The 103,292-nt window shown below is 43.0% G+C and overlaps 2 protein-coding genes across 4 annotated transcripts; both read right to left on the bottom strand.

The window, feature by feature from the left end:
- Window positions 1–2,172: 2,172 nt before the first annotated feature.
- ISM2 (isthmin 2) lies at window positions 2,173–25,796 on the bottom strand. Its single transcript, XM_050336540.1, has 6 exons — window positions 25,256–25,796; window positions 10,436–10,696; window positions 9,564–9,942; window positions 8,615–8,755; window positions 8,023–8,100; window positions 2,173–7,561 (listed from the first exon to the last, which is right to left on the bottom strand). Exons 1-6 carry the CDS (start codon window positions 25,391–25,393, stop codon window positions 7,044–7,046), a joined length of 1,515 nt encoding a protein of 504 aa, XP_050192497.1. The 5' UTR covers window positions 25,394–25,796; the 3' UTR covers window positions 2,173–7,043.
- Window positions 25,797–27,599: 1,803 nt separating this feature from the next.
- SPTLC2 (serine palmitoyltransferase long chain base subunit 2) lies at window positions 27,600–102,071 on the bottom strand. 3 transcript variants are annotated; one of them, XR_007631546.1, is made up of 13 exons: window positions 101,936–102,071; window positions 91,163–91,357; window positions 84,422–84,576; window positions 83,229–83,377; window positions 82,766–82,890; window positions 78,223–78,316; window positions 75,525–75,630; window positions 74,486–74,705; window positions 72,492–72,618; window positions 40,252–40,387; window positions 38,801–38,930; window positions 32,830–33,698; window positions 27,600–30,441 (listed from the first exon to the last, which is right to left on the bottom strand). XR_007631546.1 is itself a non-coding variant. In XM_050336535.1 (12 exons), exons 1-12 carry the CDS (start codon window positions 102,044–102,046, stop codon window positions 33,579–33,581), a joined length of 1,668 nt encoding a protein of 555 aa, XP_050192492.1. In that variant the 5' UTR covers window positions 102,047–102,071; the 3' UTR covers window positions 27,600–33,578. The 3 variants fall into 3 exon arrangements, 1 of the variants encoding a protein (XP_050192492.1); XR_007631547.1 differs by having other exon boundaries at window positions 27,600–30,438; XM_050336535.1 differs by having other exon boundaries at window positions 27,600–33,698.
- Between the last annotated feature and the right edge of the window lie 1,221 nt (window positions 102,072–103,292).

Raw genomic sequence — 103,292 nt, 5'->3', positions numbered from 1 at the left:
CTTCCCTCAGCACGACCTGGCTGGGAAAAGGGACACAGGTGTTTTGCCAGGAATTTTGTGCACAGATGAACTATTGTACACATCTGGTAGGCTGCGAGACTGTAGCATGATACAGGCACACTGATGTTACTGCACAGCATGCATTTTTGGTTTCCTGTTTGGGAAATCCTGGGCAGGAACATGGGAAATCTTAAAACAGCAGGGCTAGCAAGGGAGTTCACAGCCAAAAACTTTGGCAGGAGAAGAGCAAAATTATTTGAAAACTGGAAAAACGAGCTCATTCTAAGTTGAGGCAAACCCGACAGCTGAGTCGCGATGTCCTGGCTGTGCTTCGGCAGCTGTGCTGTGGGAGCAGCGCTCACCTGCTGCAGGCTCTGCTGGCACAGCTGGGCCAGGGCAGCAGAAGGCAAGCCCCGCTAATCACCTGCTGCTGGAAGGTTAGGAAGTGGGACAGGAAGGCAACTGAAGTGGAATTTTAATTGCCTTCCTTTCATCACAAGCAGGGTTTGCTTTGGGCATCCTGCTGCTACTCTAATAGGACACGCTTTGGCCTCAGCCAGCAACCCACATTCACGGGGCTCATGGACTCAGGGCTGCTTGGAGGCTGTTTGAGGGTTCTTCCAGCAAAGCTGACTGCCCTGAGTTATGCTGGTGCTGCCCCAGCTGGCTCCCTGCTCTGTGGGCTGGAAATCACCATTCTCACAGCAGCAGAACAGGCTGTGTAATGTGGCCATGCCTTGGCTGCTGTTCACATGTGCACCTCTTGGACTCGCCCGCTGGCAAAGGAAAGCCTGTGCTAAAAGGGCGGGCTGTGTGCTCGTGCACTGAGCGTGCCATGACGTGCCAGCCCTGTCGGGCACAGCAGCGGTAATTAGGGCCTTACACCGCTTCAGCCGTTTCCTTGGCAGAGGAGATCTGAGCCTCAAGTCACGCCAGTGAAGGTCCCTGCATGACATCTGCCTGCTGCCAGCAGAGACACGCTCCTTCAGCTACAGCTGACATCTGGTGCAGCTCTACGATGCTAATGAGAAACCCCAGACCTTTGCTTTACTTGGAAGTGTCAGGAGAGCCAGACAGAGTTTTCAGCCCTTCAGCTATATGGAGAAGGGAGGGGTGTGTAGAAGATGAGGGAGAAAAGCAAGGTCCAGTATACCCTGGCCCACAGGCTCTTTAAGACTGAACTAACACAGGATAAGAGGGAAGGTCTTATGAATTAAAGAAAATGAAAGTTAAAAAACAGAAAACAGAGATAAAGTATGAATTTTTCACAGTGATGAGAGGTCAGAGGTGGATGCTTACTGGCTATGCCTTTATGACGCACACAGAGGAGGTAAGTAAGGAGTTAACCATCAAACAACAAACTAAAGGGGTCTCTGGACACATTTAGTGAATTTTGGAATTTCTTGCAAATGGTGATTTGGTCCCACTAAAAGTTTTCATGGATTCAGAACCAGAGTGGAAGAAAATCTTACAAGAATAAAACAACCAAGGGCTATTAAAAAGCAAAACCTTCTCATTTAGCTCAGAAACCCTCTTGGCCACCAGCTGCTGGCAAACAAGGAAAGTACTTCAGGGAGATAGTGTGCTTGTCCTTCTCTTTTCCTTCATAGTCACTCACTGCTGTCAGAAACTGAATGTGGGTTTAGATGGAGCTGTGCTATGACTCGGCCCTTCCTCATGTATTTTGATCACTTATATGTGTGAAACTTCTATGGGAAAACTGGGCCACAAATCAGAAACTGAGAGCCTCCAGCCTAAGTAACAATTAAAACTGCTTTGAAACATCATCCCAACCCTACTTCAATGGCAAAATGGGAAGAACTTAAATAAGATGGTTTTTTAAAGCAAAAGTGAAAATAGTGGGATGTTTCCAGTATTACAGGGCCTGACAAAGTATCTTAAGAAACTCACTTGGGAAAGTTGAACAACCTTTCAGAATTCAATGAGGAGTGGGACTGGGAAGAGGGAGGGAGGGAGGAAAAAAGTAAAAGAGGTGAGGGCCAAGAGAACTAGATCAATCTGTAACATCAATTAATTAAAAAAATACAAGTGCAGTCAGTAACCTATAAAATACCTGACTAATCAGTGAAAAAGTAACAACCAACACACCTATATCATGGCTACATCAAGCACAACTCATATCAAGTCAACTTAATGATTTTCTTTGGCAGAGTATCTGGGTTTTATTAAGATTTTAGGTAACACTTTATATACTATTTTTATTAGTAAATAAGGGAAGGCCTAATAAAGATGTAATGAATGCAGTACATTTCAGTATAGATAATTGGTAACTTAAAAGTAAAAAAAAAAAATTACATCATCACTGGAAGACAAGTTTAGGGTCCAGAATTATCTTGACCAAGTGGAAAAGTGCAGCCAGCAAGGCTACAGCTGAAAAATTACAGCACGTGTGATTTTTTTTCCTTTTAATCTTCTGCTCAAGGTAAGTTGGCAGCTGTGTGCCACCAGCACACCCAGCCCAGAAGGCTACTGTAGCCACACAGTGGGGTGTGTCCCTTCGCAGACCAGAACAGGGGTGTCTGAAATGTTTGTCTCCAGAACTTCAGTTTTAATTCAAGGTCCACAGACCATCACAATTACACTTTGCTCTTGCCTAGGTTAAGGCCAGGCCTTGGAGTTCAGGTCTGCTCCACAGGCTTTGGCCAAACTCTCCTTGCATTATCATCCTCTGCTCTCTCATTCCAAAGCAGCTCCTTCTGAGCCCAGTTGGGGTTTTTTTGTGTGCTTTCCAAGAAGCAGATTACTGGAGCAGGAGCCCTGAGAAAGAGCAGACAGGTAACAGAATATTTGTTGCTGTAATGAAATCTCACAGTCATCCCTGAGAGATGGGCAGCATTCACCCCACCTGTGCCCCAGCAAAATCTGGGCGTGGCTCACTGTGTGTGCAGAGAAACTCATCTTCAAGTCAGATGCCAGTGAACTGGTGCAGCTGAGCCACACCGAGCTCCAGTCCAGGCTGGCAGACTAAGACAATGTTGATGGCCAGCAATGATGCTGGTTTCATGTTCAAGGCAGTGGGCAAAAGTGCAGCCTGAGACTCTGCCACAGACTCACTCTGTGATTTCAGGTGACATCTCCAGGTCTTCAGCACCTGCTTAGTGCAGAAATTCTTCCTGCTTCTATTCTATGGCGGTGGGAATTTCTATAGCCCAGGAGTTCTGCCACAGGGCTCAGCATCCAGCACCTTGTTGCATAGGATAAAGGCATGTTAAAAGGCATGTTAGGCATGTAACTGCTGACTGCCCCTCCAAAGAAAGAGTGATTTTGTCTGAGCAGCTTGGGCTCCATGCAACGATGTTTTGGATGTTGCAGAAGACCCACAGGAAGCTCAGAGCATCCTTCACTGAGAGGACTTCTCTGCTGCGCCCAGGCAGAGGCCAGCAATGGTGCCAGGCAGCTGTGGAGCAGAGTCCCGTGCTGGAGCAGCAGATAACCCTTGACAGATGTGCAGACAGCACAAAGCAAAAGGAGCAACAGAGAAGGAGGGAAAACAGCTGGAAACAGCAAGATCTTGGAAGCGGTCATGATTTATGCAGCAAATTAACAGCAACAAGAAGTTGTGATCCCTGGAAAGCTTTGCAAATCCCCCTGCTATAATTAGCTGTTGGCTCTGGAGGTGGTTTGCCAAACCAGTTTTCCAGCTGGGATGATGCTGGGTTTTATTTTCTCCCTGCTTCCATGCTCAATACCTGCCTAAAGCAGTGTGCTGGTGTAACATCAGCCAGTACCCAACTCTGGCCAAGCTCACCATGGAATAAAACCTGGGGCACGTTTGCTTTTCAGCACTGACCCTGATGGTCTCGTAGGAGGCTTCCTTCCCTGTAAGTAGAACTTCACATATCCCATGGCTGTAGTGGTGGGCTCCAGATAGTCTTTGTTACCTGTGATTTTTGCAGCCAGACATCACTAAATGTAAATCCTAAGGAAAGGAATCTAAGCCATAAGGGCCTCAACTGGGACTAGGAACCCCAGACGTAGTGTTCAACATAGTGTCATCCCTCTCAACCAAAATAAATAGCAACATATGCTCCAGTTCCAACTGGATGACACCAGCATGACATTTATATATATATATATATATATATGAATGTGTGTGTATATATATAAAGTGCTTTATCAGAATAAAGAATTCTTCTCTATGAAATTTTGTAGGAATAAAAGACATTTTATATATACTATATATAAAATACCCACAATAAACCCAAGGAGTAAAACCTTAGAAATTCATCACTTAAACAGCAGTGAGCTGGACAGAATCTTCGATGGGATATAAAAATAAACGCTTGCTTAATGTCTGCTTTCCTCACAGTGCTCTGCAAAGCCTCCCGGTGTGTAAGGTGCTTGTATGAGGAACAACACTGCTTCTTGTTTCTTATGCTCCAGTTCACACCTATATTGTCCAAACCATAGAGGCAGTGAAGCAGAACAGCTACTTGGCTCTCAACTACCTTTTGTGGGGGAGGCGGGGAGTGGGGGGGTGTCAATGCAAGGAATTTTTCTACTTGCCCTTGGACAGGAACTGCAGTTATTACAGAAATCATAGTTTCTTTTCTGGGGGTTACACTGGTTGACATAGCCAGTATAAAGGGGAGGAAGGTGCAAAGCCTGACTAACAGGCCTTACTGTAAGAGCACTTTCTTAGAGAGTTGCCAGTCTAACAAATAAATTGTCTGAGCTTTTGCAAGTCTCCTTCAAGAAAGGCTGTTTGCAGAAGTCCTGCTTCCATGCATGGGTCCAATACCAAACACTAGGCACATTCAACAGGAGGCTGTTTTAAAGAAGTCAGCACTGATGGTAAATAAACTCCGAGAGTCTGATGATGTTAATGATGACATATGGTAAGGGAGAGGAAATATGAAGATGCTGTGCTGAATGACAGAAGATAACAAGCTCACCCTTCCATGGCCTTGTCTGCTCAATTTGTTTGCTTCCCATACAAAAGCCTCCATGTCTCTTGACGAGGCTCTCTGAACACATCCCAGGCTCCCAGAACCAAGCCACCAGATCACTGCCACCCCCTCCTGACCACCTCTTTATGACCTACCTCTTTAGCAGAAACTAGCGAGTGAATGACCATTTTGACTAGGAACATGAAATGATCATGAAAATTTTCCAGGGTCTATGTCTCCATCCATGCTTATTTGGTTGTCTTCCTTCTTACCACTTACATAACACTTGTCATCTCAAACTGCATACCTATGGGGAAAATGACGATGCCTGCCTATGTTTTGACAGAACCCACAGCCAGAGTCTAGGGATACAAGTGTGGAATAACAGTTAAATAAGAATAATTCAGTGACAACTTCATTAATAGTTTTACCAGCTAGGAACCCCTTTTTCCCTAGGAACCAGCTAGGAAGTCTTAGATACTGATGACCAAAGACACAATATTCTATCAGTAACCAAGACAAAAGGATCAACATACATTCAACATATATAAAGATGCTCCCAGAAAGACTCCCCGGATTGCTTTCAGACCATGGATATTCACTGATGCTGGAGAAAACTGCAAGAAGGACAGACACAGCACAGGATGGTCAGCCAAGGACCTCTGCAAGCAGACATATTTTTTTGGTCCAACAGTGTCCCGTAGAAATACATGGAGTAGCAAACAGCCTCAGATGAAACTTCTAGTCTAGAAATTACTCCATTCTTCTTTATGTGTGCTTGACTTGCTCTTTTATTTCCTCTGATGCATAAAATTTTCAAAATGAAAGCTGCAAAGTTTCTGCCAGGTTCAACAACTGAATGTCCAGGGATAAAGGTGCTCAGCCCACTTTCTTTGCAGAAAAGCTCACAAAATATGCTGGGACACACTGCCACAGACCTGTGAAAAGCTGAATAAAACCCAGGCAAGACCAAAGTGCACCAGAGAGCATCATGATCCATGATCTGTGGAGACTAGGTATTATTAGCATGTGTGTGTTCCTTCTTTGGAGCCACACTTGCTCGCCTGGCCCGGCAGTGAGCCTGAGAGGCGCAGGGTGTGCTCACACCTCGCTTTCCCTAGGCTGTATCCTGTTGGGCACCTGGGAAGAGACAGCATGGAGCAGGGCCCGTGTCCAGCAGCAGACCAGAGAGGGCAATGCTGGATGCTCCCAGTGGCAGCTGACTTGTTCCTATCCCCATGGAGAGCTTGGCTTGGTGCTTTTTGCTCCTTGCCAGCAATGGCATGTGCAGTGGCCAAGGTGCCTCCTGCCTCTGGCAGGCCTGTGAGTGAGAAACACAGGACTTCCTTCTGGGCTGTGTTATGGGTGCTCCTGAGCACTGAGACCCTCTGGGGGCTGCCAGGGCACCAAGGCCTGGCAGTGGGCTAGTGCTGGGACTTGCACAGGTGCTACCACCCTGCTCCCCCAAGCACCAAGGCAGAGGGGCTGAAATGCACACAGGTGGTGTGTGTCCCCTGTGATGATCTCCTCTGAGGCCCACCCATGTCTAGCTTTGGCAACCAAAACCCCGGCGGCAAGGCAATCTTGCCAAGAGAGCCCAGGCAGCCAGTCTCCTCCTGCCCCACAACCCACCCTGGGCCTATGGACCCTGCTAAGCCTTTCCCTGCTCCTTCCCAACTGTGCATGCACAAACCAGAGGAGCATGCAAATCCTGCTCAGCTGTGCCTCAGCAGCTCCTCAGACAAGGCATGAAGCCAGTAGGAGCTGTGCCTGCTTCACCCTGCCCTCAGCTTTCAGGTTGCATTGAAAGGTCGTAGAGAATAAAAGCGGGCAGGAGCAGCCCCTTCTTCCCTTTACACTTCTGAGCCCTTGCTGCTCCCCATGTGCCAGCCCAGGAGCCCTGGATTACAGGACTGCCCTGGGTGGCACGGCAGGGATTGCACCACAATAACCTCCGGCACCCTCAGAAATCCAAGGGGGGCTGAGGCACCCCTCTGAGGGGAGGAGACAGATGGCGCATCCTCCCCGCTCTGCTTGGCACCACTGAGGAGCCCATGAGCAGGGCCAGGGCTCGCCAGGCTGCGCAGGGGTGCAAGCCAGTGGTGGTTGTGGCTCCTTTGAGAGCGGCTGTGGCTAGTACTCCTTGGCCTCCTGCAGCTGGGAGAGGTACTCCTCCTCGGTGGGGTTGTCCGCACACTGTTGACCATTGTTGGGGGGCCGGACAGCGTGATACCGGCTCCAGTCGCCCTTGCAAAGGATCCAGGGCAGCATGTCCACTTTGTAGTGCAGCTCCGGGGAGAACTCGGTGCTGATGAGGTTGGGGACGCCAGCCCCCTTGCCGCGCGTGATGAGGCGGGTGTGCTCGTCATAGCAGCAGTGCTGGGCAGCCAGGGTGGTGCTGTCCAGGGAGAGCATGGAGCGCAGGCAGAAGCGTGCTGTCGGCTTGTAAATGTCCAGGCGCTCCTTGGGGCCACTGGCATCCCGCCATCGGAAGCTCTTGCCCTGCTGCTCGTCCCGCAGGTTGACGGCACTGTAGACGGCTTCCAATGGGTAGGAGCAGGGGCAGCTGGGCAGGTCCGTCAGCACCTTGCTCAGGTACTTGGTGAGGAAGTCGCTCTTGCAGTTCAGCCACTTCTCACAGCTGTCCACCTCTGGGGGAAGGTACAGAAAGGTGAGGGCATGCACAGTCTGCACTCCACTTTACCCAGTTGCCATTTGCCTGCCACCTTGCCAATACCACCAGTGGAGCCTGCAACCACTAGGAAGGAGCAGTCAGCCTCTTGGGATGAACTGGAGCCAGGCTCCATCCCCAAGGCAGTGACAGAGGGAAGGGGTTTTGTGCGGGGGCCCGGCTGGCAGCACTGCCCCATGGGAGAGGGCACACGGCAGGCTGGCCTCGGCCACTGAACCGTAAAGCAGGACTGTGTTGTACCAGGGCTGTGGGAGCAACTGGGTTTACTAACATGACCACCGAAGCCTGCACATGGTAGTGGTTTGGGTGACTTAAGTCTGGACAGCAGATGTGGGAGCCCTTGGCAGAGCCCTCCCCACCAGCCAGCTATGACCCCCCAGTCACAGCTGAAGCCAGTGCAAAGCAGAAGCAGAGGCTGACCTGAGTTGAACAGCTCTGTGGTGTTGTCACTTTTGAAAGGTGTCTCTTCTGTGGGAAAGACCATTTCCCCTTCTGCACCTTGAGAAAGAAGGAAAAAAAAAACAAAACAAAGAGCCAGGCTGAACACCAAGACAAGTGGTGGGATTCTTCCCTCTGTATGTGCACCAGACACCATCCATTTTCCAGCCCCTCTCCTGCCACTTCTTTGGTGTCATGGCTCTGTCTTTGGAAGGAAGGGCCAGCAGCAAGACTGGATGGATAGACCTGTCTGAGGCTGTGAGATAACATAAATCCCAGTGGATAGAGCCGGCTCTCAGTATGCCTCAGGAGAGAATTTCAAGTGTGAGAGAGGTGCAAGAAGTTACATATCAAGCTGGACTCCAGCTCTACCACCCTTGGGTACCACACAACTGCTTGGGGAGCCATGAAGCCCAATCACAGCCTCTTTATGGAAACAAAGGCCCATGGTCATTAGCCCTGAACACATTAAATATAACTAGTTCTTGAAGCATGAGCACTGCCTGCAGCAGTGGGGGACCAGCCCACATCAGGGTCAGACAGCACCCAAGCACTGGTACGGCCAAGGGCTCACCAGGGCAGTGTGGCAGGTCGCAGGTCCTCGACTCCGTTGCTGTGCAGGCATAACCACAGGACCGGGTCCTCTTCTGGTTCCCACTGCCACAGGTAGTGCTGCAAGGGGACCACAGGCTCCACTCCTCCTCATCTTCATAGTCTGTGCAAGGCAGGGAAGAGGCAGAGAGTGGTGAACCTCAGCAAAGTCCTAGCAGGAGGGGAGCCAACAGCCACCTGGGACCTCCCTCAGCTCCGCACCATCCCCGTACAGGGATGGCGCTGCCTGGGGCACACAGAAGTACCCAGCCATGTGATGCCAAGGGCCAACCCTGCCCTCGTTGCCAACCCCAGGGAAGCAACCCCTGAGCAAAAGCTCTCATTCTCACAGCTTTGCTCCCAGTCATACCAACCCAAACAGGCATCACCGACATCCCCATCCTCACTGAACTTGGCCAATGCGCTGGCCATGACGCTGAAGCATGAGGTATTAGCAAAGGCTGACTGGTTTCAGGGTCATGGCCAAGAAGCTGCAAGAGGGAGCTGCTGTGGTGCCATGGCCTGTCTGCCCACCAGCACTTGCCATGGAGCCCTCTGCAGCTCCTCTCCTGGGGGAATGTCGACGTCTGAGGCAAAGGCTTCTGGCACTGGTGTCATTGCAGGGATCTGAGTAGATGGCAGCAGCACTTGTCATTTAACATTTACAATGTATTTCTCATCTGAGCATGCCTTTGCTAGAGTCCATGCTCCATCTGATTACATGCAAGGGCAGTTCCCACTGGGATTCTAGCACATCTGACTGCTGGCAGCCACAGCTGAGTACTGGCCTTGCTCCTTGGCATTCTTGCTTATTTTTAGGTAGGAGCTGAGCACCAGCGTGCTGTGATCCCTGGTGCAGGGCTGTGGGCCAGGCAGGGCAGGGGAGGGCAGTGCTGGTCTGCAGGGCAGTTGTGCATACCAAGAGAACTCACCGTAATTATATTTTTCCTTAAAGATCCAGTTCTTCTGCCCAGGCCATCGCTGGTCCCAGTTTCCTCCCACTCCACTGAGCATGGACTCCTCCTCCTCATACTCTGCTGTGTAATCTTCCTCCTCATCATCATCCTCTTCTTCTTCCTCCCTGTCCCCTACATCCAGGTTGTCGTCCTCTTCCTCCTCTTCCTCCTCCTCTTCTTCTTCCTCCTCCTCCTCTTCCCCCTCGGCAAGGTCAGTGTATTCCCAGAAGAGGGGCCAGAACAGGTCCTTGTGGGACAACCACTCAGAGGATGTCAGAGACCAGTCATTTCTTGTCTCCTTCAACAAGTCCATCTCCATCTCGGCCTGAGGATCATCCACCACTTCAATGGTCACCTTTAAGGCAGACACGAAGCAAGGCAGTGAGCCAGGGCACAGCCCTGGGACAGACCTACCAGACCACACACTGGTTCCCAACCTGAGAGGCCAGAGACGCTTTGGGCTGCAGGACGATGATGAGCACAAGTGGTCTCACCTCATCCAGAGAGACTGACCAGGGACAGCGTGGGAGACTCGGAGGGCTGGTCGTCACCCACAGGGGCCAACGCCACCCTGAGAAATTGAGAGGTCACCCACGTAGGAGTGTTTGCTCCTGCTCTGCCAAGAGGAGCTGGGGGGGGCCAGGGAAAAGGGTGTGAGCAAATTCTTCTGGCAAGGAGCTTCTCCATGCCAGCTATCTGCAGCTGGCAGCTACCAAGAGAGACAGATGGCAGCAGCCACACAGACCCCATTCACAAGATCTTTCCTCTTAGGGAACCAAATGAGGCTGGAGAGCACATGCAGCACTCACCCACGTTCCCCCCATGGTCCTCCTAGACCCACTTCCCACCTGAATGTTGGGGTTCTGGGCACTCAGGTCCACATTGGCCAGCCCTGGCAAGCTCTGCAGGTCCAGCATGAAGGGCAGGCTCTCCTCCTGGCCAGCACTGCTGGGCTGGGGCACTGCTGGGCTCCTGGCAGCTTGCTGAGCCACCCCCCGACGCCTGTGCCGCCGCGGGCCAGCCTGCCCACTCCGCCTGAGCCCCTGCGCCTTGCCCGATGGTGGCAGCTCCTCATCCCCTGCCGAACGAGGACTGGATGAGGCAGAGACCTGGAGAGGGAAGAGGCAGTGAGAATATCTCTGGAGGGTGGCAGTGCAGGGCAGGGAGCAAACTGCTAACCAGCAAAGGGGGTCTAGTCTGCTGCACCAAGTGGTTCTTCCACCCTATCTGCAGCATCAGGGTGGCAGTTAACATGTTAATCAATCAAGTTAATATCCATTGTCCTCTGCTGTGCTAGGATTCAGCCCCACTGCACCTGAACCTACAGGTCTATTCAGGCTAGTGCTTTCCATACCCACAACCACCCTCTCTGCACCCCTCTCTGCTGTCCCATTACCCATTTTGCCTGGCTTTCCACTTCTTGCTCTCCCTTTCTTGCTTGGTCCCTGGAGATGGGTAAGCAGCACAGGCTGCTTCTGGTCACAGAGTTACCAGAGGTCATGTTTAATAATTTTATATATTTATATAAAAAGTTTATAACAAGGGCTTTATGACAAGGGGGAAAACCTCATCAAAATAAATTGTTCTGTGGTGTTAGTATTAGGGCAGACAACTTGAAGCAACACAGGTTTAACTGAGATTTCACATGCTGCCCACAGGCTACCACAAGGAGGGAAAGAAACTGCTGGTAGATATAACCCAGCTACCTCTAGGTCCTTGAGAAAGGGAAGATGCCCAGCTGAACAAGTCAACAAAACTCACTTGCCAGTGCTGCCAATGGCTCTATCTGCTGCTGCCACTGCAGTGGCACATGGCATTTCACAGCCAGCCTTGTCCCAGGAGGAGCAGGGAGAGTGGGCAGGGAGTCTTGCCGGGCAGGCAGCACCAGTCAGAAGGGTGGGGCGGGGGGGAGGGAGGCAGGGAGGCGGCCAGCGCGTGCTGCCAAATAACTGGGCTCACACCGAGTTCCCACGTTCCTTGTCCCTGCACTCGGTGCACACTGGCATGAAAGAGTGTGAGTCAAAGGGCCAGCAGGCTCCAGTGTGCCTGAGTAACCGGAGATGGGAACAACTGGCAAACCCCTCTGTGGCACAGGTGTCCTTGGGAAGATCTGCTGGGCCCCATAGCTCAAGGCTGGGAGCTGAGGTGCCCAAACCCCCAGCATCTCTGCCAGAGGATGCCTATTGCTGGCTGCCCAGCTGAAACCCCCTTTTGTTTCCAAGCTCTTGCCCTTCACACCATTCCGGTCAAGAGCCACGGGATTAACGAAGAAGAGTGCGGAGTGCCCCCTCCCCATGGGGTGGAGGGGGGGGATGCAGAGAGGCATTTCTACCTGCAATTAGAGCCAGATGGTTTGGGGAAGGACTCCCCTTCCTTTCATCCTGATCACTGGAGCACTTCAAAGGCAGCTGGAGCCTGGCCAGACTCTCATGAGTGCACACAGCCTGTCCCCAGCCCTGTGCCCATACATCAAAGCCCATGATCCCTCCATTCCCGGGGGAGGGAAAAGAGCAGCAGGGATGCTGCTGGTCCCTTGGCTGCTGCCCAGAGCAAGCTGAAGGCAGAGAAGGGCCAGTGACAGACTTCGCCAGATGGGCCCTGAGGAGAGAGGGCTGCACAGAAGAGTCTGCCTGTGCTGGCTGGTGAGAGCATTTGGGGCTTGCTCCCTCTCCCTGGCCAGGAAGGCTCCTGTGGCACTGCTGGCAGCAAACATGAGCACAGACACATGCCTCTGCCTACACCTTCCCCTCCCAGCTCCCTCAAAACCACAACAGCTTTGGGAAGGGCGCATGGGAAGGATGTCTGGTTCTGTCTCAGCCCATCTCCCGGTGCCTTAGCCCCTTCCTAGGTCTCCTGTCACACACAGGGTCTCCTTGGTAGGGACCAAGGCAGAGCCCAGGTGGAACATAAACAGCAAGGGGGGTTGAGCAGGCAAAGCTGGCCGTGTCCTAGCACTGGCTGCACAATACTGCCTGACAGTGCTGGGTTTGCTGCCAGCTGCCCAACACAACCCTGCACAAGAGACTGACAACAGCCCTGCGAGCCTGGCGTTCCTGTCTAATTTGCAATGAGCTTATTGGGCTGGGTAAGCTCATTTCACAGACAACCAGGAAAGTGAGGTCTCCTCTAGCAACAAGATCCGAGCTCACCCAAGGACATCAGACCAAGCCAGCCAGGAACAGACTCCAAGTCTCCAAATTTACACTCAGTGCCTAATTCACATTTTACGCCCAAACAAGCTCAAGAAATTCAGAGTACTGTTCCCACAGGGAAAATGTAAAACTGCTCCAGGGAAACTGGCTGTGAGTGTGTTGCAGGGTGAACAGAGCTCCCTCAATGCCCAAACACTCCAGAGGCATAAGGACACTGAGAGTGCCTGCCCTGGATGGCCCAGAGTCCATCAGCAATGGTCATTGCACTGTACCACCCAACACTTCCCTCCTGTTGATATCTGCATTGTTCTGAAGCTTTGCTGGGTTAAAATTTGTCCCTACATCAGATGTCCCTCCTGAGCAAGGTTCTGCTCCGTGCCCTGCCCCAGCCAATCAAGCCGTGGATTTAACAAGCGCTTAGAAGCCCAGTGCTCTCTCCAGGTGAGAGCATCAGATGTGTCCTCTCCATGTCATCAAGGGGCTCCTGACAGCCAAACAAGCAGCTGCCCTCGAGGTTTGCACTCCTGCTGCATGACACCCATTCTCTCCTCTACTCTGTCCAAGGAGCAGCTGGATAAAGCAATGAAGCCTGGAGCTAGGCCACTACAGGGCATCAGCTAAGGGAAGAGAAGACTTTGCTTGTCCAGAGCGAACACTCTACTTCTCCGCTCTCCATGAAGCACAGGAGAAAGTCTGCAAACCATTGCCCAGCTGGTCATCACCAGCTCCCTTCTCCTTCCACCACCAGGGAAGAACACTTGCCACCACCCCCCAGAAGCTGAGCGCAGTGCTGGAAAGCCATCACTGTCTCACAGCTGAGCTCCAGCCTTCTCCTGCAACTAGCCTTCTCCTGCAACCAAGCAAAAGAAAAGTCAAGGAAGGAATTGCCACAGATACTCCTGCATACACTTGGCATATCCTGCTTTGCTGGGAATAAGGCTCCCCAGGGCAGGACCTGAGAGAAACTCTGGGGCAGCACTCAGGAAAGAGCATGGGCTTTCCATTTCTGAAGACCATGTTTTGACCGCAGGCTATAAGCAGGATCACACCCTTCTACCTACCAGCCCAGGAGCTCTTCCCATCTAGTCCAGGCTCTCCCACATGTAGGACTGACCACCTAAACACTTTGGGGTGTTTGGAAAATAAGCACCTTGGGTGCTTATTAAAAAATATGTTTGGAAGGGGAAGGAGCTCATTAGAAATTCACCCCAGTGTCATGCCTACTTTGTACATAACACAGGCAACAAGGTGTGTGGAAAAAGGCCACACATCATTGCTCTAGAGACTAAAGGCTGACATTTTTCCATTTCTAGTCCATACGTCTCTATTAAAATTGCTCGAAAATCTGGAGGTGGTGAAGAGAGCAGCCACAAAACCATTTCGAGGGATGGAAAGAGTTTTCCAGTGAAAGATCTGTATAATTTAATTTGTTTGTCATATTAAAAAAAGGAAGCAATGACTTGATTTTCCAGTTCTTTATGAGAATAATCCATCAGGCACCAGAGACTCTATAATCCAGAACAGAAACACATAATAGGAAGCAACGTGCCCAAGTCAAAGCCAGACAAATTTAACTGAGGAATAAGGATCATGCTCTAAGTGCCATAGGTGATTAACCACAGGAACAAGCTAAGAAAAGTGACAATTTCTCTTTTGGAGACTGTCAGACTCACATCACTAGGCTCAACATGAGTACCACATCTGTACTAGGGAAGAAATTCAAGGCTCTAATAATTTCATCTGCTCTTAAAATCTGCGATTTTGCTATAAACTTCTCTAAGGCTTTGAACTAAACATGGGTTAAAAAAGCAAATGACCGATGTTCATGTGCTGCAGCTGCTACATAAAAAATTACTAGAGATGTGACAGCTCAGATCCTACAACCTGAAAACATCAACAGACTAGTCCCTGTGCTGTACTGCACTTTGGCAACCAGGGGCCACACTACCTGTGATGTGTGCCACCACAACCACAAGTACGTGTCCCTCTAGCAAGTTCCTCAGCATCTCTGTAGGCGCTGCAAGTTGCCAGTGCACCCACTGTCAGTGCTCTTTGTAACTACACACACCGCTGAGCAAAGCTGCCCCTCCAAGTACGTTTGAGAGAACTCTCCTGGGAGTGAAGCACTGCTGGAGCTTGTGCATCAGCAGCCAGTGGAGCAAGCGAGTCACCAACATAGGACAAGCTCAGAGGATGCAGCTTCCACCCACACCTATCCCAAGCCAATTACGGAGTACATAAACTCACTCAACTTGAACCAAAGAAACCTGTGCACACGGCAGTCAGACCAGAGGCAACATTCAGGCTGTGGTTTGGGCTTGTTAACACTGCAGTGAAGAAAATGACGTATTTGCTAAAGGCCGGTATCACACTGGGCTATAATTATAAGGAATGGGGGCTTTTGTTGCTTAATCATTACTGCTTGTGTTAGGTTTCCTTTGAACAGTTTTACCATGGTATACTGAAACAAGAAACCACCAGAAGAACTATTGATCTTTTCCTGAATAGACCTTCCTACTCTTTCCCCAAGCTCTCTCCAACATTTTAAAATCTGTGCTGCAGTCTGTTGCAAACTTGCCCACTTATGAATTAGTCAAGTACAAATTTTTTATGATTTTTTTTACCATAGAACTTTTCTTTCTATATTCACCTAAATGAGCTGCAAAGATCTGGAGAAAGAAAAAAATATCTTTGGACTGAAACTGGGCAGAAACAACTCCAGAGGAGGATTTTAATGTAAAGTTATACTATAAAGCTATGGCAGTAGAGGGCAGATGGTTGGTTGCTTTAGAAGGAAGTCCAGCATGGGGTTAGCTCGGGCTGTAGTTTGCAGAAAAGCTCATGACGATTTTTGCTGATAGGTTTGGGAGGAAGGGGAGGTTTTTCTAGAGCTAACAAGTAACAACACTGTTGTCTCTTTAAAATAAAGGAAGGTTGAACAGCAAGGCAATCACCAGGAACAAATGCAGTGTGCCATGACGCCTCCCTCCCATAGTGCTCTCTCCTTGATGAGACACTGCTCAAAGAAAGGGCTTTTTTAGCCAAGCCAGCTGAAACCACCACAGCCTCCTGAGGTCCGTAGTTTGATCCTCCTGGCTCATAACCCATCCACCAGTACACAACCTGTCAATCGGCAGTCTTTCAGCCAGATGGAAAATCCATGGGACGCACATCAGGCAAGTGACCTCTGCCACCCATCAGCTCATCACCCACCTAACGGATTTCCCAGAGCCTTGCCAAAGCTTCTAGAGATGTCAAGAGCTGGATGGGTACCTACAAGATAACAGGGAAGGTGAAGATGCCACCCAGTTCTTGTTACTGTCTGTAAGACCACCTGAGCCACAATCCCAGTCATCGGACACGACACATTTAGACTTACAGGCAGGTGGCTTAGGAGGAACTATCACTCAGGGTTTTGACAGGTGAGCTCTGGAAGATCTGCCAGAGGTAATTTAAAGAAGTGAACACCTCCAGTTGCCTCCCTCTTCCTGTGCCCTGGGTTACACTCCTGCCTGCAAAGGGGTTGAGGCCCAAGTAAAGAGCAGAACCATGATTTCCCAACTGCTCTACTCTCTGGTCCACCTCAGAATCAACTCACACTTGGATGCTGTTTTTGGGGGGTATTTTTTATGGTTCCATTTTTTTGTTTGTTTTATTTGTTGGTTTGTTGCCTTTTTCTTTTTCTTTTTTTTTTTAAGTAAAGACTCCATTTAGGTTTTGCAGGAGTTCTACAAGTGCTCATGGAACAGACAAAGCACTTGGCTATCATGCTTGCGGGGGCAGATCGTGTTTATGACAGGCCAGCAGGAGCTGGCAGCAAACTGCAGGCCGTGCAGATAATTATTATAACCTCATGATTATAATTTTCACGCAGTTATCAAAATACTTTAGATCATATGGTATCACTTTCTTTTCTAACTAGCTTTATCCCAACTGTCTTGAGTAGGAAGCTGCAGGAGGCAGCATCAAAGGTTTACTCATGTCTCATTATTTATTTTCATGTCTCACAACTGCAACAACTGTAATCTCTAAACTCATTCCAAGGTCGGTGACTCAGCTGCCCTGAGGCAGAGCCAGCCCTGGAGCAGAAGACACCACAGCATGGAGAAGCAGCAGCATGCAGCACCATGAGGAGCAAGGACACAGCATAGGTGACTCTGTGCAAGACCAAAAGTGGGGAAGTTGTCCAGGCTACCGACAGTGCTCCTCACCATGCATCCCATTGGCACAGCCCAGCTTCTCTCACTGCAGTCAGCTCTCCTGCAGATGTGCTGACAAGTAACTTGCCCATGGCATCCTCACTCCCCAGACCACTTGAGACGCAAGTAGGAAAAGCAGGAGCCTGGTGGCTTTTCACCTTGCCTTGCCTAGCTGTTGCCCTTCTCAATGTCACATGCAGATGCTTCTCTACCATAAACATCTTCTCTCTCTTTAACACTGAGACAAATGCTGTAAAACTCCCATTTTGCAGAAAAAGAAAATGACCTGCCCAAGGTCTCTCAGGTAGCCTGCGGCAAGGCCAGGAATAGATGCGGGTCTCCCATGTCCTGCTTGGGGAAGGCTCTCGGAAAGGTTCACCATAGCTGAGTTTCTCCTCTCTACCTGCCCCTCAGGAGGGACTGCCCTGCCTTTCATATGGATGAATCACACAGGTCTTGAGGAGAAGCTGGAGCATATGGTTAGCACCACTGACATATCATAGCACAGCAGATGGAGTTTTCCTTCCACCAGGAGACTCTGTCCAAGCACAGATCCCAAGGGCTGATCCTTGAGAGGCAGTGCCTGCTGCAAGGACACCAGCCACTGGCAAGGCACCCTTACATGAAGACCCTTAACCTGAGACCTTATCCTGAGACTTCTGCTGCAGCCAGGCCAGCTGGGAGCTGCTCAGATGCAGCACAGGCATGGGTATGGGAGCCAGGCCCCCACAGAGACTGCATGGAGAGGTCCCCCAGGGAGGTGAACAGACACACATCCATAACCTCTGGTGCTCTCTGGCAAATGCTCCTTCTAGGGCAGATGTTTTCTGTTAACATAGTTGAGCTGTAATACACATAAGCTGCTAATGCATCAGACTGAGTTGCTGTTAACTTGTTCCAGCTCTAAACTCCATGTGCTTCAGTAACCATTAACTTGTTCCAGCTAATGATCTGCATTTGTTAGCCTGCACACCGTAACTCTCGAGCTCCAGCTGCTGCTCCCTTCCCTGTCGCAGCCCAAGCAAAACTGCAAAAGCAAAAACCCCTGAAATATAGCAAAGCAAGTGCAGAAACTGATGGGACCAATGCCAGCCTCCCCTTGCCTGCTAAAAGAGGTGATAGTGTGGGGGGACACAGGGCAAGAGGTAACTCAGGGGGCACCTACTCCCCTTGTCCCACACAGGCTGCAGAGGCTGCCCCTCCAAACAAGCAATGTGGTAGGGAATGCAGCCAACCAGCCAAACAGAAATCTATCAGGGATCCCCTCAACAACAGACAAAATGGACACCTGAGCTGGATTCGGAGCATCTCCATACTCTGCAGAGGAAGGGATCCAAGCAGGGATGCCATACCTTGTCTTCCTTAAGGGACAAAGCTGACTCACAGCCAGCAGCCCCTGCTCCAGGTGCTTGGCTGCAACTCCCCAGCCTGTGGATGAGCTCAGATCCCCTCCCCAGCCCAACGGCAGGATTTAATGACTCCTGCACATCAATGTGGGGTGGAGGAAGGGTCTTGGGGTACCTTTCTCTAGCTCCAGTCTGTGGTGTTCATAACTCACTTGTTCCTAAGATTTTCCAGGACAGCCCCTGTTACTTCTTAAGTGCTTCACCAAAAAAATTATTTTTTTCCCCCCTCCCACCAGACAGAAGCCTGAGGTTCCCGAGGCTACAGAGGCAAATCCAAAGTCACTAGGGCATATCCAGATGGGAAGCCCCACTGCTCCAGCTTCTTAGCACCCAGTTGACCCCTCCTCTTCCCTTTGGCCAGTCACTTCCTAGAGATAACCCCAGGACCAGTCCCCATGGTGGTCACAGACACACAACACTCAAGCTGTAATCCTGGATGCAGAAGCCAAGCAAACCCTGAGACACCCACACATCTCCTCCACTGGTGGCATGAGGAGGGCCACCCTACAGATGCTTCCTAGAAGACAACTAGATGCTCCCCTAAGGGACATCTTTGTAGTTTTATTACATGGTAAGGTTGCCTGCTCCTTAAAAATCAATGTCTCAAGAGGGGAAAATGCTGGGGGGAACAGCCTATGTGAAGACATTTGTACAACACCTTATCTTGTCCGAGGTGCTGCATTGCATGGCACAGCACGGCACAGCTGGCATCCCCTGGGATTTTGGCTGCTGCGGGAGCGGCTGCAGGGGAGGGCAGGGAGGGTAGCAGGAAAGTGTGCTGAAGTTGTGGGGAAGAGAGTACACCCCAGGGAGGCAAAGAGGTGTCAATTCTCCACTGGTGGAGCACCTCTTGCAGCACCTCTAGGCCACCCAGCAAATACCGCCCCTCAGGAACCTGGAGGCTCAGCTGCTGGGAAAGAGTTGGGACTGGCTTGCTAGCCCCTAGACTCAGGCTGCCAAGGCTGGGCTGGAAGACAGCTTATCTGAAGGGTACAGTACCCTTGCCATGTGCCAGCCTCCAACTGCACCCTACATGTGCCTCTCTTGGTTTGGGACATGTTCCCAGACCTGCCTTGCACCCCAAGTCCTGAGTGCTAGATAAGACCCTGACAGGCCAGGCCAACCATCAGCTCCTAATCCAAGATAAACCCAAACCTCACCACCTCTTCCCTGCATGCATGAGCATTTCCTGGTCATCTGCAGCCAGGTCTCTACCTTGTGCCCATCCAGTGGTGCCAGGAGACAGCAGAAGGCAGTGATTTACTGCATTTTGTTCTCTTTGAAGCTGTATCCTTGCCCTGGAGATGAAACCAACCTGAAGCCCAGGAGGCATCAGTGCCCTTCACGCCAAGGGCCACCTACGACTCAGAGGTAGGTAAGGCACCATCGTTTTGGTGCCTTCATCTCATGAGTAAGGAGATGAAAGTACATCTCAAACAGCTTCTCAGACAAGCCTCAGTAGTCCCTACACAGAGGAAACATGCAGAAATGGCACTGCTTGGAAGCAATACTTTTCAGGCTGACTTTTACAGCTGGCCATGTAAAAGCATCTGACTGCTCAATGAAGGTTACTTGCAAAACATTCTACAAAAAAACCACAACAAACAAACCCCAAACTCCTTGCACTGTTATTTTGCAAGCTTCTGTCTGAAACAAAAACGATTTAACATTGAAACACGCCACAGACTCTTCCTTGCTCCAGTATTTTGTACAAAACCTGAGCCTATGTCTGACAACATTTGCTTTGAAGGAGTTGGACAGCATGGGACACCTTGCTGGTCTGTCCATAGCTCAGACTGTCCTCAAGCTTCCCTGTGGGAACCATCACGGCTTCTTGTTTTGGGGATTATTCCGAGTGGAAGAATATTTATTGCTGCTACGGAAAACAGATGATCCCTGGTTTGCACTCCCTACCCATAGGACACTGACAAGATGAAAGCAGGAATTAACTCTAGCACACTCCCTCCATCATCCCACCAGGCTTGGAGGGATCATGGTTGGAAGCAGGATGAAGAGAAGGTCTGCATGTGCTGGAGGACACTTTTGTGAACCCGGAGAGAGTGCCGGGCAGTGCCCTGTGGAGGGATTTATGCCTCATCTCTTCCCCTTACATGTGCCTTTTACAGGAACCCCTTTGATTGTAACAATGGGAATGCAGCAGACCTATTTGTGCAGTGAAAAGGGAAGAAGCCCCCTTGTTGGGCAGCTTCCCTACACCCGGCTCCCCTTTGTTTCTGCTGCTGTCTCAGCCCCAGGGCGGGAGGGTTTTCAACTGTGTTGACTAAGATAATTTGGCACTTCTCAAAAGGAAATTTGCTACAAAGGGAGAAGTACCTCCCTGCACACAAAGAGCCCCTTTCAGAGCGGAAGGATGCTTCAATGAACGTTTTGTACCCACAAATCCGACCTCCGCCAAGGACAAAGCCAGGGACAAGAACGCTTAATTGCTGAAGAAATGAAAAGGTAAAAAGCACATCCGCAGGCAAAATGACTCTGCTACTGACACAGCCCGCAGTGGCGGCGGGGATCTGGCTGTGCAGGCAGCCAGCACCGACCCGGTCGCCCACTCGTACCCCAGCTGGGCCTTCCTGATGAGGCGGCAGCACGACAAGATGCTCCACACAGGGCAGACCTGGGTGACAACACAAGCTGGAGGTCCTCAGCAGGGAGAGATGGCTCTGGGAAAGTGACATCCTCTTCTTGGCCAGACAGCCCTAGAAGAGTCAAGAAGGAGCAAGAGCTGGGGGGAGGCACAGGGCAGGCTCCCCCAGACCTCTGTGCCCATGCAACCCATCACTGCAGTGGTGTCCCCAGACTAACGTGTCTAGGCTGTGTTACGGCTCCCAAATGACAGGGCTACTTCTGCTTACAGTCTCCTGGCAAGCTCCACTCAAGCCTAGATGATATTTCTTTCCCTTTAACACTGTTTTATCTAGTACAGCCATGCCATGTCACCTTGAAACTCCTTCACTCTCCGTTTGCTGGTATCTCCAGCCAGGCATCGTGTGACTTCTGTACATTTAATTCTTAAGCACTCCTCAGCACTCACATGCCCTTATGCACAAGACAGGTCAATTTAAATCAAGACTGCTACCAATTATTTTTAATCAGGTGTAGACCTTCATTTTTATATGTAGTTTGCCATCACTACTCTTACTGCTTGATTTAACCAGTAAATAATAGGTAACCATTGTCACTTGTTTCCTTATTTCTCAGGGGCCTGAAGCCATCATATCAGGTGCTGCACAAAACCACTGATTTGCAGCCAATTCAGCCTTTATGCTGTGCTTGGTATTTCTTTTGTTGCCTTCCGTTATGTCTTATCGCAGATGCCGTATTTGCTTTGCTCACAGCCTCAGACTACGGGAACTCCAACAGCAAGCTCCAGCCTGGATTTGCCTCCTGCCCCTGTCCCAGCCCAGCAGTAACACCCCAGGTGCCTTGGAGAGCTTGCTGATGTTGCTCTTGGACCCCTCTCTCAGAGCAGTTCCCTCCTACCAAAGAGCACACATCAAGCCCACCAGAGCTCGACTGAGAGCCTGGACCCTCCATGAAACATTGTTGGCTTGCCCTGCCACAGACCTCACTCCCAACACCCCTATCACCGTTCCCACCGGCACTTTTATTTCTATGCACAGCTGTGGTGTAGGTTCACACAGACCTAATCACTTCTAACATTTACATTTCTAGCATGTTAGGACTCTAGCTGTTTTCTATTTACCAGAACAGCACCAGAATCAACCGGTATCAGTTGGAAATAATTCAAACGTCTATTAACAATGTTCAAAGACAATATTTTGAAATCCAGTAAGTTTAACAAAACATATTCTGCATTTAAAACTCCTGACTTCATAAATAAATAAACAATCAAGTGACGTGATGAGCTGTACCTTGTCTCCAAAAGGGACACAAGTTTTTCGAACTATTCAGTTACCCAAATCTGAAGAGCCACTTGCTGGTCAGTGCTCTGTCCTGCCACATTTCTGCCCACATAAAAGTATGAGCACTTCTAAAAACCCTGCTGTACACCTGCTTGCTGCTTCAGAGCCCACTTGCCTTCCCAAATATCACCAAAAAGCCTCCAAATGAGCACATATCTTCTCTCATTAGATTTAAGTCACAGTTTGGAAAGAAAACTGCCTTTCAACTTCTTCATTCTGCCTTTTCAACTTTCAGTCAAACAGACTGAAGCAACAGCAAATATTCTCACTATAGCTGTTGTTTATGCTGAGAACAGTGTAACTCAAGCAAAGCTTTTTTGCCCAGTGTCACAGCTGAGAACATGTAAATTTTCCTGCTCCTTTGGTAATGGATCTTGACTGAGGCACAGGACTTTGGGACATACTAATAAGGTTATCACCCAAAAATAAAGCATGTGTTCCCGCCATCCTTCCTGCAATTAGAATACCTTCTAACTCAAAAATTTACTGAAAAACTTGGTTTGATTTTTCTAAATTATATTAGTATAGAAGTGCAACTCTGAGGCTCAGGACAGATTATAACAATTTCCATTCAATCCTAAACCAAGGAAAAAGGTTTGCTTTAAACGAAGTTGTTAAAATAAGTCCAAGTTATATAACCGTTTAATGGTTTTGATTGTCTATCTGCTCTTCTCTGTCATTTCTATTTTTCTCCTCACAGCCCCCTTCATTCTACCCACATCTGTAGGGCATTACCCATAGTGTAACCAATACTCCAGCTGTGGCTACCCTGCTGCCATAGAGACAGGACGTATCAGTGCTGCAACAGGAACCATCTGTGTGTATGACCCAAAATCACTCTGGATTTTTTTTTAACCACCATACTGCTGTGCCTGTGCTCTCTGCTTTAGTTCAAACAGCTGTGCATGACTACTCTAAATTCTCCCCGACATGCACTAGAAACAGAGGATTTCATCCCAAAACACAGCTAGAAGAGACATGTGTCTTCGGCTGCTTTCTCCCTGCCGTGAGAACTGTGCAGCCAGTACTCTGAGGGATGCAGGGCGTGCACGGGAGCACCAACAGGCTCCCAGAGGAATTAATTTTTCAACTTCCTCCTTGCTTCTAACCTCCACCCTCAAACCTTTGCCTATAAACTTCTTGTGTGTTTGTACTTCTGCAAGAAGCAAAGGTCCTGGGGACAGAGGCTGCGCTGTGTAAGTGCCGTGTGTGATCTTTGGCTGGCCGCACAACGCTCCCCATTCACAGCCATTCACAAACCGGGACTGACAGCAGCTCGCTCCCCTCTCCCATGTATTTTAGATGTCAGATAAAAAGGAGCCTGAAGGCTGCACTGCAGGGTCTCGTGGTAGGCACATGCATAACTTCCTAACATACAGATTGTCCCTATCCTTGCCCCCTGCCACAGGGCTGCAATACTTTCCTGGATTTCAAGTGTAAATCGCTACTCCTTCTGCAGCCAGAGCCCAAGGTCACTCTGCCTGGCATTTCTCCGGCAACTAAAGCACCATCTCCGTCTATGCTCAAAGTTTCACTAGCAAAGCACAGCACAGAACATCCCCAGCAGTCCTCTTTGGATCTGCTCAGTTCATGCTCCACTCAAAACCATTACCAGACTTGACTAGCGGTACCTGGCTTGACGCAGGCCGTGCTATCTCTTGTCTACTGGCCAGGCTTTCCACGCGGCAGATTCGCTCCTCGCACTTGTTCCTTGGATTTCATGCTGGAATGGAGTTTAGTGCATCTCACGGGAGCTGCCAGCGCAACTCCTCCACAGATCAACGTCCTGTTTCAGCACTAACTAGGAACAAGGTATATTCCCACCACTTCACACCTCCTCTGCCAGTCTGACTGACGTTGCAGATCAAATCTGCTGCTTCCCATACTGCTGCCTATCGCCAGTGAGGGCTGAGCTGCTCTTACCTGTCCTGCTCAACCTCCTCCTATCGTCACTTTTCTCAATTATTCCCTTCACCTACTTTTAGCAGTAGCATTCTTTGAAAGAGTACTTTTTAAACACACTTGTGCTGCCCGAACCATTTTTTCTCCTGAGAACAGTTTCAAGATGGAAACAGCTTGTTTCAACCATCCAATTATCTTTCTTATTCAAACCCTTCTCCCTGCTTTCCTTTTGTTTCTTTCCTATTTCCCTCCTGTAAATCCCATCAGATCCCATCAGCTGTCTCCCAGTCTGACCGGTCTCTCGCTGCCTGTTGAAGTTTTCCCTTGCACAGTCCGCGCTCGGCAGCCAGCGCTGGCCAGATCCGGCACTGCGAGGAGCGCAAGGCGCAGCCCCGGGACATCTCCCTCCCGGCCGGGAGGCTCCCCAGGCCGCCTGCCCCGGGGGACACTGCGGGGGCGCAGGCTGCCGGGATTAGAAGGGAGCATGGCCGCTCCGGAACCTGCCCCAGGGGCGTCTCGGCGCGGAGAGATGGTGGCTAAAATCCGTCATGTCTTATGTTTGTGGTAGGGGAGATTCGGCGTTCCTGGCAAGGCACCAACCCCGTTAATTTAACCCCTCTCTCCCACCTGGGATGTTGGGTGCTGGAGGCAACGGATATTCCCGGGCACCGGGTCACGACACTGGGCCCCGATCTCAGAAAGCCTAAAGGAGCCCCTTCCCTTCAGCCTCTGTGCACTGCGAAGACCTGAGGCTGCCCCAAAATCCCGCAGGCCGGGAAACCGCTCTGCCCCTCAACGGGTGAAGAAACGGCCCGTATGAGGGGGGGCCCGAACACTCCTCCCCGCTGTTGCTTCTCTCCCGGGAGCTGCGGGCGGCCGGGCCGCGGGACACGTGTTGGATGCTGCTCCCGTCCGAGACGCACAAGCGCCTCCGAGGGAGCCCCGGTGACCACTCAGGTGGCCCGCTGCCTCCACAGCCTTCCCGGCACGTGAGGGGCTGCAGAGCCTGCGGAAGGAGTCCCCTCAGCACCCGCCCGGCTCTCCATACTTCCCCAAAGGCTGCCTTACCTCCGCCAGCTTGGAGCTTCTCTCCTTCGGACTGTTGCTGCGTTGTTTCCTCACGGGTAGTCCTCTCACCACAGCCGCGAAAGTTGTCAAGAAGACGAAGCTGAGGATGAGCACGACTTTCCCTCTAATCAGAGGCATCTCTCCCTCCCTCTTTCCCCGCACGTTCAGGGCAGGCGGTCCGGCAGCACGCCCGCCCGCAATGCTCCAAATCCTGTCCTTCTCCGAGAAAGCGAGAGGAGCAGGGAAATCTTAAAAAAAGAGTAATATATAAAACACCGGAGCCGGGAAGTGCGGTGCTTCGCGGGCAGGGACAGGGGCCGGGTCGGGCGTCCCGGGCCGCTCCGCTCCCTCTGATCGCTCTTGCAGTTTGCCGAGCACCTTTCGCGGTCGCGGCTCCCCCGGGCTCGCTCGCCACTGATGCTGAAGGATAACTCTGAATAGCTTCACAAGTGTGTGCGGGGAGGGACGGGAGGAGAGAGCTTCGCCTCCCCACTCCGCTTCCTAATCCTTTCGGCAATCCGATTTCTTTTCCTCCTCTTCTCCTCCCCCCGCCGAGTCACTCGCCGGTGCTGCCGCAGCTCTGCAGGCAACGCTGGGCACCGGAGGGCGGGCGGGAGGCCGCTCGCCGGGGAGAGGCTCCTGCTCGCACGAAGCGCGGTCCAGCCCCGCCTGGGCGATAGCCGCCGCTGCCGGTCCCGGGCACGGCCCCGACGCGCCCCTGCCCTGCTCGGAGGCTGCCGGCACTGCCAGACCTCCCCCCTCTCCCTCCGGGCGCTGCCCCCTCCGGGGCGCCGCCGCCCGCTCCGCTCCTCCCCTCCCGGCAGCTGCATGGCCCGGGCGGCCGCCGCCCCCTCCGCCCGGCGGTGCCCGCGGGGCGCTGCCCCTGCGGCGGGGCCGGCCCGGCCCGGGGCTCTTTGTTCCGCGCCTCGGCGGCGCCGGCCTCGCTCAAGCCCCGCGGCACCACCGGGCGCTTCCCGCCGGGGCAGCCCCGCCGCAGCGCTCTCCCGGCGGGGCGGGGCTGGGCGGCCGCGGGGCCCGCCGGCTCCGGCCCGGCCGCGCCAGGCGGGAGGATGGAGGCGCCCGGCACGGAGGGGCAGGAGCGGGGCCGCGGCCGGGCGGGGGGCTCAGCGCATCAGGGGCTCGGAGCCTCCCGCCGCGCCCCCGCGGAGAAGAGCTTGCAAAGGCCGCCGCCTCCTCTTCTCCGAGCGCCGGGGCCGCTCCGCGGGAGAGCGGGGACGAGCCCCCCCCGGCTCCTGGCCCGGCCCGCGACCGGCAGAAACGGCGCTCTGTGCTCCCCAGTGAAAGCTCCGGCTGTTCCCGAGCTGCGGGATGAAGTTTCCACCATTCAAAATAAGTTTTTATTCCTTGATCTGCTCTCTTCTACGCTGGCAGCATCTTATCTAACGCTCAAAACCTGTTGGAAACATGGAGTGGCTGTTTACTTTGGGTCTAGAGTATCTATTCCAGGATCTCCACAGGCGTTCATGAGCCTGTGAAGGAAATTACTAGGGAAAGGATTAGGAAAAACTTAGTAGAGAAAGACGCTGAAAGGAGGTTTTGCAGCCTGCTGAGGAAAAGTGCTAGTGCTGGCAGTGTCCCAGAAAGGGACACCTCGAACAGAAAAGACATTTCTACAGCAGCCTTAGCACAAAGTTGCAAATCACCTGGGCCCATTTGTGTAGCCACAGTTAAAATCAGGACCTGCACCTCCTTTTCAAATACCGACATCTGGTTTATGCAGACTTAGGGCCGAGACGAATGGAAGGAAATGTTTAAAACAAGACACAGATTGCAAGACAGATGTGAGGTCAAGAATCCCATGCGAGATGGATCAAGAAGCCCTTTCAAACATCTCATTAGCAGCATGACAGCTGAGAGCAGCCTGACACTGTAACAGCACCCAAGGGTAGCAGCCTGGCAACCAGCTTTCGGTGGCAAGCAGTGAGCTCTGGCGGGCGCTCACTCGCGGGAGTGCTGCGCGTCAGGAACAGCAGCTGCCACTGCAGACGTCTCTCTGCAACAGAAGCAGCTTTTCTAGATTGCACATCAAGGCTACTGCTGTACAAGGGACCCGAGACTGCCAGAAAACAGCTAAGTATCCATCTCGCATGCAAGGTTTCCTAGCTCTGGAGTACACGGCTAGAGGGGAACACTAATCTGAGCAAACAAACAGGCTATGGTTTTACACAGTCATTACAGTATGAAACTTGTGTGTTAGGTTTTTTTGAGGTTTTTTTGGGGGTGGGTGGGAGAGGGATTGGAAAAGGAAGAGGAAAAGGGTTTGGTCTCCCTAATAGGGAAAAAGCCTCATTAGCATTAAGAAAAAAAGGCAAAACCCACAGTATAGCATTTTTTTAAAGTCTTTATTATGCAGAACATAGAATATATTTGAATGAATTTTTTTCCCAAGCAGTTTTTTCTCCAGTGTTTTTTTTAAACATGCATTGTTACCTTTCTAAAGCCAATGCACCATCCATTTATCTTTTTCTCTGCCCACAGAGCATCCAAATTCATGTTAATCACAAGTGTAAAAAAAATTAGACATCTGGCATAAAATATCTGGGGGGGAGCCCATTTAAAAATTTTATCTAAAATGTCTTATCTACAAAAAAATCCAATATATATGTACATTATAGCAACACAGAGGCATAAGAATACAGTGCAATTTAAGACGAAGTGCTGTGACTTGGTAATTCTGCCCAGGGCTTGTGGAAATGTGGGCCACCATTGGCTTTAGGGCTGCTAACCTAAAGCCTCAGGCTCCAGCATTCCTCTGTCCTCTCTCAAATGGATCTGAAATTAACAATATTGAGAGGCTGGAGATGTATTAGGCTTAATATACCATTAAGGGGTATCAGAAATACTGTCTGAACAGGATGAGTTTTGGCAAAAAAAATGAAATGCTTTCCAGAGGTCAGATGCTTTGGTGCATGTTTCACCTCGCCATGGGTATTTTTGGAACAGCACCAACCCTTGGCATATTCATGTGAGACCTGTTTACCTTCTGTTGAGGAAATTAATTTGCTAGCTGCCACTGCTTCTGAAGTCCCTGACCCTCTCAGTAAGTCTCCCGCTTTCAGCAGCCCAGGAACAAGTTACCAATGGAACTACGCAGGAACTATATAAGCTACATAGGAACACTGGTGCAGAGAACTGCACTACTTTTGGCTCCCACATACAGACATCTCCTTAAACAGCTTCTAGCCAGGGTCACACAACAAACTGAGTTCTGAACCTCTCCCTCCCAAGAAAACAGCAGTACATACTGCTTTAACTAAGAGCACAGAGTATTCTTCCATGGGTTAAAATTTACTGCATTCTTCAAGGTCAGTTTTAATTTCAGTTCTTCATACCAAGAGTCACAGCTTAAGGCCTTCAACACACACCACAGTTGACATCTCCTTCACCCGGCCCCTTTTGGGGATATAAACACAACAGCTCCAATGTCTGCACCAAATGCATCTCTTTTTAGTGAAATATAAAGCAGAATACTTCCCACAAACACTTCATGTTTGTGCTCTAGCTTCAAGTCCAAATCCTTGAACAGGTGGACAACTGCAAGGCTGGGGATGTTTACAGGAATACAAAGCCATCACAATGGCATATGAGTTGGTTTTTTTCTTTTTGTTTCTTTTAAAACCATGTTCAAGTTACATGGGTCAAATGACTGGTGCTTTTCCCAAACAGTGGTCCAATGCCACTTGGGTGCCAGATTCAGCACCAAAGCCAGCTATGCGCCCGCTGAGAGATCACTGAGCATTCCCAAACAGCTCAGTATTTCACTAGTGCTAAAACAGAACAGACTGCAGGTACCTCAGATCCCCATGCAGAAGGTGACACCCACACAGACCATGCCTGACACTTTCAAAGGCTGCATATAAACTGTAAAAATAATATATATAAACTGTATAAATTCTGACTGAGCACTGTATATTGGGATACATCTCCACAAGTTTCCTTCTCTGTAATGCAGCAAGGGGACTCAAGCATTGTGCTCCAGATCCAATGCTGCAAAGTGTTCTCTTAGAGGAAGTCATGCTCATGCTTTCCTCCAGCCTCTCCTATGACCACCCTGAACGGATAACACGGCTTCTGAACAAGCTAACAGCTGTAAGCCAAATGCTTTTCAGATGTAAAGAAATTAAAATTTGTACAGAAGGAGAGGAAGGATTTACTTGGTGTGGAGAAATTTTAGAGGAGTGTCCCTTTAGGCACTGAAAGCTGCATTCCTGTTTTAGGCATACTTGTTCAAGTACACCTGAAAGATCCATGTATAGCTGAGAGTAAGTGATGACTGACTACCCCTTTTTTCCACCTCTGCCATATTGGTCCTTCATCCACACAGCAGACAGTCACTGATTTTATGGGCACACTTCCCTTGCCTGCTCTGTGTACATGTGCAGCTCTGACAGTGGGTACCACTTCTGCACTCTTGGGGGAAACAGCAAGAGTAGGATGGGGGATGCAATCCCTTCGCTGAATGACTTCAACACAGGAAGATGTTTGGTCAACTCACTCCTGAGTCTGCCTAAAGCATAAGCATGCCACACCAGTAACTCAAGAACCAGAACAGCTCACTAAGGATGCTCCTTAGAAGGGAAAACATATAGAAACTAAAGAGTTAAATATACCACATACATACATACATTATACAAAAGTTTGTGTCATGTAAAAAACAAAAAAGAAAGCCCTGATTATTTTGACACAAAAAACTTGCGTTTCTTCTTTGCCGAACAACTAAAGAAAAACTATGAATCAGGTTCCTTAAGACAAAGGTCTACTTGGGAAGGCCAGTTTCTAACAAGAAGCACATCTCTCACTCTTTGCTGATGCACAGTAATAGGAGCTTCTCAATTTTCTCAGGAGTGAAAAAATATGGCCATTAGCCTTGAAAACAGTTATGGTTCACCAGAGGCAAAAACTTGCTTGCTAAGTTCTTCAGAGAGGTACTGGGAAGGTAACTATTGTATATTTATCAGTAAGTTTAGCCAATATACGGTACAGGGCAAAATTCTTTGTTCAAAAGCAGCCTTCATTTTCTTTTGAATTTTGCATCTCTTAAGAAATACCCGGAGTCATTTTCAATTAGAATGTCTCTGAAAAGTTGGCAGGGACTGAAGTCTTATTTCTTAAGCAGCTTTTCATCCTTTGTGATCCCTCAAGATTGGTTCTTTCATTCACTTCTACTGCCAGGAGAAAAAGGAGACAGATTTCTGGTCAGTACAGTACAAGTATCAAAGCAGCAATCCATCTTATACATACAGTGACAGCATACATGCTGTAGGTTTGCCTAGCACAAACCAGTACTGGTCTGCTTCTTCCATTGTGGGAGAGGAGTTTGTTTAGTAGATGCAGAAAGATTTTCCTGGCTTTCATGCTCAGTGAATTACTGACTTAAATGTGCAAAATCTTGGACTTGTAATTTCTTACTTTTTCAGAGGCAGTTTCAATAGGTACCAACTTTTGGCAAAACAGGTTCCCTTGAATAAAAGGCCTCCAGGGAGGAGTTGCTTCCCAAAAAGGACACAGCAAGGATGAAATGTAACCAAGCAGTTTGCAAATGCTAACTGCCTGAATGATTTCTGAAATGTCTCTGCAACGCAAAATTCAAAATCATATGCAGACAGCATGACACAGGAGAAAGATACTAAAAGGCAGAAGCTTGAACACAATGTCCTCAAAAAGTACAACTGGAATCCAAATGGACACCAGTAATTTTTAAACACTGGCAGTTTCAGAAGTATTACACAGTGGTCTACATTAATAAGATTTGTCCAGATGCTTTTCTCCCTTCTAAAGACAAGCTGTTCTAAAACTGAATCCCAGAGACAAGATTAGAACTCAAGACTTGTAGAATCTATGATAACCCACTTCTAACTTGATATATCACAGTTTTCAAATTGACTTGACTACACAGCAAACACACTGTACATTTGTGAATGCTCAAAACAGCTACCTATTGACCCAAGCTTCAAGGTGGTCAGTTTTGTCTGCTCTTAAACCATTCCATGATCCAGTTAATAGGATCAGGGCTGAAGTCAGGGCTTCCCGTGCTAACCTCCTTGTTCCCTACTACAGTCCAAAAGAGAAAAAAAAAAAAAAGGCAATAATTCTTTGAGGTAAAGCTTCTTGAAGTCAGAAAGCAGGTGATCTGCTGGAATGTTAGCGCTAGTCCTGGGCAGAGCGCAGGTGAGAAAGTAAGCTCAGCTAACTGCAGTTTATTCACTCTGTGGCTGAACAAATGAGGCTACTTCATAGTTACCAAAGTTGCACATACAGACTTCTCAGACTGTGCACACACTTGGCTCCAGAAGAAGAGCAAATCAACATTAATGGACGAAGGCAGAAATAGTTATCTGGACCTATTTTCAAACTGTCAATTTCAGTTCTTCTCATATAATTAAATTTCTGAAATTCAATGGTAAAAAAATGAATCAGTGTTTTGAAGTTCCACTACATTAAAATGGAACAGGATCTATAGATCCATGAAGATAGATATTCTATAAATAGAAGCCAATTCTTCTTTAAATCACGAGATGTATTTGCAGAACTGCTTGGTTCTTGTGGTCAAAGCACTCCTTTCCTGTTAGTTGCAGAGGGAACATAAAAGAACTTTAAAAAAACTAAATTTTTTTTTTTTTTTTTGCAGCACTATGCAAAGAGCTTTACGATGAAGAATCTGTTTCAGAAAACCCTGGTCACCTGCAAAAATCATTTTGCTCACCCAGACTGAAGAGCTGGCCCAATCCAACTGACACAACGTTAATGTTTTACTATCTTTGCAGGAATCCTACATGTCTGTGTATAAAATACAGAAACAAGCTATACTGCAACTGACTCCTGTTTAAAATTTTTGGTACCTCTTTGTTGATCCATTCTGTTCACTGAAAGAATTCAAGATGCAAAAACTAAGCAGCAGACCTCCTCTAAGGTGTGTTAGAGCAAAGGTGTCTATTTTAAACATAGGGACAGTATGAAACGTGCAAATAAAAATTCCAAACAGCAACTGGCTCAGTGAACACTGACTTAATCAATGTTGATCAATAACAGAAACACAAAAGAATAAAGATATCCAACTAAATGCAATTACAAGGACATTCTCTCTTCAGGGAAGGCCTACACAGACATGCAGCTGCCAGCAGAGACTTTGCTGGCTGGCTGGCTGAAGTGTAATAACAAGATCCAAGCTGTCCATATGAGCAACAAGGCCAGTGAAGAACACCTCATATACAACAAGAAACAGATCACAGTTTCACAGATCTGCATGAAATAAGTGGTTCTCCTGATAGTCACTCATTGTATAGACCTGCTTATTGACGAGTTTTAGTCTTAAGAAGAAGCCTGAGGATTGCTCTGGTGTACCTAAACCCAGAGCACCCTTCTAGAATTTAGCAGTGACTTGTTCACGATTTTAAAATAATTATAAAGCAAGAGAAATTAACCTGAAGATGAGAAAGCAACACACACTAAATCCACATTTTTCCTTTTTTTAAACAGAAGTATGTCAGAAGACAAAACACAACCTATTAAAAAAACCCAAAACAACCCAAACAAAACCCCTCTCCATCACTTACCCCATATCAAGGGGACAATTAGTGTCAAAACCAGGAGGCAATCTGGTATCCATACTGGGAAGAAAAAGAGCCTAGAGTTCCAGAAGTCCTTCTGCCTGTGGCTTACAAAACTAAATAATGTTTGGGAACAATGGTCCTGTCAGTGACATGTCAACAACACATTTATTTTAAAAAGGCTAAATTCAAGTTTTAAACAGAAGTAACTGCAAATGAAAAAAAAAACCAACTTTGGTTGATTATTCGTCTTGTTAAATATGTCCAAGTTAGCAATCAACAGTTTCTCTAGGAAGTCTCCAAGAACAGACAGGTCAGCTCATTCCTTCCTGGGAAGATCAGACACCTAGCAGTGACACTGGAAATGCTGCCATGCCAGCATCACACATGCTTACAACATCTCAGCCAGCATTTGGGAGGCTAATGGTGCATACAAAGTCTGAACTGATCAGCCACAGCCAACTTGAGTCGCTGTGAATTCACTGAGACAAATAAATAAAAAAAAGCAACAAGAAAAAATAAAGCCAAGCACCTCTAGGGCCAGACCCTGAAGACACAGGAATCAAAGCTTTTTTTTTTAAATCCTCTCCCTATTTACAAAATGCCATTTAGAGCTGATGTGGCCACTTCAGTATTGTGAGGAAATGTCTTTTATGCTAAGCGGTCAGAAGTGTGTTGTTCACGGATGCTGTGGCCTGTGTGCCACGGAGTGTCCCATGGGCTGTGTCCCTCCCACCGAGGCACATGGAGGGACTTCAGTCTTCTGTTTCTTCATACGTTGTCTCGTCAAACGGCCGGTCCAAGAGAGGTACCAAACGGCGACGGGAATATTTCAGTTGCAAAAGGTCCCCAACTTCATTGATTTCTTTTAAAGCCTGACAAAGAGACCACAGTAGATCAGCAGAGGAGACAGATACAAGTAAGTCATCGACACATCCTCCTGTTTGCATGTCTGCAGACTACTCTGACAGCCATTTCACTTCAGATTTTACTGTGCTAGAAGCCAGTACCCTCAGAAGTGCATAAGATTTCTTTTTGATTTTAGCATTCAGAAGTTTTGAGACAAAGTCAACAGCACTGGTCACTTAACTGAGAGTGCCTATGCACCCACCTGACTACTCCCCTTCCAAAAAAGGATCATAACATCCAGCAAACCCCATTACTATTCATAAACAGCAAAAAAAAGAATAATATTCCTCCCTTCCTGGAGGTAATGAAGCTGAAGCAGAAAAAAATGTAGATGGAGGTTTGACTCATTCATCATTCAGTATGAAAACAACATACGTGTTAGCATACCCCCTCTGATCTACTGTATTTTTAAATTGCAAGATAAGCAAAAGGCAAACTGCAATAGCAAGCTAACAAGTTCTATAGATGCATTTGTTAAATTTACATTTGGTTAATTTGCCTTGTCCCTATACAACTAGTGATTCCAGTTCTGTACCATAAACAACGTGGCATGGGAGATTTGGCCAGACAATCCCAGGAATGAAAAAAACACAGTTATTCTGGGTAGGACCCCAAGCATTTTCTCCCTAGAATGCAAGTCTCACTGACAGAGGTTGCCACAAAGGCCACACTCAGGCTACTGATGGCCCAGAACACTGTTAGTGAATTAGCACAACCTTTTGCCGTTTTGACCTGAATTCAAATGTTATGAGGTTTACCAGAGATCAAACATCTGCCAGCGTCAGAAATGAGTAAAGTCCCAGCTCAGCTAATCACGCTTCCATTATGTTGCAATCTCTTTGATAAGATGCTGGTTCACAATAGGGTCTGTTAAACGCCAAACCCTAAACTTCATTTCTCTACACCACACTCCTGGAGCAAGGTACAAAATAAACAAGTTGCTGCAGACAAATCTGCAAGTCTGTCATGCTAATTATTTTACATAGGCAAGTGACAAAGAAATGAGATCAGAAGAACTGCTTTCAAGCCCAATGTGATTTTTGAATTCAAAGGCTGGCATCCTTCACTCCCTTGAATTGTAAATTTATTAAGATAGGTACACCCAGCATTCCTTCAGAATGTCACTAATTCAACATTATTGCTCCAGTTTCAACATGTTCTGGGTCAAATGCTTGTCGCTTGAGGACAGTTGGCAGACAGGGGTTAATATCCCTACATGCTTTTTCCTTTTTGGAGGATAGTTCAAGTTTTTGTTTCTTTAAACAATGATCCTTCATGCTTGTTATATCTGGCAGCAAAAACCTCTCCACTCTAAAATCTGGGGGAACGACAAACCCAGAAGTTGGACCTCGGTAAAAACAAAACAAAACAAAAGTGTGGGCACAGTCTGCCAGAGTTTTAAGTAAAGATCCCATATGGAAGCAATTTAAAGCTGAATTTCTGTTGAAAGACTATGTTAACTGTTATTCTTGAATGCAGATTTAGGATTTTATTAATTTAAAACAAAAAGGGCCATGTGACCAGCAAAGACTACAAAGGAAATGGCATTGGTGTACTCTGACTTTAGGAGAGTGTAATATATTTTTCATCATTGAAAAGAAAGCACCAGCCCACAGGGATGCAGGTTATGAGGGACTTCACTCTGATCCTAGGCCAAATATTTTCAGGCAAGGAAGTTTTATTTACATAAAACAGTTAAAATTGTAACTAAGAACTGTTTCCCATCATGTGGGTTTAATTAATAAGAACAAGGAAGTATAACAAATATCAGCATTTGCAAGACAAGCTTCTCTTCCCTATGCTTCAAACTCAGATAAATTTTGTTTAGAAAAAATGCCGTAAGAGCTCTAATTAGCACCCACACATACACAGATGGGCTACCAAATTGTCCTCTCTGCTGAGTTGAAGAAGCTGTCAGCTCTCCCCAAGTCCATTCACTTTAGTTCTTCCTCCTCCTGGATACTGTTGCCACAGTTCAGCAGAGGGATTAGATCTGAGAGCTGCCTAAATGATTAGCTGCCTGAAATCAATCCCTTTTCACGGCATCATAAGAAAACACAACACAAATTCACTGACACGAAGACTTGCTCCTTATTAACTCCTCTCACCAATGTTCTCGGTTCAAAGCATGCAGCTATTTCAAACCTTAAAGTGGGTTACACTAACTTGGAACAAAGCCTGCACATACTGAGCTAAATCAGGATTTCTTCATTCACTTCAAAATTCACACCTCGTTTTGCTCTGGATTAATTTTCTTGGGTAGACAAAGTCCAATATATTGAACAAGCGTTTCCTCAATTTAGAGGATTTAACACTTACAGGGGTACTCTAGGAATGAATCTTATTTTAAAAGCACAAAACTTAAAATATTTTCTGGAAAATGCAGACAGATTTGTAAGTGAATTGACAGGAGTTTTTTTAAGCAGAGTAATAAAAGTTACAGATAGGTTTTGGAACAGAGCAATTATGGTACTTATACAGACCCTACAAAAGCAGCTTGTTACAGTAAAGGCTCCAGCTAGTCACTGAAAGAGAAGACCAAGAACCTAAACAACAGCAAGATTGCATGATTGTCCCGGTAGTGCCAGCGTATCAAGTCTGTAGAGTTTCAATTTTAGCTCAGTTTGCAGAAATATGATTTCAGAGACTTCAGTTTTTTTTCTTTTCCTTCCTCCCACATCTTACCCATTCATCCCCACTCCATACCCACTTGTCAAGAAGTTACTGCTCCCTCATTTGTGTCAATACACTCAGTTCTATTACCATGCTCTGAGCCAAATCTCTGATACTACTCATTTTATACAGAGTGAAAGGAAGAGAAGGAGAGAGCCTTCTCCAAACATACTGGTTCAAAATTTTTATTTGGAACGGAAACAACTGATTTTGATAATTAAGGGAAGAGCAGCAGGACAAGTAGCTGGGAAGGAACTCCTTAAGCAGTCTGTTGTTGGAGTGTCATGTTAGAGAATCTCTCCGGTCTTACAAGGCAGAAACAACTGAGAAGCAGCAAGTACAGCACTAGAGATACATGGCAGGTTGCTCAGTACTATTCAGTGACACTAGACATATATTACCAAACTGCACACACCACTCACTGCCTTACTAATTTTTGTAACAAAAATGAAATACAAAAGGCATGCCATTTTAAGCTGTTGATTTGGAAGTTCTGCAGCAGTGAAGTGTGAAAAGGTTGAATCCATATTTTTGTGATAAGACATTAGTAAATATTTGTTTATATGTCCCATTTGCTGTTCATATATTGAAGTGTTACTTAGCTGATCATATTTGGGCATGATTTCCCCTCTCTAACTCCATGATGACTATTCCCAATCACCTTCTGGTCCACCAAATGTTCGAAAATACTTTCAAGGATCTTTTTCTCCACAATCTTCTCAAGATCAAGGTGAGGTTACTTAACCTGCAGTTCCTCAGATCATACTTTTTGCCCTTCTTGAAGAGAGTGGTGACATTTGCTGTCTTCCAATCCTCCAGAACCTCCTCCAGTCACCATGACCTCCCTCCAAAGACGATAATCAAGAGTCACCTTGCAGTGACAGTCAACTCCCTCAACACTTGTGGGGGCACCCCATCAGTTCCCATGGACTTATGCATGTTCAGTTTGTTTAAATATTCCCTTATTGGAGCCTCCTTCACACTAAAGGTAAGTCTTCATTGCTCCATACTTTTCCACTGATCTTATGGTCCCAGGATTCCTGAGTCAAGCCTCACAAGTAGATTGTGACAACAAAGGCACTAAGTACCCTCATCTCTTGCATGTCATTTGTCACCTGATTCCCTGTGCCATTCAGCAGCAGTCTCCCACATTTTCTCTACTCTTCCTTTTGCTACTAATATCCCCATAAAAGCCCTGCTCCTGCATTTCATGTCCTTTGACAGACTGAGTTCCAGGTGGGCTTTAGCTTTCCTGACCCCAATCCCTGCATACTCAGAACTGTGTCTCTATTCCTCCTTGGTCACCTGTTCCTGCTTGCACCTCTTTCTTATATGCATCCATTATATGTTTTTGTTGGTTTGTTGATCCATGCAGGCTTCCCGCCACATTCACTCTCCTGTAAGTCAGGATGGATCATTCTTCAGGGGAGAAAGGAGGAGGAAAAATCAATTAGCTGTCCTGGACACCTCCTCTCTTTGAGGCTGTATCCTATGGGGTTCTTTCAAGTAGGCCTCTAAACAGGACAGGGTCTACTCTCATGGAGTCCAAGTTCATGACTCAACCTAATTTAGGTTATGAGGTTTCCCCTCAAAGTGGGGAACAAATGCCATGCAGAATTTTGACAGTGGCTAAGGCATGCCATGTTCATCAAAGAAGATTATTCAGAAGACTTAAAAGTGAATGTAGCTACCACTCCAAAACACACTAAGAACAGTCAAGCTTATTTGTATAATCCTTTTTCAACTCTATTAGTCAGAGAATAACTGCTATCCTTAACTTTTAAGGCAGCATTTCCTAACTGTGATTCAGGCCTCCTCAGAGAGGACCTTCATTCCCTCTGGAACATGCTTACTCAGGCAGGAGTCAGTAAGGCATTGCATGTGGCACAGACTCATTAGAACAGGATTATTTAAGATAAAGTGCTCAGAAGCTGTAAAGAAGAACTGGAGTAATTTTTGGAATAAAAATTTTCACTAGTAATCATGTGTTCCTTTTGAGGAGAATATAAATGTTTTGGAGGTTCTCAGGCTTTTTTATTTTTTTTCTTCTTACCATTAGCATCTAGGGTCAGAAAAAGCAGAACTTTTTCCTTCTGAAAGGTTCAGTGCAAGGTAGAGCCTCTTAAGAGGGGAAGAAGCATTGTCTCACAGGAATGAGACTGTCACCTTCACATAATTTAAAATAGGAAAAGAAAAGTCCTGAGATTTACTGTAGGCAGCCATTCTGCACTGTTGAAACAAGGAAAGACAGATGGAGTCATTGCCAGTTCTACTACAAAAGATTTCGAAGATTAGGTTCAACTAGTTTGTGTACCAAACATTGAACCAGTGCACAAAAACCAGTTGTTGTATCTGTTTATAGCAGGCATGGGCAAAAGGAAGACGAGACACTTACTGTATCAAGCATCTCTTTGGTATGAGCTGCAGACAAGCAGAATCTGGCTCTTGACTCGATGATGGGAGTGGCTGGGAAGCCCACAACCACAACACCGATGTTCCGCTTCAGCATCTCACGTCCAAACGCACTGTCAGAGAGAACAAGGTTGTTGCAATTATTCCACTGGCGGCAAAGCTGGAGCATGAAAGTCTCAGTGTGTTAATGCATACAGGTCTTTGCCGAAGCAAGCCTGTAACAACACAATTTGGACCTTCCGGTGCTTGCTTTTAGAGGCAGAATGCCTGCTCACAAAAGCCTTTTTTTAATTCAATCCCAAGAGGTGGTCTTTCTCAAAAGGTTTCACTGTATTAAGTTCCAACAAAGCTGAAAGATTATATGTGGCAGAGACTGGTCTTATAGCAGGCTGTTTCTAAATGGATTTGTAACTTAAGCTTGGAAATCTTTCTGATAGGAAACAGGGATTTTAGCTCAGAAGTTTGACTATATAAGGAATCCCTCAGGCTGCAATGCCCCAAAGCGGATGTTTCTGCAGTTTCAAGATGTTTTGTTATCACCAACTGAACTTGATTAAAGTACATTATTGTGTCATAGAATGTACCACTTTTTAAGAGCCTATCATGGGAACCATTGGATCACCACAGTAAACTGTGGAATCATCTGATACCAAATGTTTCAAAGAAAGGTGCAAAAATCTCATACAACTGTCACACACTGTCTTCAATAAAATAAGTTCTTTAAAGGATTAAAGAAAGAAGTGGCTGTGAGTTATGCTATGAGAGGCACAAAGATCTTGATCCTTTCTGCAATGGCAGTGCAATTGTGGGTTTTTCTACAGGCCATAGGAAATGGTTAATCCATTTTGAATTGACCTTGTGAGAAGTAGCAATGAACTTAAGAGGCTTATAAGAACGTATAAAAATAACTTTCTTTTCCTAGATTTTTTAATTTTCTGCCACAAGTATTTTCCTTACAAATAGGTGCATCCTGATACACTTAATTTTGTAGCCATTTAGTACTCTCAAACTACTGTAAAAACAGACTACAAGGGACAAAGAAAGGATCAAGTAAACCCGATGCATATCCTAAGGGCCAGCTCTTGCCAGAGCTCTTTGGCCTTGCTCATTTCAAGTAAGTTACTGGTCCAACTGCGCAGCTAATCAACATTTCCATGAACTTTCCAGGGAGAAGATTGTACTGACTGGTAGAGCAGCTGGGCAGTGGAAACAGGATGCCTCTGTGTGCTGGACGGTGCACACTGCTGACCGGCAAGGCCTGTAAAGGTAACAGGACTTTCAAACTTTGTTACACTGAGAAGGATAGAGAAAGTCTTTATCTGCCTTCATGCAGAGTGCTAGATGATGCTTGTTCTGTCACAGCACCACAGTGCTTAGCCAGACTGAAGCCTAACTGAGCTAGTAAAGCACCAGAGATGTTCGGTAAAAACCTACCCAATTTTTGCTGGCATGTACAGCATCAGAGGCACAACAGGGGAATCTTCATTTCCATAGATGATAAAGCCCATCTCTTTCAGTCGTCTCCTGAAATATCTTGTGTTCTCTGCTAGTTGCTGCACACGTGCTCTCCCTAAAAAGAAATTAAGGTAACATTGAACTCAATTGTTGAAAGTCACGCGCATAACTGCGACACAAGAGCTCCAGCTAAAGTACAAAATATGAATGTGCCACCTGTGTTTATGGAAACATTAAATGTGAGTGCAAATTGGAATTTGAAGTTTCTTCTCCCTCATGTAATCAAGATTGATCACGCATTTTCTGACAAGTCTATAGCTGAATGGACTAAGACAGGCACAACCATCAAGCCCAAGCATTCCCTAGTTTTCCATATCAGGTTTTAAAACAAGAGGTACCTGGCAAAACAAGGCAGTTACCTGCTTCTAAGCAAGATTCAAAATTTTCTCAAAATTCACTAGTAACTGCATCTTGAAGAAGAGTTTGCTTACACTCTGAATAATTAATGGAAACCTATTGAATCAGCTGGGGCCATTCACCACATGTTATCCTGCTTGCCTGTATTAATGTAAATGACTACTTTCCTCTTTAGATCTCCTTGCTGAACTGATCACGTGGCTGCTCCCTAACCTTTTTCACTTAAAATGAGCTGGGTTTAAATTAAACCAATTACTTCTGATAATACAGCTCACTTCACATAACTGGCAGCAGTCAATTTATCATGTATTCAACAAATTCTGTATGGATTTTTTTGACATTTGTCAAAATTAGTACACAGGATATTAGACAGTGTAACTGAAATATTCCAGCTGTTCAGATATGCGTAGAACAACCTGTTCATCATTTAATTGAATTCTAACCTAACACAGTGTACTACATTCCTGTTTTACCCAGAGAAAGGTTTGTATCATCTCACCTAAGCAGATCATAATGCATTTCTGATCAATTAATACTCTAATGTGCTTAGGAGATTAAGCACTGTGGCACTGATGAGACTATAATAAGTAACACTTATAATTACTTGTCTCTGGTCTACAGAATATATTTCTGTATAACCAATTATCCAAACAGTGCTCTGTCCAGATGGGTGATTCATATACCAAACCATTAAATGTACAGCAGTGGGGATCTAATCCACATAGTGAAATCAGCTGCTAGATATTAATCATCTTCCTTTAAAGTTGTAGATAACATAAGGTGATTAACTAAAAGGAACGTCAGGTCTTAAAGAAACATCCAACATCCACATAGCTCTGCTCCAGGCCAGAACAAATGTAATTTGAAGAACTTATATAGTATTTGTTGCCAAGAGTATCAGGCATTCCACCCACAACCAGGCAATCAAAGGCAAAATCCCATCAAAGGCATAGCATAAGAAAAAAAGGATGAAACCTGTTAAGTTTGCAAAACTTGGCCTATCATTAGTGGGTAGGAGATGGTATTTTTAACAGCATTGACTGCCATTTAAGATATCTCTTCTTCCCCATTAAGAGCATTATTTCTTAATCTTGTCTCCCCCCAGATTTTCTGCAAGAAGCTTAATTCCTCTTCCCCAAAAAGCAGTAAGATTTTAGTAAAACACAAAGGCATCTTGAGTTTATGAAACTAAATTTTTAATTGGTTCACATAAGATCAGATCTTCTACTGGAGACTCATCTTTCTCTTATGTTTTCAGACCAATTATTTGGTTATTTTAAATACCTCAGACTACAAAATGAAGTTGAAAAAAACCCCAAACAACCCAACCAAATTAGAAGAAACAGGCCTACTGCAAGATACTAAAAATAGTGGTCCAAAAGCCACTACTTGCATTTCTAATATTGAGGCAATCAATAAATAGACAAGTGTCCACAGCAAACTACATGCAGAAAAAAGCTACTTCGGTACCTTCTGAGAAAGCTGCATTCACACATCTCCAACACAGAAGTGCACCAATTTCTGTCATTCCAGGTAAGTGATGTATAACCAGCCCTTCTCCCATGACAGGGAATGCAGCTTTTGCAATACATACATTTTCTCCAAGTTCCCATAAAGCATGGTTTACAGTGCTTTAAGCAGAAGGAACTTCATCACCTTTATGGTTTTCCCCTCTACACATTCACACCCTTTTCTATGTTGTTGGGAGACTTCCAGACTAAAGATTAAAGAGCAATCTTAATTTGTAGTTGGCAACCGCTTCACAGTCTTCCCTAAACTCCTTCCAATAAAAGGAGGTTATGATTCTAGATTTGTCCTTATAGATTGAAGAGTGCTTTGAGATGTAAACAAGTTTCATGCCCAAGTCTTTCAGTTCTGTACAGAGATGTAATCACGTATTACAGCAACTGACAGATTTGGAAAACGCTTGCCTTCTTCAGCTTTGTGGGTCTCAAAAGTCTGCCAGATTTTACTTCACTTTAGAACCATCAGGTAGTTTAATGAAATTATTACTTCTCTAAAAACTTTTCACCATGGCTACAATAATATTACCAAGAACTTGAAAATTTATTCAGTGACGTCTTCTCACTACCCACCACGTCATTAACCATCTGAAGAGAACTGTAGCTCTGGTGAAGCAAACCACCAGGAATCAAACAAGAATTGAGCACAGGTTCCTTGTCCTGATTGCCTTTCTCCCTGCATCCATGCATTCCGTGCAACTACTCTTCTCCGCACTTCAACGCATTTAGTCTCCTATTCCACTATAAAATCCTGCACTCGCAGAGTGATGCCACATGCTAATTGAATAGGGCTTGCAATATTATGCAACCAGCATATACCCAGTGTTCAGCTCTGCTAACATTTGCTGGTTCAGCCCCACTGGTACACACTAGTGTAGCGGGCTGTTAACTGCTACTACAGTTCTACCATGTTTTCTGGGACCACAAAGACAAACCAAGCAGTGCCTGGAGACAGCAGTTGCTAATCTCACTTGTACCCAAACAGTGCTTGAGCATTCAGACAGGGCCTCAAAATCCCTTCTCAGCCCAAGCATCTTCTGAAGCTCAGAGCTCAGTCCACATCTGCTCAACTGGTAGGCCTAGAAAAATTTCCAGGACTGGAGCAATTCTCCAGAAGTCGGCTTTTTTGGCAGTATACAGTTTCAGTTTTAACACCATGGGAAAAAAAAGACCAGATCAGACACCACCCTGCCAATTGTTCTTGCATAGGAGTTGTGCAATGATTCTGGTAACATCCTTTCATCTAGGAAACTGGAATGTGATGACCTTCAGGGAGAGAAGGAAATGGGGAAGAAAGGGATGATTACTGGAACTGAGTTCTTCAAGAGGCTAAAAAACTAGAACTGCTTATCAGATCAACTGATCTGAAGTCCCTCATGGGTCCTGTAAATGGCTTAAACTAGCTACTGACAGACCAACACCGGAATTAGAGGATTAACTAGGAACTTTTCCTTTACTTCTCTACCCTTTCGCAAGTTTATTGCAGTCATATCAAGACTGCTCTTGCAATTCAGTAAAACACTTCCTGCTTGCAGCAGCCCAGGCATCATTTATCCCCTAAAGTGCACATGTATCCCCTGAAGAAAATGGTGCTATTGTATCCAAAGGAAAGGTCACATGCCATCTATAGGGAAGAAACACTCTCCTGTCACAAATATACAAGGCAAGCAATATTCGTTAAAAATTGAGAATAGCATCTCCCTGGAAAAAAAAATCCAACACCCTAGAGAAAGCACTTCATTATGAATCTAAAAGCAGAAGATGCATATTCCTTGCAACCCCTGAAAAGCAAATTAGCGTTTCTGTCAGGACAGGTTCCCACAGGTTAAATGAATGATACTTCACTTGTGAATGTCTCTGCTTTAGAGGTCATATTGCTCAGAAAAACAAAAGTTATAGTGAAAACAGGATGCAGAGAAGGCAGAGTTATTGAATGCCTTCTTTGCATTGGTCTTCACTGACAGCACCAGCCCTCAGAAACCTTTAATTCTGTTTTGGTTTAGTAACAATATATTTGGAAGGTGAGATGAACCCTCCCCTCCTTTTTTATTATTTCCCTCCCTTCAATATAAATAAGGTAAAAAATTATGGGAAGTGCGAATGAAGATGGGAAAATAACAAATTCACTAAATAGGGAATGAAATAAACAAACAAACAAAAATAGCAGAAAATATTACCTAGCTACCCTTTCCCCCAGGTTAAAACAAAACCTGGAAGGATATTTCATCCAAAAAAGTCTTATGCTGCTGAGGTGCTGGTGTGGGTTCTGGCATAGCAACCACGTGGGTGTGTAGTGGCAGGGGTGACCCAGTGCGGTGCTGGGGCCGGTGGCACTTTGCGCAGATGAGAGAGCGAAACAGCTGTGGCTGAGATGGTGGTGACTCTGGAGAAGGGAATTCCCTCACTGGAATGGTAGTGGTTCCCAAACTATTGCGAAACAGCTTCAAAAGTGCTCCGAAAAGCAGCGCTATGGTGGTTCCCCTGAGTTTGAGCTTGGTCGGATAGTGGATGAATGGCTGAGTGCTCTGGGAAAGACTCCAAGAGTCCATGGTCCTCCAGTGGGCAAAACTCGGTACCAAAAGTGCAGTTCTGGCCTGCACCTGACTTTTATCTCCCGAGTTCCTGGGATACTCCACTTCTAAGACCCCCTGGGACAGTCTTCTCCCAGTCCAGCTTGGACGGGAGCAGTCCCCACACTCTGAAATTACGTGGTGGTATGAGATACTCATCACTGAAAACCTTCCCATTTAACTAAACTACAACAGACCCACAAGACCAGGCAGGGTAAAGGAATATTGTAAGAAAGACTTCCCCTTGGTCAAGGAGGAACACCTAGGCAGAGGTGACATCCACAAGTTCATGGGCCCTGACAGGATGCATCTACAGGTGCTGAGAGAGCTGGAGGATACCAGAGCAAGGCAGCTCATGATCATCTTTGAAAGGTCATAGAGATCAGGAAAGGTGCCTGAGGACTGGAAGAAAGCAAATGTCACTCTGATCTTGAAAAAGGGCAAGAAGTAGGACCCAGGAAACTACCAGCGATTCAGCCTCACCTCAATCCCTGGAAAGCTGATGGAGCGCCTCATTCTGGGGACTATCCACATGGAAGACAAGAAGGGGATCAGGAGTAGTCAGCATGAATTTATTAAAGGTAAATCATGTTTGACCAACCTGGATAGATATGGGGAGAGAAGTTGGATATTGTCTACCTCAACTTTAGCAAGGCTTTTGACACTGTCTCTCACAACATTCTCAAAGACAAACTCAGGAAGTGTGGACTGGATGAGGGGACAGTGAGGTGGATTGAGATCTGGCTGAACAGCAAAGTCTGAAGGGTTGTAGTCAGTGGCACAGGGTCCAGTTGGAGGCCTGTCACTAGTGGTGTCCCCAAAGGTTCAATACTGGGCACAGTATTGTTTAACCCATTCATCACTGACTTGGGTGGAGGGGCAGACACCTCCTCAGCAAGTTCGCTGACAACACCAAGCTGGGAAGAGTGGCCAATAGCCCAGAGGACTGTACAGCCCTTCAGAAGGACCTTGACAGGTTGGAGAGATGGGCAGAGAAGAACTGTCTGAAATTCAAATGCAAATGCAGGGTCCTCACCTGGGGAAGAATAACCCCAGGCACCAGCACAGGCTTGGGGTTGACCTGCTAGAAAACAACTCTGCAGAGAAAGACCTGGAGGTCCTGGTGGACAACAAGCTGCTCCTCATAGAAGTTCATGCCTAAAGTAGCAATCGAAATACTTCAAGGATTCTCAGACAACCCTTATTTGCAAAAGGCATTTTAATAAATAAACAACAATTGCTCAGCAGTTAAAAATTTTTGCAATACTAAGATGAACTTAGCCGTTGGAAAAAAGAAAAGAAAAAAAAGAGACAGTTCTGAGAGCTGATGTCTGTGTAACTTCTCTATTCTATGATAAAAAATCATCTCTACAAAGAACAAAGAAGCTCCAGAATTTGTGGAAGTTACACAGCCACAAAGATCTAATATTTGTAATGTTTCTGTCATCTATTAAGGATGAAGAATAAGCTATCATAGACGGTATGAACACACAAAAAAATTCAGTTCAACCAGGATGTATTTGTTTTCCCCCAACTCTTGTGATCTCTAGGCAATAGCTGGAGAGCAATCACAAATCTGTTCTTTTAAACAGTGCAACACTTCATCAGCACAGCTTCTGGAGAAATAAAAGGCAAGTTGCATTGTACACAGATAGACTACAACTGACACTGAACTCCGAGGGGCAAACCAACTTCACATAGGCAAAACCACACAAGCAGGGTTTTATCTGCTTGTCACACTAGGGATCACTGTCTCCTGGATCTAAAACAAAGATTCTTGGGGCAATAAAAAGGAAGTTGTATCTTTCTATTTTTATTTAATTCTTATAAAGACTTCAAAGCAAAATAGTAGAACACATCTTGAAAAATGGTTCCTTACCAGTGAAACTGTAAACTGTATGTACAAGCTCTTGTTGGTCAACAAATACCAGTTCACATTAGATAGCTATGATGAAGTTCCATATTCTTCCATTAACCAATCTTTTAGCTGTTCAACACATTAGAGTTTTATTACTGCACTGTTAATTTAACGTATTTATTTTTTTGTCAATATGGACAGTAAGTAACTAAGCAATTTCATGCCTTTACCTTACACACCAGTTGAAGACTAACATATTTGGATATAATGTATTTATTGCCTCAATTACTCAGGCCCTTTCCCAGGACTAAACAAGTTAATTTTTTGAGTCTTTCTTAGAATTAAAAAAACATTAAAAAAAAAAATATCAAGCTAACTAAAGGAAGATACTTGGCCAACTAAGCGCTCATGCAGATTATGGCTTCGTGTGTGTATATGCAGAATCACAGACTGGATAAGGCTGGAAGGGACCACAGTGGGTCATTTGGTCCAACCTCCCTGCTCAAGTAGAGTCATCCTAAGCACATTTCACTGGATTACATCCAGATGGTTCTTGAATATCTCCAGTGAGGGAGACTCCACAACCTCTCTGGGCAGTCTGTTGCAGTCAACCTGCACAATAAAGAAGTTCTTCATATTCAGGTGGAACTTCCTGTGCATCAGTTTCTGCCCATTGCTGCCCCTTGTCCTACTGATTGGCACCACTGAGAAGAGCCTGGATCCTTCCACTTGACACCCTTCCTTCAGATACTTATAAACTTTGATGAGGTTCCCTCTCAGTTGTCTCTTCTCAAGGCTAAACAGGCCCAGCTCCCTCAGCCTTTCCTTGTAAGAGAGATGCTCCAATCCCTTAATCATAGCACTTCCCTGGGCTTGCTGCAGGAGCTCCATGTCCCTCTTGCACTGAGGAGCCCAGAACAGGACACAGCACTCCAGATGGGTCCTCACCAGGACTGAGTAGAGCGGCAGGATCATATCCTTTGCTCTGCTATTCCTAGTGTACCCCAGGATACCATTGGCCTTCTTGGACACAAAGGCACACTGCTGGCTCATGGACAGCTTGTTGTCCACCAGGACCTGCAGGTCATTCTCCACAGAGCTGCTTTCCAGCAGGTCAGCTATGCTAGAAAGCAGCATGCACACGGTGTGAAAAAACATCAAAGCAGCAGATCTCAACCTACTTTTTCAGGAAATAATGCCGAAAGGTGTTTTATGACCTGAGCACTGAAGATTACTGACTGTTGTGTGGAATAAAAAGAGCTTTTGGAAAGGTCAAGTTCTATAGCATCCACCACTGTTTCCAAATGATACGACCAACCTACAACCACATTTTATGGAAATCCTTGATCACACAAGTTTACTAAAATTTTTACCAGACATGTTCGGTATCAAAAGCCAACCATCAATGAAAACAAAATAAACAACAAAATAAACAACAAAAAGAACCAAAACCAAATAAAAAACCAAACAACAACAACAAAAAAACCCCAAACAACAAAACACCAAAAAACCCACAGAACAAAACCAAGCAAAAAACCCCAAAAAACAACCAACCAAACAAAAAACCAAAGAGATCACAATCCATTACGAAGGAACAAAGTGATGCCATTGTGTCCTGCTCCCCAAACAAAAGATGGTTAAATACAACCTATACGGAAAGGATATGGACCAGGCTGCAACATTTTGCCATTGCTTTTCTGAGAGCAACAGTATCAACGACAAAGAAGATAAAGCTCTGTTTCATTAGCATGGGGATAGAGCTTTTTCTCTATATACCTTGCTATCAATGGGCCAAACGGAAGAAAATAAGACATCATTTCTACTTCAAAAAGCCTGTATTTTCAGACATTGGGAAGTGTTTAAATCAAAGTAAACTGCTGAGGAAAACTTGGTTACATGTATCATTCTCTAGAAGTTTGTTTCTTCAAGTCAGAGTGATGCTATAATATAATCAAGCTTGTAAATTTTTCCACATTAAAACCCCCTTGTTTTTGCAAAGGCTTATATATTCATTCTGTTTATTATTCCTACATTTCTGTCTTTTGGTTGGCTGTTTCAGTGGAAGACATAATTCAGCATATTCTGTTTTGGAAACAAGCATTTTTCAAATCTCAACCAGGAATTCAATATTCTTCTGCTGATTTAACAGATTCTCCACTAAGCTTTCAGAAGCAAAGTTGCCTCCCAAGGGTTTATGAAAATCTTTTGCAATGTTAACATAATAAGTCCAGTTGTTTTGCGGACACTAAACTTGTAAATACCTCATCATTAAAAAAACCCACACAACAGCCAATTTCTTTTTTTGAGAAGACATAAAAGCACTACTATACTTGTACTGCCATGAACATGTTTTCCATACAAGATACAGATAACTCTCGAAGGCTTCTCCTGAAAAGCCCAAGTCAAGAATAACTTCTAATAATATTAGCATGCTGAAAAAAAACCCCTGAAATGTTTTCAGATTTGTCAAATAGCAGAAAGGACAAGCACAGCTTAAGAATATATAAGGGTCAGATTAGAAACGAAGTAGTATCTATTAGGGACTACAGTGAGTAACTTAAAACCAGAGAAAGTAGAGTGAGATTTTTAACTTTTTAAAACACTGGAATACTAAACAAAATTCCAGTTCAACATTGATTAAATGCCAGCACTTTTACCTTTTAAGGAAAAGTTGCGCTTTGAGAAACAGGAGAGCACAATGCTGTTAAAAATGCTGTAACGGATGTTTAAAGACCTAGGACGTGCTGATTTCATCCAGAGACGATTTTAAGATGCTTGTAGCATCATCATCTATCACAAAGAAGGCTCCTGACAGGAACTCAACACCCCAAGGCAGAAAGAGGGATCAAGACCTATTCACATGTACAACCTGGCAAAGGTAGCACTCACTCACACAAATAATGGAAAGGTGACCTTCTACACTAATTTATTCTATCAGTCTCAAAAAAAAAAAAAAGTGATTTACAACAACTCATAAACAAGATGGAGGTATAAAGCAAAGTTTCAGTGGTTTCTTCAAGAGATCACACTATAAAAGCTAATAAAGAAAATTCAATACATACTTATATTTATATTACATACAGATTTCTTATCTTTCAGAATACTTTTCCTATCTCGTTATTTAAGTTCCAGGGACAAGGTGGCTCCACATGTTTAAATCTGCTTCCTCTAAGTTTGCTTGTATGAACACTGCATCGCTGCCAATATTTGCAATCAGAATTTTACATCCTCTCCTTCAGATGCTCTCTATAGATTTTCATTATAGATGTTCAGAAAAGTATTATATAAAATTATACAATGTAACCTGAGATTGCACAGACACACATTAAAATATATGGGTCAGAATACTATATTCCCCCAGTTTTACATTACAAATCAGAGAATCACAGACAAGTTGGACCCACAAGGATCACTGAGTCCAACTCTTGGCCCTGCACAAGACCCTCCCCAAGAGTCACACCATGTGCCTGAGAGTATCATCCAAAGGCTTATGGAACTCTGTAAAGCTTGATGCTGTGACCACTTCCCTGCGGAGCCTGTTCCAGCACCTAAGCACCCTCTGGGTGAAGAACCTTTTTCTAATATCCAACTTAAACCTCCCCTGACACAACTTCAGGCTGTTCCCTCGGGTCTGTCACTGGTCACCAGAGAGAAGAGATCAGTGCCTGCCCCTTCGCTTCCTCTCAAGGAAGAATGCACCAGCTCACATCAGCAAATGCCAAGAGAACCTGCCAAAACAATGAGAAACTTAGAGAAAGTAATTAGAATAATTCCTTAAGTCAGCGCTATTCTATTACTGTTTAATTGTTCAAACTCTAGTATTTATCAAACCAGTGAGAAGACAGAATCGACTCACTGGGTTTTTCTACAGGGCTGATGGCGAATCCAGGTTTAAAGCAAGCTTGGAAATGGAAGTCTGGGCTGCATGTCTGGAGCCCGGGGTCACCAGAAGGACCGGGCACCTTCCACTAGGGGCCAGTGCTGCACACTCGAGTAGCAGTCCAGGGCTGCGGTACCCGAGGGCGGCTGTGACCTGCTTCCAGCATGTGCTCCCACTAAAAGGCCTGCACTGCCGTGCTTAATTCATGCAGGAGACGCTAAGGAACTGCTAACGGGACAGCTGAGTCAAGTTATTTATTCTTCTGACATACTTGCGTGCATCCCCAATTCACTGCTCAGGAGAGAAACTAAAATAACGTGGGAGGAGAAGCCCAGTTTAAGAGCCAGCACTTGAAAGCATGGATGAGGAAATCAAAAGACCGCTGAGAGCTCATGTTCATGGCCATATGGCAGCAGCATTAGCAACGATTTATTTTAGGAGAAGCAGTGAAGGGCTTGGCTAATAACCATTCTGAGTTAACCCCACGACTGTGGCTTTTAACAATACTGTATGCAGGGGATTTGCCTGGATTACATGGGTATTCAGTATGGAGCCACTGCAGAGGGTGATGGTAAAAATGCTCAGTGCTTTAAAGGAGAGAGGAAAACAGTACAATCTGATTTTAAAAATTGGCAATGGTAAAGCCAAAGAGAAAGGGAAACGGAAAAAGGAGAAAAGAAAAATTATGGTTGATATTCTTGGCATTGAAAGGTCTCAGAGAAACAAAATTTATGGTAATATTAAGTATCTGTCATTGCATTTGCTATCAAACTAAACAGTTCCAGTGGAGTCTAAAGGCATGCCAAAAACCAGCTGGGTGCATGTATTGTGTACTCATTGAGTTTATATATACTAGTGAGATTGAAGTCTTTGGCATATTCCAGAGCCCAGAGAAGTGTTTTTATATTTACACTTTCTACTTTTGTTTGCAATTATCAGCTGCACTTGGAGAACTCCAAGGTAGCCTGCTCTCCTCAAGAACTTTGTAATAAAGATATGCAGCTCTCACCTAGAAGAGATCATGTCTCTTGATATGACTGGGAAGATACAATCTGTTAGAATCATAGAATGGTTTGGGTTGGAAAGGACCTTAAAGATCATCTGTTCCATCACCCCTACTGTGAGCAATGACACCTTTCACTATACCAGGTTGCTCAGAGCCTCATCCAACCTGGCCTTGAATGTTTCCAGGGATGGGGCATCCACCACTTCTCTGGGCACTTTGGGCCTGTGTTACACCAACCTTGTTGTAAAAAAATTTTTTCCTTATATCTAGTCTGAATTTACCTTCTTTTAGTTTAAAACCATTGCCCCTTGTCCTATCACAACAGGTCCTATCAACAAGTTTGTCCCCATCTTTCTTACAAGCTCTCTTTAAGTACAGAAAGACCACAATGGAGGCATTTTGCTAGATCTTACTAATTGTTCAAAATAGCACGTTTCACAGTTTATTATTCTACTAATAGAAACTCTATGTTGGTGGCCACAAAAGAACTTGACTGATCAGGCTGCATATGCACATCAAATATCACAGTAGTAGTATTGCCCAACCTTGCTGTAGCCAATAAAATAGTATTTCTATTAACAGAGTAAGTCAAATTTCTTCATACTGCCCGGCTCTGTGTATCATTTAAACTTCTCTAGAGCAGTGACAATATCTGTACAGAAGTGAGCACAACAATCTTAGCTCATGTCAAAGGGTTTCTGCAATATGGGGACACAAACACGTTACAAAATGACATTGTAATAAAATCAGCTAAAATGGCTGCTCCTCTGTGCACAGCCATGACAGTATTGTAATTATTTGATTAGTCATTTTTTGCCTTGAACAGCAAGCTTCATCATGTGAGCAGAGAGACTTTGAAGTAAGATACATATGCTGAGGAGAACACCATGAATAAACATTTTAAGGAGTTAGTGAAACCAGTACTAAAACCAGTTGATTTAAACTGAGTCAATGTTTATCGAACTACAGGAGTCAGCTTTTCTACAGCAAAAGTTTTTTTTATAAGATCCTGAAAACTCAAGCATTAAAGAGAGAGAGATATTAAACCAGTAGAATGCTGCTAATACTACAGGGGAAAAAAAGAGGGGTTTGCAGACCATCCTGCCTCAAATCTGGCCAATGTTGGCTCCTAAAATCAGCATTAACCAAACATTTAGTAATAGTTGCAAATATATAAAATGAGTATTCTATTAGAGATGTTTATAGTTGCTGAAACTTAGAAATATTAACACATAGTCATTAAAGTGTAAGGAAACCTATTTCTTAGTAACTCAATTCTTTAATTATTTTGTATGCTTGTGGGTTTAATCTGGATGCACATACATCATTAACAATCAACTTTTGTACTTTTTGGCACAGTTGTATGGCAACCTGCATCTTCCCTCATGTGACTGAGACAAGGTTAATGTTCAGCCTTACATGTGTCCTTTAGAGTCTCTCAGCTACAGAATTCAGTAACCTACTAAGGACTCAGAGGAAGGTTACTATGCATGAAAATAACACATCAAGTATTTACATTTCTTAAGAAACATAGATCTAAAAATCCATAGGACAGAAGACTCCAAGCACTCCCTGTCATTACAATTAGCCAACAAAGGGTCTGAGTCTTTAAAACAGATGTGAATAAAAAGATACTTTATCAAATGTAGCATCACTACCATATACTGTACCAGTGGCAGGTGTCTGAAAGACATTTTTAAGTTATTTCTGGCTATGTTACAATATTTTAGCAGAGTATATTTCCATGACTAGAAGAGACTTCAGTAACCAATCCCAATAGTTTGTGGCAGAAATTGCAGCCACTGATAAACTGAAGTCTTGGACAAGACTTGATTGCTCTCCATAATCAGAAGTAAAGTTTCAGCAGTGAACATGAAATGCAAGAAGATAATATCCTGACTTGCATGAACGTCAAACATCAACAGGTAGAAAGAAACTACTAGTAACAGCTATCAGTCATTCCTCTGCAGGAAGATAAGCAAAAAAGTAATCCTCAAAGAAGGAAAGAGAAACTGACTGTTGTCCTGATGAGGCACATAAGTATAGTAGGAATAAAAACTGGAACTTGCCTTAGAGAAGTTTTTTTACTAGAGGAAACACCTTTATTGGACTGCTTAGGTACTTCAGGGTTACAGGGTGACTGAATGTAGAGAATAACATCTCAAAGATGTAAGTAGCCAAGGCAGATGCAAGAAACCAATGGGCAAATTTGAAAGACAGTAATCAAACAGCTACTCCTGAACTACTGAGCAAGGGACATGTAACAGCTTGTACATGGCACAAAACAGCCTACTTGGCAAGGTAAGAATGCTCCCTTGAATCTTGTCTGCTTACCAATTAGCACAACCTTTGTAAGTTTAACAGAATGTTCTACACATGAGCATCATTTAACTCCAGACAAATGTTCAAAATGTTTTGATGATCTCCTGATCTGATTCTGCACAATCAGACCTGAGAGTACCTAATATATCTATGGTCTGTCCAAGCAATGAGATGCTAGAATTATCCTCACCAGCCCAGGTCTAATAGGATAGCTACTGACACATCGTATTGGCTTGTCAAAGACCATCAGAAGGAATCTCTTGAGCTTCCCTGACCACAGGTTGGAAACGCCCATAAGCAAGCAAACATAAATCACCTATGAAGCACCAGGAATTGATACCATTAAGAAATGTCAATACAATGAGATCATTTTAGGATGTATCTTGCACAGACAATGACTCTGGAAACATCCACTGCACCTTTCCCTGTTGCACAACAGCACTGAGAAAGGCATTTGTGGAATGTAAAAGAAGCTCTACAGATTTATTATTCTTTGTGTGAAAAGACAAAATGTTCCAGTGTGCTGAAAATAGCTGTTACTGATGTGGGAGGTATGACTTTCACTTCTCACAAATCCCTAAGGTTGGAATGGGTGTCCTGCAATCAGCCAGTCCAATCTACCTGCACAAGGAGGATCACCTAGAGTAGCCTGCTCAGAACTGTGTCCAGTTGGGGTTCTGACTGTCTCCACAGATGGAAACTGTATAAGCTCCACGAGCAGCATGTTCAAATGTTTGACCACCCTCACAGTTTCAGTTTTCAGAAACTCCTTCCCTCTTTGGTAAATCCCAGAATCATCAAGAACTTATATATTACTAGATGCAGAAAACACTACACACATTAATTAATACACATTAAAATCACACACATTAATTCAGTTCTAGCTGCCTCCTACAATAGAGAATAAAATTTCAAGTCTATCGGTTTGAGAGACTAATAATAATGAGCACTTTGTGACTTTTGCTCATCAACAAACTGCATATGTTAGATAAGAGGCATCTAGCCTAAATGGCTTGAAGCTGCTGAGGTATTTTGCCCACAAAAGGTGAAGGTCCAAGCTGCCAAACCCCAGAATAATACACATCCGCTTCTCATGTACCCTGGCAGCCAAGCAGTGAGTCAATCTTTTTGAGGGCACTTTGTTCATTATACATAAAATTCTTGACTTAATTTTACTAACAACTTAACGTGGCTTCAGAGTTATTTTAACATATGGCCAATCCCCACAGGCATGTCCAAACTGCCTAGCTACAGAAATAATAAGCACAGCAATGCCAGATTCAAAGTGTTTTCTCTTTACATCTAAATCTAAGATAAATGTTATTCATACCACACTGTGCAAATATAACTGCAAGGACTCCAACCCTAAAACCAGAAGTGGTAGGAAAAGTACGAATTAGTAATGAGACATATTAGTGCTACCTCAGCCCAAATAAAAAAAGACTAAAATGCTTTGTAGAGTTAGTTGATGACACTTTCTTTGCAGCAATTAGCCTCACAAAAGATATCAAAAGAACTTGGCAAGAATAAGCCTCATCATAGTGTTGCTGTGATTATTTTTTAAAGCAAATGAAAAAATAAATGGAAGGAATTTCTAAAGCTAAAGCAGTAACGTGTGGCAAGAGATTTTAGAATTGTGTTCTAAAATAAAATCCTGAAGCAGAGACCAGACAATATTCTCAACAAATCAGACACTATAGGAAGTCACATGCAATATGTTCTACTTGCAAGCATTTAAACCTGTCTTAGAATTATAATTTAGATATTATGAGAACCAAAACTGCCTCTTGCCTCCAAGACTCTTATGGACATTTCTGTTTAACAATTATCACTGGCTCAGATGTTTATTATTGCCAGAGCACAAGAACTGAACCTGAATGAATCATATAATCAAACAGTATCATATAATTAAACAAGTTAGAAGAAGAAATAATACTTCAGCTAGGATAGCAAGAAAAAGAAGTAGTTGCCAGGAGGACAAATTAGCTAGCAAACTACCTAACACCACTCTCAACTTTTACTTATAGATGATTACTTGGCAAGCTTTCAGAAAAGGAACTTATGTCCCTGGAGCTACAGCAACAAACAAGTTTGAGTACAACTAGTCCTTGAGAAAAACTCTTTAGTAATATGCACTGTTCTTACTGCTAGGTGAGAACCACTAACAGTCCCTGGGTGGTAAAGTCAAATAAATGGTGCCAATTACACCTGAAGTACTCAAGATTTCTGCAGTAATTTTTTCAAGTTGTCCCTCAACAGATTAGTGGAACTGAACTTGCAGTAAGAATTAGTTCCTGAAAAATCCCATGCACTATCTTGCTTTCCGAAATTTTCCTCAAGCGGTACATCTAGCAGACAGTAAAAAAAGCAAAACTTTGTGACTGGTTGGGGGTTAAACCATGACACCAAGCACAGGGAAGTATATAATTTCTATAAACAATCTTTATTTCTTATTTTCTATCAATCTGGCCGTGAAGCTTTTATGTCACCCATCGCTACCAAAAAGCTGTAGCCTTGCCAGGGCCATGTAATTTATCACAACCAGATGGTGTGCTATCAATAAAGGAGGGGCTGCTATCATTTCAGGGCAGAATAATTACCTTTCCTTTGAACCAAGGACAATGTTTTCAATAAAAACGCAAAGCTGTTTAATGCAACTTCCAGTCTGTCAAGACTCCCACTGTGCAGCTCCAGGATTCATTAGACTGACAAAAGTGGAAGGGACCATTTGTTAAAAACATAGCAAAGTCCCTCAGAGGACGCTGATGATACACAATTAAAAAAACCCAAAACAATAAAGACATTTTGAATTTTCTTTAAAGTTTTTTGCATAGACTCTTTTCATCACAAGCGTTACTAGGAAAGTAGCTGTACTGCATTAAAATGCTACTTATGTCCCAGGCCTTTAAAGCAAACTCTGGTGGATCTTCACTGCTCTGGTAGGTACCTCTTCTGGCTTGCATTTTTGCATTTCAAAAGCAGGAGAAGCAATATTTATTCTGGAAGGAAAACTAATAGGTAAGGGTTGTGAAGCACAGAGAATTAAAAGTTAGTTTGGAAGCAAAGCTAAAGAAGAACCGAAAGCTACCTCTTACAGCCCAAAACACTACTAGGTTGACACTCCTCTGACACCTGGAAACCCATGCCCACTATACTGCAGTAATGCAGGGGACTGGACCCTGCCGAGTAATTAAACAAGTCACAATACAACCAAATGGTACCTTCACTTTGAGCAACGCAAGAAACCGCATGAATTTCACTACATACTAAATTTCCCCCTGAGTTCCAAACTCCGCCAAATAAAAAGGAGTAATTATTTGAACACTCAAAGCATTTTCTGAGCCTGCTTCCGAGTCAAAAATTGACTTTTGGCTTCCCCTTCTTTCAATAGTACATATTTAATGAAGTGGTTAAGAAACACATCCTCTTTTCATAACACCAGAACATTTTGTTCATCTTGAAAAGCTAGAGTAAATATCTAGCCTGGGAAATTAAAGGTGAGTTGGAATCCCAAGTGTGACCATTTCCAGGAATTACATCTAACACAGTGGAACAGAAACATTCACGTAATTTCAGTTCCACAACAGTAACAAGTACATTAAAAGATGGTTTAGCTCAGTTTACTCAATTGATCCTCTCTCTAACTAAGATCCAATCAGTACATTCTTTTCGTCATCTAGCAGTTGCCTAAAGGATGCTACTTAGATTCTATTATATTTTACTGTGATTTACAGCCTTAGAAAAATATATTCAGGCAAAGCATGACAGAAAGGAAAAAAAAAATCCAAAACAACTGAACAGCATTTAAGACTTTGCACAAATCGTAACTGGCATACATTTCTGCTCAGCACCTCCAGGAGCTGAAGTAAGTACCTCATGACCACAACTCATGAAAAGAAGTGCAGAAGATAAAGCACAAGATCTCTACGTTCTTCTAAGAAGCATAGTTATGTGCACGAATAAAAAGCTTCACAGGAAAAGAATAAGTTGTCTTCTCTGTCTGAACAAGCAAGGTTGGCTCTTACCATAGGATACCTGGGTCCAGCCCCACCTGAACTTCAAATATCACTGGAAAATCTCTTTGTTGTTTGATCTTAATGAGCATATGCAGTGGGGACATAACACAATGGAGACAGGAACTGATAAACTTTCACAGACACACAGATACAGATCTCTTTTTACTAACACTTAAAACTTTTCTCAGTTTGTGCATTTCTTGCAACTGTACAGTAGCCTTCAAGAGATTTTGCAGGCTTTTCCAAAGCCCACAGACACAGACGTGCAGCAATTCACACTCAGTGAGAAAGAGAAAGCTCAATGTCCTTCAAAACGCAGAGGCTTTTGTTTGTTTTCCAACACATGCCAATTAGTCCTACCTTGACAAGGAAACATTTTTACTGTTCTTTTGTACAATATCGTTCTCTCTAACTCTGTGTTATTATACACAGAATATGCTGCAAAATCATCTTTTTTGAGATTCCCAGACAGCTATAAAGCATTAGTGTAGCCACTACTATCAAAGTCACTTTAATGAAAAAGCAGTGAAGGCAGAAACCAGTCAGTTCAACCAATCAAGCTAAAGACAACTGAAGCTATTTGTCCTTACATAAAAAAAATACATTCAGAACCACCAATATCAAGAGATACACAGTACTTGGAAAAATAAAGCCAAAGAACATTTGCTACACCACGGAACAGATGATAGGCTGCTAATTATGTCAGCACTTACACCAGTGCTGCACCAGACTGTAGCAGGTTCAGAACTTTTCTCTTGATCAACCTCCTGCTTCAGTAAGTGACTAAAGGGGTGGTATCAGCTTCTAATTAACACCATATCAAATCATGTAATACAACTCCAAGGACAAACATGTCTGAACAGTTTTCATGTAGGTTTTATTTTGACTCTTCTTTCTCGTTTGTGACTTAGATGTTCTAATTAATCTGAATTTTCCAGAGCCAGCAACTGAATTAACTTATTTTATTAACTGAAACACTTTAGTCCCTCTTGACATACAGATAGATTGGTATCTGCATTAAGAGGTAACTAAATGAAACAAGGGAACACTCCCCCCCAAAAACCCACAACCAACAAAAACCACAAAAGGCACCAACAATTAATTTTGCTGAGCTTTGTGTGAGCGATAATGAAGTGAATTTCAGTACAGTTCTGGGGAAGACAGCTTTTTAAAGAATCCACTGGTATGAACATCATGGGTACACTAACTAGCATTTTTAAAAATACCAGATATTTTCGGCATTCTGATAAAAATATAACCAATGGAATACACTGGCTATTTCAAAAGATGAACTTTCAAATCTCTCCCATTTAAAATGTTGCTCCACAACAGGAACAACACACAAATCTTTGTACATCCAAAAGACAGGATTATTTGTAATTTAATATGGAAATATTTCAGCTGTCTTAATACCAGCAAAATTCCTATGCAAGCCTGGCAGTTGAGACATGCCACATATTTGTCACTGAAGTGTGTGAATTTTTGAGCTGCTTCGTGCGGCTCATCAGTTGATGCATTGGCCATACCAGCAACCCACACACAGTCGCCCTCAGGTTGCTGAAGAGATCAGTCCTCTGAACCTACAGCTTTTCCATTGGACCATTTGTTTGTTCTATAAGGTACATACAGTCCTCAGGAGTTCACAGCTAAAGGGATGCCAACAGCCTAATCTGCCTGTAATCCAACAACGTGTTTACATTTGTCAGCCTTTAAAGGAGATCTTAAGAACCACTGGGTTTGTAGCAGTAACCGTCACAAGGTTTAACACTTGAGCTGCAGTGATTTTACCCCCTCTGATTTTAAAAACCGCCCTTTCCCTCTGTATAGATAAGAAAGTGACACGAAACAGGGAATACGGAGCCATTACCATCTCAGACTCCTTGTGTGATAATTAGAGGAAATGATCTGCTGACCTCAAGCAGTCTTTGAAGTCTGCACAAACAATACCTAAAGAAGAGGGAGGGACTATTCAGCAAGATATACAACCCCCTAGGTTGACCTCTGCAAAAGCTCTCCTGGACTGGTTCTTCTCTCACCCAAACAAACCAACCCTAAAAAACCAATCCCCCCAAAACACAGGCCCCAAATCCAACCACAGTTCCCATTCACATTTACACAGGCTTTTATCTTATGCAAGACAGCACACAAACTAAAATGAATTGCTCCCATTGTCTATTGTCCACAGTCCCTTAATTTTAAAGCTACAGAAATTACAAAACAGTAAATCCACACTGCATAAAGAATCTATTTGAGTTATCCATGTAGAAGAAAGCATGACATCAAATGTAATGTCATCTTGCAATTTATTTCAAGACCTCAGTTTCAAGAGATGGGAAATCATAACACAGTCTCTTGCCATTTCTCTGCATAGTCAAAATGCAGTTTGCATTAAGGAAACCTGTTTCTTAAAGACTTGGGAAAGTCTTTTGAAGGACTGCCAGTTGCTGGTATGACCAGATTCCTTAATGACTACTAGATTTTCATGTATCTGGTAATTTGCTTTAAAATTTTTTCCCCCAGTACTAGCTCAGTGGTATACCAGATTCAAGTCAGACACTGAAGAAATAGCAATTGTCTCTACTTGAATGTTCACACAGCACAGAACAAATGATTCCATACTCTCCATTTGTGTTTAGTCATAGGAGATCCACCTAGATAGAAGTAGGAGGATTTGCTGTCTTTGATGAAGAATGGATCTTGTCCAAGGCAACAACAACAAACAAAATCAAACCAAAACACTGCCTCCTGAGAAATGCTGTCAGAAACACACAAGCCCTTTCCACTTGAAATAGAATTCAAGATAATGCCTGGTCTGCTAAGCTGATAAGAAAATTGTCCACAAACTCTATTTTACCATTAAAAAAAAGAGAAAAACAAAGAAAGAGCATGTGACTGTATATCTAAAAATCAGTAAGACTGACTGAACACAAAATTATTTCATATGCAAAGAATTACATAGGAACAACAATTCCATTTCATGGTCACATTACACTTAAGTATCTCCTCTGGTATGTTCCAAACCCTATATAACAATGCTGCAGTGAGAGACTTGGCTCGTGAAGACATCCAGAAGGGTTCCCTAACTCCAACCCCACAAGCCACCACGGTATTTTTCAACACAGAACTTTTCCAGAGGTTGAATTTCTACTGAAAGCAGCTTAAGTTCTCTGAGTATCACAGCTAAATAGAATAGCTATACAGACAGACCAAGTAACTCCACTGTGATAGAAACTAAGAACAAAAGCACACTACCAGCTCAACTTCACTCTGACACTAGCTGAAGGACCTGTTGAAAAACAGCAGCATTGCCTGCAAGAACTCCCATCCTCACCCCCAGCCCCACCCTAGGCAATCCAGAAAGCAATTTCTGAAATGGAATTCACAATAGATGTTCATGTTTGTTTACAACTTGCTCACTGCATCTGGTAACACTGCAGTCACATGGTTGAAATTCACTGCTTCCTAACAATTATGACTTACAGTCATCTTTATGTTGAAGTTGAATGTATAAAGCATTGGTTCAGATCAGTCAGTAATTTTAAAGAATGTGATTAGGGCTATCCCTGCAGAACAAAGAAATTAATTTGGTGTTGCCTGGGTATATATATTACCTAACTGTACATATTAGTCACTGGGAAGATCTGTATTAATACTACTCACACATTAGTTCATACAGATTTTGTATTATCACAAATGCACAGTCGTGATAATAGCATTTATAATCATTGCAAAGACATAACCTGTTTGATAGCTCTTCTTGTGTCCTGCAGAGAACGAATAGAAATGTGTGCTGGTCAAACTACTGTTCTGAACTAGTCATGGCACCTTCACCATAAGGTCAAAACCATGAAAAAAATCCCAAACTCTATATAGTTTCAATAAAATTTAATTTGACAAGTTAACAAAATTGTCAAGAAAAACAAACATTTAAAACCTTCTATATTCTTCTTATTATGATACCATGGACATTGAAATTTAAAAAGCACATCTTTTCTCTTAAAAATCCCAAGAATAAGAGAAAGCATCAGTGAAGAAGAGACAGAAGGAAACAGATTCAAACACGGCACAAATAGGTTGGCAGGCCTTTACGGCAGATTAAAGCCACAGCGAGCAAAAACATCAGGAACACATACAAACATCACATTTCTTTAGAAGCTAAGGAATGTGCAAGCTTTGACAAAGCATATTATATTAAGGATGTTTATAATCTACTTCCATGGAGACAGTTCAGTAGCTTTACAACATAGCAACAAAGAGTGTGAACTATATTTTCCATCTGTTTTGTGCAGACTCTTTTTTTAGAATGGAAGGTAGCATAAAAGCTATTTGTTCCTCGGGATTTTAAACAACAACACAAGGGGGTAAAGCAATGTTCTTTGCCTTTGTAGTACAAGAGAAGATGATGAAGGATATGAATAGCCATTAAAACTATACCCAAAAATATATGATGAAGGCCTCTCCATATGTTTCAATCAGGAAGTGTTGCACATAATGTATCAGTCACCCAGTTTCAGCTAGTATTACTGTCTTTATTAATTGTAAAATATGATACAGATATAAAAAACCTTACAAAACCAGAGAGATTATCACCTCCAGCTTAACATGTGCAATAAGAACAGCAAAGCAGCCCACTTCCACATTTTAAGACTGTAGTCAAAACCAGAAGGATACAGTCAGTATAAAACACTAATTCAGCTTTAGCTCAAGCATGAGGAGAAAAAAAATGCTAACATTCTAAGTACCCCTTCCATCTCCAGAGTTTATTGACAGTGATAGTATAAGATCTCTTCTAAAACTATTCACCTCAAAAGAGACAGAACAAATAAAAAAACATCTATTGCACTCTTCTGTATCGTTAGTCCAAGTCCTGCCATACTGGTCCTGTTAGGCTGGAGTTCACCCTATGTTATACAGCACAGATGTTCTCTACATGTATAGACCACAAGATAGAGTGTAGAAAACAGTATTCCTTTTCCCCATAACACACAAAAAGCTGTAGTGCACGATGCTTAAGTTTAACAGGTTTGATCTATACAGACAACACTTTACAGAAAAGGCACTTGAAACACTGCACAATACATTACTACTAGAGAAAAACAAATGTGTATGGATTGTACAGCCCTTGTGGCCACATGTTACACTGCCCTCAAATCTGAAGGGAAATGAAATCATTGAATATTTACAACCTGTGTTAAGAAAATTCTTGCTATGAAAAATATTCCCAAGGTCCCTCATATGAGCCTTCAAACAACCCTTCAATCCCACTGAATACATCAAAATCAAAACTTCACCTGTCTTATAAACACCACCTCACGAATCCAAGATCGTGCCTGAACAGCAGTTTCTCCCACCATTCTAATAAATGCCATCACAACAGAACTATCAAAACTGCCAGATCTCACACACTCGTGTCCCAGAACACAGTGTAATTCCCCTTGTTTACCAGGCATCTACAGAGCTTCCATAAAAACACTGTTATTCAAATCCTTCACTTCAGGGTGAATTGTCCAAAGAACTCATCCAAAGAACAAACACTTGCATAGGAATATTTCGCTGTCTACACAGCACTTTCCAAACGTTTCCCTTGGTATTAAGATTTCTAAGTTAACTAGGTGCCAAAATCTATGGACTCGAACAAGGTATTAGAGCACAATATCCAGAATCAACAGGCTATGAACTACTAACTACTTCTTCCTAATCCCACTCCAAAAAAAAAAAAAAAAAAAAAGAAGGCACTTGTGTAGCCTTGTAGCCTTCCTCTACTCCAAACTGGGCTCATAGTGAAGAAAGACAGGTACAAGCATTACAAAAATGAAAATAATTAAAATCCAATGTATACAACACAGGTTACAGCAAGAGCTCAGGGTTAGGAAGGATGAAGAATCTGACAACCATACCTAATAGAATCATAGAATCAGATGGGTTGGAAAGGACCTCTGAGATCATCAAGTCCAACCCTTGATCCACTACCACTACGGTTACTAGACCATGGGACTCAGTGCCCATCCAGTCTCTTCTTAAACATCTCCAGGGACAGAGAATCCATCACCTCCCTGGGCAGCCCATTCCAATGTCTGATCACTCTCTCTGTAAAGAATTTCTTCCTAACATCCAACCTAAACCTCCCCCGGCAGAGCTTGAGACCATGTCCTGTTGTTTTACTGATAGCTGCCTGGGAGAAGAGAGCAACCCCTACCTGGCTACAACCTCCTCTCAGGTAGTTGTACAGAGTGATGAGGTGTCCTCTGAGCCTCCTCTTCTCTAGGCTTAACAACCCCAGCTCCCTCAGCGTCTCCTCACCTGACTTGTGCTTGACTTTTTGAATTTCACATCAAGCCAGTATAGAAGCACAAAGTTTTACAACCACTATAGGGCTTAATCTATTCTTCTAAAACTCTAAGCCAGTTCAGCCAAATAGAGGGATTTGTATGTCACATAAATCACAGACAATAAGGTAGCCATAAGAAACAGTGCAAATTAACTGCAGATTACTAGCAACAATCTTCTCCCTCATTCCCTACAGCTGCATTAGCCAATGAAGTGCTGCTCTCAACTATAAGATCAGATGGGAACGCTCTAAGTGGAGGAAACAGTATTCAGCAAAAGTCAGTTGACTGGTCACACTCCATATCAACACGTTAAAAGCTTGTAACAGCATTGTTCCTGAAGCAGTTAGACTAATATTCAAGTTCTAACACAGCAAGGCCTGTCATTCAGTGCAAAAGCAATAGCAGCCAGCTATAAAATTCCCAGCTTTGGTTAGAAAGAGCTAATAATCAGCTTCACCTAGAAATACCTGGATAGTGAGGTATCCATGAGGGGCTATCACCTGAGGGTTTGACTATTGTACTCTTTGGCAAACTCCTTTGGGAGACAGCAGCCATAAACACGGGAGTACCATCTTGTGGCCAAACTGAACAGAAACCAGCTCTATAAAGAAACGATGCCAGGGCACTATGAAACAGGCTCTGTGAGCTTGAGACAATAATGAGATCCTACACAGAAGTAAGCTTTGACCAGTAACTAATACTGTAAAGTACTATGAGAAGTATTTAATCTTTGTGTTAGTTTGAAAATCCAGAAAAAAGTCTGCCAGATAGACTATCTTCTACTATGTCTCTTGATAGAAGACTCCCTTAAAGGATAAGAAAAGTGAACAGAATAGTTCTCAATACCTACTTTTCATCAGCAGTACTAAATGGGAACTTATGGAGTGGAGTACAGTAAGTTCCAGAGGTCTTTCTGTCCCTCAACATGACTTGAACTTCTGTCCTGGTTTCACCTAGGGTAGATAACATTAATATTGCTACAGATTTCATCCAACGCAAGGCACAATGGGAGAGAAAGGATGCTGCAAGTGTGTATGTGCTCTTTACTAATGTGTCCTAACCTAAAGTGAAAAACTTCCACTCTGAATGAGTTGGCTTGGTTTTGTTTGCTTTTTTTCCAATGGGAAGCTCATGTGAAGACACTGAGAAGGCAGCACCTGAATCTTTCACAGAGCACAGTCTTCATACACCTTTTTGTGAAGACCTCAATCCACTCCAGTAGTGGTCCTGTACAACATTTCAAGTTTCTCCTTTGACGTCAGTGATGCTTATAGTCAAGAAGTTCATCTCATGATAAAAGCTATAGCCTGCAAATTTGCCACTAAGTCAGAGCTGGCCACATCTGACTGCACATCTGTTATAGCAGCCATACTTGTCCTTCTCCAGTGTGCTCTCAGATTTACCCTAAAACTCTGCAATAATTTCAGCAGGAAGGCTGTTGAGCTTTCCCATGTTAGTAAGTTGTATTTGGCAAGAAGCTCCTGGTATCCTGCCACCTGGAACTGCAGTGAGGTGGAAGAGTAGGGTTTGTATCTGAAAAGGCCCAAACCCTGGAGGCCTTGTCTCTCCTGTGACATTTACAGACTTGTTCTTCCTCAACAGCTCTGTTTTCCAAGGATCCTGGAAAGATCAAAGCTGTGCATATAAAACCCACAATTGCCTCTACAATGCCAGGTCCTGAACAAAAAGTCATTTGTCAGGAATATAGCTATAAGCCTAGAAAAGACAAGCTATTTTCAGTAAAGACTGGAGGTACTAAACATTCTGCTTCCAGCTCTTGGAAGTCCCACACAGCCTAACACACACACACATAGCTCACAGAAAGGGTTTCAGTTACCAACTACTGCTTTTTTCCAAAGAAGATAGAAACATTTATATTACATAGTTTTCATAGAAGTCTGTATACTGCAGACACTATTGTAATACTAGTAATAATTTTTCTATGTAGAAAATTGCTGCAGTTGCCAGGACTGATGATGGAAGTGGTGCTTGTGTGTGTCATTCAGGTACTTTCAAAATACTGCTCTAGTCAGTCATGTACCACACCAGGAACCATGAAATCTATTTCATACTAACCCAAAGACAGACAGAGTGCACATCACCTGATTTTTGATTACTCCTGTTGAAGTACTTTACTTCTGATACTGATTTACAAGAATTTTAGTTGTACTATTGCTAACAATATATAGTAGTGACCTGCTACCAATATTTTCTCATTTCATCTGTAGGAGCAGCACACCAGCATTCTGTAGAAACATGGCCCCTTGTGCTATGGAGAGTAAAAAGTGAGTCACACATTTTAAATGAAATATAGCGTAAGAAATGAAGAAAATTAAATTATTTCAACAAAGCCACATTCCTAATTGTATTTCAGCTGTGACAGATCAGTGTTTAGGCTATGAAGACATAGGTTGACAGCTCACACCTGAACAGAAATAGCAAGAACCAGAATGTTAAGCAAACAAAGCAGGTGTACAGTTATAAAGGTTTGTAAGATCTTCCACAAACACCACAATATCGAACAAAGTTCAAATGAAGAGGTGCTGAAGAATTCTCACATTCCAATGTACAACATAAAGAGTACAGCTCTGCTAATGTCTGTAAACACTCTTCAAAGCATCAAAGGCTGAAAGTTTCTCCTGCCCAGCCCAGGTTAAAGCAATTTTTCTGGAGGCTTGCCGTGCTCTGTGGGAGGGAGGTAGGGGTGCAGCAACAAGCTGGATTTAAAAGATCCTCAGCTGGAAGCACAAATACAGAGAATGATGTTTAAAACTGTTAGACCCCTAGAGAGAAGCAGGAAACTCTCTTTATGACCCCCAGAGTATTTGTTTTTCCAGCAGTTTCCCAGCTCAGCTTGAGATTCTCAAGGGCAGCAACAAAAAAAAGTTTTCACTTTGCTCAAATTAGTTTTGACTGGTCCCAGGTTCCCAAGGTGATAATTTAACACCTCATTAACAAGTGCATTATTGAAGGAAATTCAAATGAACCGATTTTAATGATAATTGAAAGTTTTCAACCTCAGTTTGTACAAGGAGTATTTATTTCCCCCTTTGAGTACAACAGCAGTCACTGCTTCCATTTGTGGATCTACTGCTAACAATGTCAAGGTACAGACTTCCTCTATAAATATACTATAAGCTACTTAAAATTCAGTTCCAGGTGATGAAACATTGGCTATTCCTTCATTACTGCTTATGCTTTATACTTGCATATAGTTCTGGCTTGTCTTTGGAGAAAAAGATAATGTTACAAAACATCCAACTTAAAGAAACGTACTGATTAGGCAGCTGATTAAATCACTAATGTTGTACGGGCCTGATTACCCACATGGAGCTTAAAATACTAATTGCAGTCTTTTCTCCTCCTGAATTTAAGCAGACCAGGCTTGGGTTTTTTTCCAGCATGCTTCTTCTCCCTGTGCATATTAACAGTATAACAATTGTCCTGTCTTCTCAATAGCCCAGTTATGCTCAATTCTCTGCCAAGACGCTGTATGTTCCTAATCCTTTTGGTTATAATTGGTTTAACTAACTTCTCTGCTTTAACTTGCTCAATATTGTTGCACATAGCAATGGCAAGACCAGAAATATATGTTTTTTATTTTTTTAATGGTTTCTCTGATGAGATGGAATCACTTACTAGCTCTTCACAACCGAGGTGCTGAGGCAAATACCAATCAGACTGTATGCTGCTACCTGACTGAATGGCCTTCAAAGGTCACTTATCGTTTCCAGCAGTTTAGCAGCTGGGATGGCCTATGCAACTGCTACCTCCAATGAGCTATGGAGGATAATAATAATTTGTTACTATGCAGTGCTCAAAATTTAAGTGCCATCTTGGGCAAGGTCTATCCACGTCTTATTCTCTACGTGCTATGCATGGTGCTGTGATTAGGTGTGGGATATTTGTCTCCTAAAATGAGATGGAAGACAGTAAACTTGTTATAAATGTCAACATGTATAATTACTATTATTGAGTTTATGTGCATGGAAGGAAGTGGTTTACCTCTTTTACAAGCTATTAGCACTGCCAGCTTTAGTTTAAACTTAAAAATACACCTGGATTTAAAACTCATTGTCAGTTTTTAATACACAGGAAAGCAAATTAAGTTTCATCTCTGAAGGTGGTTAACCAGTCCCTAGACTGGTTTCACTTTGCATGATTTGATTTGCCTGTATATCAGTCAGGTTACTTTACAATTCTCTTCCACTTGCCCCCAGCAATGTTATCAGGGCAACAAACAGGCTGGGTCCTGAACAGCAACCATGCTAACAGAACTCCAGTTGTACAGGATGTATCACTAGCTCTTATGTAAATAAATAAAGGAACCAGCTGGATTCCCAGACCTAGAGAGATTGTAATGGCAAAAAATCCAGCTTTCAACTCAAACCAAACCACTGATACTGAAAAATTCACCAAGACAGGTCAACTACTTAACATTATAAATCCCAACATCTCATTTACCATGACAAGCACCAAGCTGCCTCATTTTCCCTACAGTCAACTGAAATAATACAAACACCCCATGAACAGCAAGAGTCAAGTGGTTCGATGCTAGAACTTTCCAGAATTCCATTCCAAGAACCAATTTGTCATCTTTGTGTATACTATGACCCTGAAAAGTCTGCTTATTGTGTCTTTTTTATTATCATTGTTTAAAAAATCCCTTTATCTACAAAACAATCTGAAGTTCATTCATCTTTGTGGCTAAACAGAGACCAAGAGCAGCATTCATTGAACTGTTGACATGCATCTGCAACACTTGCTCCTGCTCGTTAAAATTTCCAACCCTAGTGACTTCGAACTGGAAAGCAGCTCCAAAAGTTTTGCAGAAAGAAGCCTTCTCCCTTTCTGTTGCTCACCATGCTCTACCATATATCAAAGCCAAATGTGATGATATATGAGATACTGAGTTCTCTTGAACAGAGTCTGTGTGCTCAAGATGTTCAACACTCTTGAGGACAACTGTTCCTTTGAAGAAAGGGATCACAGATTAAGTATGTTTTGTTTAAGACCACATGATGGTCTTCTAGCCAATTTACAAGTAATGCAAGTAAAACAGGACTAACGTAAATTTTCAGACATTGATCAGACAATTTAGAGGGGTTTCAGATGCAATACTGGAAGCACCACTACCAAAAACCAGTAACATGGCTCTGCCATTGCTTTGGTTGTTGGGAGTGGTTTTTGCAGTCTGGATGAAGGAGCAAGTAATATACTTGTATTCCTATATAATTATATTCCTGTAGATGACTTCACAGAGTGATTGAGGTTTGCTAGTAACTTACATGCACAAACATTACAAAGAATTAACAAATTAGTTTGAACAGAAATCAAGACTCAAGAAACTACTGTCCCAATTCAGGCAGCATATTTGCATGTCACCCATCTTACATTCTCTGTAAGCGGCTATTCAGCTTTTCATATTTTGTCTGTGCTGCCTCCTACTAAAGCCCTATTTAATCACTGGCAGCTTGCTGGAAAAATCTGAAAGGAGACACTCACTTTTTTAGTTATGTAAAATTTTAGTAACTACAACATCTTCTATTATAAGTTTGGAGCCTTCAAGTGCTTCATTAGATTTAGAAATAACCTAAGAGAATTTACATATTCTTGCAAAATGATATACAAAAAAACCTTTAATCTACAAACACTAATTAGTTCCTACTACTTATTCCTCAGCTACAGACTATCTTAATCTGACATCAAAATGTCCATGAAGGTTTGATGCCATGAAGAACAGCAGCTATTACACAGAGAGCGCATGGTAAACAGAAGCAGGCAGGCAAAGAAGCCGCAAAGGCTCTTTTCAGGAAAGCATTCTTGAAGCCGTTAAAAGATCTATCTGTGGCCCAAAACACAAGGCTGGGAGCTAGCCATCTACTGTTCTGATTCCAGCTCCAACTCCTGTGCTCTTGTAAAGCCACTTCCCTATCTGTTTCCTTCATCCATTTGTTCAGCTTGACTAATTTAAAAGCAATGAAATTTTTGTAATATGCAGTCAATTCAGAGGTGCTTACCAGTGACCCAGTTTAACACTGTTCTCCACTTGTCTTCCACAGTTAACTATTATCAGCACCCATCTAGTCCTCATTTTCTCATACTCAAACCAACTGCAAGCAGTGGTCCTCCAGAGTCCCACTTGTAATTTCACAGAATCCAAATAGAAGTTTTTCAGCCAAAACCCTTAAACAAAGAAAAAACTTTGTCATGCTAACACTAAGCAGCTGCTAAATTCACCCAATTGAACTTTTGCCAACTTCATCCACAGAAAGTGTCTACAAAGTAATACTATCTCTAAAGCCTTAAGGCAATTAAAAAAATGCATTACTGGGTAACAGCACTCTGAAGAAAATGAACACAGAAGCACTTTCATGCAGGAATCATCCTATGAGGTGTTTATCGAAGCTGAAAGTTGACTTTGATGCTTAAAAAGCCAGTAACACTTTCACAAGACCTGTACCTGAGAAATCCTTTGAGATTTGACAGGGTTCTGGCTATCCAGCTGTTATATCCATCACTTACAAAAACTGCTACAGCTCGTACAGAAATTGGACTTACTGAGACCTCTTTGAAATGATACACTTACTTTCTCATTAGAAAGAGTGACTAAGAATTCTGGTACTCCTTGGCACTAAATTAGCAGGATGTAGCCTGACATGCGTTTGAAGCAACATGAGAACAAAAAACGTCTTCTGAGTTTATTTTTTTCACCAAACTGGTTCCTGATCAGTTTTGCCTTTCAGCTCAGCTGGATCCTGCCCGCATAATGGCAGGAGAACAGTCTGGAGTGGAATTTACTTCCATTCTCCCAGTTTGAACAAATACCACACTGTAGCCTCAGAAAGGGGGAAAAATGCCTGAGTTTAAATACTGCAAACAGAAATCAGTTACACATTCCTTGCTTCCTGCTTCATTAAGCAAAACAGATACTGGAAAAAAACCAAAACAAGCAACGCCTAAGCAGACCACAGATTGTTGGCAAATCATCAGCTATTAAGAGCTCAAACAGTCCCTTTTGAGATGAGAGCAAGACAACTTTTCACGTCATTTGAAGCTTGGTTAATATCTGTACTCGAGAGTAGGGAGATAACTCTTGGCTGGTACAGGTATCTGTCATGGACCACTTGGAAGCACTCACTGCACTGCCTGGCTGTATTTGGCCTCACTAATGACATCTCTCCTGAGCAACCACCACCAACAATTGCTGGCACCTAACTCTGTTCTCAGATAATTTAAACAAACAAAATGAAACCTGTTATAACAGAAAAATTCCCAAGTCATTTCTCCAGCGAGGGTTTCCACTGTAACAGTTATCCAACAGGTTCACGTTCAAAAGCAAAAAGCAAATTCAGTTCTAGAGCATACACCACCACCACCTCGTGGCCAGATGCCTCAAGCTCCCAGAACTCAATATATACTGCAGCTGCAATTCTAAGAGCCTTCAAACTGAATGCCACTGACAGATCCTCAGCAAACTACACTGTTATCCTGTGTGTGCTGCTCACAATCTTTTAATTACCTGTGAGGAGGTAAAAGTATCCTGCATGCAAACTGCTGTACCATTTCAGTTTCAAGGCAGCTTAAACATCACAAGTACAAGCTGTTTACTTCATGCTATAACTGAAGGAAGCTGCTACCCACTAGGCAAATGAGACATGAGGATTTGTGATTATGACTTTGAATGCACAGAGATGAGTACAAATTTCCCCTATTTTACTATCATAATGAAATAAGAAAACTAAGGCTATAAAGACAAATATGCTGAATTTCTTCTCCTGGTCCATTAAATTTAATGATTTTGAAAACTGCTTCTAGCTCCCAAGGTAAAAAGGGATTTCAGAAACATTCCCATATTTACTTTAACTGAGACACAAACATCAATTTATATTAGAGATGAAAATTGAAAGCACTGCCCTGCAGTAACCAGCACACAACTGTAAAAGATACACAGCAAAATACTCTGAAAGCAGTGTTTACAGTGGGGCAAATAACAAAGGACAGACAATGGGAAGAAAAAGAAGGAAGCCAGAATAGCTAGGCAGAACTAAAAATCAATACAAGACAATACTGTGTCTTAGATGAGACTAAGATGACTTACCTCTAGGTGGAAACTCTTTATACTGTTATTAAGCTGATCTGCCAAGGACAGTAAAGTGGTTTATTGCTCCAGAAATTCCAACCCAATATGTACTTACAAATAATCCTGAATGTGTCCACTGAATGAGTTATCTGTCAATGGGATAGAGGCTCTGTTTGGCTTCCCCTTTCTACATGCCTACTATTCGAAAGACTCACCAATAGTGGTACCATCTTCACCCATAATGCACTTCACGGAGGTGATGATTTGCTCCACAACAGGAGGTGACATTGATGTTGCATACACTGCACTGTGAGAGTATGTCCTGAGGTAATCAATCAGTTCCTAGCAAAACACAAGAGGCATCAGACATTGCCTTCCCAGCACTCAAAGAAATGCTTCATTGTCATGTCTTTAATCACAATAAAATGAGGCACCACATGAAACCTCTTTCAGAATGCCCCAGAAGAGAGTAAGTATCCCAAGTACATTTTACAGTACAAGAAATAAACCGTTGAAAACTGAACAGGAGGGACATGACATCCCATAATAATGTCACAGGGCAAGAATGTGTGTTGATCAGAGGCAAATGCCTACAACAGACCTGTTTAGATGACACCACCAGCAGTGGATTGTAATAAGGTATTTGCATTACTCAAGCTGTGCCCAGGATGCGTTTCAGAAGTGTTTATTATAACAAGGGGAGTATGAAACAATGAAATAGTGGGAAGCAGGATCCACAGGTGTTTCTGTATGGTGCTCAGTACACTTCTTTCCCCACAAAAGTCACCAAACGAGGAACAGGTCACAAAATTTTTTCTCTCATTTATCAGCAAAATACAAATAAAGCAGTAGGTGTAATTTAGGACTGCAAGAAGCCTTAGTCCTATCCCTCATGCATTTCCCAGTTAAACACACATGCTATTTTTGTTAGAGGGCAGAAGTAGGTTAGATAAGGAACAAAGAACCAACAAACCTTAGATCTAGGCTGCTTGTTAACTGTAACAATGCTAAAATACCCAGACCACCCTAGCAAAATATTATAAACATCAGTATGAATGCCAGGACAGATTCTGTCTTCTGCTACCACAAAATAAATAATGATGACCCTCTAGCTACCACAAGCTTGGAATGCATTATAAAAACATGTGGAAGTGTTCAGTTGCTGTCTGTCTAGGGTCACAGTTAAATGAAAGAAAGTTGTAAAGGGACTTTGAAACAAACTAGGTAAAAAGATTTAAGACCTCTTAGCTCTGAAGCAATCCCTCAATCAGTAGCTAAAACATAGTTTAAAAAAGATTCTTAGCTCCTTTATCTTATGTCATGGAGTTAATCCCAGTAGCTCACTACCTTTGGAAAAAGATTTATATGGTGCTTTTTTTTCTGGGAAAGATATAAGAGTAATTTTAATCTAACTGTACTAAACTCCCTAAGAGGAACATCTGTAAGTCCCATCTCCATTTGGATGGGTGGAAGTAATTATCACAATTAATATATAAAAAATTCTTGTCCTGGTAGGAAAATGGTAGAAGTTTACCCTCAAATAAAGCTTAGCAGCCTGATCTGTGAGATATATTTCAGGATATGAGAACAGCAACACAGGGAATTATCTACACCCTCCCTCTGAGAATTTGCAGTTTGGTAAGAGCAACACCTTCTAGCCATACTTTCCAATAAAAAAAAAAAAGACAGTAGTCAAAAAAACCCCAACCCTCCCAAGCAAACAAAATGCCAAAACAAAAAACCCCAAACCAATCAACCAAAAAAACAAAAGAGAAGAAGTGTCTTTTTAGAAAGCAAACTGTTTGTGTTCAGGGGGAATCAATTCTACCAGATTAATCTAAGAAGGGGATTTTCCTCTGAACACGCTGAAAAACTTCAGCTTTTGGTATTTTTCCTGCAAGTCTCATTAAAAATAACTTTAGTAAATCCCTGTTTGCTGTCTCCTAGCAGTTCCTAGAAAGATACTACATCATTACTATACATTCTGCAACCTGAGATCGTCACTGACCATGTGAGAACTAAACAATTATAAGGTATTTTACTAAAGTAGACTCTTCTGCCCTGCACAGATTTTCACATTATTAGACAGTATGTAAATTTATGAAACAAATGGACAATTGGGGTACTTGAAAAATAGAATAACTTTGAAATGCTTAATGAAGGACTCCACCACCTGCCCAAAATAGCCATGCGATTCCCAGTTCTTTACCTTTTTGCCCCCAATGTATCCTCCTGCAGCTCCAAAGCTTTTGGTGAATGTTCCCATCATAACATCCACATCTTCAGGATTGAGCCCAAAATACTCCACTACACCCCGGCCACTGGGACCCAGGGCACCTATGCTGTGAGCTTCATCAAGGTACAGATAGGATTTGTACTTCTTCTTGAGGGCAATCACTTCAGGCAAACGGACTATGGATCCCTCCATACTGTTGAGAAACAAAAATTCAGTGTAAGTTGATTTAATGGTTGGGACAACCACCTTATGGAGCCTGAAGTCACTACGCTTTCATTTCTTCACTCTTTCAGCAATTATGAACACTTAAAATTTGCTAGACATACCATGTTCTGCAGAGATGCACCTCTCCTCCTTGCACCTGGGGCCCAGAGCTCTAGTTTCTACCTGTTCAACATCTCTGGGATGCTGACATGCAGACTAAATAAGTAGCAGCAACAGTAAGCACAGGAATGTGTTCAGTGATGACTTTATAAATTAATTATCTTCCACCCTTATGTCAGTATTCTGATCATACATCTACTTACCTGTTGTTTTTAAGGACCAGGCTCTCATTAGTAGCACTCCAAAGCACCCCACTTTGTGCTGAAAGTCACTATGATTTAAATGCCTAACACAGCTATGCCTACTACATGCTCCTACTCACTCTCAGCAAAAACATTATATTTGTGCAATTCCATTCACACTAGCATCATCTAGTGAGCACAGAAAGAATGGAATGGACAAGCAATTTAAGACCACAGTTCTGATATAAATAATTGGGTTTGATTATTTAATTTCTATAATCTAATCAAGATGTGGGAAGCATTGTGATAGCACCAGGTGCAGCTACAGTTCTAGCAACAGAAAACCCGGGATGTGAGATCAACATAGCATAATCTAATTCACAGATGAGATTAATGAAATAACTATGAAGTGACAATATTCATAGTTCGATTTGGCAAAGAAACCCAAACACTAAGCATCTAGATCTCATGTGGAGGGTCTTAGGAATATAAAGAATAGTTTGTACCTGTATATTCCTTCCACCAAGATAAGAATTTTTTTCCAGGGCCTCCGTGTACGAGGTTGCCCATGCACAATAGCATCTTTGAGCAGCTTCTCCAGGCTTTGCATATCTGCACCAGAAATTACTGTTAAATGGTACCAAAACAGCTAGCTTGAGCTTTGACATGACTAAAGACAGCAATATTCCAGAAATGCACAAATTGCTCCAGCATGGAGGACAGACCATACACAAGTCAACAAGCACAGGCTTCATTCAGCTGCGGGCCCACCGATGAGCCTAAAGGGAGTGGGTGACTGTATGAACTCCAAGGACAAATTTCATACTCCTATGCTAAAAACATAAGTTAGAGCATTAGGCACAAACCAAGAAAGGGTGGGAAAAAAGAGTATCTCATTTTGATGAAAAGAGAAAGCCATTTAGATAGTAAGAATGTCCTTGTGGATAGAAATAATTAAAAAAAGAACAAGTAAGTTCAAGGATAATCAACTAAAGATAAGTAAAAGATAGAACAAAGCACATAAAGAGAAGTAGGGCAAGTATAATTTTTTATTCCTTCATTTAAAATTGAAGGGACTGGAGGTGTGGAACATGAAGCTTCTAAACCAAAAATAGAAAAGAAAGACCAGTGTAGGAACGAGGACAGTGTTCAGAATATCAGAAACCAGACAGATGAAGCTGTTAGTAGCAATGTATTCTGAAACCTTACTAGCTTCAGCTACGAACCCTTGAGACAATCCTAAAAGACCTAACTAATGTGAACAAATAAATAGACATGAAATCAGTCCTGAAAAAAAACCTTGGAGGAAAGGAGTGGAGATGGGATTAATCAAAGCATACAACCCAAAGTGCTGAGCAGAGACAGATATAAAAACACTAGGTCATGAGAAAGAAGACAATTAATCATGAAAAGAGAACTGGTAGAATAGGGCAGTTGTAGCAGCAAGAGCAGCTTGTGAACTAGAACTAGGCTAGAAATTACACAGCAAAGTAGGTCAGTCAATAGACCGTCAAAGGACAGCTAGTGTTCAGAAAAAGTCAACGAAGAAGGCAGTGTAGTACCTGTCTCCAACAAATCTCTCAATAAGAAAAGACAAGTTTAGTGCAGTTAGGGAGAACAGTGGAAAATACTTGTCTGCTCTGACCTCTCGATAAAGAGGGAAAGATTGGGAACTAAGTCTGACCTTAATAAAAAGGACAAACTACAGAATGAGGCAGAGAAAAAAAAACATTGAACAAGGATTTTAAGGGGGATTTTTCATTTTCCCCTCTTGTAATTTCTAAAAAGCAGAATATGAATAAAGCCATTAACCTCTCCGGGAAATCAAGTTAACTAAGGCAGCATAGAGTACAACAAGAGTAGGACTGAAAACACATAGAGAAATATAAACTGAACATCATCTTGACAGGCCAAGACCACTGTTTGCATTTTGCCTTCTAATTCTAATCTGCCATTCATTCTCTTTCACAGAACCCCACCATCTCTAATTTTTCAAGAATTTTCCCCAATCTCACCACTGCTAGTTTGTACCCCATTCCTACAGATCATCTATTCTTCATCACAGCAGAGCTTCTAAGTCCTTCTCCTTATAGCCAGAACTGCATTCTAACCAGTGATCTTTGAAATTCTGGAAACGGATGTAATGTTCAGAAGTATGTGCAGAAGTAGAATGCAAAGCTTTTGTGATCTTGCTCAGCAACCAAGATTTATGAAGAATTAAAAAAAAATTATGAATGTTACAATAAGCTCTACATTTTTGTAAAGACAATTATTCAAACGATAGAGAATAAGAAAGAGAGAACACAAAAGAAACAGTAAGCACAGCAGAGAATCCACTACCAAGTAGGACAAAGAAAGAAAAATAATTGCAGCCACCCAAGCTTTGCTGTCACCACTACACACTTCAAAGAGAGCAAGAGTCATCATGATCTCAGAGACTGACACTATAAAGAGTATTAGAAGTAGCTGAAGAATGAAGGTAGTGGCTTTATTAATCAAGGACAACAGGTGCCTCATTCACTGAGAGTAAGAGAAGGAAATCCTAGGTATCTTTAATGTGAAAGTTATTATAAATACCTTATTTGGAGGAAGATGAAATTAGGAAAGTAAAAATCTGTGTATATTGGAAGTAATACGTAAAGCAAGTAACTCAGTGAAATTAATCTATGCTTCACATCCCAAAAATTCCTTTACTACTACATTGTACCAATTCACGACTGCGTAGTTCAGCTAGGACATCTGCAACTGTAAGCTTTTGTTACTGTAGGATAACACTGGCATCTGGTTCTAAAATTAAACTTCCTTATCCCCCAAACTGTAACCTAGACCCCTACAAGATTGCATTATTATGTGACACAGACTCTTTGAATAATCTAACTGTGCTGAGCTATCCAAGTAGCAAGAAGCTATGTTAAAACAACAGTGCCTCTACACCTGCCAAAAGGTAGCATGTTTCTCTTCATATGCAAAAGATGTAAGCTAGAACAGCTTCAGGATAAAAGTGTTATTAGTTGGGACTGAATATATAAAAAAATATCCAATACAGGATGATTAAATTCTCAGTAGCAGCAGTCTTCTGACCTTTCCAGTAGCCAGCAATTGATTTCCTTGCATGAAATTGGATTTCCAGATATTAGAAGATACAAGAGTGTGTATCCTATCTACAGCATCTGCAAAAGGCAGAGTCCACCATCTGATACTTACTGTTGTGCTTAAAGATTCGAATAGTTGCTCCTGACAGTCTTGCTCCAAGCACTAGTGATGCATGATTCAGTTCATCACTCAAAATCAGACAGCCCTGAATTAGATGGGGAAAGAGGAAGATATTGAAAAGGTTATGTTTCACAGCCAGCATATAACACCTTTCAGCTCTGAACTGCTTACAGATCATTTAGGGAAAAAAAAATTCCAACATAAATGCAGCTAGTCCAGGTAAGACTTGCTAATACACAATTTGCAGCCTTAGTATGGCAAATAAAAATATACAATAAATACAAATAAAAACTGCCCTTAACTGAAGGAACCACTTCAGTCTCACTTTTCCCAGAAGTCTGGCAGCTGAATCTGCCTGAATATCTCATGCTAATGATGAGTACTCATCCTCCCACGCAGTCAGGTAAAACAGAGAGCAGAGAAGCTTGCCCCAGTTCACGCAGCAAGTCTAGGGTGGTGCTAAGAAACAAGCCACCAAAGTCCTAGATTAAAAGCTTTATCAAAGTTGCACTATTCCTTACATGAGGAGGCAACCACTTACTAAACCCATGTGTAGATGGAGGTAATGTAAAAAAGACAGGAGGTGGAACACAAAATTGCATAATGAAATTGAGAAGTTTTCTGAAGTCATTAACTATGACATTGGATTTGTTTGCTTTTTCAAAAAGGGAAGATAAATCCTTGAAAAAATATTAAAACAGGATAGGCCTGTTTTGAGAGCAGTGATGATTCCAGGTCAATAATTGATATGCTGAACATTTAGTCACAGTGTTATCACTGTGGGCTACAGGAATGTATATATTGGGGGACTAATATGCAAGGGAGCAACAATAGTTCTAAATAACCTTGGCCCATTCATTCAAATTACCATGCAAGTGTTCTGCAACTCTAGAAGTGACTTTGTTCAGTTAAAAATCCAGAAAGCATGTCAAGATGCTGAAGATTTACCACTAACATCTGCTCATTCTATGCTTGTCTAATAACCACTGGTGGAGGGAAGAACCAAGATTTTTTCTCTGCAATGGGAGTTACTAGAAAGGACTGTGAAAAGCATTGCCTATAGTTACACAAGGAGGTGTCACAGACAACAGGATTATTTTCTCCATAATAAAGAAAATTTTGCACTAGAATGACAATGAACCAAGAAACAGCCTACATCCTGAGAAAGCTCAAGACTGGTTTGCCCTGGAAACTGCAGCAAATTCAAGTGTTCATACTGCTGCGACAAACATGGCATATTTCAGAGACTTTGGCATAAGAAGTATGAAAATCTTCAACCAGTGTTTGCTCTTTGAACTACTATACCAGACAAAGAGTATGCATATTATATCAGAGGGCACTGCTGTCAAACATTACTGTATGAGAAAACCCAAATATAATAATCCAATACAAGCATACTTCTTAAATGGTAGAAAGTAGGAAAAGTGATACATTAAAAGAAAAGGAAGAAGAGATTAACAGTCTAGAAGGAGCTTCTCCATAAAAACAAGGATGAGCTTTTGGTGCAGAAAGTAGATTTAACAAATTGATGAGCAGCCTCTTTTCATCCGCCGTTAACAGGAGACGACATTCAATTAAAAACAAATTAAATTGAAACTGAACAAATAGCAAAGAGTCTAGTAATGTCTGCCTCTAGAGAAAGGGCAAAGGATCACACAAGCCACTGGTACAGTACAGCAATCACTGATGATCATATGTAAAACTGAGTGCTGCTACTCCAATGATAAGACTTCAGTTGCATTTATCAGCAAATTTACATTTGAGAGAGCATCTAGGAGAAGGCTAACAGCAACTGGAGACAACACTACTGGGATCTAGAAGAACATATGACAGTGAAGATCAGACATACCACTGCATCCTACAAGGCAGACAAGGAAACTAAAGTGAATGCCACATTTTACCACAGAGTGCTACATATATTAATTGTGTAATTCAGTCCTGAGCACTTAATTTCACAACCTACCAATACATGGAAATTAATTTGCTTTCTTACAACAACAAAAAGATCCTTCAAGCATCATTGCTCCAATTTAATTGTCTAGCCTCTATCAGTCCAGAGCTATGACAAAAAGCTCTGTGCTACAGGCATTAGAGAATGGTGTGATTAGCTAATTAAAATAACTATATTAGCGACATTTACTCTAAAACAGGCAAGTTTCAGAGTGGCTACTGAATAAGTAATTCTCAAATTTCATATTATCTGGAGTCTAGATGCAGCATCCTTGGCAGTGACTATACTAGGCAGCTGACAACTTGGCAATGAATAGAAGGTCTCTGCTGCTGAAAACTTCCAGGTGTAGAAAGACCTGTTTTTAGTGATGCTTTAACAGTGCTAAAACACAACTTTCAGTCTACACCGTTTTCAGCATCTGCTTAGTAGAAGCTGCTGTTAACAAAGCATAGTAAATAAAGATCAATTAAGTAATCCTGATGAAGCTTTTGAGTTCCTTTTGCTGACTAATGCTGATCATATTATGGGGTAGAAGTGGATCTAGGATAATCAAGTTGTATTTGTTGCTATAAAAAGAGGATTCAGTAGCAATATAAACCAAGTGCTTCAGGATTCCACAGAGCAGAAATGGAAGAGGTTGTCCAATATTACATCTGTGTGAGCAACCGTATTGCAGTAGCTTGTTCTAAGCTAATTAAGTTGCAATATAGGTGTCCAAATACAATACAAATAATTATTAACTTCAAACATATCTGCAACTGTCAAAGAAACTCCTTTTGGCCAAATGCAGATGCCATTACTGATTATATTTGCCAAACCTCCAAAAATTCATGTTGCAAGCAGCTTTGCAATGGGAAATGTATGTAGGACCTGCAGAGCGACACAAACAGTAGTTTGAAAAAATAATAAAAGCACCTAAGAGTCTAATCAAGTATGGGAATCTCTGAGCTTTACTGAGAACTCTATCAAAGCATTGCCAAACAGGTTGTGCACACACTTAATTGTGTACTGGCTGGTGCCAGAATTCGGGATTTATGTGAGTCCTTATTTGCACACAATGAAGAAATCAAATGTGCAGTGAGAAGCAACTTCAGGAGGCCAAAAAAAATCATTCTGTCAACATTATGAACTTCAAAATGGCTCATTTGACAAGAACTCTTTTCTTCAGAAGCGTGCATCTTCTGTTTGAAGTATAAGAGCATATATACCTGAGTATAAGGGTACTTGTAGTGTTATGACACAGAAGCTTCTTACTTATTTCAAGTGCACAAAAACTAAGTATCCTCATGACTAACACAGTACAGACTGCTGTATCCATCTATGAAAAGAGCTGTTTTAGTAAAGGTGTAAATGAGGTGCATGAAAACAGGTATGTTACATGCCATGAAATTTACTGTTCAGATTTTCTCAGTGATTGTAAAACCTGTTAAAGTTCAAATATGAAAACTCAGAACCTAAGAAAGGTTTTTTTCATATGGTATTGAAGATAGACAGTGGGCTCCACATACACAGAGAAAAAGATGGAGTGGTAATTTGTACTCACAACAGTCAGCTATCTACTTAAATGGATCTGACAGTGTGTTCTGAATCTTAAAGGTCTCACCGAAATCATTAATGATTTTTCTGCTGAACAGAAAACTGGAGAGATGTGGAAACACAAACAGCCAAAAAATGCAAGTAAAAGGTATGTCAGAAGTACCACATACAGGAAGACACTACAGCTAATCCAAAAGGGAATCGCCAGGAAGAAGAGTTGCAAGGAAGAACAAGGCTGAAAATTTATAATCTGTAGATATCATAAGTGGAATAATTTACAAAGTGATCTCAAGAAATGGAAAAATAAATAAATGAAATAGGAGGCAAATAAGCAGAGACAAAGAATTCCTATAGATTAGTAGTATTAGGTTGACAGTGAATTATTTTCAAAAGAGGAAACTGTTCTAGTACTTGCAGTATTTTACTCTACAGAGGAGCTAAGAGAAAATACATTTTGCATCAGAAGATGCAAACAAAAAGTTCTCTTCCATTTCATTTTCCAATAATTAAAAAAGCATAGTTGGAGATACTGGACACTCAAGACTACACTATCTACTGTTTTACTGGGCTCACAGTAGACATGAGTCCTTACAGTTGACATTGTATCTCTCAAAGAACTTTTTTACAGGGATTTTGTTCCTTCAAAGGGAGGATTTTTCAGCTGTCACTCAAAGATAATAAATTCCCTATGTGCCAACATGCAATTCAGCTTATCTGACACAGTCACTTCTTAGTGTCTCAAAAGCATCAAAATACCTTCAGCCAATCAGCCTGTTAATCAGCCATTATTTCATAAACCAGTGAGTAGCCCGAGGAAGCAAGCCCTAACATATTAAGCTCTCTCCCAGACAGACAGCAAGTTCTGGGTTGCTACTGGTCCCATGGATGCTGTTTCCCAAAGAGATTTGCAGCAAAGGTCAGACCTATAGTTTCTATAGAGAATATCTGCAGGGGTTGCCACTGAACAAAAACAAAAAAGCAGCTTTTAGAAAAATTAACCAGTAGAATCTTTGTTAGACGAGCTTCTGTCCATGACTTAAGCCATACCTTGCCCACTAAAGCAGGAATGTTCATAGAGTTGGTTGCAAACCCCATTCCATATGCCATTGCAGATTCCACACCTAGGAACCTGGCAACTAGCTTTTCCAGCTCCTCATGCTTGTCCAAGTTTCCTGCACACAAAAGAGAAATTCAGAGTAAGGAAAAGCTTTTGCTATTGCTAAATTCTACAAGAAGGATTTCCACCAACCAAGCTACTCTTACTTAAAGGCCCATAAGGGAACACTGAAAGAAAAAAACACGTATGAAAACATAAGTAAGACAACTGTTGTGCAATATAAACTAAACCCAGGAAGTCAATTTATCTTCACTGAAGTAAAAGCTTCTTTACTGGTCAGACTAAAGTTCAGTGCTGGAACAACTAATGTTTCAAAGACCTGCAATTACAGGTACTGAGATTACAGACTTTGGAACATACATTCAGGGAACATACTATCTTCCTCCAACTTACCCATCTCCTGCCTAGTGCTGCAAACCCCAGCTCCATATTGGGATAGAACTTTAGCTGCTGCTTCTTGGCAAGCCCCAACATTCTGTGCAAATCCAAGGTAGTTGTAGGAACCCATATTAATAATGTCTTTTATCACTCTCCCTGTATACCTGTGTTTTAAAAACATCACAAGTTAGGGCATAGACAATTAAAAAAATTAACTACAACAGAAGATTATTATTTCACTTTCCTAGACTATACACTGAAATGTTAAAAATCAATAGAATCAACCATTAAATTATTTCAGTACTGCCACTCATCATCAAACTGCAACAACCAGTGAAAAAGATTCTTTCCCTATCTTGCAGTCTCAAATTAATTCCTAGAAGAGTTTGCATTTAAAGGTGAATTTGCAATCATATACAAAATTGCTTGAGGCTTCTCAAACTATTTGTTGTTTCTCTGACATATTTCCCCCTCCATTCCAGAAATATAGAACTTTTCTTTCAGTTACAAAATACCACCTCTAGATCAATTAACTTGGCAGCCCCTCAAGCGGGATATCCTCTAACCACAGAAAGGAAACACATCTGGCATTGCTGTGCTAACACTACGTGACAAGGAGATTAAGGAAGAAGTTTAACAGAAAAAGAAGTTTTAATTCTTTTACCCTTGAAAGCCAAGGAGAGACATAACCAGTTTCACCAAGTACTATGTGGCAAACCTCTTCACAAACTCGTGATATGTCATCTCCAATCTGCAGAAATCTTTTCCTTGTATTTCTGATTTTGTTTCTACAGACTATTTCAGTTCTGACTCAAAACAATCATGTTAAATTCAGCTCAGGCAGCAATATTTACTTCAAGTGTGAGAATTCATTCTAAATAAACACCAAGTCACAAATAGCAGCGCAATCCAGAGTACCTACTGCAGGTTCTGTTCACCATGCACAAAGGTATCAATTTTATTACAGGTCCATGCCCATGAAATCTTAACAATCAGGAACCTTAGTAAGTAGACAAAAGATTATATACAAATTATCACCTTGGAGGCCAAATGTGTTTCAGAAGAGCAAAATTCATTGATTCGAAATGCTGGAAAGCTCAAACCATACATAATACGTTACTCTTTTAACGTCACAGCCTGCAACTTGCTCTTACAGACCCTCTATTTCAAGACAGGTGTTGCAAGTGTTTTCTTGAATTTGGACTCACGTGAATGTCCAGTTATAGTCATGGGAAACTCTCTCCATCATGTCCACTTTGGCCCCTGGCACACTGCAGATTGGACGGTTCCAGCTGTCCCGAATGCGCATGTAGAGGTTTCTGTTGTAGAAATTTTCAAAGTCCTGGTACAATGGGACAAAATCCTGAAACACATCAAAAGCACTCAAAGTAAAAGGAAAATATGTATCACAGCAAACTAAGAAGAAGAGGAATAAGTCTTTTCTGTCATTCTGCTGTAATGAAAAATATAAAGAAAACCTGAAACATACAATAGCCCCCTTCTTGAAATGTTTGGGCATATAATCTTTACAAGAGAGGTGTATTCAACCTTCAGAGTTAAGCAGAGCAAGGGAACGTGCAATTGTTTCTTGGCACCAAAGAGTATTATGCATTGCTCTACTGAATACACAAACACTTTGAAAACTGAGGTACTCTACCATATGTCATTCTATGCATAAGAAAGGTATTTATTATAGCAGCACTAGCATTATTATACATGCTACCCTTAGAAATTTCCACAATTTTTTGTTTTGAATAGAAGCTAGTAAGCTACATTATGGCATCTCTCTTCTGCACCGCTTATCAGAACTGAAGTCCCCCATGATTTTTATGAATGAGCATTTCCTGAATTTTAGCTTCCCTTCCAACATTTTCAGGAAAAATAAGTGACTGCCTTGAATGGATAACACAAGAATGTCAAACTAACTGTGGCAACAAGGACATCTGAACGCTCAAGAACATTTTTTTCTGGCTCCAAAGTCACAAGATTTCCTTTTTACTATTCAGTTCAAGAAAGTTTGACATTGAGTAGTGATAAGAATGCACAATTCATTTGCTGAAATTTGGTGGGGAAAAAAAAAAGCCTTTTTAATAATCTACAAAAGGAAAAAGTAGAATTTATGACAAAGGTAAGAGCCAGCAGAGCATTTCTTCCTGTTTTTCACAAGAAAAATGCCAACATGTTGACAAGCATTTTATTTTTGGTAACAGTATGATGAAGACAGAATATCTGTCTGAGCAAATACTACAGTGTCAGACATTTGTGCCACTGGAGCAAAACTGGGAGCATTTATGGCAGGTTTTTAACAAAAATACAAACAGATGGGCACTGACAACTTCTTACTTACAATGCTTGCCTGCAGGAGGAGTGCTTTTTTCTTTACCTTCCTATTTTAATGATTTAACAACTTGGTCCTTGCCATTTCGAGTAAAGGAACCACCCCTTTGCATCCTCCTACCAGCAGCTGCACAGGGAAGACCTAGCCCAAAAGTGCCACCTTCTGAGCAGACATGGTTGCACCTAAGCCCCCTTCTGATTTGCCTGTGCACAATGACATGCCAAAAAAGCACAGTTATGGAGAAACAAACCTAATTTAGCTAGTGATCACTCTTCCAAGGAATCACAAGTATGTCCTTTCTCAGCAAAGAGAGAGAGGGAATAAAATTTCTATGAGCTAAGATGCACGGAAAGGCAATTACTTCTTCCATGTTCCTGCCCCAATTCATGACACAAAATGGAAATCATTATCTTCAATTGTTAGAAACCCTCTGCTATGTTATTTGTAGAGGGGTGGGAGAAGTGAGATCAAAAAGAAACACTGGCACATTAGAAGATCAATACTTGAGAGATTTGTTATGTCTAATTATAACCTACCAAGATTTTTCTATGCATTTTCAACTACTGTTAACTATCTCTGCATGAGAATTCAGCTCGGCAATAGTTATCCAAGCACATCAACTATGTGACCCAAGAAACAATTGATATTTTAGCCAAGGTTACTGGCTAGGAGAGGGAGGCTGGAAATGAGTCATTATACCAACTCAAGCAGGTATGCCTGGGTTGATTCAGTCCAATCTCACTTCAGATTACTCATCAGATACAGCATATTTTCTTCTGCTACCCAAGCTGACAAAGCCAGAAGAGTAACAAGCTCAACTGGTGAGATAAAGACAATCACCCACAACAGGTTGACACCACCGGTATATGCAACACAAATATGATCTTACAAGCCAACAGTAGAACTAAGTTCAAAGTAATTTAACTGTGAAATAGAACTTAATGGATTGTGATGAGGAAAAAATATGTCTCAAAAGTCTACAAGAATTCAAGGAACAAATTAAGGGTAAGGGAATTAAGGTCTAATATGGGACACTAGCTTTAGTTTTTTGGGGTACCAAGCTGTAGGATTACAGCTTGGTACTCCAAAAGGGCTTTAAGTGAAGCATCAGCATAATACCAGCTCCTTTGCTGCCTGTACATGCACCCCTCCCTCCGATAAACAACCCTGAGATAGCTCTCTTGAGAAAGTTCCTTGGAGTTCCTTGGAATAGGACAGGCAGGAAGTGTTATTTTGGCATAATGCAAAACTGGATTGTCTATTTCCTCAGTAATCCTAACCTCACCGAGGGGTTCTCACGACCCACCCATCTGAGAATGCAAAAAGAGAAATGGTAGGGTTATCACGCCTTTATAAACTGACACCGACTTTCAGAGTTTAAGAGCCCTCTTTTGGAGTCGGCATATAGGACCAGATCATGTGCTGGTTGTTTTAGGGGTTGTTTTTTTTGGATGTTTGTTTGTTTCCCTCCTCTATCCTTCTACAGTGTGGCATTCCAAAAGACAGTAGAGCAAAAAGACCACTTGAATTCCACATGCAAATTTAATGCTTTCACTCTTTGAGCCAAGAAAAAAAACATCTGAGGAGGAAGGGGGATAAATTCTATCAATCCATACTATTTCAAATTTTTGGCATATGCAGCCACAGTGCTCTGCTGCAATAGTGTCCGACTGCTGGAAGCAACCACTAATGCTTTTAAATGGTCTTCAGACCTTGTTATTTTTCCAGCCTCATCCAGTTCTCATCCAGTTCTCATTCTCTAAAAGACTCTAAGAATACCAGTCTGAGATTAAACAGTCTGAGATTTCATTTGGAGGAAAAATATTCCAGGAGTAAGTTGATTCTTTGAGTAATTTTCAGAGTAAGCACTGTCAAACAACTGCAAAAGGTATACTGCTAACAAAGGAGGGAGCAACGGCAGCATGTTCTTCCATTCATGGCGCTAAAAAATCCCAAATATCTCTATTCCTGTCAATTTAAGCCTAGAACACATCCTCTATTAGAGAGGTGATGCCTGATGAAGAAACCTAAACTCTAGTGGTCTCCCAGAAACCTGAAAATCATAGTAATTTTAAGAAAGAGCCAATTAAGGAAAGAATAAAATTCTTCCTTGGGGTGCAGCACCTTAGTACAGGTGATTTGGGATCCATTACTTCATTGTACTGTAAATTAATACTACAACAAGTGAAGGTCATAATGAGAGCTTTGTAGGCATTAGCTTGGGGCACAGTGACATGCAAATGCAGTGATTATGTTCCTTTTATTTAGAGCCAAGTTTTCACAACATTGCACCTAAGCTAACAAATGGTGCCATGAGCACCAGCAGGGCTTATCTGCAATTCAGATAATGCACTCCCTGATAATGCATAACTGACTCTGAATAGAAATCAAGTAGACAATTGCAACAAATTTCAGGCCTCTTAAAGGAAGCAGAAAGACCAGATCCATCTCACTGCAAAAAGCGGAGCAGGAACTGTAGGTAGCCTTTATACTGTCAGGTGGCCTCTGATGAGCTATACAGAAACTAAGAGAACACTGAACAAAAGACTCTAGTTTACTGGCCCTGAGACACTCCTAGAGCTAGACTCCTGTGAACAAGTGTTGAAAGCCCCAGATGCTAGAAACACGTTCTAACTGGGCAAGCTACAGAGTATGGAGAGGTATGTTAGAGAGTTACCAGCCCCATGTGCTCCCAAATACAAACCAAGCATGGTAATCAACAGGCAAATCAGACTGGAAGGAAGGTAGAAGTGATTTTCATTCTGCCTATAAAATCCTAGAAGCATTTTGCAGATTTAACTACATTGTATGACCAGACAGTATACTAAAGTGGGTACGCAGAAACTGATTCTAAGGTAATTAAGAATTGTTAGCCTTGCCACTTACCCATGCCTAAAACAGACTGGTAATGCTTCAGAGAGGATGTGCTACACAACACTGGTTTCCAGGAAAAGCCCAGCTGGATATATTTTAAACAAAGCCAAAACCCATCAAGCTATTTCCTGGAAATCAGTACTAGCAAAGTCTATCACTTTTCACCCTCTTGTGTTCCAACAATGAGGGAATACTAGGTTTTCTTGAAATCATTCATATCAATGCACGGCTCTAATAAATTCCAAGCAATTCACCTCTGTCAGAGACAGTCCTAATTCAGACTGGTTCAAAATCCTGCTCTGCTCTTTAAATTAGTTTGATCACTTGCATTTTCTAGTTACAATGCACAGAATAAGATTATAATGTTAAGTGACAATTTAAGGAAGGATTTGCTCTACTGAACTAAACTGCCCTCCAAAACTCAGAAAAGCTGAAGGTGGCTTTTTCTCTTGTTTTTAATACTACATTTTGAACCTAAGTTTATGTTATGCTTCTAACTGTGATCACCTTCATAAACACACCACAGAAAATTCACATACTTCAAGTCCATGACTGCCAGAACAGGTTAATTCAGCCCTTTACAAAATACTTCCCCACACTATGTAATTTTGTTATGCTCACAAAGGAGGTTGTCACACACTGTTCAGCTACATAGCTACTCCCACCGCCTTTGCTTTGAGCTTTTCACCTAAGCAATTATGAACTATTTCAAAAAGATAAGACTAACCCTTTTGCTTAATACTTAAGAAAATAATAATAATAATCTAGCTGGCTCTTTAGCATTTAAATAATAAAAATGTTACTTTCCACACAGAGGTCACAAATCTGCCAGAAAGTACCCCAGGGTAATCACAGGGCTCCTCTGATTTGAATGTATTAATAATAATAATAATAATACAAAAGGTGAGGTTTGGGCCTTTGCTGCACACGAGTATCTGCATTCTCTTACCAAAAGGTGATTGGGCTGTCATCCAGCAGCTTGAGAGATTCAAATATTTAAAAATCGTGAGAAAATCACTTCAAAACAAGTCATTGAGCACATGCCTCCCCCCCTCGCATCAAAAAACCCCTGGCTCCCACACTAGATATGCTGCAATATGCTCTCGTCAATTCATTTGCAGGCAAACAAAGCTTAAAGCAGCAAAGTGTGAAGATAAGTATTGTATATTCTAGACCTCACATCATCACTTTTCTATTTGTCTGATATCGGAAACAGCTGTTACAATCTAAGCACTAGGAATGTGATTTGGGGAAGTACACTAGGCTGAGATTTCTTCAACACCAGAACTTTTTTAAACAGAATTTCCTGTTTTTCATTCTTACGCAATATTCACTGGCACTTCTTACTAGCTCCATTCACAGACATCCTATGTACAAAACAAAACCAGAATACATCCATCTCTTCATGGAAGCTGTGACTGACACAGAAACTGAAAGGTTTTCAATCCATCTGTCTAGAAGGTATACTTGTTAAGCAAATCTCTTTCAGGGTAAGATGCAATGCTGAGTTAAATTATAAAAAAATTCAGGGCTAAATTTCTTTTAGGACTAGGATAATCTGTTGCTAACAAACTGTGCTTCAAAGTCCTCTGGAGGACTGTGAAGTAATTTTAGGCACTGCTTAGTTTACTGCATCTTAGCTAATCTACTGTAAAAAGACATGCACTGTACTCCAGTGATGTCTCAAAAAAAAGTCTTCAAAGGAGCCTTCCCTCTTTTACTTCCTCCCTGCCACCCTTGTTTTATTTGTTTGCCTTATTGACATGTTCTTCCTGCCCCCCCTATTTTCTGCTAGCCAACTACCTGTGTGGTTGCACAGAGAATCAGAAACCAGCAACTGGAAAAGGAACTCCCTTTACATTTTATAAGCCAGATTGGCTCCTCAAAGAAGTTGAGAAAAACACAACCCAAATCATCAAGAGTAAGACCTTTGGAGAAAGCTCACTAGTAGTCACACTGTGCTAAGAGGGGTCACATTAAGAGTTAGCAATGAAATAGGTTGTGAACTTCAAGTTTCAACAGTAGCATTCATAACAATAATCAACTCCTGTGGAGAATAAAGACCTCTAAAAATAATTTATAACTACTCAAAACCAAAATTACCTATTCTATACTAACTGCTGAAGCAGGCAAGACCTTTCACCTGGTAACAGAAACTTCTGTGAATGGGTCATAACATGAATGAATTCTTTTTAATCACTATCAGTGAGGCGGGAGTCAGTACCTCAGACTACTCACCAGCTAACCTGCTGGTGTTCTGGACTCCAAATTTAAATTCATACAACTTGTACTCTCGACCTGACCCACAAACTTCTCTTCACAACTGCTTCAGCTAAAGAGAATTAATAACATGTTTCTAAATCAAAATTCAGCCACCAGAGCAGCATCAGAAAGACTCCCACTGGTGTTATAAACTCAGACCAGATCCTTTGATAAGGTTTTCATTAGCTGCTGCTGATGCCATACACAGTCTCCCCCAAGCCCTTGTTCCTGCAGCTGGGGCATTTCTCAGCACGTTGATATAACTGTTGAAGCAGCTTTGCAGTGAAACAGATGAGGGAACTGCTCTGCCAAAAAATAGCCCAGCTAAAAGAAACAGTATTTTGTTTAATGACACAGCTGTACTTGTATATTATTTAGGGCACTCAGAAGAGAAGGAAAGCAGCAGAAAACTTTGAACACCACTGCTCCCCAAAGTAACACTCAAGCCTCAGCAACACCATTTCCCAGTGGTTACCTTCTGTTCTTCTCTTTCTGTTGCATTTTGACATTTCTCAATCTTCCACTGCCGCATGAAATCTCGCAGATATCCAAAGAGAGTAAGAACACCATAGCCTACGTAGGTCAGCACAGCAACCAGCATTGGTGTTTCTTCAAAAGCTTCATTGAAAGGCCTTTTGTATAATCCTCCATTGTGCACAATGTGATTTATCTACAGTAAAAATTTAAAGAGAGGCAGTTGAGGTATTAATTCAAGACAGACAGACAGGCATTCCTGTAGTAGTCCCCCAGCCTCTGATCAGTTAACAGGCTCTGCATCCCACCCCACTCAGCAAAAAGTGCTTCCAACTAGGTTCAGCCTTCACTGATGAATATGTCAGTCTCCATACACAGGGTTGCAAGTTGTTGACATAGCCAGTGTCAAAGCTGCCAATCTAGTGCAGTTTAATCTAACATTTCATTAAAGTTATTTAGCTTACAAAGCTATACAGAGAGCATTGCTTACATCAAGGCCAACCAAAATGAAAAAACTGCCTTCCCCTTCACAAAGAACTAGGTAGGCACAAATAACAGAATAGTGATGCTTCACAGGCTCACTACAGAGAAAAAACAAAATAGAAAGTAATAGCTTTATTGATCTAAACAATGTATTCTCAGGCTTGGAAGCCCATATTAGTGTAACAAAACAAGTATAATCTATGTGTCTCTGTTAGCCTAAAGATGCTGACATAAACATTGTACTCATCCATGAGGCAGACATGACACCACAGACAAAAAAGTCATTGTATAGAGAGTCTCAATACTGCATATATGTCAGCACACAGAACAAAGCAAGGCTTTCTGCATAAAATCCACACTAAAAGTCATCTTGCTACTTACATATTATCTCCTGAAGGTAAGAGCTTTACTAGCTGCGTAATACATGCAGCAGGTCCATCTCAAGTACAATTACTCTAATACATTATATTTCACAGAATTACAGAATATGCCAAGTGGGAAGGGCCCCACAAGGATCATCTAGTCCAACTCCCTGTTTATGACTGTTACAGAAAAACTTCATGGCTACAAGGCAAGTGATCACCCAACATTAACACTGGGGGAAAAACATAATGGTTTTAACTTTACTTGTTCAAAGAGTTAAGCTAAAGATCATATCTCATAAATCCAAAACACAGAAACCTAGTCATTAGATGCAAACTGCTACTGCCATTGCTAAAAGTTAAAGAATGGCTGCACTATAACAGAATAGCCACATATGAAAGAACACTCTCCAAGACATAAAGCCCCTATTTGTAGCACAAGATATATATAAGAAGAAATGCATTTTTTAAGATGTACTAATCTTAAAAGTCACAAAGAATCTTAAATCACAAAGAAACACCTCAACACCTAGGAAAGAGACTGAAACTAAATTCATCCTCAACAGCAAACAATTGCTGAGGGGTGCAGGCCAGCAGACAGAATAAAACCAGTTATTCACCCATGTCACTCCCATTATCATATGGGAAAGTAAGGCAGAATTGTACTAATCTCTGCAATGGACAATGAATCAAAGATACACATACTTGCTGGCCTCACCAGACAGTGCATGATTAGGAAATCTGCTCATCTCAGGTGCTGGAGCAAGTCTATATTTCAAGTCTGTTACTAATATCACAAAAGTAATTTTTCAGAAGCAAGGGTCTGCTCTGAGGATATAATTATGCTATAGCTATGAAGTCACTTAGTATAAACTGCAACAGCACCTTCCCTCCTGATAGTCTTTTCTACCTCTTCCCTTTTGCTAACACAGACATTCAGAAAAAAATTAACCACAGCAAACCCTTGATTTGGTCTCCATAGTTGTGGGGACTTTACAACTGCTGTGTAAACACAAAGTGTGGAAAAAAACCAGGAAAGACACAGTAGGAACCTCTCTTTTATCAGCAGCACTTATGCCAAATGCAGATAACTAATGCAGTGCTTTTGAGGCCAAGTTTAATGCTCAAGTAGTGGTAGTTTAAGTTAGAAAATTACTATGCTTTGGAACAACTGTAGGAACACTTATCACATTGCAGCTCACATGCTGGCAATTTAAAGCTTTAACAGAGGCCAAAGGTTCACACACCCTTTTCTTCATAAACGGTGCCAGCCATAGAAACTGCCCCTGCCCCACTCACTCCCACTTTCAGCCATCTGCACCAGCCTCCAGCTTGCACAACTAAAGCTAATCTGATTATCATCATAGCATCCCTGCAACACTGAACTGATCCAGGTTGAAAATATAATTGTTCGCTGAAGATTATTTGTTAGACCATAATAGTCTTTACAGCACTGCTCCATAAAGTCATTCTTAGAGCTCAGCAAACAAGAGCCAGTGGCTGTTGGAGAGAGAGGAGGGACAGCAGTACCATCATGACAATCACAGAATCAGTGAGCCAAGGCTGGAGAAGAAAAACCACAAAAGCCACCTCTTTTCTATTACTCTCAGGATTGCTTAACTGTATCACCATGGCTCAGCCCATGAAACCATAGAATTTTATTGCATCCAGATCTGAGAAAGATCATGCACCAAAGCTCCAACCACTAAAATTTCACAGCTTGATGAATTACAAGTAGAATTTTGCATCTTCAAACTGACAGATCAGGCTGTGAATAGCAGCTGTTCATGGGCAGGCACACTACATATCTGCTACCTGTGGCTGTCTACTAACAGCAGACAGTCTACTATCCAACAGATTTCTGGATAAACAGATAGAAAACTGGTACTGACTACTTTGCAAATTACCTAGTATCAAATAAATAGACATCACATCAAAGCTTTTAATGTATTTTCCAGAAAACTGGAAGTTCATCTGGAAGAGAGGAAAGGCTACATCCTAAGATTATGGATCTGAAGTTACCTAATACCAAAAACTAGCTACTGAAAAAACCCCACAAACAAACAGACCCAAATCTGTATGCATATTTAATCAGAATAAAAACATACCAATCTTTTCCAGGTCTTTGGAGTGCCTGTGCTTGTAACAAATGCTAAAACTAAACAAATTACTCCATACGGTCAAACCCAACATTTTACTAAGAAAGGTCCTTTTAGGAATACCTGTATTGATTCAACACATACTCCAATCAGTTTCACCTCTCAGTGTTCTACCCATGTGCTTACAAATTCTTATATTCACGTCTGCTACCATATAAACTGAGAAGCTTCTATGTCATCCTAGCTGAATCAAAAATTAAAGAAATACTCTGAATGCAGTCCCACAAACTCTTCATGATGCATACAGTGACTGTGAATACACATTAGAATTGACTACGGAAGAGACATTTGTAGACACATTTTAGATACAAGCCTATTTATTTTTCTAAGAATGCCTTATAAATCCATACATTAGCCCTCAAATGAAGGCTTATATGCAAAAGAAAAGCAAGCCTATTTCCAGAGATCAAGAAAGAAGGTAGCTACAGTTTAGTGATTATTTTCCTATTCTGGGGAGGGGAATAAAAAGGCATGCAACATTAAAACTTTTATGGTTTCAACAAGCCTTATGATAATAAAGTGAGCCATGACCTTTGAAGTAGAATATACAGCATAGCCAACTGGAGACTACAGAGAAAAGTCAGAGTTCACTTACACACGTGGTTAAAAAAAGCTCGTGTATGCTCACCTACATCTCTTTCCTATACTGCTCAGACTACATGTAAAAAGAGGAGTACCATCAGTAACTCAAGTGCAGGAGAAACACCAGAGAGCACCATGCAGCTGGTTACAAAAGGCAGCAAAGAATCAACCACAGGTAACACCTGTGTTAGGCCAAGCTCCCAGAGAAGCCCATCACATAAAACAATATTGTAACAGTTACTGAGGAGGAGCATACAGGTACTGCTAGAAAGGACTTCATTGGTCTACGCAGAACACATCAAAGTCTGATTATAACCACAGATCCCACAAGGATCTTCTACTCCCAACTCCTGGCCCAACAGCACAACTCCAAGAAGAACTCCTTATATTTTAGTGAGTTGTCCAAATGCTTCTTGAACTGTCAGGCTTGGTGCTGTGACCACTTCCCTGGGGAGCCTGTTCCAGTGCCCAATCACACTCTGGGTGAAGAACCTTTTTCTCATATGCAGCCTGAGCTTCCCTTGACACACCTTCAGGCCATTCCCTTGGGTTCTGTCACCTGTCACCACAGGGAAGAGATCAGTGTCTGCCCCTCCTTCCTCTCATGAGGAAGTTGTAGAGTGCAATGAGGTCTCCCCTCAGTCTCGTCCAGGCTGAACAGACCAAGTGACCTCAGCTGCTCCTCATATGGCTTCCCCTCAAGGCCCTTCACTGTCTTGGTAGCCGTCCTGTGGACACTTTGTAATAGTTTTACATCCTTTGTGAGAAGACAAAAGCCATGTGTAAACACAGGAACATTTGCAGATGCTACTGTAGACAGCACACAAGATTTATCACAGGACTCTGGGTACATAGCTTGCACGGTAGGCATGCAGTTTGGGGAGGGAAAATGCTATAAAGGCAATAAGCATGGCACACAGTAAGAGAGAAATGCACTGTAACTGATTATGCTGCTACCCCAGGAAAAACCCAGCACTCTGTATTAAGAGTCCATTTCTTTCATGCTGCCAGGAAGAACAAATTCAGATGAACCTGACAGACTTTATGTAAACACCTTAAAAAGATTATGCTGGGACACAACTTCACTAAATTCTTACTAAAATTTAGTAGCTTCTCATCGCCACATACCACACGTACTGCAGGAATTTTAATAGCAGCTTTGCAGCTTCTGTTTTTTAGAAACACAATGTGGAAGACTGCTTCCATGAGTATGCCTCCGTATGCAAAAGTGGTCACATTTATTAAAAAGCATTGAGGGAACTGACACTACAGAAACCACAGCAGTGAGAACTCCACAAAGGCAGTTGTTCTAAGCTGTTAGGGTATTCTGTGGTAATGTTACTGTTGCCTCCAGCCCTTTTCCTTCCACTGCTTTGCTCTTAGACTTCAAATCTCAGACTGTTGCATAGGTAAAAGGACCAAGTATTTACTACCAAAATTAGAATTAACTGATTTGAATCACATTTTAATCTTTCAAAAAAAAAAATCACAGGAGAAAAACTTGTTTTACAAAACAGACTTAACACTCATATTTTCATAATTAAACATTTGTTCTTGTTGACAGATATTATCAAATATTTTTATTTGCAACTAGTTACTCCAAACAAATTTGACGGTCCTTTGTTAAAATGCACTTACCTCGTCCACACAAACACAGCGTAAATCTCCATAATGTTTAAGTGTTGCTTAGGGTTTGGGTTAGGGGTTTTTTCCTTCCCTTTAGCAAGTAAAGGATGCAATTAAATTTGGGGGGTTTGCTTGCTACACATGGGTACATATGACAATTTGAACCCTACTGAGAATATACTTTTTTCCCAACAGTTTACCTTAAATTACTTTAAACCTTGTGTGTAACTTTATCCAGTACATTCAGTAGACTTTAGGTGTACAGGATTTTGACAGAGAATTCCCAAACTGCATTGCTTAATTACTAAATATGCTTTACAATAAAGATTTCCAAAGACAGCACAGGTCTGCAGTGGTTCCCTCACAAGCCAATCTCTAGGCTCTCAAATACCTCTGAAAGCATTCCTAACATGCTTTAGAATCTGCTCTCATTTTTATGGACATTAAACCCCACTACATCCTAAACTTTCCTGCTTTCTCAATGATAAGTATTCTTCAAAACTATACTTTTCCACTAAACAGTTATTTTTCTAGGATTCATTTTTTAATGACGGCAAACCAAAAAACTGGAAACCTTGTTGAAGACAGGCTACTGTTTTATGTTCCACCTTAAGAAACTGAAGCCAATAGGTAATTCAGATAAAGCTTTTTTCCCCTGCAACAAATTGAAAACATGACATTTAGAAAAACAATGTTTCTGCTGTATAATTAAGAGAGCAAAATGACATATCAATGAACCTGCATACATTTATAACAATTTCTTAGAGCATTTAAGGCTTATCACCAGCTAAATTTGGAATGACAATCCCAATATAGTAAATACATTATAACACTTCACCCAAACAAGCTTCTCAGTAGCACATATTCAAATCTAAGAGAAGCCTGTCACATCAGCAGCTACCATGGGCGTTTGTTTTCCTACCAGCACAGATACACAAATTCTCAACAAGTACAACACTGGCACTACATCTACTAATTTAATATGATCACCTCAAATACTCGTTTAGCCAGGGAAAATGCTGAGTAGCTATTCCTTCCACAAAGGCTTACAGTCTTTTACAACTGAGTTTGGTATTAGAAAAAGATCCTTGTGCACAGGTACACTCTTTCAGAAATAAGAGTTCTGTCAATTAAAACATCTGAACGAGGTTGCAGTCTTTTCTAGGTCAGCCAATTTTCTTCTCCCTTCAATTTTAGGTTACTGACACAATACATGCAATCATAAAACCATGCAAGAGGCAGAAAGTAGTAACTTCTTTCCTCAGGTCTGATGCAAGCCTCAGTACGTGCTATGACCCTAAAGGCACACATTTTTACAGGGGTTCAAGGATTAAATGCGAATGTCTAAACCTTGACGCTCCCCTGCAATCCATGCATTTATCTCTATAAGCAAGGTTGGAAGGGACTTCCAGTGGCCAACATGTCTAAGCCGCAGCTCAAAGCAGGTCTAATTACAACAGGTTGCCAAGGGCCATGTCCAACATATTCTTGAACTCCTTCATGGAGTTTCAACCTCTCTGGGCAACTTCATCCAGTATTTTACCACCCTCATGGGGAAAATTATTTTCCTTATATGTAATCATAATTTCCTATTCTTCCAAATTACATTCATTGCTTCTCATTCTATTGCCACACACTTCCAGGAGTCTGGCCCCATCTTCTCTATATCCTGCAGCCAGCTACTTGAGCTTTCTCTCCTCCTAAGGTTGAGCAAACCCAGCTCTCTCAGCCTCTGTTTCTTGGGGACTCTTCACTGGATTCACAGATTGATGTGGCTATGTCAGCATCTTCCTGGGAAGCTCAAAACTGGACACAGTTTGCAAGATGCAGTCTCACAAATGCTGAGTAAGGGGGAACAATCACTTCTTCATGAGATTTAGTTCTTCGGGATCATTATTTTTCATCAGAAATATCTGCATTTAAATTTGCATGCAGATATGAAAAAAAAACCACAATTCTGTACTAAAATTCTTTTTTATACCAATGGACAGAGCAATTATTTAACATCTTCGTCTTATCCTAACTTTCATCTGAAACAACGGCATATTCACATCACTGCTACCACCAACTCACTGTAGCAAGAAAAACTTCCAGTATATGCTGCAGTCATCTTTTTAAGTGTGCTCTCCCAAAGAAGTTACACTAACCTGAATTCCAGCAAAAACATGTAAAAAAATCAAGATGAAGCCATTCAGCATCCTGAATGAAGGTCCGTTTAAGATGAAGCTCCCCTGCATCCTGAAGCACCCCAGGAGATGAACCTACAATCAATATGATTGCTCCCTCTAGGAAGAGCAAGCACAAATCACAGGACTACACAAACTGCTTTCTGCATGTACACACCAAGGCTATCAGAAAATAAAAATACCTGTGCTGCCCATTTTAATAGCTGTTAGAATTCAGGGCTTTTGACAGTTTTAAAGGAATGCAAATCCCACACCACAGTCCTCCCACTCTACTCAACCAAACTATTTCTTGGCTTCCCGAGGAAGTAGTACCTTGTTTACAGAGGCATCTAAGCAATAAGCTATCTGGAGGTTGCTATAGGCATTTGATGACCTTCTAGAAACATCGGGGAAATTAAAATTCGTTTATATGCCAGCTCCTATCTAACTGACTTGGAGATACCAGGCACAACAGAAATTAGGAACTTGATATCTCAAACCTATATTCGAAGTTATTTTTTTTTGGTTTGAGATTATTTCTTCAACTTCTAGAAGCATAACACAACCATTCTAAGGTGAGAAACTAAATTAAGGAGTGGATAATACAACACTACTAAAAATCTGTTCACAATAATAGGTAGATTCTAATAAGTTATCATGGAAAATAAGGGCACCTTCTCCCACTAAATAAGTCCCAATCTCCCTATTTTAAGCAAGAAAATTCTTTTCAGATGCAGCTTTAGAAAACCATTAGTCACTCGCAAAATACTCCAATGGAGAAATAGATTCCAGTTTAAAATTGCATTGCAGAAAGAAGCAATTTCCCTGCACTTTTTATTATTCCCTCAAGTGTCTTGATAGATCCTAAACACCATTTTTCTATTGAACTTGCTTAATACTCTCTCCAACAGAACAGACAGATATAAAAAGCAGATCATGCACAACTTGAAGAGGTAACTTCACTGTTCTTTTACTTAGATTTGCATACTTTCTCCTGCCCGTGTTCGTTTCCTCACATCATGACAATACCCTTTGAGATGTCAGGTTTTCATCTTACATAGTGCAGCATTACACCAAAGCTTTAAATCACTTTTAAGACCATCCATAGATTACTATTCTTTCTAACCATGAGCTCTTTTAACTGTACAGTCAGAAATCAGTCACTTTTCTGCATCTTCCACAGTTTTTAACTGCTATATCATTCTTGAACCTCTTTTAATTAAGGTGTTCATAATGAGATCGTTGCGTTCACTGAATTTGAATCTCTAAACAAATTAACTAGAAGCAGGACCAAAGTAAGTTGAACATAAGACTTCTCAAGAAAGGAAAGAGCTGTTACTTATCTTAGTATTTCAACAGAATGCTTTTTAACATGCTGAAATCCTAACTTCAAATAGTCACTTTCCTAATCATTGATGATATTTCATTAATCTCCAAGGTAGCCTAAGTCAGTTACTGCACAGTCTTAGTAGGCAGCAATGAACCCCATCATAGGCTTGTCTTGCAAAAGCACCATTCTTTTCTACTTTTTTTGTTGTTTGGGTTTTTTTTCTACTAAGTAGGAATTGCACTCTTGCATGTAAGCTGCCTCCTTTTTGATACTTGATTACTATCCATTCCACAGACCTCTTCAGTTGCAGATTCTCAAGTGCTGCATGTGGTATGTACATAGTATATACATATACAGACAAATATATTTCACACAAGTAAGCATTAACATGTTTCCCTTCTCCTGTGTAAAGACCCAATAGCCAAAATTCAAAAGGCAAAGGACCAATTAGGTACTCAAATCTGTGATGCACCATCAACCAAATCTTTTGGCAGCTTACCACTATTGATGCTATTTGAGAAAGCTGTATATGATTAGTTTCCCTAAACAGTCACTTCTTCCAGTCCTGTTCTAACATTTAGACCCTCATTTTGAAACTTAGCAATCTGGCCCACATAAAGCTATAGAGAAAAGAATGTAAGACTCTCAATTATAAATTTTTGCTTGACTAGCAAGCAGCTGCCATAAAGATATCAAATTTACCTGTACCCTTCTTATATCCTCTGACAATGCCGCTACATTCTGGCTTTTTTTGGTAAGATTTCTTGTGACCACTTCTCCAATAAACACTCTCCCCCTTTACAAACAGTTATCCCAAATACCTCAGGCCTCCAAAACATATCTGAGCATAGTATCACATACATCTCATAAAACAGCAAGGTTTTTCCTCAGTTTGACATCTATAGTTTTTCCATTGAAATGTTGGATCTCCCATGTTCTCCAGATACACAGCTGAACAAAATCCTTGAGGAAAAGGCTTCCTTACTCCACTTCTCTATTCTTCTGAAGTAGAAGAACATAACTGTATTTGGACCTTCTTCTTTAGAAAGCACAGTGTGGGGAAGCACCCAGAAAAGAACACTCATCATCACCATGCTTGGTCTTAGCTCAAAGATTTACATCTAAGGTTTCACAGCCAGCAGTGCTTGGTGTGTGCAAGGAAAGACTACCAGTGCCATAGCTCCCCACAATCTGACACTGCTGCCACGCCAAGGTGTCCTACCCTCCTCCTCCATTTGTTCACTCCCAATACTGTGCTATCACCTCCCAAGGACCAGGGCAAGACTATGAGCATCCATACAGTGACAGAAATACGGTAACTATCCTGAGTTAAAGACAACTCAGGGGAAAAAAAAGTTTAGTTTGACCCGGCAACAGTTCTCAATCTGGTTCATGCAGTGAATGCACAAGCCTACACTGGAAAAGCAGAAGGACTGAAAAAACAGAAGCAACAGGAGGGATGACAATGGAGGAAGGCTCTTCTCAAGAAGCATCCAAGGAAACAGTCTATTACATACTTCTGGTACTGACTCCATAAGAACTATTAAGTTCCTTACACTAGAACACAAAACTTGAGTGCTTTGCAGAGAAACAACTGGCAGCCTGAAAGCACAAATACACACTCGCATCACAGTGCCCACACAGCCGGACGGGAAGTGCTGCATCAACCTCCAAATGTGCTGTACAGGGAAGTCCCTGCTCAGGGCTACTCGTACCCACAGCCCTGTGCATCGAACCAGGAACCACAGAACAGCGGTGAAGAACTGCTAAACTCTTCTCTTCTAAAGCACAGACCTAATGTGTTGTAGCGAGGTTTACGTTCAAAGCTCTGCCGCCAACCAAAGCCTTGCAGCAAAGTTACAGCCGTGACTCGAGGGCCACTCGTTTCACACCCATCACCAGCCCGGCGAGCGAGCACCCCGGGCACTGCCTTCCCGCCCCCCCAGGCGAGGGTCGGGACCACAGCCAGCCCAGTTCCACCGACGTCCCTCGTACCCACAGCCACACCTCGGTGGCTTCCCCGGCCCCGCCGCCAGCGCTCCCCCCGCCCGGTGCCCCCCCGCACACCTGCGTTCCGTGCGGGCCGCGCACGAAGCCGTTGCGGAGCGCGCCGTGGGCGCCGCCGCAGCCGTTGGCGCGGGGCCGCTCGGGCCGCTCGGGCCGCTCGGGCCGCTCCATCGCGCCGGCCCCGCCGCGCCCGCTCCGGCCCCGCCCGCCCCGCGCGCCGGAAGCGCCGCCACCGCTCCCCCAGTGGCCCGCGCGTACGTCACGCGCGGGGACGGGCCCCGCCGGGGCGCGCCGGCGCGCGCGCGGGACAGGCGCCGGCCGGCCAATGGGAGCCCCGCACGGCGGCCGGGAGGGAGGGGGCGGGGCGAAGGCAGGGGCTCATCCAATCGCAGAGCGGGACGCTCCGAGGGAGGCGGAGCCAGGGGTGAACGCTGTCCAATCGCTTGGCAGAGATGGACAGGGAATGAAGAGAAGGGGATGAGCTGGCCAATCACAGCGCGAGGCGGGAGGGGCGCGCGAGCGGCGGGTCCGTCCAATGGCGGAGGGGGGCGGGGCGGGGCTGAGTGGACTGTGGGCGGGGCGGGGCGGGGCTGAGGCGGCGGGTTGTGGCGAACGCCGAGCGGGGAAGGGGTTACCGGGGGTCGTGGCACCGGGGGCGGCCGGGCCGGGCTGGGCGGGACGGACAAAGCCGGAGACAGGGGTTTTGGCCACTTGCGGCTGCGCCGCCCCGCTCCCGGGAGGGACCCAGAGCGCCTGTGGGCTCTTTCCCGCTTGCGGAGGGGCAGCGCGGCGCGGGCCGGTGCTGCCGCCGTGCCCGTCCCCGCCGGGCAGCCCTCAGCCCTGTTCCCGCGGCTGGAGCGCGGAGAGGGCCGTGGTGGGGTGAGGCGGCCGGGGAGCCCCTGGCTGCTCTGCGCTGAGGGAGCTGATGAGCGAAGCGGTTCCCCTGAGACCTGGGGGGCTGCCCCAGGACGCCTCGTGCTGTGCCCTGGTAAAGGCATCCGACGGAGAGCCCCGGGTGAGAGCTCCACGTGGCCTGTAGGGGGACGTAGTTACTGTAATGCCCTTCCGAGCAACTCAGGAATCCGCCCGGATAGTGAAGGCCCGGGCAGGGATCCCCGCAGACAAGCCCCGGGCAGAGCTTAATCCTGTAGGATTTATGTTTGGGCTGAAGTCTGGCGTGAGCCTAGATACCCTACTGAGCTGTATCGCCCCCGACTGCTGGAGCTGCCCATCTGTTTGCTCTGCCTATGGCTCTGTTTAAAAACCATCCTAGATTTGTGTACAAACGTGTTTTCTGAGAGGACTTGGAAATGCGTACTTCATTCAGAGGCCAGGTAAATTAAACGCTGTGTTTAGTTTGGGGGTGGGTGTTAGCAACCTCAGTACGGTTTGGGTGACCAAACACCACATAGGGCCA

Source organism: Myiozetetes cayanensis, unplaced genomic scaffold (assembly GCF_022539395.1).
Source record: "Myiozetetes cayanensis isolate MyiCay16 unplaced genomic scaffold, myiCay2020 scf6-25, whole genome shotgun sequence".
Taxonomy (NCBI): domain Eukaryota; kingdom Metazoa; phylum Chordata; class Aves; order Passeriformes; family Tyrannidae; genus Myiozetetes; species Myiozetetes cayanensis.
This window is presented reverse-complemented; position numbering and strand designations above follow the sequence as displayed.

Excerpts from the sequence above, each read along its gene's own strand:
- ISM2 (XM_050336540.1), bottom strand. The coding sequence starts at position 25,393 with ATGCCTCTGATTAGAGGGAAAGTCGTGCTCATCCTCAGCTTCGTCTTC. Across the intron at positions 8,101-8,614 it reads CGACCTGCCACACTGCCCTG|GTGCAGAAGGGGAAATGGTC; the intron begins GTGAGCCCTTGG and ends TTCTTTCTCAAG. Across the intron at positions 7,562-8,022 it reads CACAGAGCTGTTCAACTCAG|AGGTGGACAGCTGTGAGAAG; the intron begins GTCAGCCTCTGC and ends ACCTTCCCCCAG.
- SPTLC2 (XM_050336535.1), bottom strand. The coding sequence starts at position 102,046 with ATGGAGCGGCCCGAGCGGCCCGAGCGGCCCGAGCGGCCCCGCGCCAAC. Across the intron at positions 78,317-82,765 it reads TTCCTGCTTTAGTGGGCAAG|GGCTGTCTGATTTTGAGTGA; the intron begins GTATGGCTTAAG and ends CATCTAATTCAG. Across the intron at positions 75,631-78,222 it reads TCGAATCTTTAAGCACAACA|ATATGCAAAGCCTGGAGAAG; the intron begins GTAAGTATCAGA and ends TTTCTGGTGCAG.